General features: G+C 35.1%; 3 protein-coding genes across 8 annotated transcripts; 2 read left to right on the top strand and 1 right to left on the bottom strand.

Moving 5' to 3' along the window:
• Positions 1 to 1423: 1423 nt before the first annotated feature.
• On the bottom strand, positions 1424 to 53562 carry Zfc3h1 (zinc finger C3H1-type containing). Of its 2 annotated transcripts, XM_063255144.1 has the most exons (35): positions 52968 to 53562; positions 47886 to 48305; positions 42464 to 42525; positions 36321 to 36519; positions 35848 to 36071; positions 34751 to 34874; positions 33064 to 33161; positions 31235 to 31444; positions 30863 to 31027; positions 29817 to 29954; positions 28913 to 29034; positions 28258 to 28407; positions 26033 to 26207; positions 25662 to 25793; positions 24784 to 25326; positions 24587 to 24696; positions 23492 to 23623; positions 23102 to 23223; positions 22570 to 22671; positions 22168 to 22287; positions 20972 to 21155; positions 19462 to 19648; positions 17704 to 17892; positions 16712 to 16949; positions 11989 to 12094; positions 11689 to 11887; positions 11084 to 11178; positions 7221 to 7331; positions 6837 to 6941; positions 6570 to 6735; positions 5398 to 5498; positions 3424 to 3525; positions 2761 to 2800; positions 2429 to 2491; positions 1424 to 2298 (listed from the first exon to the last, which is right to left on the bottom strand). In XM_063255144.1, the coding sequence occupies exons 1-35, from the start codon at positions 53560 to 53562 to the stop codon at positions 2161 to 2163; spliced, it is 5967 nt and encodes a 1988-aa protein (XP_063111214.1). In that variant the 3' UTR covers positions 1424 to 2160. The 2 variants fall into 2 exon arrangements, with proteins under 2 accessions (XP_063111214.1, XP_063111215.1); XM_063255145.1 differs by lacking the exons at positions 1424 to 2298; positions 2429 to 2491; positions 2761 to 2800; positions 3424 to 3525; positions 5398 to 5498 and adding an exon at positions 5803 to 6417.
• Positions 53563 to 54320: 758 nt separating this feature from the next.
• On the top strand, positions 54321 to 67806 carry Thap2 (THAP domain containing 2). The gene is made up of 3 exons (XM_003476041.5): positions 54321 to 54507; positions 59961 to 60156; positions 62309 to 67806. The coding sequence occupies exons 1-3, from the start codon at positions 54437 to 54439 to the stop codon at positions 62693 to 62695; spliced, it is 654 nt and encodes a 217-aa protein (XP_003476089.1). The 5' UTR covers positions 54321 to 54436; the 3' UTR covers positions 62696 to 67806.
• Positions 54341 to 93206, top strand: Tmem19 (transmembrane protein 19). 5 transcript variants are annotated; one of them, XM_013159172.2, is made up of 7 exons: positions 54341 to 54507; positions 71836 to 71986; positions 74367 to 74480; positions 83325 to 83462; positions 83841 to 84095; positions 86611 to 86820; positions 88503 to 89771. In XM_013159172.2, the coding sequence occupies exons 2-7, from the start codon at positions 71857 to 71859 to the stop codon at positions 88664 to 88666; spliced, it is 1011 nt and encodes a 336-aa protein (XP_013014626.1). In that variant the 5' UTR covers positions 54341 to 54507; positions 71836 to 71856; the 3' UTR covers positions 88667 to 89771. The 5 variants fall into 5 exon arrangements, with proteins under 5 accessions (XP_013014626.1, XP_003476082.1, XP_013014627.1 ...); XM_003476034.5 differs by lacking the exon at positions 54341 to 54507 and adding an exon at positions 71369 to 71503; XM_013159173.2 differs by lacking the exon at positions 54341 to 54507 and adding an exon at positions 71578 to 71743.
• Positions 93207 to 118436: the final 25230 nt, after the last annotated feature.

Consider the following 118436-nt stretch of genomic DNA (forward strand, 5'->3'; position numbering starts at 1 on the left):
CAAAAAAGGGGCTAGAGATTTGGCTCAACAGCATAAGCACTTGCCTGGTAAATGCAAGGTTGAGTTCGATGCCCAGTACAAAAAAACAAAAACCAGAGCTTACTCCTGTATGATGGTGCATGACACGTGAATGGCAAAGTGGGGTTGGTATAGTGACAGCTTGCATGGATAGGTTCTCAAGTTGCATGTACAGCCGAAATAAAGCTCTCCATACAAAAATTCAGAGGACCCTTTAAAAAACCAGTACATTTCTTGATGATGGAATTATTAGTACAACAAAAGCTCAAAACTTAGCACTGTGTCCTAAAAACTACTAAGAAATTTCTATTGCTACAACTGTTAAACTATAAGAAGACAAACTGGAAATAGTTTTGTTAAGCATGTAAGTTTTCAAATAACCAAAAGAGGAAAACTTTTGAAGGTTAAATATTTATATGCATAAGAATAATGCTCCTCTGGGATTACTATCTTCCATCTTAATTTATTTTTTATATTTTTAAATTTATTTTATTTTTTTGGTATGAGACAGGGTCTTAATATGCAGTACAAGCTGGCCTCGAACTCATAGTGGTCTTCCTGCCTCTGCCTCCCAAGTGCTGGAATTATAGGTGTGTACCACCATACCTGGAAATTCCTTTTATTTTAAACATATATGCCTCTGATTTTCCTTCTAATTAAATGAAGATATTACATTCTCAACTCCTCCTCCTCCAACGCCTCCGATTTTCCTTCTAATTAAATGAAGATATACATTCTCAACTCCTCCAAATAGCACTTGCCAACCAAATATATATTGTCTCATATGTACATGGCAGGACCTCAAAATACAGTTTTGTCTTAAATAAGCATTACAGAAATGTAAAGTTGTACAAATCAGCTTGTTAATTTTGTGGGGATGCTCTTTTGCCAATTAGACTGCTGTTAAGACCAGATTTGTAACAGTGTGTGTCATCAACGATTTTTTTTGCTGAGGTGCAAAAAATATAGACTGAATAAAACAAAACAAAAGGTCGTCTTTACATTTGGCCATACAGATATTTAATGTAAGAGAGCATGTCACTATTCAAACTACAGAGAAAAGACACTTTCTAAACACTGGTTTTTCAGGCTGAAGAATGTAATGGTAGCATAAACTTATCTGTTCACTAACCTCAAAAGAGGACTCTTCTCCCCACAAATTAAAAAAGGTCACAGGACTTTTTCTTTCTTTTTTCTTTTTTTTTTTTTTGGTAATAGAAATGTAGTGAGTGTGGATTATGGTAAATATCTGTACCTCCAACTTCAACCCTTTCCCACCAGTGTGAAAAGTGAATAAAGACAGCAACGTTTTTTAAAAAGTTAACTTATATTAAAAATATTTTGTTTATAAACAATTTTAATACTACAAAGTAGTATTTCAATACAAAGCAGTTCAAATATTAACTGTTCTTTAAACTGTTAAACTTTATTATAAATTAAAATATCTTTACAAAAAAATTGCACATAATATTTGACCACTCTTAGGTTCTGATGCACTGGCATTTGCAATAGTTTCTTTAATCTTCAAGTTAAACAGTCTCAGCAAGGAGTCCAGAACGTAGAAAGGGCAATAAACAACCCTGTTAGAACATTCAAGTGCAACTAGCAGACTTGAGGCCATGGCAGTTACACTTTCCTTAAGATGGACTGCTTAGGTTTTAAATCCTGAAATGAAGAATCTCAAAAGATTTTTAAAAAGTAAGAACTAAAGGGACTGCCTGCTTTTTTACTGTAAACACAGCCCTAGAAATTAAATCCCAAACAAGAATCTCTCAGGCATCAGAGAGTGTCAAGTGAATCAGGAATAACAGAACATAAAGGGAGAAAGTAAAAAACAAAAACAAAAAAAAGTAAAATTAAAATAAATGTCAGTCACTTTGAGAAGCTATACTTACGTACATGATGTTATGAGAATCTGGCAGGGCCTAGAAGCAGGCCCAACAGGAAGTTCATTTATCCAATTGGAGAGGATCATGTTCATTGCTTCCGGTTTGAGGATAGAATATTGTAGGGGACTTGATATAATCAATAATGCTTGTCTGTCTTACACAGACCTTAGCCAGGGATCAGCCTAATCTTGAAGAATCATTCAAATAATTTTGGCAATTATTATAAGGACTTAGAACTGACTGCACCCAGTGTTCAGTGATTCTTGCTTTCTGTTTTGTTACTGTTTAAATTTAAGAGCTCATTTAGGCTGACTCCAATCTCTTGGCACTTGGAAACTAGTTTTCTCAGGTTATCAGTTTTACCTCCTTCTGATGCTTCAAACAAGAGTTGCTGTAAAAGACAGGGAAGCACAGAAGTAAGACATGGCTAGAGCCTGAGCATTACCACATCAATGGATATGGCACATGCAGAAAATTTATAGGAAAGCATCAAGATAAAATAAAAGATAAAAAAGCATTACATCTTTCCACAGTGATGCACAAAGAGGTAACTTCTGTAAGGCTCTCTGATATAAACGGTGGACCTATAAGATAACACACACAGTTCCATCAGAAATTATTATGAAAAACATCTTCATAAATTCATAAATCCTATCTATTTAAAAAATGGTATTTCACAATATACTAACATTGCAGACAAAAAGGTTGAGTTGGGTTTTTGAGTTCTGAAACATTTAGAGTTCGTGAATATTAACGTCTATGCTTTAATCCTTTTAAACTGAGAAGTCAACAAAAGGGACAGAGTAGCTAATAGGAAAAAAAATGATCCGTCTGGTATTCAATTTTGGCTTACCTCTCTTTGTCCCTTTAGAACAATCTCAGCAGCAATGGCTCTAAGGGGGGAAAAGGAATATAGAAAAGGAAAAGAAAAATTTATATATCTTTGAATAAAATGAAAAAAAAAAAAAAGACCACTGGCAGAATACTGACTGTGGGAATCTGAGTATAAAACTTCCTGAAAGTAACAGGCTAAACTTCCAAGGAGGGTAACCTATAGTGAAAAGAAAAAATTCAACAATTTTTATCAACTTTACAAGAAAGCAGACGAGTGTTTGTGGGGAAAGGGGGAAGATTCACTCAGAATCACTCATGAAAAATACCTAGCACTATCACTGTTAAAATAAAGTTGATACCAAGACAAAACGGGGGCAAAGCCCACATTATTAAAATGATCGTCTTAAGATGATCTATAATAGGTTTATTTGTTTGATAACAGTATTATTATCTAAATGTTCTTCTTTAAGGAAAATTAAAAATCTATTGTCTTTTGTTTTTCAGGTAATCATTCATGAGCACTCAGTCTGGGTATTAAACTACAGCTAAGTGCCAAAAACAAATCAAAATTAGATCTATCCAGGGAGGGAAAAATAGATGTTATTTCAGATTTACCTGTCTGGAACAAACTTTATAAATAAAACCAATAGCTACAAAAACAGGTATATGATTGTTGCATTACATTTTCCAGGTGGCCAGGCATGTTGGGATATTATATGTAAACATCTTGGCTTGAAGTTTCAGAATCTGAACATTGCTTTCTTCCCATTCATGTTGAAGTAGCCTGTAAAGTACATTCAGGAAAATAAACAAAGCATTTCAAGCGTAGGAAACCCCAAATGTGCTCTCTGAGTTATACAGTTCACTCAGTTAAAGTCTATGAAGACTATTCAGCAAACATCTGTAGAATGCCTTTTATGAGAAGTACACTGTGACAGGAATGTGTAAAGTTTCAGGAAGTCCAGTCTGTGCTTAACTTCAATAAACTAAAATAAGGCCCATCTATTCCTACAGAAAATGAAAAGTATTCTTTGCAAATTAACACTCCACTAAAACTCAAATGTTTCTGAAGTAATGACACATTAATGCAATTTTCTCACATTTTTAGGACACCAAAGTATTTCATGCTCTATCTTGAGTGTTTCTCAAACTAAAATGTAAAAATAGTGATTAATTACTAGATTCTCTGTTCTGTGAAAAAAAGAACAGGGATAACCACAAAGAAGTAAGTACCAAAACACAAGAGTGGGATTTATCGGGGCTGGGGATTTAGTTCAGTGGCATAAGCACCTGCCTTGTAAGCAGGCAGTCGTGAGTTCGATCCCCGGTACCGATAAAAAGGAAAAAGACCAAAAAAAAAAAAAAAAAAGAGTGGGATTTATCAACAACACCAACAAACTATCTATGTTCTAAAATGCTTATCACACTAGAAATTAGTTAAAATAGAGCCAGGTGTGGTGGCGCATGCCTGTAATCCCAGCACTTGGGAGGCTGCAGCAAGGGAATCATTGCAAGTTCAAGACCAGCCTGGACTACAAAGTGAGCCCAAGGCCAGCCTGAACTGCATAGGGAGAGAAACCCTGTCTCAAAAAGAGACACACACACACACACAAATTAAAATAAAATCATCCTTTCTATTTCATATTTCATCAAAGATAATGATGGCACAGAATTCATATTTTGGTAATTAGCTTCTATATGTTAAAATGCTTACTAAAAAATTTAATTATAAAACACTATGATTATCTTACAAACTGTAAAATAAACACAATCTTAAGATGTAACTTATGATTGCAGTGGGAATGAGTATACAAGCAGAAGCCAAAAAAGGATAGGGAGTTAATGTACCTTTTTGAATTAAAAAAGTTCTTGAGAGTGAAAACATGTTTACTCTTTCAGAGCAGAGAACCACAAAGAAATGCTCAGAAATGACTTTATTCTAACTGAATGTAGAAAAATCCCTAGCTCAGTGCTTCTCAAATGTGGATGGAGAGCCCAAATTTAGGAATTGACATTTTAAATGAGCATCCTAGGAGATTCTAATGCATACTAATATTTGACAGCAACTGACTATAAAAACACAAAAGTTCTGCTCAGCATGGTGGTGCACATCTGTAACCCCAGCACTTTGCAAGCTGAGGCAGGAGGATCTCTGCAAGTTTGAGGACAGCCGGGACTACAAAGTGAGTTTCAGGTCAGCCAAAACTACAGAGCAAGACCCTGTCTTAAAAACAAGCAAGCAAACAAAAACAAAACAAAACAAAATCCCTCTTTAAGTAACACAGGTATGGCCAAAGGATTTAGCTTAATGGCCTAAGTGCCTAGCTGGCAAGCACAAGGTCATGAGTTCGATTTTCAGTACAAAAAACAAACAAAACAAAACAGTAATAGAGGTATGTGTGTGTTTGTGAAACACAGATAAACTTTACTTGAATCATTTGCTGCCTTATAACCTACAGTTTTCTAAAGTGACTAGATTTTAACAGAGGATTTTGTATAAATAGTAACTTGGCTTAACACCTCTGAAATTAGTGTATATCCATGAAACAACAGTGGAAGCACACAGTTTTATTAAGTTTTTGAGAATAATTTTATATGAAGACCCTACATTATTGAGCTGAGAGGAGGAAGCCCGATAGGATTCGTTTTTCCTTACCTCAGTGCAAGTCCAGAATTAGTAGGCATAATTGAGCAAAACCGTTCCAAGGTTTTGGAATGCTGGGTCTTTGGAACACAGCTCAAATAAAAGAAAATAACCTGTAAAGGTCGAGGGGGGAAAAATGAATGCAACCAAAATGTGAAATTCAATTACCCATGTGTTTTAATGAGAAAACCAAAATGATCTTTTAAGATATGAATGTAAAAGTTTATAATAATGTATGATGCTTTTATAGTTCTTGCCATTAATTATATTAATGACTTTCCAAATATGAATTAGGAAATATGATCTATTAATGAGAGCCAAGGACAGAACACTGACAAGAAGCCAGGAGTCCCGGTTTCCATTCCTGAGTCTACCTTTACTTGCTGTGTGTCTGGGCAAGTCATAGGGTTAATAATACCTGCCACATCTTGCTCATGGAATGCCCGTGTGTAAATGACTTAATGTCCATAAAGTGGTTTGAGATCCTGGGATAAAGAATGGCATAGAAGTACAAAGCATAATAATTGGTTATCCTGATTAGCAACAAAACCACCCCACCAAAAAAAAAAGGTGCCTACATTGAGCTTTAACAGAAACTTTTTGGCTTATGGTGTCTCTGAAAAAAACAAAACAAACAAACAAAAAAACCCTTTGCTTGATTACCTATATGACACACTTTTATAAATACTTTAATCATATTCTACTCTTAAAAGTTTAAATATCACCAGATTTCAGGTTTTTTAATGCTCTGTGAGAGTGGTATTTTGCTTGACAAAAATGTTAACAAAAATGTAACTACAATGTATTAGCCCATTTTTATTTATTCAAGTTTTGAGATTCTTTTTTTAGTTCAGTAAAATTTCCAACTAATCATGCAAAACATTACAGATTTCATCACCATAGAATCCTTTGTTTCTTTCTCCTTAATATGTATTAAACGTTAACATCCCTTCAGTTTTGCTTCAATGTTAAATTTCCTTCAATATAACATATGACACTTTTATCTTGAGTCTTTAGGGCACTATTCCTAGACTTTGAAGAGACAAGAATCACAGTCAAGAATAGTGAATGCTAGTAAAGCGGTCCTAGGAAAAACTCTATTGATACAAAATAGGTGTGCTGTCTTTTTAAAAACGTTCATTTTGCACAAATATTCTAAAGAAAGAAAAGTTTTAAGTTCTTACCCTATTATGAAATTCATAGTTGGACCAGTAATCAGCACTGCTAAAAGGAATGGGGTATCGGGCAGGAACTGTAACCAAACATCTATTCACTAAATCTGTAAAAAATTTGAATTCTTGAACTTTGTTTCTGGATCCAGCAGCTCGATTATTGGCAAAGACAAGATAACTGCCAAAAGAAAAATATAATTAAGCCAGTAATTCAGCAAAATAGCCAACCATCCTTTCCCCCATCTTCAAAATCCCATTCTTAAGAGGAACTAAACTTACTCCATCCAAATCTTCTGTACTATATCAGATTGCATTGCTACTCCCAAAGCTGCTTCATATGCTTCTACTGTGTCCTTAATACTTGATTGAAGTGGATGACAAAGGCTGTACAAGAAGGAAATGTATGTGTGAATGGCAAGTGCATTTTAAACATTTTAGACATCATTACAATGGAATCTTTTTTTAAATTTTTTTTTTAGCATCTCTCCAAATCTGATTCAATAACCTTAACAGGTTAATTTTAACATGGCATAAGGTTGGGTGAAATACATCTAGATCATAACTTTGTTCCTCATCATGAAGTTTAACCTTATACCAGTTCATAGTAAATAGCACATGCGGGCTTAGTATACAACATTCTCTCCACAGCAGGTAAAATCTTACCAGTATATCAGCCACAAATAAGGAACTTGGTGGTTAAACATGTCATCATCAAAATTCTCTTTACATAAATGGGCTGGAATGTCAAGAGGTCCTGGAATATTTAGGAGATACCTGGTAGGGGGGACACAAATATTGTTAGAAATTATGCCTATATACATGTGGATTACAAGTGCTTTTTAAAAATCCTGTTTCAGCTAAATTAAAATATTTTTATAAAGAAATGAAACTATGCTTTCTCATGTGTGCAGTTTCTCTTTAGTCACATCTCTAGGATCATACACTTACTCAGAATTTTTTTTATAACTGCATAATTCTCCACCTAGAATGATTTTTATTCTATCTCCAAAATTAAGCCATTCTAAGTATCTAATTAAACTTAAGAAATATTAAAGAAATAAGACTACCAAATATAAAAATTTCCTAGAAAAATCTGGTTTCTTCAGAAGAAAAATCCTTTAAGGTTTATAATATATCTGAGAGTAATCTAAAAGTAATCTTTCTGTCACACATACACCAATGTAGATTAATTTCAGACATGATATCAAAATACCATCTAATTACATACTGGCTCCCATGAGAGTTGTCAAATGAGATTTATGATCAATTAAAGTTGGGAGATACTGCAAGTTATGCCCCCTTTGAAAAGTCACAATAAATATTAAAGACCCTCAGAAGTAAATTAGTAAAGAAATTTATTTAACTTCTTCCCAATGTATGACTCTGTATGTACATCAGCATCTTTAAAAATAATGCTTTTTGCCAGGTATGGTGGTGCATGCCTGTAATCCCAGCAGTCAGGAGGCTGAGGCTGAGGCAGGAGGACTGCTGAAGAGTTTGAGACCATTGGAGGCTACAAGTGAATTCAAGGCCAGCCTGAGCTGAACAGTGAAATCCTATTTCAAAAATACAAAAAACAAAACAAAACGAAGTTTTTAAAGAAAATGAACTGACCTAAAAAATGGCAATACAGTGCAATCATTTATATTAGATTCTAAAATGATTTCAAGAGACCAAGTTTTTAATGGATTAGACGTATCTGCAGGGTGGTGATGGTGCTGGACACAAGAAACAAGACACATCTTAAAACGTCAGGTTATAATTCTTACTTCATTGTAACTACTGGAACTACATTACCATGTGTCAGCCACGTCTAAGGATTTTAGTTTCCTCAACTGAAAACCGAGGCAGCTCAAAAGAACTAACTTCAATCCTAGCTTCAGGCAGCACATACACTAAGAAGAACCAACTTCAAACCTAATCAATGCAAACCATTCCTACTATAACTTCACATGTGAAATCTGCACATTAACTTTTCTAGCTATCTTCTTAATCTTCAGATTAATCTGAAACACATAAAAATTACCTGCTCTATTCTTTTCAGCCTGTTATCTTTATATTAAATGTTACATAAAAAGGAGTTGAAAGAATTTATGCCAGGTAAATCTTATAGTGCTAAGCACTTTTCTTTACAATTTCTATTCAGTGAACTTAAAAAGTTATTTTGAACCTATTAAGAGCACTGATTTCTATTAGTCAACTCTGGTAATATTATAAATCTTAAAAATATGTATGTGTAAATAAGGTATGGCAACGTCAAAAATTATTTCCTCTACTACCATTTTCTTAATATCTTATTCAAAAAAGAAAAAGACTGTAAATTTAATGCACCATCTTTGTGCATACAAGGACTTCAGACCGCCTATGTAAACTAAGCACTAGATGTTTTTTGTCTAACTCTTGGTTAATTATGAATTGGGCTATTTCCCAAAACGACTTTGTAATGAGATTTGGAATTAACTTATTTTCAAATTTTTACTGATCTTGTTATTTTGCTTAATTAAACTGATATCAAAAAGATCTGAGGATCTTGGGTAGGGTAGGCTCAGTGGCATAAGCACTTGCCTGGCAAGTGCGAGATGGTGAATTGGATTCTCAGAACCAAAAAAAAAAAAAAAAAGACCTGAAGATCTTTGATTAGTTACCAACACAGAAACTGGCAGATCTTCTTTTAAGCTAAACCAATTAATTACCTTTATGCCCCAAGGGAAAACCACACCACTAAGTCTATAAACTCTATGAAGTTTGGTTTATTTAGCCTTGAATTAGTCTTCTGCCTAAAGTTGAGCAATCTATTTTTTTTTTTTTTTTTGTCTTTTTCCTTTTTATGGGTACCGGAGATCGAACTCATGACTGCTTGCTTACAAGGCAGGCACTTATGCTGCTGAGCAAAATCCTCAGCCCCGAGCAACCTAATTTAAACAGTGGTGAAATAGGATATGGATAAAGTAAATAATCTTTAAATTCCTGATAGAACAGTTTAATTTTTTTCTATTAATTTTAATAGAAAATAATTTTAATTTAACATTATTTTTACAGTTATCTGTAAAATATTCATCTGGATACAGCAGATCAGAATTTCAGGCACGATGCCTAAAATCAGTCAATAAACTGATTAACGTAAGAGTATAGATGTAAAGACTCAAGTGAAGGAAGAGCAGTAACCTCAAATCTTAAAATTGCTAATAAAAGTGCCAGGTTCAGAAAAACTTCTAGATCAGATGAACCACTTAACTTTAAAATCAATGAATTACTTTTTAAGATCTGGTTTTAAATAACATAGCTATTGTGGGGTAAGGTGTGAAGAAAACAGTAGAACCTAAGAAAACAAAAGTATCTGTGAGCATTACTTTCAAATATAAAATTAAGGTGTTTTTTTTTAAATTAAGGTTTTTATTCATTAGTATATTCCAGAAGAACCATATTCATAAGTGAAATAAATCAGACCCATGTGTGTAAACATCGTTTTGTCTCACTAATGTGAGAAATTCAGTGAATAAACAAGATCCAAAATGTACAACAGATATCGTAAACTGGAGAGAAACTTTTCAAAAGAAAAGACAAACTGATGGGGGAGGGGAAATGAGGAAAAAGAAAAAAGAAAGAAATATGTATGTAGTATACATAAGATATTTAAGATAGTTACACAGCTAGCTTCTTTTAGTTTATTGAAAAGTATATTCCATAAGAAATTTTTAGAAGAAATTCAGCTTAGGTTTTCTTTTTCTCAGTTCTTCGTAATATGGAGTAATAAAGGAAATCATGGTAAAATATTTTCTTTCTGATACTATTCAGAATTAGCAAGTTATATCTATTTTTATAAGAAAGTTTTACTGCAACCTAGCCCATTCATTTACATATTACCTGGTGCTGCTTTTTAACTACAACAGTGTATCCGAACACCAGTAATACAACTTATGGCCTGCAAGTTTAAAATATTAACTTTCTGGCTATACAGAAAAATTTGCTGACCCCTACACAGAGAAGAGGAAAGGAAGAGAATTTCAAAAACTTTCTCGCCAAATGTTGGAACAAGAACTCTCAGCAAAGCAAACACAGTAAATACCAAACTCTATGTGCTCTACTGAGAAACTGACAGTTAAGAAAAAATTCTCAAGAACCTCTTAGCTTTTTGTAGGCCAGAGTAGCTCTCTTTAGAATTTAACAGGGAAGAAAAGGCATGTTATTTAAACCTGCTTTAGATTACCAATCAAATTTAATTAATATTTTTTCGAAAATCAATGAGGCTGTCCAGTATACAGTAACCAGTTCCTACAGTGCTAAAACTAACATTAACAAAGTAAAATGAATTACAATAAGCCTTACTTTGAAGAGTGCCTTTAATCCAAAGAATATAGAAGTACTTTACATCTTGTCTCCATTTTTTTATTATTATTCATTCTACAGCCCTCATAAAGACTCTACTCATGGGTAAAATGTAATTGGTAAACTAAATAATTTATCTTTCCAACGAGTTATGTTTTTTTCTCATTCCTCTACACATCAACAGTCCTATAATAACTTACCGAAACAGATCCAAATTACTGTATTTCTCAAACCCAGGTTTAAAGAAGGATGCAATAAATTTCCGCAAAAATGGAAGAAGATTATCACCTCGATTCTATTTAACAAAGAGGGGGATATATATCAAGGTTACAATGTTTATATAATTAAAATGATTCAATGTAGGAAAAGGGCTTTTACAAATCATTGATGAGATTTAAGTTTCCTGGATAGGTAGAAGAGAAAGTAGATATAAGTTTGGGACACTCAAAACTATAAGTTTTTAATCTCTGAATTAATTTCAACTCAACATTAAAGAGTTTAATAGCCAATACTATCACAGGTTCCAGTTCTATTCACCAGTTACCCATTGAGCAGTTATCACATGTTTGGCACTGTGATAAGTCTTTTGCTCTAAAGGAATTTTTACTGTAGTATATAAAGCAGCTATAAATAAAATTACAAAGCACTGTAATAAGCACAACGGTAAAACTATAAAAGAATACCTAACAAAACTTACAAAGGGCAAAAGTACTAGGAAATGATTCCTCCAAAGGCTGTTAATAAAACAAATATAGAAATACCATATTTAAGAATTTTATTTTATATATTTAAGACATTTTTTTACCTGCAAGATGAAGTATTTGCACATATGATAAAAAACTTCTGCATTCTGAGGATTTTTTTCAAATGCAGTAAGCCACACTGCTCCAGCTTTATCATGCTGATTTGTTTGCACATATAAAGCAACAAGAGCTTCCAGTATCTGGCAGTTCATGGGACATGATTTTAATAAACATTTGCAAAGCTCCACTGCAGACTCATATCTTAACAAGAAAAACAAAAACAAAAAACAACAAAAAAAAGGCTAAATACATGAAAAGATCAATTTTAACCAAGTTTTAGCTGCTTGTCAATTAGGTTTTACCTCTCTAGAAGCTGGTGCAGGGCGATCATGTTTGTGTAAAGTGGAAGACAGACCTCTACTTTTTCCTCAGTGGTAAGGTTTTCATCTGTACAAGCTTTCACTGCATCTACCAAAAATCACACAAGTCAAACATAAAAAGAATTATATGTCTGTATTATTTTAACTTTAAGAGACCAATGAGAGAAAAATGTCCCATTCCTTTGCTTGCCCATTTTATTTTTCATCTTTACTAACTCCTGACTTTTATCCATTGAAGTATTTTAGATATATCCAGGCTCCTGAAATTCAACCAATTTTTACTTTTCCTGATAAGAACAGAACCATCCCACACAAGCTCTCACATCTACCAATATTTTCATTTAAACTTCTTAAGACTCATCTCAAAAGCAGAATCATAGAATGAATTATATTTTCATCTTTCCTTGATCACTGCAAGGAGGTCTTTCTTTGTTGTTCTATATCCATTTAAATGTCTCCCCGTAAACTAGATTTTTCTTTAACTGCTTCGAAACACATCTTTTCCTGATCTTACGAAGGCTTCTAATAGAAGGGTACAATATTGTTATTTCCACCACTTCCTCATTCCCCAACAGAAGCATGACTTCCACTTTTGTAGTTATGTAATCATTCTAAAATTGAGCTCTTCAAGTTTACTTACAAGAATTCCTACCTAACAAGCTTATTGTTATCTTCTCTCGTTGTATTTGATTTGCTCGTGACCTATTTTCCTCTTTTTAATTTCTTTTTGCTTCTTTTAAAAGATTTATATTCTTGATTTTATTCACTGACTTCACACTAACCTCTTAAATCTCATTTCCTCTAAAAAATCTCATAGCTTCAGATACAGGTTTAGTATCTCTTAGGATCAAAAGTATTTCAGATTATAAAATATCTGCATACATAAAGTGAAATAGCTTGAGGATGCGACCCAAGTTAAAACACGAAATTTATGTTTCACTTACAATTTATACTTACGTAAAAAATAATTTTGTATAGTATTTGTAGTGTACCTGCATTTTGACTATGGCCTCATCACGTGAAGTCAGGTGTTAAAATTTACATGTGGCACCATGATGTTTAGAAAGTTTCAGAGTTGGAGCATTTCAGATTTTGACCAAGTTAGGGATGTTTGATCTGCACTGAATAATTTACTTTAGAAGCACATTAAAAACTGTAAAGTATTTTGTAATATAGTAAGTTCTATGTTAACTGTGAAATCCATTTACCTAACCATAATTGCCCACTTCAGATCAAATTTATTTCCATGTGTAAACAATCATTTCTACTTGGATAACTATCATTCAAATACTACTACACAATGTTTTGAACTTAAGTGTCCTATCAAAACTCCTTCCCAGGTCACTTTTCTTATGTTTCAGGAACTGCTACTAGTGTCTGGTTGGTCAGAATTTGTGCTAAAATTTCTCTTCAAGCACATTCTCTCTTTCTCTTAAAGAACTTCTACTGCCATTCAAATCTATTACACTTTCAAAGTTCTTGAAAATCTCATTTCACTTACCAAGCCTAATCCTAATATCTAACACAGAACTGTCACCTTTTAAAACTTCTGCTGCATGCTCACAACACATAATAATTAAATATACTGTGAGGAGCTAATACACATACGTAACACATTCTAATTTTTTAAGTTGCATATTCTACTTTTTTTATCTTCAAGAGATTAAAAGAAAACAAAACAATAAAAACAAAACAGCAGAACAAATATAGGATTTCAAAACAAGCTGATAGGAAACTAACTATAGTCATTATATTGCATATTGTTATCTTTAAAATAGTTGCTCAGGTTACAAGACACAGGCATGCAAAACAGATTGAACAATTTAAGCAATCACAGTTTCTTTCCCTGAACTAGTAAGATCAATAGTAAATTATCTTAATTATCTTGAGTGCATATATATACATATTTTTTCTTTTCCTTTTCTTTTTTCTCCAACCCAGTTGTTCTTTCTTTTTGAGCAAGTTCATTGCCTTTCACATCATCTGTGACACCTACTGAACCTCAATCTTTAAGTTTCTTACACAAGGGAGAAAATATGTTTTCACACGAGTCTGATTCATTTCACTTAAGAATATGGTTGGTAGCGTCCATTTACACATTACATAAAAATCTTAAGTTTATTCTTCTTTATAGAATACTACATCTTTTTTTATCTATTCTTCAATATGGGCATTTGAGTTGTTTCCAAGATTTAGCTATTACAAATTGTGTTGCTATAAACATAAGTACACATATATTGCTGTGGTATGTTTTTAATCCTTCTGGGAAAATACCCATAAGGGGAATAGCTGGGTCAAGTGGGACTTCTAATCCTAGTTTTCTGAGGAAAATCTCCACACTGATTTCCACAGTGGTTTCACAAGTCTACATTTCTACTAACAATGGAGACGGGTTCCTTTTTCCTCACAGTCCCATCAGCATTTGTTACTGGTAATTTCTTGGTGACAGCCATTCTTTGTAATTCTTTTTATGTATCCTTCCACTCCTCTTCCTCTATCCTCCCTCCCAAGGGCAGGGTGAGGGGGAATCTATCTTATATTTTCTTCTTTATTTACACTTTGGGTTTCTCATGTAAGAGAAACCATGTGATATTTAAGCTTGTGTGTCAGATTAACATTATACTTAACATATAGTCTCAAGCTGCATTCTTTTGTAACTGGGACTCTATTCAGAAAGTCCTCACCAATGCCTACATTTTCAAGTTTTACCTAGTTATTCTCCAATAGATTAAATATATTTTAATAGTTAGATCTTTGATCCATTTTGATTTTCATTTAGTACATGGTAAGAGATTATAGGTGTAGATTCAACCTTCTGCACATGGATAGTCATTTTTCCCACTATCATTTGTTAGAGTCTATCTTTCCTCCAGAATTCTTCTTTTGATTAAGGACTGTCCCTTCTTCAAATTCACTGCATGTATTTTTCATTGTTACTTTTTGTCCAGCTTTTCTAACAAAAATATCCTTTCTTTTCTTCACTGGGTTATTCAACAGTTTATTTACTAAGCACTTAACACCTTCCAGAATTTATCCAGGACCTCAGAAAATATGGATACATGTAAGACAAGAGTTTCCATTTTTGAAGCGGCCCCCTATTTCACACCATAAGTTCTGTTTCAAAATCTACTCCTACTCAATGTTTTATGAAGTCTTCTTCCCTTCAGGATCATGGCTTATACCAAGTAATTTTCTTGACCACAGATCTTTGCTTCTTCTGTAGCATTAATTTTACTATACATGAATACACAGTTATTTGATCATACAGGTTTAACAGGTCAAACAAAGGTATAGCTCTTATCTTCTTACTACAGTATATTCTGTACTAGTTTATACTAATCAAGTTGAAGAATCAGGAAAAAACAGGCTTTATACCTCATGTGTTCAACAGCAGCTACATTATTATTATTGATGGAGAAAATATTAATTTGTTCAAAACACATGAGCTATCTTTTTAACACATTCATGTCAGCTTGAACTACCAGTGGAATGTGCATGACTGCCCCACTGGGCAGCTTGTACCACTCATGGTACAAACTAATCTAACTTTGTCTTTTTACTAGTGAAATTAATAAAAGTCTATAAATGGACCAAATCTAATTAGTTGCTCAAATCTGAATGAGTTCATACCAAGTAAAATTACAGTAATAAACAAATTCATTTATTTCATTAAATCAGAGCCTCCTAGTAGTGAGATAAATAAATCAGAGCCACCTGTTAATGAGACAAATTATTGCCATATCACTGGCATGTTAAATTTCCATCTTAATGGAGTGCTAATCAAAAGTACCTGGTTTTGATTTCATCAACTCACCAAATCATATAATCTATAATATTAATATTCTTAATCAATACAGGGATGATCAAACTATAGGGTAAATATTTAAATTTAAAAAGTCACATTGTCGGGGGCTGGGGATTTAGCTCAGCGGCATAAGTTCCTGCCTTGCAAGCAGGCGGTCGTGAGTTCGATCCCCAGTACCAATAAAAATGAAAAAGACAAAAAAAAAAAAAAAAAAAAAAAAAAAAAGACACATTGTCATTATTTCCCCTCAAAATGCTCCCTTTTACTTTGAACATACTTAATAGTTCCTGCCATCTTCTGAAGCAGTTCTGGAAGTCTTTCACATGTCTTTAACAGCAATTTTTTTTTTTTTTTTAAAAAGTAACAAATGCTGACACTGAGTGCCATCCAATGGAAAGGCATGTTTGTAAAGCACTATGACATGTCCTTGTCCACCTTTTCCACCAGATCTGATATCATACACTAGCTATTCACCAAAGGGAAAATGACCATGAAAGGTAAACATTTTGAACTGATTCAGGACATTGAAGTAGCCACAGCAGCAGAAAAAGATGATTTCCTATACTGCTTGAGAAAGTCACAAGAATGACAGAATTCAAAGTGAGAGCAAGCATTTTGAGAACAAATGTCAATATGTCTTTTAATGTAACATATTTAAAAAGCCTTCCTCTCATAACCACATAAACTATATAAAGTAACTGGGTTTTCATAGATGACAGTACCCATATTATCTGAATCAATTCTTTTTAAAGCACTTACATAATAAACTATGAAACTCTTACTTGTAATAAATAGCATTTATTGCACTTAATTATAAAGAATCACAATAAGTATAATTCTAAATATTAATATTATTATTTCTGACGGTTGATGTTATAATTGGTAAACATGTATACTCACCTTCAAAAACTGCTAATAATAAGTCTGGATTAGTCTTTACATCTTGAACTGCTTGCCATGGCATTATAAATGGTTCTGTGTTAACAATTCTTGAAGGATTAGCATTACATGGATCATAAAATTTTGGAGGGAGAATGCTGAATTCCGTAAGATGTATGTAGGCCAGCCACGCCAAACACCGATCACTTGTTTTAAGGTATTCAGCTACTATTTCATCATTAGCCAATTTTAATGCATTCTAGGTTTAAAAAAAAGTTTCTTTAATGACCTATATTAATAATAAAATTCAAATGTAAAGAAGAATATGATTTACTTTAAAGCAGTTCTTAAATACCTAAGTGAAAATTGACAGCCACCAATTCTTAATGAAAATTCTCCTTAGATTATTAACATCAGATTAACATAATTTTCAGTACCTTGAAGTTTGACAAGGTTCATAAAAAAACATTAAATTTATTTGTAAGTTTTAAGTGCCCTAATACTTAAAATCTAGTAAGATAAAGACAAAACAAAACCAACAACAAAAAAAGATATAGACAAAAAAGTAAAAGCATATTCAAAAGCCCATAGTTGCACAGATACTTTGATTATGGACTGATTTTTTTTCTGTACCTTGAATTTTGAAGTTTATCTGCCAACTACTTAAGATAAATCTATTAAAATCTTTTAGACCAAAAAAAAAAAAAAAAAATCTAGACATTATCCTCACCAAGCAATGAGGGAATAGACTTACCCAGAGTAACACAAGTTATTAGAAAGTGGCAAAACAAGATTTAACTTAAAAGCTAGCGCTTTTGGAGCTGGGGATTTAGCTCTTTGGCATAAGCGCCTTCCTGACAAGTGCAAGGTCATGAGTTCGATCCCCAGTGCCACAAAAAAAAAAAAAAAAAAAAAGCTAGCACTTGTACCATCATATAATTTTTAACTGTGTTATACAGATTTTTTAAACAATTTTTCTGCAAAATGAAATTAATACTAAAATATCTGTTTACCTGTAAAATTGCAAGTGCACTTTGGCATCTTCCAGTAAATACATGCAGCTGAACTCTAAACAAAAGGGCCTCTAAAAGCTGAAATGACAGAATATCTGATGCTTCCCGCTTGGCTGCTCTCATTAGAAATTCCACCATTCTCTCACATACATAATCTTTTTCTTCAAAGGTGCTCTCTAAATGTAGAAACTGCCCAAAGAGGTTTTATATAATTAGTGCTGCTTTATAGGAATAAATTAAAACTACAGATTTTTAAAATTTAATTAAGAAAATATCCCATCAACTTTCTGTAAAGAGGATAACTATAAAAACATGTGCACTAACCACCTTTCAGTGTTACAACCTTGATTTCCCCTTCTACTACACTTTGCAGGTAAAACTAGATTAATACTAAAACACAGATGTATTCTCAGAATAATCAATGAAGCAATTTCATCTCTCCTTTTACAGAATCAACAGGTAAACGGCAAAAAGGCCATGACACATATTCAAAAATTTACATGGTTATGATCACATATAATCTGCACTGCTTAAGTGACTGTATAAAAATTGTGACAGTGGCATCCATATTAAAAATGTATGAGGGGGTGGGGATTTAGCTCAGCGGCATAAGCGCCTGCCTTGCAAGCAGGCAGTCGTGAGTTTGATCCCCGGTACCAATAAAAAATGAAAAAGACCAAAAAAAACAAAAACAAAAACAAAAATGTATGGCAAAACATATTCAAAGTCAAATGACTTCAAGGCAAAACATTACATTTTTTGAATATTCCATACCCTATCAAATTCTGTAGTGATCAATAACAACAATAATGGCACAAGCCTAGAGGTCAAACAAGAAGCATCCTTCACTATCTACATCTTTCATTACCTAAGTTATCCAAACCTATATGGTTTTAAATTTTAGTTAGAAAAAAGAAAACTCTTTTAGTTACAAAGTACATAACAGATCTGGGGCACAGTTGTACATACCAGCAGTCCTGGCCACTCAAGGGGTTACTACTGAAGCCTAGGAGTTTGAGGCCAGACTGGGCAATATAGCAAGACCTTGTCTCAAACTAAAACAAACTTGGTACTGTATAATCTATTTAATGAGAATGAACATGTATTTCAATGGCAACGCTTGTGTTTAGTATGCCCAGAGCCCTGGCTTTGATCTTGAGCACATTTGAAAAATAAAAATTTCTAAAATGATAGATTTATTGGTTCCTAAGTACAACCAATAAAAGTTCAGATATGAACATATTCTATTTTATAGGTGACTCAAATTATTTTAAGTCTAGATAAGAAAAACCCCATTCTTTAGAAGAAATTAGAAATACCCAACTATGTCCTAAATCTTAGTATTGTGGCAAGATTTAGTATCACTGTGAATTAGAACCTTTGGCTTGTTTCCACAAGCAATAAAGAAAATAGATCAAAAGAAATTTAAAAGTACTTTCAGATAGATTGCAAAACTATACTAGTATCAGCCCAAACCAAAACTGCATAAAAATAGGTAAGTGTAAAATATTCAATTATTACATATTTTTCCTTACCAATAAAGTTAACGAAATCACTCTTTCATTAAATATTTTCTTGTTTAGTCTAAATGAATCCTGACCCAGAAGTGGCTTTGAGGTTATTAGAAAGTGAAAGGAAAGTTATTTTATCTATATACAGATAAAGCACATAATCTATTAAGCTATGTATCAATATTTAAGATGTCTCAAAGAATTATGAGCATATATACTACATGACTATGTTATCTTTTCTACTCACGGTCCAAAAGGTTTGATAATCAGGTGCATATTCAACAGCTGTTTCACACATTTCCTGCACTTCTTCTTTGTTTCCTCTTTTTGAGAACAATCTGAGGTAATGGCACCAAATTTCTGGATTGTCTTTGTTGTTCTCCAGTGCTCGAGCTAGTACATTTAAAGCAGAATCCAAGGATTCTGAACATAGCCTAAATATATTTAAAAGAAGAGGCAGGAGTGTTTGTTTTTATGTTTGAAAATTTAAATAGGGCTAAACAAATCAGTCAATTTTTAAACTCTTTTTGATATCAGAACCTAAAAAGAAACCAAGATCACTGATAAGGAATAATAAATTAAGATTTTAAATTACATGTCAAAAAAAATCCTGATTTCTCACAGACCCGACAATTTCTAAAGTGGATATGCAGTAAGCATTTACCAGATAAAAAGTGTTATAAAACTACTAAGATTATCAACTTCAAATGTGTTCCATGTCCATATTCAGCAATACCTTTTATGGTTTACACTGTTTGGAAATAGGAAAAGTTAAACAACTCTCTTTCAAGGCCAGCTACTGCCACCACAAAATATCAAAGCTTTCAATATAATAGTTCTTTTCAACAGTCAAGGGCTTGCTATCTTTTGGAGAAGATAATTCTCTCTCATGAACCTATTCATAAAATAATGTACAGTTCTTTTGGCCTTCACTCAGTACATGAGTCAGAAAAGAAAACACTGTAACTTACCCTATTAGCATGGAAATGACATACAAGGAAAGTTAAATAAGTACTACACTGAGGCATAGGTGGTTAGTACTTTGTAATGCTGCCTTATATTAAAGTTTTCATACCAAATTTTGAGATCAATATATCAGGGTAGCCTATTAAAAAAAACCCTGAATTATACTTTACAATTATAGGACAGGCTGGGGATAAAGGGCAGAGCACTGTGCTTGCTTAGCATGCACATCAAACTAAGTGTGAACCCTAGTACTGAAAAAAATAAAATTACTACAATTATAAAAAGATTATTCCTAGTTTGCCTCTACTATCAAAAAGTAGAAATTAGAAGATACAATGTGAAACAAGAGCTACTAGCTTTGAGATAAATTACTACTTGAATATATGCAGTCTGATGCCACATATAGAAAAAGACAATTCACCAGAACTTAACCTGTCACAATGTTATTTTATCATGTTATTAAAATACTGTATTTGAATTATAAATTAATACCTCCACCAGAATTTAATAACTCTACTCAGAATTTGATATTTCAACTAAACCTATTTTAAAGATTTTAAAACCTTAAGTACAATTTATTTATAAACTCAGCCATGAATACAAACTCAACATCCAATCTTACACTTTTTTAATAGCTTCTGAACAATAAAATACTTCTGGTTTTATCCAAAACAAAACAAAACAAACTTCATTTGTAACTAGAAGGAAAACCTGATTACTGCAAGTGAAATAAACCTCAAACAAAAATACAGACATGTGACACGTTAAACAAAGATTTGAAGCTAACCTACCCCTCATTTTGATTCAAGTACTTGTATGCAAGCTTGAGCCAAAGTTGTACATGAGAAGGATTTTCAAGCACACTTGCTTCTAAATTAGCAATGTCATCAGTTTCATTTGTAAAATATCTAACATCATCTGGAGTGACAACTGTATCCAAAGCTGGAACATTTATTTGGTTCTCTGACCGGAAGGCTGTAAGTAGAAGTGTTGTTAGGTTTATTCTCTCCTTAACTTACAAAGTCAAGAAAAAACAACTTTAAAGTAACTGAGAAACCTAACTGGACATGATGATCACACCCCAGTACTCAGAAAGCTGAAGCAAAATGATCACCCCAAGTTTGAAGCTACCCTGAACAATTTAGCAAGCCCTTGTCTCAAAAAACCAAAAGGACACAGAAACCTAAAGCAGTGAGAAGCAATAGTTGATAGCTTTAAAGCAGAGAGAGCATCTGGAGTTTAACATCCAAACCTGGGCATTTTTTTAGTGAAAACTGGTGACATTAAAATTCCATCAGGACAAGAAGAACAAGTTAAGACTTCTATTTGCAAACAAGAAGCATAACTTTTTAAGGGCAAATGATATCATCTGATAGTTCATATAGTTAAGAAATTAACTGGAAATTGAAATTTCCACAGATGATTTCTTCTACTACATCTGAACCAGTGATGATGAACCTTTTAGTGCCACAGGCTCACCACCACTGATCTCAACTATAAATGTGTTACATTAGTGAAAATAAACATTAGTATGGATAGTACTAATCTATAAATACTAAAAAAATTACACAAACTTGAAATAAGAACACCAGAGGTGCTTGGCAATAAGGTACTTATTCATATTATTACTTTGGTCATTCATTCATTTATTTATAAGCCAAGTTTTATGCCAGAAATAGAATCTAAGATAAGTAAAATAGAACATCTGTCTTCAAGGACACAGCCAGGAAGTGTTTCTTAAATGAGAGGAATATTATCATCTTCTCCCTCCTTAAGTATTTTTAGAAATACATTAAGCTGTCATATTTATAAACAAGTGTGCCTTACATTTAATCATAAACGCAAAACACCCTGTAATGCCAGGAACAATTTTGTTCAAGGATATCAGTTTTAAGAAAATTTTTTAAAAATTTTAAATGAGGCAAGGAGATACATAGTATTTAGCCTAACACAGAACACCACAATTAAATCCTGGATCTTAAATTACCATATTTAATTGGTCCTGTAGACTGTTCATCATCACTACTGAAGCTGTTCTCTGAAACAGGTTTTCTCCAGAACTTTGGCTTCCATTTTCTTTTATCTTTGTAGGTTGTAAATGGAGGTGCTAAAGTGCACATAAAATTGTTAGTTGAGGTAAATATGTATTGTTTTAAAGGCTCTCCACACACTAGTACAGAACTACATTTATTCTATTATGTTTCTCAGCAATAATCTCCAGTTTACAGAACAGAATGCCAAAAACCTTGCTGTCATTGAGAAACTAAAAGATCCTTTTTAGTAGCATGCCCAAAAGCCCTTAGGTGAGTCCCCTGCATCACATAAACGAAACTTAATTTAGAAAAGTTCCCGTACACAGGAATACAAATATACACAAATATATACTTACTATGACTTTTACTTTCATTGATATTGCTAACAAGGAGAACAGCCATCTGGTCCATTGACATTCGATCTTTGTTCACTCCAAAAAGTTTCTCAACATATTTTTCTGAAATACAGCAATGTTATCTTTAACACCAATACTTACCACAGATGAGTGTTGTTAATTAAAAGAGTACAAAACAAAGAATAGTTTCACATTTAAAGAAATACGCACAGTACTGGTCAATAATATGTATGGCCTTCCAGGCCTATATTATATTGATTACAATAGCAAATTCTACATCCTACTTGCCCCACATAGCTAAGGAGCACTTGAAAATACAGCTACTGATTGTGAGAAAGTAAATTTTGAAATTTAACTAGTTTAAATTTAAAGAGCAACAATAGTAGCTACTGTGTCTCACAGCAGAACTAGGTAAGAGTCTTAGGTGAACGTACTGAACATATGGTTAAAGTTATAGATATATATAAAGATTTCAAATGGTCAGTCTAAATTCAGATTTTCTTGGGGAAGAAAAAGAAATCTTTTAAAAAACCTGCTGCAGAAGCAATTTCTTCATCACTGCTCGTCTCTGAACAACCAATCAAAGACAGATTGTATGACAGAATGTCCTGGAATAGCTGTTTTCGGCTAAGTGTGTAGTCTTGTGAATGCTGCCTACAACAAAATGACAATATGGAAAAGATAATCATGTATATATCAAAGTTAAACAAGACTTCCTTTCATTTATATTTTTGTCTTTTTGAGACAGGGTTTCACTATGCAATTCAAGTTGGCCTTGAACTCACTTGGTAGCCCAGGCTGGCCTTGAACTTGCTCTGATCCACCTGCCTCAGCCTCCCAAGCACTGGGATTACAGGTGTGCGCCACTACACCCGGCTAAGATTTTTTAAATTATGACATGTTCACAAACAAAACTACTCACCACTGACAATCATCATCATTACATGTTCCTGTTAAGTCAAAACGGCAGAAACACTGATCTGGTTCAATCATATTACTGTATGACACTGAGCTTAACGGAAGTTTTTCTTTCGTTCGATAGTACGGACTAAATCTAAGAAGAAAATAGATAGGCACATTATGCTCCAATAAATACTGCTTAGCAAAGTAGGAAAATTTTAATTTTTCTTTCCTAGTTGAATTTCTAGGTGGACCTGATACTGCACACCTATAATCCTAGTACTTGTGAGGCAGAGGCAGGATAATCACTGCAAGTTCAAGACTAATTTAGACTACATATTGAGTTCAAGGCCAGCCTGAGCTACATACATAGCAAGATCTTGTCCAAATAAAAAAAAATTCTATGCTTTGAGCTTACTATTTATCCCATTAATACTAAAAGTAACTCTAGAAACAGCCAGACTATCAATGATAGGAACAAGCTGCTTTGACTGGGAACATAAGAGATCTGAAATAAAAAATAAAGGAACTCTATATTCTAAAAGTAGTGTTGTACCAGTTATTTCTTGTATACATTACCAAAAAAAAAAAAAAAAAAAAAAAAAGCTAAGAAAAAAATGAGTAACACTTTGGAAGGGCTTCATAATTTTATCATTCAACTTACACATTTAATAGTCTCACAACTTTGAGTAGTGTGAAAACATTTCAAGACATCTTCTGACAAATCTAATCATTTGAGAATGCCTAAATTAACTACATGAAGGCTAAGCCCTCTTTAGACTGAAGGATAATAAAGTTAAAAGCTCAAAATTTAAAAAACTCATGAAATTGCAATTACTTTTCCTAAAATTCCTAAGAGACAAAAATATAGAACCCACATTCCTACTAGTTATCAAAATTAGAACCTGATAATAAATGATAAACCCAAGGGTGAGCTACACCTCACCTCCTGAATATCCTCTGAATATGGTAACAATCCACTTAATTTTTATTGCCCCTAAGAAAACCAGCCCATTTTTCAGTGACCAAAATTTATTTTAAGCCATCACTAAATATTTAAGGTAAACTATTTCAAAAATAGTGATTCTGAAACTGAAGTTTATTGAATCATTCATACCTGTACGACTTAAAAACGAGAAGAGGACTGTGGTAGGGTGTAAAAGGACATGGCTTTACTTCTGTGGTTTTACTTTGTGCTGTAACAAAATCCACATCCAAAGAAATCTCCTGTGTAATAATAATAATTTTATAAGGTAAATAAGGCTAAGATGAGTTCCAGATTATATTCATACAGAATATAAAACATTCCCTTACCTGACCATGCAAAATCTTTTCTGTAACGCTTGTGGTAGTTTTTAAAATTAATTGTTTTAAACTGTCGGCTTTCAAATATAATTTCTGCAATTCACCAATTTTTAATCCTAGGAAAAGTTCTGGCTTTTCTACAGTGTTTTTACTAAGTTTGTTTATGCATTCTTTGTTAGGTGTATCAGTGTGCTTAAGGTTAGGTTTAGTAAAAGCATTAGATTCTAAGAAGGATCTTCTTCGTTCTCTGCTTGAACCAGACAAAATGTCATCATCAATATCATTTTCTTCAGTATCTAGGGTTAATTTATCTTGTGTCAGGTCATGAAGGGATGGCTGAGGTAAAGAAAATTCAGGTTCCTCTTCCACCACGGGAGCCATATTTTGTTGTTCCTTTGCTTTAAGGGCTCGAGCTTCTTTTAATTTCTGAATTTTCAGGGCATACTCATATTCAAGCTTTTGTAGTCGCCTTTTCTCCATAGCAATTAGTTCTGCTGAATGCTTTCTTGGACTTGATACTGGAGAATTGTCCAGTCTCATCATTTTGTTTGGCTGTGAGGAGGTGGTATAAATACTTTACAATGCTGTGATTATTTTATATAACAATTTTTGGTATAATAACTGTTACCCCTATAAAACAATGCCAACATTACAAAACTACATAATAAGCACAATTAAGCAGAGTTTAAGGTGTCACAACAGTTGTGCTACTTAATTTATAACCTACGAAACTAAAGTCAAGTATCCAAAAATATGGATGTCATTTGAAAACAAAGCTTTAATCTCATTCTCTTCAAATTTGCAAGAAAATGTTTCAGTTACTTTATATACACCGTCTGGGCCTCAGAAGTATAAAAACCTGCCTTCCAAAAATATCTCCAACTTACTCCAAGGCGATCTTGTTCCAGCTTACGTTTTCCTATTTCTTTACTTGCCACTGCCTTTGCCCGAGCAAGCTCTTCTCCATATTTCAGAGTCAAAGCTTTCTTAATTGTAACACGTTGTTGAACTTTATGAATCTGGAAGTATAAAAACATTTCTGAGAATGTAACTGATAATCTTATGAGAAAAGACACAGTCTTAAACACAGCACTTTTAAGAGTATTTGACTGAAAATAAAAATATTTTAATACTACATCCTAAAGAAAAGCTGTATTATATATATTTTGATGACGTTAGCTTGTCTTTCAGAAAACTTCACCTATACAAGTGTTGCAATCACCAGACTACAATTTTTAATGTTTAAAAGAACTATTACTTGTTCCTGAAGCTTCTTTAAAAATATTCTGTTAACGCTGAGAATTTTTTCAGTTGCTTGAAGCTGTTCAGTAAGTTTTGTAATTTTTGTTTCAGCATTCCGAACAGATTCTTTCTTCTTGGCTTCTTGTTGTACTAGATTCTTTAAAACAGACTCATCTTTCATCAAGAGAATTCTAAGGGGGAAATAACAAAATTATTGTTAATGTTTTCTAAACTATCAGACTGACACCATCAGAATAAACATTTTTTTAAAATAGTGCATTTAATAAAATGTTATCTATGGCCTGGGGGTGTTGCTTAATGGTAGAACACCTGTCTGACACTGATTTCAGCCCTAAGTAGGGGCAAGTAAAAATACTTGACGCATGACACATGTTGTCTGTGACATGCAAGTGAAAACTAAAAGTATTTTTTGTATTCATCCACCATACAAGCATTCAAATTCAGCTCATTTTATACAAGCAACTGTGTGTCGTGTCTCAATCTTTTTATCAAAATCATTTAAGCCTGAGGTACAACAGAAAACATTATAGTACTATGTTCAGTGTTGGGTGAATCTGACAGTAAATGAAGGATCTTGAATAAGAACTGAGAAAGTTGCTATATTTACCCTTGTTTATCTAATAATCCAAACATACACACATATCTAAGAAAAATGATTAAGCACATTTAACTTACTTATAAATACCTGAATTCATTTTCTCCAAAGCAAGACAATGAAGTGAAGAAGGAAATCTAATTTTTAGTAATCAACAGATATACAGAGCTATGGTACAGAGAAGCAGAAACCAGATAAAAAGACAAACTTCTACATATGAATAAACGTAAACAATTTTTACTCTTTTAAAATGCCGAATATTATAGTCTTTAAAAATGAAGCATCTTTCCAGAAAGATACCAAATTACAGGTCACAACTACTGACAGAATAAATCATAAAGACAAAGACAATATGATAGGATTAGCATAAAGATAAAATTTTTCATTTGATTTAAAAGTTATCATAATTTAGCAGCATCTTTTAGTAGTACATAAAATGATGGTATACCTCAGATGAAACAGGGTAGTTAGCATGAGACTAACATTTAAAGAACACATTCATAAATACATATTTTGTTTTCAACATTCTGTATCTAGTATCTTGTTCAAAATGAAAAACAGAACATACATCTGTATATATAACACCTTTTACTATCTCCTTGTGATTTCTGTTGCCTTATAAAAACAACCCTGAATTGTACCTTTAATAGTTTAAGAAAAAAAGAAGACTACAGTAGCTGTAATGTTAGAAATAAAGCTAGAAATTTCTACTCCTTTTCTTAATAGATGAATGAACTTTTGAACTTGTTTAAAAATTATTAAATTGTTTAAATATCACTAACAAACTTTTTCAACATTACGAGTTAATTATTGACTCATTTTTTACTCTATTGGTTTAAAGTTCAAGAATTGCTTAGTCAGTTTCTATAAAGTCCTATCTTTGCACAGAACTTCTTTCTATTTGTAAACCTAAAAGCAGACTACCAGAACAAAGTTTAGAATAAGTGAGGATAACTAAAACAATTTTGCCGTTCATTACCTAACAATCTGTTGGTGGCTGGCACGGAAAAATTATAGATCCAAAATAAGATAAAATTGTTATCAAATATATGGTAATGAATTTCAATAAATTCTATCCTCAACATATTCACCTTTCAGATTTTACGGTCTCAAAAGTTTCAAAATCAGTTAAGCAGCAACAGCGATTTCACAAAACATAATAAGGGGCATATGTTAACTTCATATTATAGTTCAAAACACAATAACTTGACTGTGTTTTATTGTTCAGATTAGCAATCACAGTTTTCAACAATCAAGCCCGTTTTTAATAATAAAGATATACTTTCAATTAAGGTATTTTTAAAAACAAGCAATCAAAATAAAATTTCAAGAAGAGGTTCATAACTGTTTTTTTTAACAAAAGATAAGCCAGATATAAATCTGAAGCAAACATCCTTCTTTTGAAGATTTGGTGTTTTTATTTAACATTAATTCTACTATTCTATGTAAATATACATATAATTCAATCAAACAATATGCCTTTATAGTTTTAACTAGCATGAGAATTTGTATTTTTACCGGATGCTTATCAATTACATACATAGTACTACAAAAAAATATATATATAGTACCTATTAATGAACATTTAGAAACCTGAAGCAGTTTAGTCAGATAATGAAGCTCACCTGTGTTTTTTAAGTCTTGCTTCTGCATCTGTAACCTGCTTAGTAACCATTTGTATCCTGCCAATCCCATCAATTTCTACATCAGAATTTGCCGGAGACGAAGAACTTGTCTTTAGCTGATCTGATTTAATCAAACGCTGTTTCTCACGACTAACGTAACAGAAAAAAATACATTAGATCAAAAAATTAACTGAAATTATTTTCCTTTAAAATCATTCTTATGGCTGGGGATACAGTTCAAGCTCAGTGTCACAGCACCTACCTGGCAACCCTGAGATCCTGAGCTCAATTCCAGGTCCCAATAAATAAGTAGTAAATAAATAAATAAAATGATTTTCTTTGATAGGATAAAAATATCAACCACATTGACTAATTATAATGGTGACCAATACACAGGAGCTAATTTGTCATTCCAATTTGACAATATAGTTATTCCCATTAAGTACGTTCATCTTTTCTTAAGCTAGGTAGATCTCCTCATATTTAAGTCTACAGACATTAACTATAGACATTAACATTATAGACATTAACATTAACTGTACATCTAGGATAAAAATCAGCATCACTCATTTGCCAATGTCAATAAACTTTATACAGACAAAAGGAAGTCTGGTAAACAGCATCTTTTTAAAAAATTATATAAAATGCTACTCACTTGGCAATCTCCTCCTTTAGCAATCTATATTCAATCTTTTTTTCTTCAGGCAAAGCTTCAGGTGTTCGCAAAGGATCATTTTCTTTTTCAGATTTTGGAGGTACTTTCGGTTTTGAAGCTTGCTAAAGAGAATTTAGAAATTAATTAAATCAACAGCTTTCAAGAGTCCACACTAAGCTTTATATTTTGTATTGCAACTCAGCATATCCTAATATATTGTAAATAACAATATTTCCACTTTGTTTTCTTTAAAACATGCTGGTAATTACCCAGTAACTCACCAAGTAATTAAGACCAATAAAATCAATGAAATAAATCAGTATCTACACAGCTGTTAAAAAGAAAAAACTGATTAAAATTTTTAAAACTGGCTAAAATTAAAATAAAAAGATTAATATACTTTAATGAAGTATATTGCTAACACAATACAATTCCAAAACAAGTTTCCTTAGTATAGGAGAAAGTTACTCATTCAATTTTATAATTTTGAACAAGGACTAGTTAACTAGAAATACAAAGAAGAATTTTTTAATCATTAAAAAGACTTTATTTACAGTTTGGAAGTGTCACAGGCTAAAAGTCCAAAAACCAGAGCACAGGCTCTAACAAGTGACCCTACGAGCTGAGTTACTTTGGAGCAGACCGCCTCAGTGCTGGCAGAATCTCAAGGCAGCACATGATATCCATGGCAAAGGAAGGGTGTGCGTGTGTGTGTGAGTGAGTGTGAGTTAGATTTTAAAAGATCTAAATTTATAAATGGCTCATTATACAAAGTGCTAATAGCACAATATTTTAAAATACAAATTGTTGTATTAAATCTTTGAGGTCTAACACTTAGGAAAAAATAAACTTTAATGATTTTCACTGGATGATCTTTTTATTTACTTTTCATTATAGCACCCACCTCAGCAGTTCGTCTTGCTTCTTTAATCATGGATTCCAATCCACCGAAAACACTGTTTGTTGTCTTGGAGGCCTCTCCATCAGATTCACTATCATCTGAATCATTTAGTGTCACAACCACTGACTTATGCTTAGGAAGCTACAAAAAAATATTATAGTTGTTCTTCACAAAAGTATGTCTAATATTTTCCTTGCTCTACAACAAATGAGTATGTGACCTTGGGCACAGCATTTAACTTCTTTAATATATAAAAAAATAGTAATTTTAACATAGAAAAGATTCAACAAGATAATAAAGTTCATACTACATAACTGATTGTATCCTAGTCTACTAGTACTGGTTATACCCCTACAATATAAAATATTCTGTATTCTTAAGGTCTAGACACTACTATAGTCATCTCCCTCACTAAATAATTTATCTTTCTATAAAGAACCATAACGTTGTTCAATGTAACTTTTAAAATCAGTAACAATTAGATTAATAACTGCATAATATTAATCCAGTTGTAGTCTTTATGAATACGTAGAGCGTAAAGAGCTAAAGGTGCAGTACCCAATAGAAACAAGATTTCAATTTGACTTTGCTATATTTACTTTTGCTTTAAAGTCATTAGGAAATAAGGTAAAAGAAACTGTCATTTCATTCTCTTAATAAACATCACCAATTCTTCCATTATTCTACAGTCATTAGTATTATAAAAATGAGAGAACAAAGTTTTATAAAAATGAGAAAAATGAAAATATATAACTTGCTAAACTGACTCTAGGAAAGACACAAAATTTGATAGGACCAATTCTGTAGGAAAAGTTGATGAAACAGCCAAGAAGAGTCACGCTCTGATTAGAAAACTTGCCCAAATATTATCAACAATTTTTATCAGTTTTCAAGTAAAGATACTACTCTCATTTCATTGATAAATTTGTTATTCATTGATATCATTTCATTGATAAGCTAAATATATAAATATATTAGAAGATGCAGAACTGGACAGCAAAACTTCATACTCTAACTAAAAGTAATACTAAATTTTGTCTGACTTTTACCGAGATCACAGTTCGTGGAAGACGAGGTCCTCTATGAAACTTTGGATTCTGTATCCTGGGCTGAGATACTGTATTAATACTGACTATTGATAGATTGCTTCTTGGCACAGGCTGTGAATTGTTCAGAACTGGAGGTGAAGGTGGGTCACTGTTACTGGATGTTTCCTAAATAAGACAGATTTGAAACGCTTTAAATGAAAAGAAATTTCTGTTACCTTTAAAAACCTCCAGCAAATTACTACTACACTCATCCATATTTTGGTCAAATGCCCAGTAAGCCCCTGATATTCAGGAAAAAAAAATCCCAAAAAACAATACTATCCTAAAATTAAGCCTAAGAGCACCACCTACAGGCTTAAGCATCTAAATTACCTCTGGTTTAAAAGCTCTTTTATTTGCTAGAGATTTAAGTAGTTCTTCTCGAAGCAGCATTTCTTCCTCCTCTTCCTCATCTGCAAAAGGTGGTTTTGGAGGCTGCTCTGGATCCTCCGGTGGGAGAGGTGGCAAAGGTGGCAGAGGAGGTAGAGGTTCAAGAGAAACACACAAGCCTTCCACATAAGGCTGACTCAAAGGTGGCAAAGACTATTTTTTAAAAAGAAGACATAAAAATTAAAATGCGTTATCAACTCCAAATGTTTATCTCTGAAGCAATATAAAATCAGAAAAAAAAGAAACTTTAGATTATTATTTTAGCTGAAAATACAGTGAACTCAGTATACTAATATATCTCAAAATAAACCCAGAATTCAAACCTCCATCATAATATATACTACTTTCACAATTCAAAAAAATTTTGAAACATTTATAAACTTTAAGCTAATTATACAAACCTATCTGTTTCCATTCTAATCTCCATTTAACATTTTAAGAATTGTAGGAATCAAATTCCTATATGAACTGTCATACAGGAATGGAATGTTACTCCTACATGAAAATATATAGAAATACTAACACAAAAATCATATATTTAAATAAAAAATGTAAACAAAAAAAATTTAAAGTTGAAAATTAAAACTAGGAACCAAGGTGATTCTGGGAACGAAGTACCTTAATGTCATGAAGAATCACCACTACTAACTCTAAATATACACAGAATGGCATTTTGGACATTATATATATGAAGGAAACTGATTTTACATAAATGCTTTTGAGTCAAAGCTTGTCCAGGATCTCTCCAAGTATTTAGGTCATTTATTTCCCAATTTCCCCTCAAAGAAAATTTCAAGGAAGGAAAAAACAACTTTCCTTTCCTAGCAAATGTAAAATGGAAAGAATCTCTCTTACCTATTAGAAGATATTAATTTAGAAATAACATCAGGAAAAAAGAAACTTCAGAACTTTTACACTGCGATTCCCCATTTTTGATTGTGTAAATGTGTGTGTGTGTTTACATGGGACAGACAGTTCTTTTAAGAGACAAGGAAAAAGAAATTAACTTCCATAGCTAAGTTTTTTTTTTTAAGCTAGGTTTTCTTTGTGTGTGCCTTATAAAGAATTTTTAATTGACCTTTTAAAAATGTTTTTATTTATTTTTTAAAAAATTTTTGTTTCAGTACTGAGAATTGAACTCAGGACTTTGTGCTTACCAGGCAGGCATTGTGCCACTGAGCTATATCCCACACCCTTTGCTGGGTTAAGTGTAATGTAACTGCATTTAACAATTCAAGAGAATGGAGAGACTTTTTAGGAAAATCCCGTGCCTTAAATCCCAATTTTCAAAAAGGAGATAGGTCAAAACTTGGAGCAAATTTTCTAAGGAGCTACTAACTAGAAAGCAAAAAGAAGAAAACGGGAAACACAATTGGTACTCAGAGAAAGTGAACATAAAATTAAAAACTAGATATGAAAAAAATTTCAAGACTGACAGTAAATAATCAATTTTATATATTTCTACCTATTAGTATCAGTAAGCATTTTGATTTTTTTTTTCTTTTTGACACAGGATCTCACTACCCAGTTCAGGTTGCCCTTGAACTCACTATGTAGTCCATGCTAGCCTCAAACTAATGGCAATCCTCCTGCCTCAGCTTTACAAGTGCTAGAATTACAGACATGAGCCTCTACACTTGGCTAGCAATTTTTATTTTTAAAGCACTCTTCACACCGAACTATGTGTTAATCACATGCCAGTTTTTCAAAACAAATTAGAAAAGACACAATGTAATACAATTTCTTATACATCATTATCAAGTCTGACTTACAGAAACCTGAGGAGGTGGAGGCAAAGAAATAGATGGTGCTGGAGAAAAATACCCCAATGAACATTCAGAAAAGAATGGTGGTTGCACTGGTGAAGGTGCTGTCAAAACAAAAAACAAAAACTGGAGGTAAGACTTCAGTAATAGAAATTTTCAACTGGAAACAATAAATGCATGATTTGTTTGAAGAAATCCAAATACGCGCCCATAGAACAAATTAAGAGTTTTACCAATCTCTGATCAAAATTTGAAATCTCCATAAGCCCTCTTCTTATCTAAAATAGTGGTATCATGACTTCATTTTTCCCGTCACAGGAGACAAAGGAAAGTGAAGACATGGACTATACAACCTATACAGAAAGCAAAAGGAACTACATATTTAACCAATAGAACACTCCTTTTTTTTCATATTTTAAACTAATCTAACCTTTCTTCTTTATCCCAGCTGTCTTGTAATGTAATATAGACCTATCTACATGCCTTAGATTGGACTGACCTGAATAAACAATAAACCTTCTGAATATTCTACTTCTTAAAAATGTAAGAAACTGTTATTGGTATGGCAAAAAATTAAAATCCGAAAAAGCTGAGAATATATTTTCTTTATAAATTTTTACAAATTTTTTTTAAAAATATAGATCATGAAGTTTTATCCTAAGAGATACAGTATTAATTTTTTTTTTTTTTTGGTACCAGGGATCAAATTCACGACCACATGCTTGCAAGGCAGGCGCTTATGCCGCTGAGCTAAATCCCCAGCCCCGAGATACAGTATTAATATTGCCATTACTTGAGAATTGCAATAAATCATCTAAGAACTTGAAAAAAAGAAAATGACTGATTGACCACAGACAGTTAAATTATGAAATTAAAATGTAAGATTATCAAGCATCAGCCTAAAACAACCTGAAAGCAAGAAGCTCTGGCAAACATTGCCCAAATCAGGTGTGTCCAGTCTAGATACACAAAAGTAGGATTTTAGGTTTGAGTTAGTTTCAGAATATGACCACAGAGAGAAATGTACTGGTCATATGATTTTTCAAATACACCAGTCATGGAATGCCAACTGTGCTCTGTTATGTACCTCAAACCTATGTTTTAAATTACTAAGAACAGGTCTCCCATAGTCAATCATCTTTGAATATCATCAAAAGCCAAGTCTCTGGCCCCCAAACGTAAAACAGATTCTAGATCATGCAACCTAAAGTACAGCCCTACCAGTCCTAACTAACCTTTCTAACCTAACCTGAGATGTCCCTAGAACCACTTTCCATTTCTGAATTTCTACAAAGTATTACCTCTGGAACAGAAGGGGAAACAGAAAAGGAACAGAACTTAAAAAGCAAAATAGATTTTTATTTATTCTTTGTTTTTGATGAAAACAGAAAGAAACTTGATTATAAAGATCACACAGTTACTTCAAACAGCAACGTTTTCATTACTCCCACAATCTTCACTTTTTAGATCAGTTAACAAAGTTTAAATAACGTTATTTTATTTAAAGGCTATCTGGGAGAAAACAGTGGAAGTAAAGGTTAATATACATTTCAGGCTTGCTCTCTAAGCATTTGTAACAGTAAATGGTTATGGTTATAAAATTCATCAGCAAATCTACTGCAATGTAAATTTCTTTCACAGTTTTAATGACCATTTTCTAGCAATTGTAAATGTTTCAAGTTTTGGCTCATACCTGGAGAATTGGTTTCACTATCTGTATCCATAGCAACTTCTTCATAGTTATCGTATTGATAAATTCCACCTCCACTATCAGTAGGCTGCTTATCTAAGGATCGCCTCAGGTCAGGATCTGAAGACTAAGTATATGAAACATTTTATTTAGTGTTAGACCTTATTTTCTAGGGAACAATATAAAAAATCATGATAATTCAGTTAGACTTATACTAGATTTCGGAAATTTCAATTTTGTGACAGGCACACTGTTGTGGACATTTTATAAATGCAACATCAGATAAAAAATGAATCTAACAAGTACTATGTACACAGATGAAATCCTCCATTGTTACCTGAGCCACTAAACAATTCATTATTTCTCTAAAAATAAGGTAACACCAACCTCCTCAATACTTCGGGTTCTGTAATAAACTAAAGAAATAAGCACTAGTTTTGTCACCAAAATTATATGAAACACATTTTAATTATGAACAAATAATACTTGAAAATTTTAAGCTGTGTTGACGTTTGTAACTGTGTTGCTTTACTGCTTATAATGTTTCACTTATAAGAAATTTATATATAACAAAAAAACTAGCAAAACCTATCTAGATGAAGATAAAAGGATAATACACAAATAATGCAATACTTAGAAAAAGTCCATTAAAGTGCTTTTTTTGGTTTCATTTCATCTGTACGTAGTTTAGGCCTTGAACTCATGGTGATCCTCCTGCTTTAGCATGCACCACCACACCCAGCTCCAAAGTGCTTTTAAAAGGTTCCAAGATTAATATTTGTACTATTCTTTGCTTAAACAAACCTAACTCTTTGCTTCTTCCAAATAAAGAACTGGTATTCTTCGCTATCCCTGTACTTTCATTAGCACATTCACTTAGTATACTAAAAGCTCAAAACTCATGAAAACACTAACAGTAGTCTTTGCTAACCAAAATTTTAACTTCTTGTAGTATCTGTATATATATAAAAAATCATTCTTAATTATACCTTATTTTTCCCCAAAGAGTTACTTATATAAAAAACTCCACCAAACACAAATAGGTGTAATTTTGACTAGCTAAATCTAAGACTATAACACTTAAATTTTGAATAACTTACTTTACTTCTTGATCTCCTCTTTCCACCAACCAATTTCATGAATCTATTGTATTGCTCTTCTTGATTTGAGAGATCTCGAATTTTTCTGATTTCTTCTTCCCTTTTTCTTCTCTCCTCTTCTTCAGCTTGTTTTCGCTGGTCCTCTTCTTTTTGTCTTTCCTGTTCTTTTTGTTGCTGCAATTTCTTCCATGCCTTTGTTTGCTGCTTCCTCAATGCTTGTTTAGCTTTAAATGAAAAATAAACACTCATATCTGTTACACAGTTAAAATTTTGTGAGACCTAAAAGATAAAAGTTTCAAACAATATTTTCATTGTCACTGACTCATGTATACAGACCCACCTCTTAAACTGTTTATATAGGACTGGCCCCCATTTCAGGACACGAATTTGTCAAACTCAAAACACCCTGAATTAAAATCTTTAAACTATAATGACACAGGAATTGAATTAAAATAATGAATAGAAATAATCACCTGTTGTGCTAACTTTTTTGGCTGAATGTGTTTTGGTACTGGTTTTAACTTTTTGCTGTACAGTTTTTGTCTTAGTCAGCTTTTCTTTGCTTTCTTTCATCACCTGCTGTTCCTTTTGTTGCCATTTTTTACTGGCTGACTGAAGAGCCAAAAGTCGAAGCTGTAATTCAGAGAGCTCCTCTTCATCTTCTCCAACTTTCTTTAATTAAAAAAAAGTAAAAATCTTAAATTGTATTATTCAAATTAAAACATTTTACCAAATCAAATCTTTTATTAGAATTTAAAGTTAGTTTTGAGGCAAATATATGTAAAAGAAAAATATGGATGAAATAAAGCAACTAATTTACTTCCTACAACCCAAGACCATATTCCTATACTACAAACACAGTAAGTAGATCAATGAGTGAGGGATATGTGCACCGACATAAATGTACAGGATCGGAAGAGAAGAATACAACTGACAGAACAGTATACAAAAAAAGGAAACTTACACAAGTTAAACAATATTTATCAGGGCTACCCAAGTTTGAAAGAGTAAAGCAACAGTAACAGATGCAAGAAGAAATCAAAGACTCATAAGAGGTAAGTGAAGAACAAAGTGGTTCCATAATAACATGATTTATTAGTCACTAGTAATAGCACTAATAAAAATGAATGTCAGGTTTTTATACATTTTTAATTCTTAAAATAATACCATAAAAATGTTATAATGTTGAGTGAAATAAACCAGATACAACTTTAAATACCATATGGTATCTCTCCAAAGAGTGAGGCAAAGTACAAGCAAAGAAAATAATGAAGGATGCTAGAAGGGGACAATAAGACTGGGAAATGCAATGGGGAAATGGTCCAAGGGCAAAAAGGGCTGAAGAGGAGAGGAAGGGGAATTGAAGAGAATAAAGATATGCCATGTACAGAATCTAAGAACCTCAATTATTGTAAACATTATATGCCTTATCTATAACATGAGCTAAGATCAATCATATCAATAAGAAAGAAAAATGAGATACAGAAATTGGAGGAGGAGGGAAGAGATTAAACAAAAAGGAAACAAGGTATGGTATGCATCGTGGTAGGTACATGTGACCACTCCCCAAGAAAACTATAAACTGCATAAATTACAAACGTACTAATAAAATTTTTTTTTAAAATTTTAAGCATTAAAGGAAAAAATCTGTACAGACTGCTTACATTTGAGTGTTTTATGCTATAAAGCTAGACATTTACCTGAATATTTAAAACAGTTTGTATACCTTAGGCTTCTTCAGGGAAACTAAAAAGGACACAGTAAAAGCACATGTTTTGGAACATTTTCTAACTAAAATAACTCCCTGATTTTTCATTCCAATTTTTAAAAATTAAATTCATACATAAAAAAATAAATGAGGTACCATGCCATCCTTTGACATATGTATATACTGTATGTTTAAATCAATGTCAAACCTCTATAATTTCTTTATAGTGAAACATTAAAAATCTTTTATGCTTTTTGAAGCATTCAATATGTAACTGTTATGTCTAAAGTTGCCCTACTATGCGAAACATATAATATGTAACTTATCTAATGTTGTCCTATGAAAAACATACAATACTACGTAACTGTTATCTACTGTTGCTCTACTATGCAACAGTACATTAGAATATTTTACTCCTAACTACAGCGTGGTGTTCAGTGATTAACCTTTCTCATTCCATTCTCCTTTACATTGTAGCTAAACTAAAACTGAAAATGCCAGACTATCTGATGCAGAGGTTCCTAATTGGAAATTAAGTGTTTGGGAAGTGAAGTGGGGAGTCAGAGAGGGCCAGAGAGGACACTACACAAGGAGTAAAAAGATTTAACTGTCACTGCAAAATGTTAAGGCTCACTTATAACTTTCTTATTGCTCAACTGTAATTATATTTTTCTTCTAAAATCCAATTACATTCTATTACAAAGCATAAAGTACCTAATGGCTTCACCTTAATATTTACTACCATGAATCTTTTAGTATTTCAGCCAACCAAACCAGGATACAGTTAGCCTTACCACCATAGAGAACTACAAGTAAATAACACATTTTAAAATTATCAGGATTTTTATCTTAAACATACCAAATTGTATTGCTTGGTAGTAAAATTCTACATCTGTGCTATCCAACATATAACACTGAGCCACATGTTGCTATTTAAACTTAATTAAAATTGAATTTATAAATTGTACCTAAGCTATTCCAATCACAGTTTTCAGTTTTTAATAGCTACCTGTGGCTCACAACTACCATACTTCCTATTACTGTAGAAAATTCTACCAGAAGGCACTCTAGATCTAGAGTGTAACTTTAAAACAAATTATCAACACAGTTCTACTGAGATTTTGCAACTACATTACTTTTTTGAAATAAGAGAAAGAAATCACTGACTACCATACAACTGTATGCTGAAACAGATACTTAACAAGAGTATTGAACCAGGAATCAAAGAACCTAATTCTACCCTGGGATTTAGCTCAGCAGCTCAAGTGCTTGCCTGCTAAGTATGAAGTTGTGAGTTTGATCCCCCGGTACCAAAAAAAAAAAAAAAAAATTCATTCAATTATTACTCTGAAAACTAATTCCTACTTTTTTTTTTTTTTAGTATATTTATTTTTTATTTAAGAGGAAAAAAAGACACAAAAGAAAAACAAAAAGCAAGAGACTAACAACAAACCCCAAACAGTAACAGTATAGGTTTTTAAAACAAGATGACAGGAATTTAACAGTTGTACCATTGCATATTATTGCCTTCAAAAAGGTTGCTGAGATTACCAGACATAGGACGTGCAAAATTGATCTAATGAGTATTAACTGTTCTTTTCCAAGAATGAAAAGAATTATTTTAGCTATCTTATATACATATATCTTATATATATCATATATATTATATATATGATACACACACATACATACAAATTGTATGTTTTTCTTTTCTCTTCCTTCTTTCTTCCTTTCCCTTATCCCAATTACTAGTCCCCCTTTGAGCAGTTTCTTGCCATTACACAATATTTATTATAGATTTTGGATCCTATTTGCTCTTTCAGTGTCTTACACTAGAAAGACAATACAGCAATATGGTATTTACATGTGAGTTTATTTCACTTATGAGTATAGTCTCAAGTCGCATCCATTAAGTTATAAAAGCCTCAATACCATCCTTCTTTATAGCTGAGTAGTACTCCTTTGAATAAAAATACATCCTTTTAAATCCATTCTTCATTTGAAGGACATTTGGGTTGTTTCCAAGATTTGGTTGGCTACTACAAATTGTGCTGCTATAAACATGAGTGCACATATACCACTGTGGCATGACATTTTGAATTCTCCTGGGAAAATGCCCAGAAGACAGCTGGGTCAAAAGGAACCTCTAATCCTAACTTTTTGAGGAACCTCCACACGATTGCCACAGTGATTATACCAATCTACACTCCCCCAACAGTGGAGAAGAGTTACTTTTTTCCCCACAGTCCCTCCATCATTTGTTATTAGTTGATTTCTTGATCTTGGCCATTCTTTCTCATTCTGGAGTGAGATGAAATCTCAGTGTTGTTTTAATTAGCATTTCTCTAATGACCAACGATGCTGAACATTTTTTCATATAGTTATTGTCATTTGTATTTCTTTATCTGAGAGGTGTGTGTTCATCTCAGATGCCTATCTTTAGATTAAGTCTTTGCATTTTGGAGGCTTGTTTTTTTTTTTTTTTAAATTCTTCGTATGTTCTAGATAGAAGTCCTTTATCTGAGGGACAGTTGGCTAAGATATTTTCCCAATTTGTGGGTTTTCTTCTCACTCTGTTGGAGATTTCTTTTGACATGCAAAAACTTTTTAGTAAGATAAGACCCCAGTTGTTGATTCTGGGAAGTACTTCCCTTAGTTTGATTTTTGTTCATGAACTCTCTGCCTACTCCTATGTCATCAAGATGTTTTTTTTTTAAACTTTGTTAATATTAAGAAGAAAAGGTAAAACAAATTTTCACAACAAAATAATAAAAATAACAATTGTTGATAAATTACACATCATTATCTTTAGTCACTCAAGTACAAAATATGGGCATAAAAATTTCTTCAATCAATATTAACACAACCTTTCCTATTCAGTGAACTAAGTGACACTAATGGTATAACTAACTTGCATTTTTTCTTTTCCCTTCTATCCTTTCTCTTTTCCCCTATCTTAGTTTCTTCTTTTTATTGAACAGTTTCCTCCCATTTCACAGTGACTATTGTATATTTTGGACCTTATGGTTGCACATATGTCACTATGGTGTGATGTTTTTCAATCCTTCTGGGCAAATACACAGAAGGGGAATACCTGGGTTGAATGGGACCTCTAATCCTAATTTTTTGAGTAATCTCCACACTGATTTCCACAGTGTTTGTACTAGTCTACTCTATAACCAACAGTTGAAAGGGGTTCCTTTTTCCCTACAGACCCAGCAGCATTTTTTATTGGTTGATATTTTTAAAAAAATTAAATAATTTTTTAATGAATAGGGGAGATGATGAGATAAAAGGGGGCATAATAACATAACAATACAGGTTAAAGCATGACACTTTCAGCAACCTAGTGCTTCACTAGGCCTGTGATGCAATGAACAGCTACTTTGAAGAAAATAAGACATAATAGCTAGTGCTGATTTAATACCATCTTGTCTTAAAGCCGCACCAAACTATGGCTCTTCTGTCTCCATTGATTTTATCATGTTGTATCTTGCTAGATTTTATCGTATGTGGTAGTATAAAGATTTCTATTTACTTCTTTCCAGCAGATTTAGTGTTTCTGTTTTAATATTTAGATCCTTGATCCATTTTGACTTTAGTTTAATTCATAGTGATAGACATGGGTCTAGTTTTAGTTTTTGGCATATGGAGACCCAGTTTTTCTAGCACTACTTATTTAAAATGCTATCTTCCAGTCACATGCTTGGTCCTTTAGTAAAGATAAGGTGGCTGCCTGTGTTTGTAGTTGTGCCTGTATCTTCTATTCTGCTCCACTGATCCTCAGGTCTCTTTTTCTGCCAGCCCCAAGCTGATTTTATCATGGTAGCTTTAGAGTATAACTTCAAGACAGGGATTTTGTTGCTTCCTGTCTTGCCTTTACTATTCTAAATCTCTTCTGGTTCCAGATGAATTTAGAAACAATTTCTCTAGATCTGTGAGGTATGCTGATGGTATTTGGACTGGAATTGCATTAAATCTGTGTAACAATTTCAGGAGAAAGGCCATTTTCACAATATTTGTTCTTCTTACCCATGAAGAGGGACTGTCTTTCCATTTTCTGAAATCCTCAATTTTTTTTCAGAGTAATATAATTTTCAATGTATAGGTCTTTTACTTCTTTTGTTAGACTGATCCTAAGTATTTCATTTTTTTGGATGCTACAGTGAAGGGATTCCTATGCTATTTTATGCAAATCAATTCAACTATAGGGATACATATAATGTCAACTTCAGAGGGTTATTGTAAGGATATTAAAGACTTGTTTATCAATATGTATCTGTATGTGTATCTATCCAAACACCTTGTGTATCTGTTCTATCAGTCTTACTAAATCCAGGACCATCTTTCCTACGGCTCTTCACCTCTTTAAATCATTTTAACTTACTAATAAAAACAAACTGAGATCTCTAATTTAACAAGGAAAAGGCCTGAGTGTCATTTTCCAGGTTAAAACAGTTTTTATGCTTCTGTGCTTTAGTAGACTGTAGCTTTGTAACAACCCAGGGAATTCTTGACATTAAACTCGTTCTGAAGAAAACAAAATAAAGACAAATAATGGCTTACTAGCTCACTTAGCTAGTAAGAGGATTTACAATTTGGTATCATGCATCATTTCTCAAGCTTTCTCACAAAGAATAATCCACAAAAATGTCAAAAAAGAAAATTTCTGGATTGATTTTAAAAGTTTAAAAAGCCAGACAAAAAGATTATCGATAGATATGTATAACACTTCAATGTAATATAATTTGCAGAACGCAGGGAAGAAAGACTACAAGACAGCTCTCCAGAATTTATATGAAGGTATATAACCAAAATAAAGTTAACGCAGTAACAAAACAACAGGCTGTAGCAGTGCAAAAAATCAGTCTTACAGAGATAACTCAATCTCAAGAAACAGTACCTTACCTTTTCAGACAGAATATCTGAGGTACTAATTCTTCTTGTTAAATTTTGTTCATCTTCTAATCCTTTAAAATAAAACAGCATCTTTTGAAATACTCTAAAAGATATTTACAATCTAAAATAAAATAATGCTTTATAGTATCTAGTGTTATTTTAAAGGGTTATCATTAGAAGGTCTAATTTTATCCAAAAGAAAAGAATGCCAATAAAGAGAATGAAAACCTAACCAAACTTCTCTTAATAGCTTCATTCTCAAACTTATGAGGCAAGCTTATTTAAGTATTAAATAAATTAAAACACTTACAGAGGGCTTTTGAACCAAAAATAATCATTTCAAATAAAAACAAATTCACGGAGCACATAAGAAGCAAAACTTCATTACCAAACAAATAATGTACTTGATGGATTATGATTAAATTAATTTAGTCCTCTAAAGCTAAAATGAATTCAATATTTAAAAACTATATTGGATTATGCATTATGGAATCAATTTTCTATTTACTTAAAAAAACATCAGGGGAGGTTAATATAAGCTAACAATATTAAATTCATCGACATTTTCCCCTAATTTTAGGGTTAGGCTCAGATTTCTAAAGTAGTACATTAAACTCTATATATTACCCACTCTACAACAGCTTTAAAACTCACAATACAGTATATTTACAGTAGTATTTGGCTATTGTTTTTGTTAAAACAGATGAATTTAAAAACTAAGAAATCAGGCTGGGGATTTAGTGCATCGGCATAAAGCACCTGCCTGGCAAACACTGGGTGGTAAGTACTATCCCTGGTACCAAAAAAATAAAAAATTAAAACTAAGAAATCTTTTAAGTTGGATTACCATTAGTTAGAGGCTAGCCTGGGCTACACAGTGGGTTCAAGGCCAACCTGAACTGCACAGTGACACCCTGTATCAAAAAAAAACAGACAATACTCCAGAATGTGAAAAATTAAGAAGTTACACAGGAAAATTCATTAAAAGGGAAAATCAGAAGCTTGTAAAAAAAAGTCAAATATAGTAAAGATGTTTATACCTTTAAGACGTTGCAACCAAAATAAAAACAAATTCATTCTTTAAGATACTATTAAGAGATTCCCATTTAATTTAGAATAAAAAACCAAAATTCTTACAAGGCTCTGTATCAGTGGTGGTAAACCTATGGTAAGCATGCCCCAGTGAGCTGTTTGTTATCACTGAAAGTTCTAAAAGGTTTGCCCTCACTGCTCTATATTATGGTTCTCCACCTGCCATTTCCAATCTCCTCCCTCTCACTATTCATATACCTAAATTTTCTTCGTAGTACAGCCCTCTTGGTTATGTCCCAAATAAGTCAGGCATCCTACATTTGGGTCACTAAGCTATTTCAGTGATTCCCAAAACTGAGCATATACCAGAAATCAACAGAAGCACTGGTTAAATACAGACTGATGAGACCCATTCTCAGAACTCACAATCCAGTAAACCTGGGGAAAGACAAAAACTTGCATTTTTGTCAGGAATTGCTGGTACCTACGGATGATAGTTTGAAAATCACTGTTTTCTCTACCTAGAAACCTCTTCTTCCAGATATCTACTTGGCGATCCTATCCCTGACTTCAAAGTCTGTTTAAATCTCAGATTCAAACTGAGGGCTATCCTAATCAACTTATCAGTGATGCAACTAGTTACCTCTATTCCCATCATACTCACCCTGTTGTACTTCTCTAAGAAATAACTTAAGTATCTATCAGGTTTACTGTCTTCCTTCTAAAATACAAGTCTATGAAGGCATAAGTGACTATTTGGGGAACAGGGGTACATACATGTAGTCCCAGATAAATGGAAAGTTGAAAAAGAAGAATCACTTAAGCCCAAAAGTTTAAGCCCTCCCTGTGCAACAGAGTGAGATCCTAGAGGAAGGGAGGAAGGGAGAGGGAGAGGGAAAGGAAGAGGGAGAGAGAGAGAGAAAGAGAGAAAGCAAGGCAAGGCAAGTAGCGCATGAATCTGCTTTGTTCACTAATGAACTTCTAAAAATCTAGAACAAAATGCTTAACTATTTGTGAATGAATGGTAGAAAGAACTGAAAAGCATCCACTGAATTTTACAATTAGGTCATATAAAATCTTGCTGTGTAAAATTTTGGTTTTGCTATGAGGATAGAAAAGTAGACTATATTGGATTAATAAGGGAATGGGAAATGAATGGGTACAGACCAGTCTTTCCAGAAATCTTACTGAAAAAGAGGAGAAATACTTGACACAAGTTAAAGAAGAATAATGGTGAAGAGGCATTTAAGTTTTTAGGAGAAAAAGTCAAGTATGTTTAAAATTAAGACACCTGAAGAAAAAGTGGTTAAAGATAAAGCAAAATAAACAGGAAACAGAGCAAGGTCCAAAAGAAAATGGGAGAAGTTAAAGCCAATAATAAAACAAAGTGGTCACGGACAAGAAGAGAGCCATCTTTCTTCAGAGTGCAAGAACTGACACAAACTTTTTCGCACTGATGTCAGTTACTTTATCTAAAACACACATCTGATCACATTTTCACATATGAAAATGTATGACAAATCACTCAATTAAACAAATAAATTTAAAAAATAAAACTCAAAAGTCCTTAAGAATTTCAAGGGTGTTCCCAATTCAGCTCTACCCTGATATACTTATATCCACTGTCCTAAAAGCATACTATAGAGACCACATGCACATTTCATCAATCTCAATACCATTAACGTCTTCTTTATCTGTCTGTTCATTTGGTTCTAACAACTTCCTAAATAGAAAAGACTCATTTTTTTTTTTTTTTTTGTCTTTTTCCTTTTTATCGGTACCAGGGATCTAACTCACGACTGCCTGCTTGCAAGGCAGGCGCTTATGCCACTGAGCTAAATCCCCAGCCCCAAAAGACTCATTTTCAAGATGCACACCAAACATTATAATCTCTATGAAAACTTCCTGAATCCAAGTGAGGATATTCAATCCTTTCTTTTACCACTGCAGGTTTTCACATGTAACTCTCATTCTGCTCTACAATGGTTATTCGCCTTCTCGGTCTTCCTTGATTATGCTTTTCAAACTGCCTGTCCATAAATTCAAAGTTCTAACTTCTTTGCAGAGGGAAAAACCATTTCCCTGAGAACATATAATCAAAACTGGTCATTTACATCATATGGGTGGCCTGAAAACTTTACATATGTAAAGTGATCCCAGAGCAAGTATCTACCATCATAAAATGTGTGTCTATAATCCTAATACTCTGAGAGACTGAGGCAGGAGAACCCCAAAGTTTGAGACCAGTCTGTCTTAAAAATATTGAAAAAGGGTTGGAAAGGTAACACAATGTGAAGACCCTGGCTCAATCCCCAGTATTAGGGGAGGGGGAGGTATGAACAACATAAAAAAGATTAATTAAATAATAAATAATATAACCTTTTCGAACCCACTCAGAAGATTTAGAAAAACCAATCACATACTAGACAATAAAACATACCTTTACAAGTATTTCAAAAGATTAGTTATCACATAAAAGTCATTCTCTGCTGGTGTTACTGACTTATATATCAGTAACAAAAAATGCTGATAGAAAACCTGTATTTTGGGGAAGAAACACTTCCAAAATAACATACTAGTCAAAGAAAAAAAAAAAAAAAAACAGAAAATATTTAGAATGAATAAGGAAGCCAGGCGTGGTGGTGAATGCCTATAAACCTAGCCTTGAAAGGATAATGTAGAAGGATGGCCCAAGAGTTCAAGACCAGCCTCGGCTTCATAGTTCAAAGCATGCTCACTTGGGCAGCATATATATATATATATATATATATATATATATATATATACTGAGTTGTAAAACCTATGGTCTTGCTTCTAAGGAAATTAAAGAAGGGAAAAAAACAAGGCGATTAAATTTATAAATGCTACAAATAATAAACAGGTTAAGAAATTCTTAAGAATAACGATAACTTTTATAATTTACAAGAAATAGATACACTGTTAGAAAAATAGTTTGCACAAACTCCCTTAACAGAAACAGAAAACAGAACTATCCTCAGATTAAAACATTCCTTGAGGGCTGGGGCTATCACTTAGTGGTACTACACTTGACTGTGATGAGTAAGGCCACAGTTAGATTCTCAGCACAGAAAAAAACAACAATCTTAAAAATCTTCCATCAAGACTGGATACTTTTTACCAGCAACATCTATGTATTCCAGAAATACGTTTCATAACATTATACTATATACTATAAACTGTCGGAGAAAAAACGGGGTGAAGGAGTTTAGAACATGGGTAAAAAATTCTAAACAAAACATTAGCAAACCTTTATTTTTAATGGGCAAAAACAAGTAAAATCAAGAGTTCCTTAACTGGGAAGTGAATAAACTACAGTGATTTGTTTTAATGAACATAGCAATAAAAAAGAATAAACTATCAATATACACAACTACATAGATGAATTTCAAATATACTCTAAGAGAAAACAAGTTAGAATTAAAAGGCATTTACTGTGTGACACTATTCATGTGATATTCACGGAGAAGCAAAACTACAGGGACAGATCAGTAGTTATTGGGCTGGCTATGATTTAAGTGTGGGGGAGTTGAGCCACAAAGTAAAATGAGCAAAGTGTGTAAGGGGCTGTAAATGGAACTATTCCGTATCTTAATTGTAGTACCTAATGCTATCAATTACCCAGCTGCCTGCATTTGCCAAAATTTGAACTATTCCTAAAAAGAGTAAATTTTACTGTATATACATTCTGTCTTAATAAGAGGAAAAAACAAATCCACGACTTAAATATGAAATACGACCTACTTAACCAAGCACAAAAGGGTGATTTAACACTGCAAAGCTAATGTAATTCATTATACTGATAAAGGAAATAGGTGCTTATATCAAAAATGAAAAAAAAAAACCAAAAAACCTCAACATCCACTTACGATGAAAATCTCAAACTAAAAATACAAAAAAGCCTTTTTTATCCAAAAAAATTTCTTACAAACCCTACAAAAAATTTACATATTGTGTTAAATGGCAAATGTGAAACATATTCTAGTCACAAAACAATGATGCCCACTATTATCACTTATGTTCAACACTGTAAGTCCAGGTCAGCATTTCAGACCAAAAAATTAAAGACTGGTAGGAAACAAAAGTTGTCATCATTAAGAAAGTACAAAAAAATTAGAAATATTTAGAATCATTTCAGTAAAGTGCACTTGTAAAACAACTAGTTATTAAGTGCTCTTTTGTTTTGTTTTTTGTCTTTTTGAGACAGGGTCTTACTATGCAGTTCAGACTGCCGTGAACTCATTTTACAGTCCAGGTTGGCCTTGAACTCACAGCAGTTCTCCTACCTCAGCCTTCCAAATGCTGGGATTACAGGCAAGCACCAACATGCCCAGCATTCCTCTGAAGTCTGAACTACTAATTAAAATATTTCATTGATTACCTTGACTAGATTCAGTAGCCTCAGATTTCAGGGAAAGCTGTTTCGCTCCATCTTTACCTTTCTTCAACCTGTTCTTATCTCCTGGTAAAGTCAATTTTTGCCTGAGTGGTTTTAATTCAAATGCCTGAAAAGTTTTAATCTGCGTTTTCTCTTCAGGAGCTACTTCTTTACTTGAGTCTTTTGTAATACTGACGTTATCAGTGCTAGTTTGGTCCTCCAAGTTCAATGTTTTATTAGAGTCTTCCTGCACATTTTCTTCTTTGCTACTCAGAGCTAGTTTTTCATCCTTATTGATACATTCTAGTTCCAACTGTATTTGCTTATACTTTAAAAGTAAATCTTCAAAAGTTTCTTCCCCGCAGTTTTCACTTTTTGATGAATAATTCTGTTTTCTTGATGGAGATCTTCCAAAGCTTTTGGCTGAACAGCATGTTAAGGAAATCAGTTTTGAAAATTGTTGAGTTAAAATAAGATAAAAATACAGATGAATTTTCTTTTAAATTTTTCAAGAAATATGATCTGATATTTTCAGTTACTATATTCCACTTAACATATGTGCTTTTAATGCCCACTTTCATTATATGCCCACATTTCAATTCAACAAGTATTTATAAAATAATGCACGTATAAAATCATTGGTTTCAATAATTACCAGTAGTATCCAGATAATTCACCTAGTTAGGTTACAGATATCATAGCTGTTTCTGTAAGTATCAGGAAATCTCGTAACAACCTGGATGTTTCAAGATTCTTCTCTGAAGGAAAAGGAGAAAAATTGAATTTGGATTATCTACACTTCAGATAATCAGAAAAGGATGTTTCTTCTCTTTAGATTCTTTTCATATTACAAATTTAAAAAAATAAGAAAATAAACTGACAATTAGACTAATTTACAAATTACAGACATCTTAAAAGTATAATATATAAGTAGTTCAACTACATTAACATTCAATGTAAGCATAACTAAAATGAGTTACATTATAAAAAATAAAATCCTTAAATTGTACTTAAAATGTATCTTCTAAAATCAAATAATTCATATATATAAACATTGTTGCACTTTATTTTTCTAGCCAGTACTTTGTATAGTTTTTAATCATTTTTCCGGGGGCTGGGGATTTAGCTCAGTGGCATAAGCGCCTGCCTTGCAAGCAGGCAGTCGTGAGTTCAATCCCTAGTACCGATAAAAACGAAAAAGACAAAAAAAAAAAAAAAAAAAAAGAATCATTTTTCCAGTGATTATTATGTTACATTATGGTTTCATAAACAAATTTTTTCCTGTTTAACAATCTAGTGGACAAGCAGTCAGCAAAGATCTTTAAACTCCCTCATATACAATAAAAAATAAGAATCACCACCCAATATTAAAGAAAATAAGCTGTAATGTACAACTGAAAATTTTACAGTTCAGCAAAACCTGTTCTACAAAATGTTGATTCTGAGCGTATCAGAATACCTTCAGATTCTGATACGCTCAGAATCAAGTTTCTTGAAAGAACACTAGTTCCTCAGTATTGTTCTAACCTACCCTATAACCATTTGAAAGTCGACTTCTGTCTTGCTAATTCAACAGAAACTACTTAAACTGAATGTCTATTAATAATTTCTGATTTAATTTTGTCTGACCTCTCAGTAGCATTCGATGCTGTATACCACTGCTCTCTATAACTCTCACTGTCCCCTTGTTTCTCTACCTTAAAATTCATGACTTTTCTCTACAATTTCTGAAATAACTGTGCTCTAGTAAGCTCTCCTTTAAAACTTTTGATTTAGAGCAAACTCCCATAGTTTTACATACCACAAGAGAGAAACTTCCTGATAAGATATACAGTAGTCTGAATTGCCTATCTTCTCCAAGTCATGCCCATTACTACTGACAGAGTAATCCTAGAATACGGCACAAATCTAAACAGTTAAAACTCCGTGTTTAAATCTCAGTAGGACAGAGTCCAAATCCTTCGAATGGGTGTCTCATGATCTGCCCTGTGTTGACCTTTCCAATCTTACCGTTGTACTGCTAATCACAATTTGTGTGCAGCTTTGTATCTAGCTTTCTCCATTCTTCAACTTCACTTTAATTCAAATAACTTCCTCAGTGAATTGAGAATTACTTACTCTCCCCTCTCCTTTCTTATGTAGTCTTATACACAAATACTGTAATTATCTACAAATGGCTTTGCCCTGAAGCCATCTAAAAGCACAATTGCAACAATTAAAAAGTAAATAAAGACTAAAGACTCGAGAAAGTATGCACATGAAAAGACTCCAGAGTAGCAAAAAGTGAAATAACTGAGGAATAGGAAAATTAGGAAAAGCAACTGAGTTATGACTAATCTCCTTCAGGACTACACAAAAAAATCTCTTAATCTTAATGATATTGACAACTAGACCAAAACCAGCAAACTCCAGGTGTAACTTTAAGCCATAAGATGCAATCTCTGATTTAAATTTCGAAAAATAATTGCTTTTAAAAACCAAATTTTAAAATCTAAATAAAAAGGCTGTTTAACTTTTTCAGCTATAACTGAAAATGGAATGATTTTTTTAATTGATGACAATGGCCCAATTATGTTAGGGCATCTGATTTGGAAGTTTAAACATTAGTCATTCAAGGGAGACTTGTGCTAAAGAAAGACTGAGAATGGCTCTATCATTCTGAAAAATTTAAAGTGAGTAAGAATAAAGAGCTACACTAGAATCTGATTGTTTCTTTAAAGCTGAAACTACTAAAACTAAAAAGTTAGAACCCAAATAAACCCCTGTATTTGAAATACCTAATATTTAAATTATTGAAAGCCACACAATTACTCTTTTTTTCCCCAGTATTTGTAAGTACATTTTTTATCACAGTGGAAATATGAATTCAACATATAATACTGATATTAAAAGAATTTCAATAAATTCTACAATACAAATTTTGTTTGGTCGTATTATACAAAAGTTGTTGACAATTATGTTTTTCTTTTCAAATTCTTACAAGAACACCATCTGCTAGGATGGACTACTGATATTTCATGAGGAAAATTGCACAGGGTATCTAAATAAGCATCCTTTTCTTAAAGGGCAGCATTTATAAAAAAAAAAAGAAAGAAAGAAAAACGAAGACAGACAGCAGAAGAGTGTTTCCAACAAGTTATACTAGTATTGCAATTGTATTTTGGTTTTTTGAGATAAAGTCTCAATATGTAATCTCAGGCTGGCCTCAAACTCACAATTATCCTCCTGTCTCAGCCTACATGGTGTAGGTTGTACACTCTCAAAAATAGCGTGCACCACCACGCACAGCTTGCTTCTGACAGAAATCAAAGTCACTTAGACTCCATATTTTCTTATATATTTGCAATCTCATATGTCTGCTTACTAATAGAAATATGTATAAATATAAAAATAAAGGTGTATGTCCGAGGTCCAAACTTGTACTGAATGAACAGACCAGAGACAAAGGGCAAGATGATGGCAAGTCCATTCATTTCCTTCTTTTCCAATACAGAATAAAACAAGAATAAAGCCATAAACTGTCACAGTACTTTATGTATACCTCAATTTGAACTTTTTTACGAAACTATATTAATTTGTTTGTCTCCCCAAAATGAAGTGCAAGTTTTATCTCTAAATTCTCTTTTAAAAATCCATGTATATGCCTAACTAGCCTTTTTGATTTGGATTCAGATCAATCAACAAATCCATGGATAAAAAAATATTCTAGACAGAAGTTCTCTAACCTTCTTGAAAGAACATTCATTGTCTTTAAAAGACTTAAATAATTTTTTTCTGAAACAATCCCCAAATGCTAATCCAATGTCTCGTTTCAGAAACAAGTTTCTTCAGGGCAGCAACATCAGAAGCTGCTTTTACCTAATTAAACATTGCTAATCCCTTTACATCATGATATCCAGGACACCCCATTTGGGCGCTAAGCATTCTGTAAAAATAACTTGGAGTATCTTCCAAATAAATATATGTAAATTTTATACATAATGAATACATTTAAAAATTACATGAGAATTAGTAATGAAAGCCCTTCATAAACTTCAATGCAGTTATTACAGAGTAATCAAGACACAGTTCTCTAAAACAGGAAACCTGACAATTTCATGATATAAATCTACAGTAAACTCAGTAATGTTAAAGATAACTGAGAGTAAGATTAAAGGGAGCAAAAATGATCACGTATTTTACTGTTTTCCTTCTTTTCTTGTCCATAATATACACTCTAAAACTTTAAAATAAAAGTGCTGGTAAACTTACCTTTGCGTTTGGCCCTCATGCAAACCCCACTACAAGTTATAAAACATTCAAGTCAACACAGTAAGTAAAAGTTAATGCGCATACTTATCTATGAGTTTAAAAAACATACTTATCTATGAGTTTAAAAAGCTCTAAATCGATATAGTTGCTAAAGGCACAGTAGCTCTTCCTCTCCCTGCCCCCACCCCTCAAGACAGTAATGCGGTTGAGTAAGAAAGGTAAACGGAATCACAAGAACAGTGGGTTAGGCCAGGCATGGTAGAGCATGCCTGTAATCCCAGCACTTGGGAGCCCGAGGCAGGAGGATCGCGGCGAGTTGGAGGCCTTGCCTGGTTACAACATGAGTTCAAAGCCGACCTGAACTTCATAGTGAAACCCTGTTTCCAAAATAGTAATAATAACGGTGAGGTTGTGCAGATGAAAACTTACTATTTACAATGTTTCCAATGTCAAGGGGCAATACAAATAACAGTACAGTATTCCCAAAAGTGTTTGCTATTTTTTCTAACAATCTAAGTCAACTGCACATAAGACTCAGTTTTTGTACTAGCAAAAAAAAAAATGCATGCTTATATAATTCTGAACTTCCGAAAACTATTTCAAGTCTTATCATCTGTGATTCCACTAGGTACCCCAATCCGTAACGCATTAATATCAAAACAATAATACAACGTCGGCAGCATCACCAGTGTAGCACATAGAAATTGTCGAGCAACTTTACACCGACAAGAACTAGCGGCTCGGCAAAGTTACACTCATCTTGTGGACCTAGTTAATGACGCAAAGGGGAACTTTAGTGACACACCCAGGGCCGACCGCCTCGGTTAAGGATACAGCTCTTCCGAGGTGGAGAGGGCTCTCGCCAGCTCTGGCTGCTGCTGAATCCGGATCCCGCTCCTCCTCCCAGAGGTCTGCACCCCGGCTTGCCTCCTCGCTCACCCACTCCTCGACCCCTACTCCAGCGACTCCCACCCCTGTAAGGCCTGCCTCGAAAGCGGAAACGGTCCAAGGCAATGTGGCTCCGCTCCCAGAAAGACGGCCGGGGGCTGCTTTCGGACAGTGAGCTCGAAGGCATCCGCACCGAGGGCGGATGAGACCGGAAAGGCTCTTTGGGTCGGTAGCTGCTGTGTCCCCTGAGGTGGCCCCGCTCCGACGCGTGCCGCGAGCGTGAGAAATTCCTCAGCGGCTGCTGAGAGGACGAGGACGACGACGAGGAGCCACCGCCTCCGCCGGATCCACCGCCCCGGGCCGGGTGTAGAGGCCTTCGCCGCGGATACGGTAACAGCCCGCCGCCGCTGCTGCTGCTACTGCTCCGGCTCCGTATCTGGCTGTTATTATCGTCGTCACTGATCTCCCCATCCTCAAGCTCCCCTTCTTCCTTCGGCGACAGGCCACTGGAGGCCGTGGCCGAAGTGTCCACGGTCGCCATCCGCGGAGCAGCGCCTTCCACACCACCTTAGCCCTCCGTCCGGGGATCCGCCCGACAACTGCCTTCGTCCTCGGCTCCTTTCTTTCCTAACGGACCTGGTAGGTGCGGCCGTACTGTATTCGGACACCTAGCGGGTTCCGCTCCCCAACTTCCCCGCACCCCAGTTCTTTCACGCCGGACCGTCGCAAGCCAGTTCCCTCTCCTAGCGCCCCCTTGGTCCTCAGCGATCAGGAATCTTCCTGCCTCGCGAGACGGGGGATCTGCTAGCGGCCGAGCCCGCGCCGTCACTTCCTGCGGCACGCCGGAAGCAAGGTTCCCAAGTCACGCGATAATGCGAAGCAGGCGCACTTGAGATTTGTGGTATATTGTCTGTCATCTGGATCATCCTTCCGGTCTCCAACACTCGCCCGCCCCGGGGTCCGCACTGGGACCTTAGTGCGGGCTGCGGTGGGCCAGCTTGCGCTTACCTACCGATTTCAGACACTTTCGTAGTAAACGGAGGGGATAACACCTCTGTCTTTTAATTGCTCTGAATACTATTGCCCAGGGGACGCAGTAGACCTATTTCTTTCGGGGGACGGGGAGGGGCAGGGAAGGGCAGTTTCCGCCATCTTGGTGAAGGCAAAGGAGGGCGCCCGAAGCTCTAAGGTGTTCGGCTCTGCTGGCTCACATGCGTCATACTAATAAACAGAAAGGGAAGACTGACCCTCTCGCGCCCCACCCTCCATGTACGCCCGTTCCCTTCACCCCGCTGTCACCACTGAGCTCGGTGGGCCCTCGTCCTTCCCGATTGTCCACCCTGTACCTGAAGGAAGCTTAGCAGCTGGTCCCTCAGAACAGGTTTAAGATAGCGCCGAATGAGGGGGCAAGGGAAATGCCGACCAATTGCGCTGCAGCAGGCTGTGCTACTACCTACAACAAGCACATTAACATCAGCTTCCACAGGTAATCTGGGAAAGGGAGTGGGGGTGCGGGAGCTGTCAGTCTGGGTTTCGCTTGTGGAAGGAACAGGAAGATTCTACAAATCTTACTGAGTTTCCCAGGTGGCGTCAGGGGAAGAATTATTTTTGTCCTTTATGTGTGGTCCTCAAGTCTGTCGATGTTTTTCTTTCCTTTTGGGAAAAGTGTACTCATTAAAAAAAAAAAAAAATGTAAACGCTGCGCGATGACAACTCTAGGGAAAAAGTGATAGGAGGATACTTAAAATTTTCTACTCTTTTCATAAGTATTAGACCATGTTTCGTTATGAATGACGCCACAGGGAAAGATCTTTTCCCCTTCAAGTCAACAGTCACCTTTAAAAGCTTTCCACACACCCATTAGTATTTGGAAATACCACTAGGTGAATTAACAAAAAACATTCAGGTTTTTAATTGTAACTGCTGAGGAACTGAGTCATCATCCCTGATAGTCATGAAATTCAGCTATGTTAAGGAAAGTGCGAAGGATAAGTTTTATTTTCTCGAATAATCAAAAGAATGTAGATTTTATTTTTCCTTCCTTTGCTGGAAGTTCTATCAAATCAAAACTCTTGAAAGCACTTCCAACACTGCCTGGTGCCCGAAACCTGCCTGAAAAAAAGAAATAAAAAGTTAAGGATAACAGTTATGATTTTTTTGTTCTTTTTCTCTATGTATCCCTGGCTGGCCTGGAATTTAAAGTGATCTCCCTGCCTCAGTCTCTGCAGTGTTAAGACTACAGGTGTGCACCACCACACCCAGCCAGTTCTGACTGTATATACTTTACAATTTATGTGGTATTAGAATAGAGGAACTTAGATCATTGACGTTTCCCTAACTTCACTATTACTAAATGCTCCACCTTATTAAAGCTTCCCCTTAAAAATAATCCTGTGATAGTTTTTTAACTGCTTCTTATAAATAGAGCTTTATTTATTCATGTATTCAATTGGTCTATGCTAGTAATCCAAGCTACTTAGTCCAACATTGTGCTAAGAATCCATAAAGTTCTTACTCTCCTGAAGTTCAGAGCTTAATGGAGGAGATTTACCAATAATTACAGTTAAGTGTCCCAGAAAAGAGCTTCAGACAAACCTCATTTAGCCTTGGAAAGTCAGAAAACACTTCTCAAAGGATGTGACATTTCATAGGGGAGGAGAGGATGATATAGACTTTGTTCTCTATGCTACTTAAGTATTTTCTGTTTTATTCTAAGAGTACTTGAGAAGCTATGGAAGGTTTAAAAAGAATAATGGCATGATTAGATTTGCATATTTAAAAGACCTTTGGCTACAATATGAAGAATTAGAGCATTACTTAAAGTGCTAGCCAAGCATCAGCAGAGTGAATTTGATGAGAAAGGAGCTTATTGTAGAATGTTAATTTACTTGCTGTTTCTTTCACAGGGAAATCTACTGCAATGTCAGCTGAGCTAAATACTACCATTTAGTTCTAGCACAATAAGTGCTTAGGGTGGGTGCAAATTAATATTAAAAAAGTAGGTAGCTGTACTATGTGCAATTCATTTGTCTACTATGAGCCTAACAGTTTGATTAACTTGTATCCCTCCCAGATATTCACAGACACTTTTATCCCCATGTACAAGTTATGTTACCTAAATTTACTGCCTCCATTTTTCTTATCTCTTAATCCCCTCCAGTCTAATTCTCTAATAATGTTCTGATACTGCCCTTGTTCACATGACCTCTGTGTTTCTCTACATTCATTTTTTATGGTGTATGTTCCTTTCCTCCTTGAAATAATCTCTTCTTTTAGCCCAGTGTATTGGTGCATGCTAGTAATCCAAGCTACTTAGCAGGCTAAGGCATGAGGATTGCAAGTTCTTGGTCAGCCTGGGTAACATAGAGAAGATCTTGTGTCAAAGAGAGAGAGAGGTTGGGAATATAGTTCAGTGGTAAAGGGCTTACCTAGGATGTGTGAAAATCTTGTTGGAGGAGGAAAAAGAAGAAAGAAATACTTTCAACTTTTGAATTCCTTGATACTAATTTTGTGATTTTTTTTCCACACTCTTTCACTTGCTCATCTTCCCACTTTCACACCTCAGTCTTCACACTCTTGTCAAACTGATTTCAACCCTTATAATCCCAGTTAACATGTACTTGTTGATGTTTTCCAAATAGGTATCTCCAGTCCTTATCTCTAATGAGTACCAGACCTTCAGGCCAGTGTCTCCCATTTCCCTGGTCTCCTGCTGATCCTAAAGATTTAACATCTGCAGTAAACTGCCCCTCCCACAAAATACCCCACTTTCTGTATTCTTTTTTTTCAATAAACAGAAACACTGTCCTCCCAGAAATTTGAAAGTCATCCTACCTTGACTTTTACCACCCTTTTAACTGGTTTACTGCTTTCATTCATGCAGGGCTAATCATTACTGTGATCTGTGATGTATAGCTAAATGTTTAACAGCTGGTTCACTAGAGGAAAAGAAAGGCTGGCTGTGCAGTATTTGCCTAATTTCCATAATATACTCCCATCAAAGTTGGTTTCAAGTCATCAATATGACATTACTGAGTTGGGAAGAGATACATGATACCATAACACTGTTTTACGGTATTTCTACCATACATGTACAACAGACATAAGTTACAGTATAAAATCAGGTAATAGTAAAATAATTAGAAAATTAGGATTTGCAGTACTTAATACTTTTGATTTAATTGCAAGTTTATATAATTTTAATATGATTAACAATCAGTTCAAATATTTTCTGTTAACAGTTTTTACACTTCAGCCTTTTGATGGCTTACTAATGCTATTGTGTATAATCCTCCATCATGACATCATGTTGAAACACTCTTCCCTGTCCCCAAGATATCCAATATTCTTTGCTACTCCCAGTTAGCTTCTGCAGCTAATTTTTACTCTCTTTAAAACTCTCAAATAGATCAGACCTTTTTGTTTCATGATTCTGCTAGGCCCTGTACTTAGCCTTTAATAAGACTCATGACACATTAGTCACTTTTATAATAGCAACAAAGCCCTTATTGTATTCACCGTGTATACTTGGCTAAGCACATACTCATTTAATCCTTAGACCCATTCTTACCTCACTTCACAGATGATAAAGAGAGAAGCAAAAATGTTAAGTAACTCACCTACAGTCTTCCAGCTCATATGCAAAGAAGATAGGGTTGGAGTCTTTATTTGTCCAGAAGCAATGTCCTCAGATACCCTATCATCCACTATACTTTCCCCATTGCAGTATATGCTCAGAGTACATGTCTTCAGTGCCTAGTATAGACCTGGAATACGAGACATTCAGTTACTTTAAAAGATGTAAAGAAAATAACATTGATCAAAGTACTGAATGATATCCTGGTTTTGTTATAAAACAAGAATATATCCTCTCTGTTATACCAAATTTTAAATATTTATGTTTATTATTACATAAATGCAGCTGATAGGCTGCATCTCCTGCACTTTAAATGTACTGTAAACATCCAAGCAACAAATAGAAAACACAACTGAGAATAAGGCTATATTAAAACACCAATATCAAATATAAAATTGTTTCATTACAAAGATTATTTAAGAATGCCAAATTAATCCTGTTAGTTCATGTATTAATTCACTCAGAAAAGTTCCAAGTGCTTCACCTACTGTGGTACATAGCTATGATAACCTAGGAAAAAGGATGAAAAATATAGCCCATAACCTGAGGAAACTTACAGTCTAATGGGGGTGGGAGTTAAAAAATACATCGTAACAATGTAGTGGTATTAGTGTTATATGACATAACAAACATCTAACTATCTCATGATCATGAAAACCTTAGTAAGGAGGGATTCCTAAATAGTCTTAGAGAAAGGAAATAGAATTTAGTCAAGTTAAAGTTGCGTTTGAGGCATTGATTTCATTATAAAGGAAGAAGTTTAAAATAGAACTTTAATAAAAGAGTTAGGGAATATAAATTATTGATAGAGTACTTGTCTCACATGCATAAGGGCCCCCCTGAGTTTGATTCCTGCCACTCAAATAAGCAACCAGTGAAAAACTATTTGAAAGAGTTGTTCTATGCCTGAAGACACGGTACTACAATGATAATATTTTACTTGTTCTAAGTCTTCAATGAGACTTCAACAAGAAGAAATGTATTTAACATTTGATTTCTAGTTTAGGCTTTAGGAAATATTCTCCAACCATTAATAATAGAACAAAGGTCTTTGAAATGAGAATAGATTATCATTAAGAGATGAAAGCTAAGCAAAGTAGTAAGTTCTTCAGAAAATGTCTGTTTTCTAGTAAAGTAGATATAAAAACAAACTACATAGAGTAACATAAATTCTAGTATCTTCAAGATGTGTTGGAATTGGGGGAGATAGAGTCAGAAGATGGATGTATTTACTTTATACTGTGTTTAGGCATTTATCTCTGCTTTTCATCACTGGCAGTGTGAGCAAACCTAGTATGAGGTGTGATCAAGAAATATTTGTGTTTAAATTTTAGCCAGGCATGGTGACACATGCCTATAATCCTAGCACTCAGGAGGCCATGAATTCAAGCCCAGCCTAAACCACATAGTGAGACCCTGTCTCAAAAATAAATAAAATTTAAAAATTATTACAATAAAGACAGATTTCTATAAATCCTCCTTAAAACTTTCCCCTCACATATGTATGTGTGTCAAACACACTCATCTCATCATTCCGTCCTCTTTTTGGAGTAGTTCTGGGAGTCTTCTTTTGTGAAGTATCTTTTAATTTGTGTTGTCATGGCTGCCTTGATGTCCTGAATCAATTCAAAATATTGATTGGTCATGTTGATTGTGGAGAAGAGCCAAAAGTCACACAGTGTCAGCTCCAAAGAACAAGGTGCATGTGGGGAGATACAGTTCTTACAAGCCTACCTTTCTTACTGGTGGCATTTGGCAGCAGCATTCACAATATTTTTCATCACACCTCATAAAGACACTCCAAAGAGGACTTCCAGAATTGCTTCAGAAAGTGGCAAGAAGAATATGATAAATATATTTTATGTGAGGGAGGTGTATTTTGAGAGGGATTCACAGCAACATGTTTTTACTGTAGTATATTTTTAAAATTAAGTATTCACTGTATTATTCAGGAAACTTACCTATTGAGGTCTCAGGTAGGGGTTCCCAGAGTGCTGGGATTACAAGGCTTGTACCACCACACTCAGGATGGTCAGGGTCATTTGATTGCTTGTGTTAAGGACTAGTTGAGAAGAAGTGTCTCTTAAAAGCTCTGAAAAATGAAGGTACTCAGATCAGTTTTTTACAAATTTTTTCACAAATTACAAAAATTAGCATGAATTGGTTCCTAGTCCAGTATTTGGATATCGTGAGTTTCCATTTTTAATGTAAATGAGAGATACTTTAAAATTTCTTTAACCGTTTAGATTTAGTCAGAGATCTGATAGTTGGAATTTGAGTTGCCATTTTTTTATTTGTTCAAGGTTTCCCTTGGATCCTAAAAGAAGAAAAGAATGGGTTCGCCTGGTTAGGCGCAAAAATTTTGTGCCAGGAAAACACACTTTTCTTTGTTCAAAGCACTTTGAAGCCTCCTGTTTTGACCTAACAGGACAGACTCGACGACTTAAAATGGATGCTGTTCCAACTATTTTTGATTTTTGTACCCATATAAAGTCTATGGTAGGTAATGTTATTTTTGTTTAAAGCCATTTTTAGCAGCTTTCTTTTTTGTTCATACAAAGTAGCAGTCAGGGTAGTTGCTATTCTTGTATAATGGTATGTTCAATAGTTACATACCTTCCTCTAGTGTTTTTTTTTTTTTTTTTTTTTTAGGTTTTTGTTGTTAGTATGTGTTTGCGATACTTGAGTAATGATTACGTTCATTCTGAGGAATTGGTACTTACATATAGAGCATCTTAATCATTTTTTTCTTCCCTTTTCCTTCCCCATCATCCTGTCTTCGCCATCACCAGACCTTCTTCTTCATATTTTTTGGTAAAAAAATATATACTTAGGTGTCCTGACTCCAGTATTCTTTCCTCAGTCTAAATTGTTTTACTGGGTAGATTGACCATCTCTGATAAGAATTTTTATATTAAAGATGCTTAACTAATAGTTTATATAAATATTCCAAAATCCAAAAACCTTGAAAATGTGAACCACGCTGATCCCAAGTATAAGGAACAATCAACCTGTATTGGAATTTTACACTAGTATCAATTTTTATCAATAAATACACCATTTTTAAAACAGAAATATTAGTAATGAAATCTCCAGCATCACTCTGATTTTAGGATGACATATAAATAACATGCCAAGTGTTTTAGGAGCAACACACCAAATTAGAATATAAAGATATGAGTGTAGAGTTAAGTAGAGTTGAGAAATTTAATAAAGCTCAAGTATTCATTCAGTCTGGATTTGAGAACTTGAAAGTCTAGAAAAGGTTTTTGACCTTGCAGGAAACAGTTGTAACTGAAGGAGAACAAAAGCCTGTGGGCTAAAGAGTGAGAAATTATCAAATGTTAACAAGTGATTTTTAAAAAAACAAGATACACAGTGAGTGAATTAAAATTTATGTTTGATCTAGTTAGGGAAGATTTGACTAGAGAGGAAAAGTTGAAATAGAGCCATTAAAAGAAAAGTGAATAGGGCGCCTTTAGTTTGTAAAAGGATGGATATTGCTGGGCATGGTGGCGCATGCCTGTAATGCCAGCACTTGGGAGGCTGAGTCAGGAGGATCACTGCAAGTTTGAGGCCAGCCTGATCTACACAGTGAGACTCTGTCTCAAAAAACAAAACAACAAAAAAAGGACAAATAACTTCCTTTCGGGAAGAAAAAAATTCTGCTTTTTCTGAATTATTTGTGACATTTAAATTTGTAAATAGACACAAAAACAAGAACCTTTTCATTAAACTTTACAATATACCAGAATCCAGTGCTGGAGATACAAAGAGCAAAAGAGTTCTAAGCAATTCCCTGTGCTGAGGGTCCAGCTGTAGGTTTCATCAGGACAGGAACCATATTTCCCCAGAAATTTCATTCATTGTATGTGTTTCAATAAGTATTTAATAAACGAAAACTGTATGAAGATATGATATAATCTGGAAATCATGTCTGGAGATTATGTTTAATGTTCTTAGAGTAAAACAAAGAATTCTTCAAGTTTCTGATTCGGGCAAAAAGTTCCTGATCGGTTTTTAAATCCTTGAAAATATAACTGTAAACAATAGATTATTCTGTTTAAAAGCTTGATGCTTCAAAATATGTTTCAATGGCTCATTCAGTTTTCACTTCAGTAGTCTCTAGGTCTGAAATATCAAATTGAGAGAATAATATTTAACATTAAAGTCATAGATAAGTAATGTGTAAATGTATTCTAAATTGCAAGAAGTAAGAAAATTGCAGGGGACTTGGTCTCATAGAGTTATACTCAATTACATCCAGTTACTTGGATGATACTTTGGAAGTCAGTTGTTTATTTCCAAATCAGTGTTTAAATATCCCTGAATCCAGAATATAACTCAGTGGCACAGTGCCTGCCTGGCAAGTGTGAGGTCATGAGTTCGATCTGTGGTAAATAAATAAATAAATAAATCAGACCATTTAAATAAATACCTGGAGAGAAAAGCCAAGAGGAAAGAGATGACTGGAGTTCATTCAACCTACTGAAAACTTTAATCCAGGAGCTAGTCTACTGTTATTTCCCATCATACTTTCAAATCAGTTCTTGAAAAGACAGTTAAGTACTCTGTTACCCAGAACTGGACAGGATTTACTTACTTGTGACGTTCTATAATTTATGTTCCACTCTAATTTTATTTGGCTCAGGAACTAAAGTCAAGGAATCTTTTGAAGAAAAACAAGAATTGCTCTCCAGCTGGACCATCTAATTTGAAATCAAACAGTAGTAGTCACCAAGTACTGCTTGAACACAGTTATGCCTTTAGGAATCCTATGGAAGCAAAAAAAAGGATAATTAAACTGGAAAAAGAAATAGCAACCTTAAGAAGAAAAATGAAAATTTGCCTACAGAAAGAACGAAGAGCAACTCGAAGATGGATCAAAGCTACATATTTGATAAAAAATTTAGAAGCAAATAATGTATTACCTAAGGGCACTTCAGAACACATTTTACCAGCTGCATTAAGCAGTCTTCCTTTGGAAGATTTCAAGACTCTTGAGCAACATCAGGATAAAACATTACCAATTCTCTAAATCTAAAATGTCTGAGAGTACCTTCACTTAAGTTTTCCTGCATAGAACTTTATGCCCATCCATCATTCTTTTCAGAGATAAATATATTTATGGCAATTATGCCAAAATTGAGTATTTAATGAAGTTTTGCGTGAAATAAAATTATTACTATATATATAATTTATGAAGACTTGAGTACAAAAAAAATTTATGAAACTTTTAGTTGAGAATGAATGGAAGTGCCTTACTGAGAGTTATATATAGCACTTAGAAATTTTGCTAGAAAGTTGTATGTTTGCAAGGTTTTTGTTTTTGTCTGTTTAAGTTACCGTTAAAGCATGTGTGTGAGCTGGGAGTGGTGGCGGGGAAAAAAAAAAAAAGGGTGTCTGTAATTCCAGCACTCAAGAGGCCGAGGCAGGAGAATCTCTGGAGTTCAAGGCCAGCCTGGGCTACAAAGTGAGTTCAAGGACAGCCTGAACTGCATAGTGAAACCCTGTCTCAAAAAGACGAAAATAATAATAAACTACTGTTAAAGAACACCCTGTCACACATAATACGTTTATAATTTTTTTTCTTTTTAAAGTTTTTTCTGTACCAAAGTCAGGGTTTGATAAGATTCCAAATGCTAATTATTCATGTTAAATGTGACCTTAAAATTCTTCGATTTTTTTTTTTTTTTTTTTTTTTTTTTTTTTTTTTTTGAAACATGGTCTTGCTATGCAGTTCAGGCTAGACTTGGGCTCACTTTGTAGCCCACGCTGGTCTCAAATTTGCAGTGATCCTCCTGCCTCAACCTCTCAAATGCTGGAATTACAAGAGTGTACCACACCCAGCTTTACTTTTTTTTTCCTGGATTTTGTTTTATTGACATTACTGTTTGAAAATTTATAGAACAAAGCTGAGGGAAAGTTTTTTAAACTGTATGTCTTTTACCATTAGAAGTAAGTTTATCATGGCCTGCCTTATAAGGATGCTAGATTTAAAAATAGTTTGTAAGATGTTTTTAAAATAATGAAGTACCAAAAAAAGAAAAAAAGCAAAGAAAAGAATGAAATACCTTTGAATCATTCAAATAAGTAAGGCCTCCTGTACCTCAAGACTACTAAAAGCTAGTAGCTAATGATACTCCGCTTCTAAGAAAACAAGTTGTAAAATAATTCAGAGTTCACAATCTAGCTTTTATCTTGATAAAACAGATACATTTGTACTGCTCTTTTTCTCATGATAATTCTGAGTTTCCAACTTCAAAGTGGATAAATTAAGAGGCAAACAGGTTACCAAGTTTCTTGTTAGGCATACCCCTAAGCATCTGTGTGTTTTATTGTTTTTAACTACTTTCTTTATCTCAAAAATAACATATGAATATAGTAAACTATTTTCCCCCTAGAAAACCCAATCAAAAAGTACTGAGCCAGGGATATAGCTCATCAGCACAGTGCCTGCCTGGCAATCATGAGATAGTGAATTTGATTCCTGGTACCAAAACAAAAAAATCAGAAAAATCTCATTCCTCTAATTTATTCTTCTTAGGCTGGAGGTATAGCTCAGCAGAATAGTGCCTGCTTAATACATGCAAGGTCCTGCGTTCATTCCTGGTTCCAAAAAGAAGTATTACATTGTATCTTTATAATTAACTACTTAAACTGTAGTTGATTATCTTACATGTAGCTTTTCCTCTCTCTCTCTCTCTCTCTCTCTCTCTCTCTCTCCCCCTCTCTCTCTGTCTGGTGAGTCAGACAGAGCACACCTAATACATATGGGAAATGAAATGTATTCTTTATGAAAACTACTTGTGTTGGGCCAAGGGTTTAGCTCAGTGGCACAGGTGCCTGCCAGGCAAGTGTGAGTCATGAATTTGACCCCCAGTACTTTAAAAAAAAAAAAAGCTGCATGTTTTGATAAAGCTATGCAAATACTATTTATTTTATAAAATAGAAGCATCATAATCATTTGTATGGTTGCCACTTGAATTAAAGTGTTTGCTTTATTTCATCAAATATTTAATAAGGACCCTTTCCTCCAAAAAGCTTTGATAAGTATAAAAATTTATTAGAAGTATAATCAAGTTATTTAATCCTTCTTTGTGATATTACCATATGAAAATAGCATATATACCTTGTTATGAATTACCACAAATCTTTGCTAAAAAGTTAAGACCTTTCTTGCCAACTGTTTGGATAGTCTCTTTTACTTTTTTAAAATAAGACTTGCTTAAATCCTAGCAGTAGTCTTTTCATAGTATTAACACAAAAAGACTTTACTGGGGATTGAACCCATAGGGTCACACATAAGCTTTATCACTGAGCTACATTTCTAATGCTTGCTTTATTTTGAGACAAGATCTCACTAAATTGTTTGGACTAGCTTTGAACTTGCAATCATGCTGCCTCTGCCTCCTGAGTAGCATGGGCCACTGTGACTGGCAGCATTCTTTCTAGTAAGGAATGTTTTCTAAGCAAATGTAAAGGTAGGAAATGTTTCTTAGTTCACATGAGCTGTTTATAACAAATATTTATGAAAATCTTTTGTAGATGGTATAAATCTTAAGTCATTTTATATTTATCTTAAATATTGGATGTATTTCCTTACAATTATCACTACATTTTTTTCTAGTATTATTTCAAATACCTTTATATACTCTTATATTCTAGTATATAATCATGAGCAAACACTGTTCATATCTACAATGTAATTCAAAATAAATTGGACAAATTATGATTTAAAGTTTTCCAAGTTTTGATTTTCATGTAGTTCACCATCTACCTCAAATACTATACACTAATTATTGCAACTTAGGTCCTGTGTACAGTATCTTAGTATTGACATAAACAAAAAACAGTCAGTGAAGAAACTACCCCTTTAGTAATTTTAGAGTGAATTTTTTGTGTTTTCTCCTGGCCATTTTCTTGTTACTCTCATAATGTGCTCTGAACTCGCCCTACATCAAATTGTTTTATTAACTACATCTGTCTCTAGCTTTATTCATGGAGAAATAAAATCCTTTCTAAAATCTTTTTTCATTTTGCAGATAAGATTTCTTAGTATTCTGACAATGTGCGATTAAACTAATCAAAATGATAACTTTTTCCTCAACTGGACACAGTGAATAACTTATTTTCATTCATTGTATATTCTGACTACTAACCTCTATAAAAAAGTAGCCAAAGGTCAGGAGCTTGATACAAAGATGAATACTGGGCTGCAAAATGTAGCTCAGTAGCAGAGCACATGGTTAGCATACATGAGACCCTAGCCTAGCACCAAAAAAGAAAAGAAAAGAAACAAGGCTGATTTTCTGCTCTTATGTTCAAAGTCTTTTTAGAGGAACAGATAATATGTATACTATATGTATGATACTATATGTATACTATAGTATGATAAATGCTAAAAAAAAGAAATACATGCAAAGTACTTTGGTAAACACTGTTGAACTCAGTGGAAACAGGAACTTAGAGACATTTTGTAATCAAATGCTTTTCTCTGAAGCAAACAGATTTCTTATAATGACTTACCAAAGGCAGTAAGGACAGTGATATTTGACTTGAATATGGTATTGAGTTGTAAGACATTTTTACTTTAAAATGCTTAACTAATTCATAATAAAACCTTTTCTAAAAAAAAGACACTGCTATAAAAATATTACATCAAAGCCAAATCTTATTTTATTTAGTTTGATATTTTATACAAAATGACAGTTACACAGATTTCTAAAACAACTCAATCTTATGTAATAATTGGTACCCATTCCTTTTCTTTTCCTTTACAGAAATACGTGTGTGTTAAGTAGTAGTATCTCTGATTTAGACAGGAAGAAATCTTTATATTTTTTCACTCAGACATATATTCTCTACCAACTTTCACTAGAGATAAAAATTACTGTGGACTAGAAAGTTCTAGAATGTTATAGGTCTGGTTCTAAATCCTCTGCCTTCCACATTCTAATTCTTTAATAAATGTGTTGTATAGAACAAATCATGTCTCTTAAAAACAAAAATATAAAATTTTATATATGTGTAAAAATAGTCTGTGTGGTCATTGGTGATCTTTTCTAAGTAGACGATAATGTTTTATCTCATTACTAAATTTTAGAATATGGGTAAATTTTAATTTTGGTGTAATACACAAAATGATCCATCTTTGTACCAGAAATGGAGTTCTTTTGATAATTAGAAGTTGGAGACTTTCTAAAATTAAACATTTTGTAATGCATATTAAGCAATTGTATGTTCACAAAAATGTATCTAAAGTACATTGATATTAAAATTTTTTTCCAGTGAAATTACTGTTCTGCCTGTGATTCCCCCAAAATACAAACATTTCTGTGGAAGTTCCTGCCTTAATTTGACCCCTTAAAAAGAGTTCTATAGAATTCCTTCTTCAATTGAAGCAAATTGTAAAATTGGTAAAGATATGTAATGTTCTGAGAAGGAATTAGTTTCACTTGTGTTACAGTTAAATATACATTGTAGTTTATTTACACTGATAAATGCTGTTTATATAATCTGGGTCAGATACATGAAAGACTAAAAAAAATGCTTCTAAGAGTCTGATCTGACAATAATTTGATACTTATATAAAGATTGATTTGTAGATATAATAAGCATAGTTTTAAATGATTGTGATTTTCTTACAAAATTTTTCTGATTAAAATACTGTTCTTGGCTAGGCATGGTAGTCCACACCTATAATCCCAGCACTCAGGAGGCTGAAGTGGAAGATTGCTTGTGAGTTCAAAGCCAGCTGGGCAACACAGCAAGAACAAACCAAAGAATTTATCTCAACCAAAAATTCAAAAATGAATATTGTTCTTTATTCCAAAATATTAACATTTACTAAGATATATGGAGCCAACTAGCATGAGCCTAATAGAGATAGTGCCTGTCCTCAAGACTATAGGTATAATATAGTTCATTTACTTATTTTGTGCCCTTATGTTCTGACCTCCTCGTCTCTTTTTGAATGAATTAAATTTAATACTACAGATTTGTCTTTAACTGGTTGCCTAGTCTTTTCAAATTTGTGCTCCAGAAGTTTAACAAAATTGGTGGATTTAATGTCAAGAAATTGCATATGTGCCTATCTCAGGTAGTTTCTCAGTTTAATAAAATTTTTGTGAATATTGCAAACCATAACTTCTCTATTCTCTTGAACTTCCTGTTTTCATGCTCTTCGTAGCCCTCAAATCTTTTCGAATCTCTTGTGTTAGTCATGTTCCCATTTTTGAGACAAGATACCTGACAATCACAATTTAAAAGAAGGGACTTTTTTTAATTTGGCAGTTTCGGATCAATCCACCCATTTGACTGGCTTCAAGGTAGAAGTACATGATGAATGGGCACAGCCGAGGAAAGCTGATTTCACCATGACAGCTAGGAAGTGAAGAGGAGGGAAGAGACATGACCCACCTCTGACCAGGCTCTTCCTGCTGGCTGCACGGCCAGCTATGAATTCATCAGCAGATTAATCCACTAATAAGTATAATGCCCCAGGAGCTAATCACCTTCCAAAAAGCCCCACTTCTGAACACACAGGTCTTTGGAGGACATTTTAGACTACTCTCCCCTTAGCTTAGTCTCTTAGCAAACTGTCATCTTGCAAGTTAAGAGCTTGGACACTCGTGACACCTCTAAATACACCAAAGTGATGTGAATGCTTTCTTCCTTCAGTTTTATTTTATACTTAACTTGGACGAAGTTGACATCTCATTATGTAGTTGTCTACATGTCTGTTTTCATCTTCTGTTTCCTAAATGCAGACTGACATGCACATGCATGTGTGTGGGTCACCCCCCCACACACACATACACACGCATTGGTTGGTTTTCCTCACAGTTTCCCCCTCCCCATTTTGGACCTCAAGGATTTGATATATATGTATATAGTTCTAAAGTACTGGCAGATTTTAGACAATCTAGACCACTGCCTTACTTAGATTCAAAAGATTGTACACAAAACTCACTGAAATTTTCCTAGTAAGCAGTCCTTTATCCCTTTAGGATAGCCTTTACAATAATTAAGTACTAAAATTCTATGGTTTAGAAATCCACATCTCTTTATATCAAAAACTCACAGGGAATGATGGTACACATCTATAATCTCAGCACTCAGGAGGTTGAGGCAGAAGGATTGCTATGACTTCGAGGCCACCACGGGTTACATAAGCAAGTTCAAGGTCCACCTGTATTAGATAGCAAGACCTTGTCTCAAAAAAGGCAGAGAAATAGGCATTTGTATTGTTGAATTTAAAGATTATTCAATAATTTTCAATCTATTATTCTAGCATTATGATAGTCAATCTCAAGCTCATGTTTTCTATGCACAGAAAATGAATCTGTGGTAAAGACAATTAACTTAGAAAGATGCTGAAAACTTAATAATTCACTATCCTATGAAGATACAAAATTGTTCAATCTTAAATTTAATCAGAGGTATTTTCAGGGGCTAAGTGGGTAGTAAGTATATATCTATTAATATCTCAAAGAATAAAGTTTAGTAGAAGCTTACCTAGAAAATCTCTATTGCTGGATTTTTTTTTTTTTTTTTTTTTTTTTTTTTTTTTTGTACTGGGGATCGAACTCATGACCTCAACTTGCCAGGCAGGCACTTACGCTGCTGATCTAAATCCTCACATTGCTGGATTTTAAAGTAAATAGAAAATGGACTTCAAATAGAAAAAAAAAAGTTAATAGGAAAACAAAACACATTTTTTGGATAAAATTTATAAAAATATGATTCTAAAACCATCATCCTCTGAAAGAATATTTTAACTATTGTTCCCCCCAATTTTTTTAATCTTAAGCTACAATAGCTTGTTTTATGGAGCCTACTCTCAATAACTGGGCACCTGGCAGGGAGAAACTATTCATTTGAAGGGTCAGTTCACTGACCCTATTGTCAGCTGTTGTCTTCAGGTGGGGTAGGGACCAGCAGTGTTTTGCAGGTTGTTATTTATCCTGATCAATTAATTGATCAGGACAATTGATGGATGTGAAAGATTAGCATTTATTTTAGGGTAGAAATGAAGAAGCACAAAAGTGCCTAGGGAAAAAAGAGTGCTTTAAAGAAAACAGAAAAGCCATATCCTGCAAACAGACTGCACCACCAAAACTAAAGCAGTGGTCCCAAATTCAATCACTGCCATCTCTGTATGTCTGATAAGATGATCCAGGTGGTCCTACTTGATCTCGTGGTAGAAGACATATCAGGTGCCAAGTTTGGCATGCTCTCGCAGAAGACTGGTACCAGGTATAAGGCTCAGCTTAATCCCATGTCAGGCTCCAAGTTGTTCTGCACCAGTGGTTAAAAAGGTCTCCTCAAGTGGTAGGTCGTGCCTGAGTGTGCCAGCCATGCTGTCATACACTAGCCTCCTAATACACTATAATAAACAATTTCAACTGGATCAAATAGCCACGAGAAAACATCATCCCAGCCATCCAGAAACTGAATGGACACAGTACTCAGTGTTGTTAACAGATGGCAGGACAATCATAGATAGGTCATAGTTTCCTACACCAACTATAATTAGACAAAGTCACCTTGTTACCATGATAAAAGGAAAACAAACAGCCAAGTTTAATTTCATCTAAAAGCGAGAGAAAAAAAAAGTAAAGCCATTCTCCAAACCATAAAAGCATTCGCTTTTATTATTAATACCAACAACTCAGTAAGTCTTGTAACATTGATCCTGGCCAGGTGGCATAGTGAGGTAACCCAATTGTTTACCGAACAGAGGAAAAAACAGTTAAATAATGAAGTTTTGCAGACATTTATATGGCCTCATAAGAAAAGGCTATTGTAAGGGTATTTAATTCTACTTCACAGATTTGGTTCTTAGTAAACTAATGTTCTACTAAAGGAAAAACAAGTTGTTTGAACATGTAATCTGAAGTTAGAATAACAGTTTTCAAAAAGTGCATACTATTAGTGGAAAGTATATATATATATATATATATATATATATATATATATATATATTTAAAAAGTAATCACTATTAGTGAGTTATATCACTAACATAACTAATATATATATGAAATGGCCTTGTAGCCTCGAGTCAGTAAATTAGATGAATTCAGGAATATAATGTAATTTTCAGTTACCATTAACACAGGTAAACAAAAGTTAATTTCAAGTAAACTGTGAAATGAGCCCCAAGACTGGGATTGTTAATGCTGACCAGACGTCCCAGTTGCTAAAGGAATTGACTGACCGCACCCTCCAAATGTGAGGCGTGTGGGAACAGACTGCTGCATTTCCACAAGGTAAGCGGGCCCTGACAATTACGTGAGAGCTCAAGAGCAGGAACACCATTAAGCATTATGACTTCCTGTCATTCAGCAAACCTCGGCCCAGTACAGAGACCACGCAGCGTTGTTTTAAGCGGTATCCTAGGTCCCCAAACTCCATTTCTATCACACAATATATGCTCTGCCCCATGCCCAAAGAAATAACGTTATTTGCTGTGAACTTAATAGATTCAGAAGCATTTAAATAGTACGCTTGAAATAGCCTTACTAGGTCTAAGTTCACTTGTAGTTAGTGATTTTTTTACTACGTCACTACAGTCGGTTTCGCTTTCCCGGTTGCAAGAGCCTCGCCGCCCAGCCTAGCCCCCTGCCGTTCGCCTTTAATCGCTCGCTTAAGCAGGGCTGCGCGCGCTTGGGCTGCGGCGCATGCGCACACTCGGCGAGCCGCAGGCGCGGGGAGGCGGGAGCTCTGACCCCACGTCTTCGTCGGCCCTGGCCGGCTGGCCGCGGACCCTGGGGCGGTGCAGGCGGCTGGCGGAACGCGACGCCTTCCCCCGCGTGGGGCTCGCTCCCCAGACTGGCCCAGGTTCGGGTGCGGCTGCGGACCCGCCAGGCCGGCGTGTCTGGTTGGGTGGGCCGGCAGGAGTGGGGCGGCGCTTCCTTTCGTGTTTCTGCTCTCGGAGAGAAAAGTGTGGGGACCCCAGTACGCTGTGCTTGCCAAGGAAGCGGTGACCCCACGTCCTGCGATCTGGCCGCCCCACCAGCCGGAGGCTCCGGAAGGACTTGGGTTTATGTTGATTTTTCTTGTGCTCGGTCGCTGGAACGTGTTGGCATTTACCTTTGTCTCTATCTAAATCAGTGTTTTGCTGGCCACCTAAGTGACTTTATTTGAGAAATCCTATCTGTTCTCTCCCTCAGGTGCTCGTATCCTTGTTTTCCATGACAGATTTTGACGACAGAATACACAAAATATATATAAAGATGATTACTAATATAGTAACACTGAGCTTGATCATTTGCATTTCCTTAGCTTTCTGGATTCTGTCAATGACTGCTAGCACTTATTACGGTAAGTAGACCTGTTCTAAATTGTTTTCCTATAATCGGAACCTAAAATAGTTCCAAGACTCACGTCTTTTGAAGAATTGTGAATGGATGTCTTTACTTCCACGGCCTCATTTTTTCACATGATAATATAAGCATTGCCCGCTTAATAAATGTTTGTTGTGTTCATGTTACTTATACCTTTCTCAAAGTATCTTTATGTTCCAGATAATTATTTTGTCCACCTTGGTGAAAAATATGCAATATAAAATATGGTTTTTCGAAGTGATTTCAGTGACACTTTTAATTTTGAATAAGAATTTTAATACTATAGTGTATCAGTTGCATGTATCCTATCAAGTTCATAAATTAAAGATGATACAAGGTTTACAGTTGAACAGTTTTAAGGATTTGTCTGCTCTTTGGTGACTCTATAGACTAAACCAGGCTTGGTGGTGCACATCTATACTCAGAACTCTGGGAGACTGAGGTAGGAGAACTGCAAATTTGAGTACAACATGGACAATTTAGTTAAGCCCTGTCTCAAAGTGCAAAAACTTTACAAGGGGCTTGGAAAATATAGTTCTGAATCAGCACCTGCCTTGAAAGCAGGCAGTCGTGAGTTCGATCCCTGGTACCGATAAAAACAAAAAAGACAAAAAAAAAAAAAAAAAAAAATAGTTCTGTGCTAAAACCCTGAATACAATCTCCAGTACCAAGAAAAACAACAACGAAAGTACAAGGTTGAGTGTATAGCTCAGTTTTAGATTGTTTGCCTACCCCACTCCAGGTTCTAGGTTTGATCCCCAGCACACATACAAATAAAGATATTTTATTATTATTATTTTAAAATATTTATTTACCTTTGTCTGTTTGAGACAGAGTCTCACTGCTGCAGTTCAGGCTGACCTTGAGCTCACTTTGTAGGCCATGCCAGTCTCAAACTTGCAGTGATCTGCCTGCCTCAGCCACCCTAGTGCTGAGATTACAGGCGTGTGTCACCATGCCTGGCTAAAGACATTTTAAAGCCTCAAGCATAAATATAGAATATTTTGAAGTCCTATCTTTAAGGTTCTGAACCTGCCTCAGCATGGGTATACCCATATGGTAAATTTCCTTGATACTCCTACAAAAAAAGGATAGTAGACAGAAAACATTGGGGAAAAAAAAAAAGTGAGCAGGTGAGCTTTTAAAAAATGATAATATAACTGCCACTGCAGAACAAAGACCTTTTGCAAAGGGACATGAATAATCAGAAATGTATTTTTAAGGATACAGAAGTTCTTCAGGGCTATTCATTCCTAATGATGTACAGTAGGAGAGGAGGTTTGAAGAGAAGAAAAGGAGATGATTTTTATCCAATCAAATAAAATAAATTGGGAATTCTTAAATTGATGTATCTCCCTGGGGCCAGGTATCTACTACAGATAAAGTTATGTTTGCATGTTAGACATGGGACAATAGTTTTCATGTGCAAAAATAGAATATTTCCTACTTTTGTTGATTGTTTTGCTTTCTTTGTCTTTCATTTTCCTGTTTTGGGTAGAAACTTGGACACAAGCAAGTTCGTATTTCATTTTATCATAAAGAAATTCAGTTTTGGGGCTGGGGATTTAGCTCAGCGGCATAAGCGCCTACCTTGCAAGCAGGCAGTCGTGAGTTCAATCCCTGGTACCAATGAAAACGAAAAAGACCAAAAAAAGAAGAAATCATTCAGTTTTAATGTAAGGACTCTATCGGAAGTGGTAGGAATTGTAAATGATAAAGCCATAAACCACAGTAAGGAGGTGGCCACTTTTCAATTTCAGGTAATTCTGCCTCATAGCAGGCAGGGCTTCCAGCTTCTAAATTGAAGAATTGGTATTTTTATATAACATCTCGTAATCTTTAAATATTTGCCCAAATATTTTGAAAGCAGTATGCTGGCAAAACAAGACATAGGTAAGTTGAATACAACTTTTGGAAAAACAAATTTCTAACTTTGAATTAAATTTATAGCTTGTCAGAATGTTACTTGTTTAGAATAATCTCACTGAAAGGCAGAGGGCTAATTAGGTCCTATTAAGAAAAAGTTGATTCTGTGTTGTCCCTGAAATTTAATGCTTTCTTTTAAAAACTAAGGAATTGGATTCATTTCATATATCCAGATAATCATGTTTAAGGTATGCATTAGCATAGGTAGCTATAAATAGTTCTCAAAACTTGGATTTAATTGACCATTCTCCAGTAAGAAATTGTCCCTCTAGAAAAGTACAAGTCTCAATATGTATATTTTACTTCTGTGATTTCATCTCAGTTTCTGTACTGACAACAGCATTTTAATCCAGAATGCAGTTGCCAAAGCTTACTGCCAAGACAAATTTAGGTAGATGTAACAGTTTGTCTTCAACTTTTATAATTTTCAGGTAACTTACGGCCTGTTTCTCCTTGGCGTTGGCTGTTTTCTGTTGTTGTTCCTGTTTTGATCTCCTGTAATGGCTTTAAAAAGAAAAGTCTAGATTACAGTGGAGCATTAGGAGGTACGTTTTTATTTTGAATCTTAAAGTTAATTATGTAAATATGTACTTACATAATTTAAACAAATATTTTCCTTTTTCTTTTTCTAATCGGTACCAGGGATCAAACTCACGATCACATGTTTGCAATGCAGGCACTTATGCCACTGAGCTAAATCCCCAGTGCCGAAACAAATGTTTTCTGTATTCCAAATACGTAAGGCTAAATCTTAATGATATATATTTTAGACATTGATTAAGTTATGTATTGCTTAGAATTACTATGTTGTCAGACTTTTAGGAGTATACTTTTAGTAAATCATAATAAATTAACTTTGTAACTGATAAAAAGTAGGTTACTTTTGAGGACTTTATTTCTCTCTTTGGGGTGCATGATTAATCTCCTACTAGCAAAAATATTGAAGCATTCCTCCTACATGTAAAATACAGAAACAGTTGGAAAGGATACTTTTTGGAAATTGTTATTAGAAATCTCAAATAGAGCAGTTCAAACCTAGTACTGCAGATTAATTTTTCAGAACTGAGTTGGGCAAATACTTATTGAGCACTTACTTGTTTGTCCCACTAGGAACAAGGGCGATTGCTGTGAACAAAGACAGGATTTCAGTTCTCATGGAAATTGGTTCTCTAGGGCCAATAGATAAGTAAATAAAATCTATGAAAGTTTTCTGATGATGGTAGGATTTATGAGAAAAATTAAAATACCAAGTGTGGATGATATGGAGCATTTATTTATTTTTATTTAGTTATTTCTTTGGTGCTAGGAATCAAACTCAGGACCTCATGCTTGCCAGGCAGGTTCTGTGTCTCTGAGCTATATCACCAGCCTGAGAATTTATAGATAAACATCAGGTGCTTTCCTCTAAGGATGTACTTTGGAGCTGAGTTTGAATAAGCCAGGAAGTCAGAGAGAAGCATGTTCTAGGCTGACAAAAAAACAAGCACATGAGCCTTGGCATAGATTAGCCTGGTTTGTTTGAGGGTGAGAAGGCAGCTCATGTGGTTTGGGGCTTCTTAGTACTGAATTATTCATATTGAATAGGAATCAAACCTGATAAAGCCATTCCTCTTTGCTGACAGTCCTAATCAGAAGAAATTATCAAATGTAATACAGGGAAACAGTGAAAATCAGGTAGCAAAAATGTAATGTGAATGTTTCTGAAAATGTATTCTTGCCAGCCCTGGTGGTGGCACGCACTTGTAATACCAGCACTTAAGAGACTGAAGCAGAAAGATTGCTGTGAGTTTGAGCCCAGCCTAGTCTACATAGTGAGTTCAAGGCCAGCAAGACCCTGTCTGAAAAAAAAAAAGTATTATGATACTATAATACACTCTTTGATCCACTTGAAAATAAAGGATAACTACTAAATTATAAACTCCTGAAGACTGAGGGTATCTTATGTTTGTATGTCTTCTGTTTCTTTAAATAGTTATGGACGAAATTAGGTGCATAGGAAACAGATATACAATTCATTTTAATACCTTGGCTACTTTCCTAATTGTTTCATTCTATGAAATGTTGTTTGGAACTTTTCTTTCCTTAAAAATAAGAAAATGGAGTCAGGTAGGGTGGTGTACACCCATAATCCCAGCACTTGGGAAGCTGGGGCAGGAGGATTGCTGCAAATTTGAGACCAGCCTGGACTACATGTGAGACTCTTGTCTCAGAAAAACAAAGCCAACAATAGCTCAGTGGTACAACACCCGCCTGGCAAGCACACGGCCCTGAGTTTGATTCCCAGTACCAAAAAAAAAGTTTGGGGATTTAGCTCAGCGGCATAAACACCTGCCTTGTAAGCAGGCAGTCGTGAGTTCAATCCCCGGTACCGATTAAAAAAAAAAAAAGTTTGGGCCAAGGATATAGCTCAGCCTGCTGGTAAGCACAAGGTCATGAGTTCAGTCCCTGGTACCTAAAAAAATAAAAAAGTAACAAAAAACTGTAATGCTGACTCAAAGTATATTAAAGAAGTTGGGAGTATGACTGTTGTATGACAGTTAGGCTCTCAGTGTTGTAATTTTTGTCTCCATAAGATGAGAAGGATAGCACTGAGCTATTGTGAGTCATCATCCATATGAAATGCTTACCACAGTGTCTGACAATTATCAGTGGTCAATATCAGTTACTATTATTGTTTCCCTTCCACCCCTACTATATAAGAATTGTACTAAGGTTTGCCATATCTTACTTGGGATTAATGCCTAAAAGTAATAGACCTTTCTTGGCGATCTGGGTGTTCAGAGTCCTTCGGGACACAGGAATACGTAGATTAGTGTGGATAGAACAGGGAGGAGAGATGGAGCAGTGCTTAAACAGAGGGCCCTGGTCTTTTGGAGAGAGAGTGTATTTCGGAGTAAGAAGAGGGTCGTATTATGGGGTGTCTGAGAAAGTGCCTGCAAACTATAAAGCACTGTTCAGGTGATTTACTCCAAAATGTTCTTCCGGTTGTTCACAGTTCTGCCTAGTTACTGAAAGTTTTTCCTTAAACTTGTAAACATGGACAATTTTTTATTAAGCTTTTGACTTGGCAAGTTTGCATTTAATTGCAAATGCCAAAGCTAAATTCTTTATCATTTTTTCGTTTTCAACAAATATTTAGTGAAAGTCCTATGTGTATAAATCAGTGTTCTAGGCACTTGGGCTTTTAAGAATGACTAAATGAATTAAACTCCTATGCTATAGAGCTTACATTTTGTGACAGAAAGATGATAAGTTTGGTTCCGTCTGATTCTGCCTCAGAGATTCTGTAATTGCAGGGAAAGTTCACAGCAAGGTGAGCTATCTGGAAAGGCCAATGGTGATCTTTGCAAAGGGTAGCCTTATCTTTTTTTGGTCAACTCTAGTTAAGATCTGGTTGAGCAGAGCCAAGAAAGCAATTAGATGGATATTGCTTGTTGTCACAAGAAATTGGTGTATGAGCCAGAACGCCACTTGATTAATCTGGTGAAATGTAGAATGACCAGGCAGACTGGAATATAAGCATTACTGTTCAGACGTGCCCTCTTCCTGGATTCAGGCCAAGTGGGAAGGCAGGATTATAATTAGAAGTTGGAGTCAGTGAATACAAAGTCTGAGAAGCAGCTCTGCAAGTCCACAGGTCAAAGGTTCCCCTCCCTTGGGTGGTGTCCTGTTAACCTCTGTTTTGCTTCTGGCCTTCATTTTCTCCATTTGGAACTAACCAGTCTGCTTTTGATTCCCAGTTTTTCTTTAGGTTGATAACATTAAATAATAGGTTAGATGTGAGTTTATTAGATGGCAATTTTAGTCCTGGCCTCTCTTTTCTGCGACTCATGTCGCCTTAGGAGGAATTTTGGGTCTAACTTCCACTACCAGATGTTTATAAATGATGCTGTTTTCCCCTGAGTTTACTTTCTGTTGAGTGTGGAATTTACCTACCTTAGGCCCAAAAAGAAGGCAGTGTCATTCTTAAGTCTTCAAGCTCTTTGCCACACTTTGTTTTTATCTTATCAATGGTAGAGATTCATGAGATGTGGTAAGAAAGTGAACTAGACACGGGCAGGAGATAGCAGTTACTAATCTAAAAATTCAGGCATAGCTGGGATTTGCCAAGACTTACACTGCATAAAGAACCTATTTCTTTAAAGCATGTTATCTTAAATTATTCCTCAGTCTAAAGCTGTCAACGGCATTAACCCCGATCACTTTGTGTAGTATTTTAAAGTGATTGGAGTAAAAAGATATAGATGCATTTTGTGAAATGTCCATGTAGATTGTTTTAGGACCATCCTGCTTGGAGTTTAAAGATGGGGGAATAAGCTGTTAATAGTTTGGGAGACTCTTTGACTTTCACTTTGTATTCATCCATACATTTTGAGTTCTCCCTCAAATATCTTTGCACTGCTTTTGTAAGGTTTTAAAGATTGATTGATCCAGGCACGGTGGCACATACGTGTAATCCCAGCCCTGGGGAGGCCAAGGCAGAATAATTGCTATGAATTTGAGATGAACCTGAACTACATAGATAGTAAAATGCTGTGTAAAAAAACAGAAACAAAATATCAATTGAACAATTTAAAGGTAGATAGTAATATAACATTTATCATTATTATTGCTTTTGAGCTCTCACCATTGGAACTGCTACTGCTGTTAAAACCATTGACATTCACATTTGTTAAGGAGCTCTAGTACTCTTGGGTAGTATAATAAGCATATTACAAGAATTACTTTATAACTTCTCACAATAACCCAGTGACACAACATTAATGCAAAATTAAGTCTTCAGTAAAACAAGAATTAAGATATGTGTATCTTACCAACTCCTCATGACGAATATAATTATCTTACATTGCAAATACATAGTAATAAAATAATCGAATCTTAAGGAATCAAGCCATACAGAGGCAGGTAGAGGAGCCAAAGTGTGAACTCCATACTGACTCCTGAGATGAAACATTTTTTATTGATTTATACCGTATACCTTGTAGTCACTATTAAAAGGCACTGCAGTAAAATGCCAATAATTGAGTATTTTTGGAAGAATCTGCATAGTTGTCTTAGTTATGCTACTTATGCCTGAACTAAGCAATGGAAAGGGATGCTATGGAAATAGAAACCTACCTCCCAATTCTCATTTAATAAAGTGTTATATAGCTTTATTAGATAAGTTAAAGTTTTTCATATCATTGTTTTTAATATACTTTGATATATAATAGATTTCTATTTTATACATTATTTAACAAAATTCTCCATTAAGCAAAACTGAATGTATTTATTACAGAGTTTACATAGAACAGAAATTGTCAGTCATAGAGTAAGGATGGAGCAGTTTTGGTACTGTATAAATTAAGTAGAGAAAACTGTAGAGCTGGGGATGTAACTCAGTGGTAAACACATGCATAGCATGGTCAAGGCCCTAAGTTCAGTACCCAGCGTCAAGAAAAAGAGAGAAAGAGGAGGAGAAAAGTAGGAGTCACATCAGACTGCCTGACAGGACCACATAAGATAATAGTACTTGGTAAATGGTTCTCAAACCTACTGAAGACATGAAGTTAGATTTGTTTTCAGACCCTCCGACTGGAAGCTCTCTCATGTTTATATTCAAATCAGGCAAATACGACAGAGATCAACTTACAAAGAAAAATGTCAATTTTTTGGTGTTTATTGACAGATTAATACATTCTGTCCTTAAACAAGGACCATAAAATTACCAAAAACATTTGCTAAGGAATTCTAAAGAGCATAGTGAATCTACTTTTTGGGTGAAAAAGAAGGAAAAATTTTAAAGTACATATAAATCTATCTATGTTTAGTAAAGTAAATTAGTATGATGTAAGCAGACAGGAAAACAATGCCATTACAAAAGCTGAGGAAGGGCAAAAAATAGGGATGGGACAAAGTAACATTTCTTTAAGTACACCGTATTGTATGTTTGACTTTTAGAAGTATATTAGTATTCTAAATAATAAAATAATGAATTAAAAATAAAATTATATCCACAGTAAGAAATGGGAGAAATGCAAAACTGAAAATAGACTGAAATGAAACAAGTTGCATTTCAAATGAGTACTGTAAATACAGAAAAGGGGGATAAACACTGCAGTTTTTTAAAGTATGCATTCCCCATCTTAGGGGAAAGGGAGGGAAAATTGCAAATAAATGTTAAACTGTTTTAAAAAGTTTATTTTTGTTGTAGTTTGGGTGAAGCAATTCTAAAACAATTGTAGATATAATACAGACTGAGCATTTGAGTGAATTTGTCAGTGTTCTTGGGAGCTAAGGTCCTTCATATAAAAACATACTAAGATAGAACACGGAAAGACAAAAATCTGTGAGGATATGTTAGAATTGGAGTTATTCATGTGATCTTCTACTTCCTAACATACACATGCATGTGTGCATTTTTATGCAAGTGTTTATATTTATATGTGTATTTCTTGCCTTGTTCACAAATAAAAGATAACCCAGTACCCTGAAAGTCTGGATCTTGGTTTTTAATATTCACTGCCTATTAAAATGAACCAGAGCTACTAAGAGAACTGACTGCTTTCAGAGAAGGTTTAGAATGAGCCTGGAATATCTATTTTTGCCAGAAAAGAAGGAGATGATAAAAAGAGTGTGTGTCTCATCACAGGAGACAGGGACTAGCATACAAAGACTGCTACTGATCAATTCAAAGATAATCTGAGAACCAAAAATTAAGTAAAATAATATAAGCTACTAGCCAAAAACAGAAAGTCATGAGTCCATATTGATAATAGTTTTCTTTAAAACTGGAGAAGGTGAATCCTATGTTAAAATGCCAAGAGCTTAATAGGCAGTACAGAAAGAGTGATAGAGTTGAAAAATCAGCATTGCAACCATCATAAAGATTGAGTCAGGAAATTGGATCCAGTTATAGTTTGATTATTACTAAATCTAGGGAAATTTTTGATGAGGGGCAGAATATTTGCACATTCGTAAAATATTTCTCACAGATAGCATTTTATTCTAAAAGAAAAGAGATTAATTTAGTGTTGGAAAAATTACACAATACCCTGAGTTTAAGTGATCAAAATTAACCTTGCCAGTGACTTGAAGATGGCCATTAAGGGCTTCTAGATGTGATGCTCTGAGAAGGATGCACCATCATCCATTATTAGCTGGGCCAGGAATGAATACCTTCGGAGTAATGATGAAATATTAAGCACCCTAATTGAAAAAAAACTGGGGTAATTCTTAAAAATCACTGTCACAGAAGAAAACAAGACTTGTAGAAATGATTCATGCTAAAAGAGACTACCTCCATCTGTTAACACGTTCTTCAGTTAAAGATGTTCTTCGGGCAGTTATGTCCTGATCTAATTTCTTGAAGCCACTGTGATTGAATTTTGTGTACTCTCAGTGTTCAAAGAATTGTCTATTTTGTGTATTGTCATTTTTATCAATGGCTTACTTGCTTTTGTTTTGTCTTTTTCTTTTTTATCGGTACCGGGGATCGAACTCACGACTGCCTGCTTGCAAGGCAGGCGCTTATGCCACTGAGCTAAATCCCCAGCCCCTGCTTACTTACTTTTTATATTGTGACTCTAATTCAGTTTTTGTAAGATTCACTAACCATTGTTATAAAGGGATAATCAAAATATAATAAATGTTTATTTAAAAAAAATATTATTATAGTAAAAGACACATTGTTCATCCAGGAATCATGGTGCGCACACCTGTAATCCTAGCATTCAGGAGTCTTGAGGCAGGAGAATTGCCGTGAATTTGAACCCAAAATTCAAGGCCAGTCTAAACTACAGAATGAGCCCATATGTTCAAAAAACAAATCATTATCATTAACCTGCCTCAAAAACCCCTCACTCACACTCTTTCACCACGCTCATCATTCATTATTTGTGCCACATTCCAAAGCAGTTCTGGACGTCCTGAACGTCTTTAGGAAGTATATTAAAGAAGATATAGTGAATGCTGCTGCCGAATGCCATCCCATGGAAAGAGACTTGTAAAACATTACGGTGTGTCCTCATCTACCTTATTCACCGTTTCTGACACTACTGACATTTGGCTATTTTCCGGATGACGCAAAGTGAACATTTTGAACAGATTCCAGACAAGACATGGCAGCCATAACAGTGTGACTAAAGACATTCACTTTAACACTGTTTCGTTCACAAAAATGTATTAAAATTCTGTGACAGAAGGCCTTTAGGATTATCTGGATGATTTTAAAAATATATCATTCCAGAAACTGTTTACATTTTCGTATGGAATTACCTAGAGAGCGGATTTACCAACTTTTCTTATATTACCCACGAGTTCTTAAGTTTCAAGCATGTTCACCTATTTTAGCAGTTGACTTCAGTGGCCACTTTCCACACTGCTGTGATAGCAAGAGTGCATCTTTGCTTTTTGTCTTTTGTTTTGTTTTTTTCCTTTTTAGGTCATGTAATATAAGGGTTTTTGTTTGCTTGTTTTTTCCTAGTCGGTTTGTTTATCTGTTCTTTGAGAGGCTCTCCCTATACAGTTAAGGCTGGCTTTGAACTCACTGTAGCCCGGGTTGGCCTTGAACTTGCCACTGCTGCCTTAGCCTCCCAATGCTGGGTTTACAGTATGCACCACTACATCCGGCTGTATTACCTGATTGAACAGCAAGTCTAACAAGCCTTCATTCAAATTGTTCATTATTGCTCCATTATTTGTTTGCCTGAAGAAAATCTAACCAGACAGGAGAGTTGAAAAATCTAAAATCACATTCACAGGACATTTCCCTTTTTAACACTTGAAATTTAGATTATTTTCCTGGATTTATACAAGAACATTTAGCTAAGAAAAACTCTACTACTTTACAGTAGATCATGAGGCTCAGCAAGAGAGCATATGAAAGTTCCTTGTAATGCATAAAAAGCTTACTATTTTTTAATTTCCTTTTTAAAGTAGAAAGAAAGACCCAGACTATAGGGGGAAAATGTGAAAGGTAGAAATTTGAAAACCTATGATTTTGTTCTCCATAGAAGGCCATAGTTTGAAAATTCTTTAGTCTTCTAGTTGGTGTGTGTTGTATATATTGTTCAGTATATATATATTTGGTATTGGGGCTTGAATTCACTGTTGCTGGGCAGGTGCTGTGCCACTGAGCTATATCCCTGGCCCTATTGTTTAATAATTAATCACTGCTATTCATTTATCTAACTTGCTTATAAAAAAGTATCTAAAATAGTATCTTACATTCACATAGCATTTAAAAGATCTGAATATCATAAATTATTTTATCAGTTCATACAAATGTATTGAAAATGTGCATTAGACATACAATGTTCAAATACCTGAAAAATACAATTTTTTATATATGTGTATATATAACACATGTATGTGTTAATTATAATTCCATGTTTATATGTTTCTTTCAGGCCTAGTGGTTGGATTCATCCTAACCATTGCAAATTTCAGCTTTTTTACCTCTTTATTGATGTTTTTTCTTTCATCTTCCAAACTCACTAAATGGAAGGGACAAGCAAAGAAGCGTATAGATTCAGAATATAAAGAAGGTAAGATTAATTATGTTTGACACTACTCAGAGTGGGAAACCATTGCATGCTACAGTAAGCTTTTAATCAAAACAGTAAGAGTGCTAAAGCAGGTAAGTTTTATTTGAGAATCACTTCAGTAGCCTAATTTAGTCTACTGTTTGTTTCACCACAATAGAAAGCAGCACCAGAATTTTAGTATCACTAGAATCTATCACTCATTATTTTCAATTTATTAATAGCAGTAGGAAATGTGGCCAAGGTACCATAGCAGTTCTAGTCTTAAAAAAAAAAAAATTGAGTGACTTTTCTTAAACTTTAAAACACAAGTTTCTATCACTACATGATTTTCTTTCTGAGGAGAAAACATGTCTTTTTTTGTCTGCTTTTTGTGTTCAGGAGGGCAAAGAAATTGGGTTCAGGTGTTCTGCAATGGAGCTGTGCCCACAGAGCTCGCCCTGCTCTACATGATAGAAAATGGCCCTGGGGAGATGCCGATCGACTTTTCCAAGCAGCACACTGCTTCCTGGATGTGTTTGTCTCTCTTGGCTGCACTGGCCTGCTCTGCTGGAGACACCTGGGCGTCAGAAGTTGGCCCAGTTCTAAGTAAAAGCCAGCCAAGGCTTATTACAACCTGGGAGAGAGTTCCAGTTGGTGAGTCTTGTTTTCAGTTTCTTAAAAAAGTAAAAACAAAAAAAGCTTTCCTAATTTAATTTATTTCTTACTGGAAAACTGCTATAGACTATTAAGTTGGTGATAATAGGAAATGTTAGCAAGGCGTAGATAAATTAGAGGTAGACCTAGATCTAGATAAACATGGAGATTGACCCACAAACCTACAAGAGGAGAGAAAAAGAAAAGAAAGTGTTTCTCAAGGACCTAGTGCAGTGGACAGTTGACTTGCAAACTCAGTTCATTCATGCAGACTGATTATAACTCAAGTTGGTTGTAAATCAAGACTTTTTCCCATAAGAAATAATGCAAATATCCATGTGTTCTAAACCTCCCAAAACACTCCTTAATTAACCTTTCCATAATTAAAAAAAGATTATATAATGTGCATAATGTACCAGAAAAACCAGTGTGACATCTGTGGCTTGCAGAAAGGGAGGATGAAATAGAAGGTGGTTACTGTTTGGAAGGAGAGTCCCCTTCATAAGCACATTAAGAATCTGGCTCTCCGGTGTCGTTTCTGTATTGGAAGAGTCTGCAGCCCACTAGGACCTGCTTCTGGCTAAGTCTCAACCTTTTGAGAACTAACAGGTAGTCTAAGGTTGCCTGTTTCTGCCTTTTCTTTAACACTGTTCTTTTCTATTGTGATTGCTTTCTTTACCGTCCCTTCCTTCCTTAGCTTCCTTAGCTTTTTGGGAGCCATTTTGATAGCAGTAATTGTAGCAGTTATGTGAGGCACTGACCAAAATCATGTCCCTAAACATGTGCCTCTTGGCTCAGACTGATGCTTACTTGAGCTTATGTATGCCTTTCTGGCATTGAGAGTCTTTCTTTACAACCACACAAGCAGCAGGCATTTGCATCGTAACTTAAGACTTTGGTCATATAAGCTAAACCAAAAATTCTGGTCATAACGCACGTTATTCATATATGAGACTGGTTGTAACTCAGAAGTCTACTGTGTGTAATTAATGTTTATAATACACACTCAGCAGTAAATCTGTCGGTTAAAGCAACAGCAGGTTGCAAATGTCCAGAGAAAATAAAAATGTCATTGTTACTGAACATATACAAGGTTTGTCTTAGTTACTTTTCTCTTTCCTGAGACAAAATAGCCAACACCCAAAGTCAAAGAAGAAAAGTTTATTATTTTGGCTCAGAGTTTGTAGAGGTTTCAGACCGTAGTCAGCTGATTCCAAAGCAGGGCGGCATGGCAGAGGAACACTGCAGAGGAGAAACAGTCCATGGCAAAACAGTGCAGACAGAAGACAACGAAGCAGCAAGCCTTCTTTCTGTCCCTTATGTTCATCCAGCACTACCCAGGGTGGGGCATCTTAGTCCCGGCAACATCCTTAATCACAATATCACACACCACCCTAGATCTAGCCACCTCCAAGAAGCCCCACCTGTGACCATATGAAAGTTGGGGGGACATCTAGATACAAGCTATTATGTTCCCTAAGTAATACTATGTAATAACTTTACATTATATTAGAATTATAAATCATCTAGACATGATTTAAAGTATGTGAATGGTAGGATGTGTGTAGTTGACGTGTAAATACTACAGCGTTTTATATCATAAACTTGAACATCCAAAGATTTTATTATCTGTAGGAGATCTGGAACCAGTCCCCTGTGGACACCAGGCACTGCGGTGTGTCTGATTTCCCCATTACCATTATCAGCTACTGTTACATTTTTTTGTCTTCGTCTTACTTTTACCGTTCTTCTTCCCAGCTCTCTTCTCCTGTTTCACAACCTTTATTTCCTCTCTTCATCATCACTCTTACAACAGCTAATGTATTTTTAATACTTCCTGTGCAAAGTATTGTTCTGCTTTACATGGATCACTGCTTAGTACTCATAATAATTGTATGAATTTGTTCCTTTATTCCCATCTTGTGAACAAGAAAACGAGGTGCACAGAAGTAACAGTCTGCTATTGCTGAACCGTTCTGCTTTGCTGCTTAGAATTCAAGATTTAAGAGAAAAACCCAACTTTTCTAAGTAGGCTACAGTCTTGTCATTGCATTGAAAGGAATGCTTTCTAAAAGGATACTGTTTTATCTCTCTCAGATGGAACCTTAAAAAAAAACCTCATAGAAATTAAGGGAACCAGAGACTGGGAGGAGCAGAAGGAAGGTTGACTGGAAAGTAATAAATTATAGTTAAATTACTCATACAATACCACAGAATAGGGTAATTTAGAGGTAATAATGTACTGTATATTTTTAAAAGGCTGAGAGGATTTTTGTGTTTCTCTATAATGAAATTGTATGTGAGGAGATAGATGTATTTACCCTTATTTGAGCATTATATTATGTATTGAAATATATTGTACCCCATAAATATGCAGATGCTTACATATCAGTTAAAATTTTATAAATTTAAAAAAATTAATCTTAATTATGTAAGTACCCCAAAGTTTTTGCTTTCCTCGACTATGCGTTTCTTGATTATTAACTGGATGACCTCATGCATGTTTTTTTTTCAGGAACCAATGGAGGGGTTACTGTGGTGGGACTTGCTTCCAGTCTCCTTGGCGGAACCTTTGTGGGCATTGCGTACTTCCTCACACAATTGGTTTTTGTGAATGATTTAGACATTTCTGCTCCTCAGTGGCCAATTATTGTATTTGGGGGTCTGGCTGGATTACTAGGATCAATTCTGGACTCATATTTAGGGGCAACAATGCAATTTTCTGGTAAGAACATTATCTTTTTATTACAGTTTACTGTTTTTTTTTTTTTTAAAGAAATGGGGAAGAAAAATAGAAAATTAAAAACTGAGGCATTGAAAACAAATCCCACAAAGACACAGATGCTAAGGGACCAGAAATGACAGACCAGCGTGCCTTATATAGTTACTGGTTTTTACTCTTTCTTGTTAAATTAATTGAAATAGAGTTCTGCAGATCAGTGATTAGGGTGGAAGATACAGATACTTTTGATTATAGACCACTACCTAATGTACCTCGTCGTATTTGTTTTTTATAAATCCCCCATTTGATAGATAAATTATTGAACTATTTGGCTACATGAACATGATCTACTTTTCTACAGTGTTAATCCATGTTTGCTCCCCTCAGCAGTAAGTTTTTAGCATCTCAAAGTAGGTGGGAGTTAGTTTTCCTAAAAGTTTCTGCGCTTCGTCTCTGAGGAGCTCACATCCTATCAGTATAGTGACAGATCCCATTACGTGTATGTTGGCTCCACACTCCTTTGCTTGACCTTACTGTGTGGCTGGGAGGCTGGAGAAGAATCCCAAAGCAGAGTAGTTCTAGCAACCTAAAAACTCCAAGATAATCCCTTTTCCCTTTCACTCCTCTCCCAACAATCAAAATGTTTGTTCTCTAACATTTTATTAGTTTCATTAGGAAGTAATCTGGTTTTAATTAACATTAAAGGTTCAAGGACTCAGCACACACTCAAAGAGTACACTTTTCTTTCTTATTTTTGATAGCAAGGTTTTACATTTATTAAAGGTAGGAAAAGGAACAAGTTCTGCAGAGCAAGTTTAGGCCAAGTAAATGTAAGAAAATAAGTACACTCTACAGAATGAGAGCAGGCTCTTGTGAGTGAACACAGTAGCCCACTTTTCTTTTAAGCAACCTAAGTTTTATTCTACATTGGGCTCTGAGAGGGGAATCATCACATATTAAATGAGTTGAATTGGGCTCTGAGAGGGGAATCATCACATATTAAATGAGTTGAAGGAACAGTGTGAGCAGTAGGGCCAAGTTCATTCATTCTGTGCGTCACTGGTGTTCACAGTGTAACTTTGTTTATGCTGCTATTAAAAAGTGCCTTAGGCTGGGTAGTTTATGTAAAGCGGAGATTTATTTCTCCTAGCTCTAGATACAAGGAAGGTCAAGATTAAGGCACCAGCAATTCAGGGCGTGGCAAAGGCTTACTATCAGTTTCCCTGCACTTTGTCACATAGCGAAGGCAGAAGGATGAAAGGAAGACGCAGCTCTTTGGAGATCTCATTTATAAGAGCAGTGAACCTATTTCTGAGATCAGGCCCCTCATGATGGGACTGCTGCCCAAAGCCCTCACCTCTTCATGCACACGGTGGGCCTTGGATCCCAGCATGAATTCCCAACACGAACTTTCAACCCTCCTTTTGTGCCAACACCATTCTGGGCCTTGGGCGGACAGTGTGGAGGTCACACAGATGCGAGTCCTACTCACAGAGGTTTCATAGCTTAGTGCTGGAGAAGAGCACCAAGAAGGAAGCTCAGGCTCACCATGTAAATTATCTATCAAGGCCACTTTGCAGGTTCCTGATAATCTTTTAAAGATTGTCTCCTTTGGAGAAAGAAAGTTAATTTGTTCTTGTTAAATCAGCCACTTGGATCTTCTGTTTGTTTCTTTTCCACTCTAGGTTTGGATGAAAGCACCGGCATGGTGGTCAACAGCCCAACAAACACAGCAAAGCACATAGCAGGAAAACCTATTCTTGATAACAATGCAGTGAATCTATTTTCTTCTATTCTTATTGCCCTTCTTCTCCCAACAGTTGCTTGTGGCTTTTGGCCTAGAGAGTGAACTTTACTTCATTGCCACAGGTGGGAACTGGCTGAGTTCAGCTACATTTGCTTTTGTAAGTTTTACCCTAAGAATCACAGTTGTAATGCCAAAATGTAAATGTCAGCTTCTTTCACATTCCATTGTAATGGAATTAGACATTTTTCCTTTCATCAACTCCCTTTAACAGCTGATATCTTTTTAATAAGAGATAAGTGCATATCTTTATGCATATGTTTCATTTAAGAAGCTACTGAATGTAGCTTTTTAAACAGTGCAGCTATATTTTTCCTATATTACACTGTACGTTGAACTGAAAGATCTATTGGTCAATGTAAATTTTTTTCTTTTGTAAACAAGTGTAAGAACTAAAAGTAATGACATGTTAAAGTGTCATTTGTAGCAGAAAAAGACCACTATGTCAGTTATCCAGAGTTATATCTGTGGTTAGTGGTTTAAGACAAGTTGCTATGTATGGAAGCTTTCCATGACCTTGCCACTCTTTTTTTTTTTTTTTTTTTTTTTTGTCTTTTTCCTTTTTATCGGTACCGCGGATCGAAGTCACGACTGCCTGCTTGCAAGGAAGGCGCTTATGCCACTGAGCTAAATCCCCAGCCCCTGCCACTCATTTTAAAAAGTATGAGATTGGTCCCTAGTGAATTGTATGGCCTGTGCCGCATTTTTCTTCCTTCTTCAAGATTAGTGATGAAAATAAGTATATGCCTTTTTTATAGACCATTACAAAGTTTGAAAAAAATTATGTGCAGCTGAAAAAAAAATTTTATCTGAACAATGTGCATCTTAATGCCCTATTTTGAATTAATGTTCAGTACACTTTCTAGCTTTCTTTGAAATATACATAGAAATCTGCTTTAGCATTGGTATTCTGAACAGTTACCAAAGAGTCACTGGGAAGTCATTAGTTTTTTTGAAGTTTTTATAAGTCACTGGAAAGTGCTATAATTTCCTTTAATGTCCCTTCGAACTTGTGTTCCCCTTGACGTTAATTATGGCCTCAACTGAAGTGAATTCTGGTTTGCAACTTTGTTCTTCACTATGACTTAACTATATTCAATGTAAGTTTGTCATGGACCAGACTGTTTGACTAAAGATATTTTTCAGTGTTTCTCATGTGATTTCTGAACATTTCTTCCCTTGCCCCTTTTTCAGTCTTAAAAATATTGGGAAAAAATTCCATAAATAAGCTACTACCAGAGTGATATGTTTAGAACTCTTTATTGGTGGCCCTTTTGTAGTAATGATCTAGTACTGACTTGATTTAAGCAGGAAAACAAAGCAGTTTACACTCTTTAATTCTTTAAACAGTCATCTTAATGACTTACAACTAGTGATTTTGAACGTTGGGTACACAAAATGGACATATTTTTTAAAAACCACTTTGTGTCTGAGCTCTGATACATATTTTGGTAAATTTTACTTGGTTACTTTCCTCGTTTCTGAGACAAAATATCCACCACCGACAAGTTAAAGGAGGAAAATTTCATTTCAGCCCCCACTTTGTAGAGGCTTCATTGTACAGCTGGCTGGCTTCAAGACAAAGAGGTGGCACAGAGGAGAAATAGTCCATGGCATACTGGGCAGAGGCAACATGCTGCAGCAAGCTTCCCTTCTCTGTGTTTCTTTCATCCAAAGTATAAACCTGTTGATTGGTGCCATCCATATCCAGGGTGGGTCTTCCATTATCTACACCTTTAATCCCAGTATCACGTCCTTTTTTTTTTTTTTTTTAATTTTATTTAAGGAGAAAAAAAAGCAGAGAAAGGGTACAAGTTATACAGATTTACAGAAAAAAAAATAAACAGTAGGAAATCACTAGTTAATGGATTACATATTGTCATCTTAGAAATAATTGTTCAAGTCACAAAATTAAAGCTTGTAAAGTGGACATTCCAACAATGATACTGCAAACAGTTCTGTTCAATGATCCAATAAAACTCAGTGATATCATTTTCTATCTTATACACTTAAATATACATGCAGTTATATAGTTTAGAGCACTTTCTTTTCCTCTCTTTTGTACTATTACACGTTTTGGGTTTTATTGCTCCCACGGTCAGTATCACGTCCTTAATGCACATTGGCACACACTAATCTAGCCATCATCAAAACTCCCCATCTGAAAAAGAACCCTTCTCCACTGTTGGTGGGAGTGTAGACTGGTACAACCATTTTGGAAATCAGTGTGGAGATTACTCAAAAAAACTAGGATTGGAGGTCCCATTCCGGCTATTCCCCTTCTGAGTATTTTCCCAGAAGAATTGAAAAACATCATACCACAACATGTTTATAGCAGCACAATTTGTGATAGTTAAATCTTGGAAACAACCCAAATGCCCATCAACTATGGAATGAGTAAAAAAAGATGTGGTATTTGTATATAATAGAGTACTACTCAGCCATAAAGGAGGATAAACTTGAGACTTTTATAGATAAATGGATGCAACTTGAGATGATACTCAGTGAAATACATCAGACTTGTATGTGTAAATATCGTATTGTCTCTCTATTTAAAAAGCTGAAAGAGTAAATAAGATCCAAAGTATAGAATGGATGTTGTGAAAGGAAAAGAAATTGCTCATAAGGAAAGAACAGCTGGGATAGGGGAAAGGAGAAAAGAAGGGAAAAGAGGATATGTCTGTATATATATTCATATATATGGATAGTGTAGATAACTGGACTAATCTCAGCTCATCAAAAAAGAACAGTTTGTGCTTTCATTGTTCATTTATTTGATTTCTTTTCTTTTTTGGTATCAGGGATTGAACTCATAACTTTGCGCTTGCCAGGCAGGCGCTGTGCCGCTAAGCTATGTCCCCATCCTGTTTGATCATTTTTGATGCTTATATCTTGGAATATGAAAACTACTTTGAAGATAACAATATACAATATATCAGCCAGTGTTAATCTCCTATTATTTTATTTTGAAATTCTGTATCATTGTTTATCTAGATAGCAGCCATAGCAAAGCTCCTTGTCCAGAATTCTGATTCAGCTACTTTGAGGCATACCCTGAGTATTGAGACTTTTTAAAGCTCTCATTGCACATCAGAATCATGAGAAGTTTTTAAAAATCACTGTTGCCAAGACTTCTTTGTAGTCTAAGTAAATCTAAATATCTTAAAGTGAGGCCCATGCTTTCAACCTATTCTTTGTCTTTGCTGAGGGAGCAGTTCATGTTAAAAACTCTTCATAGGAAGAATTCCATGTAGCAGTATAATACAATACTATGTGTGCTGCCCAGACAAGCATAAAGGACTCTTATCTCCTATTACACTGCTAACAATAGAGGACAGCAAGGTGCATGTGGCCCAGGGCAGCTCAAAGACTCTAATGGTGAAAACCTGTCAGGTTGAGTCCACCAAGAATTGACGCAGCAGGTCATTTCTTCCTCAGATGTTCTCACTTCTTGCTTCATATGCTATTATTTCTAACTGCTACATGAATAAAATGCTAGTGTGAAAATGCTAATGCCACCAGTTAGATAAAGGCCTAATAAATAAAGAGAAAAATCATGGAATGTTTTAAAACTTATCAGATGCCTAAAGTATGAACAATGGCTGCCTGTTATGCACAGTGGATCTAGTAGGACCAATCATCTGATCTTCCTGGCATTTTATCTGATGTTCCCAGTGCCATCACATTGAGAGGAAATTGTCATACCACCAAATTCCCAGTGCATTGTGCAACCTTTAACAATGCAAATACTGTGGTGACACAGCACTTAGAAGGCTGGGATAGAAGGATCACTATGAATTCAAGGCCAGCCTGCGTTACATAGTAAATTTAAGGCCACCCTGCATTATAGAATGAGACTCTGTAATCAGTGTTTCTTTTAAGACTCTGAAAGTTGATCATGAGGAACATTTTCCTAGAGAGATATCAAAAGTATTTTAAAAATCGTTTGACTACTTGGCTTTCTGAGGACTGTGATGATTCCAGCATTTTTCAGTCATATAAAACAACATGAATGATTTTGAAGCTAATTTGAGTTAGGAAATTATTGTGAAAGAGTGGCAAAGCAGGACTCTTAAAATTACTCTCTGTGCCAACCCTGTCATTTCTCCTCCATTTATTATACCTGCTCTTTGAAAATTTATAAATGTAGCAACTTTCATGTTCATGGTTTTTTCTTTTTGTTAATATTTACTTAAGTAACACTGATTTTGTTCTTTTAAAAATTAGGATATTTGAGATAAGGCTAAAATTATAGTTTGGCCTCTCAATAAGCTTGGCCCCTTCCTTATCTTCTCCCCAAGGTAATTATTGTTTTAAAAAGTAGGATACTTTTCATAATACTTGTTCCAGGTGTATTTTAACCTACTTTTTAAAAATTAACAAAATTGTTGTACTTAGTACTTCTTTTGCTGCCTTAAGTCAGGTGTTTATATTCAAGAAAAACGTAGCGATAAAGATTGGAAGAATGTATACCATAATGTCAGTGTTTTATCTGGTTAGGAGATAGGTGTTTTTTAACTTTTGTTAAGATAATTTTAAATATTTCAGTATATAAAGTATATTTCATTAAAATTATTAAAATATATATATAGCTTAGTGGTGGAATATTTGTTTAGCATGCTCAAGGTTCTGAGTTTGATCAGTACCACACACACACACACACACACAAATAATAAAATAGAAATGTATTGGGGCTGGAGATTTAGCTCAGCGGCATAAACACCTGCCTTGCAAGCAGGCGGTCGTGAGTTCGATCCCCAGTACCTATAAAAAGTTAAAAAAAAATAAATGAATTAATGTATATGTGTATATATATATATATATATATATATACAAACAGACACAATTAATCCTAAATACTTAAAAAGTATATTCAAATTCATTTCATCTATAAATCAATAAAAAGCCGCAAAGTAAACTATCTAGGAGTTATCCCTTTTTCCCATCTACTCCCCATTATTATTTTATTTTATTGTACGTTCCAATCAGATTTCATTGGTACATTTTTTGTTGTCATTGATACCTTTTAGATACACATAATGATCACATTCATCATAGAGAATTTGCACCACTGCATGATACAACTTTTTTTTCTCATTCTTGTATCCTCCCTTCAACCTCCATCATTATTTTATATGGTATTCCTTTTCTTTATAAAAGTACCTTATTAACAATGAAATAAAATGGCCTGTCACAATACTGTCTCAAAAAGAGTAAAATACACCTTTTGTAGTGCACACGGAACATTCTCCAGGACAAACCACATATTAGGCCATAAAATAGAACCAATTCACAAGAAACATGCAAAGTATTTTTACCAATTACAGTGGAATAGAAGAGGCATAAAGAAAAATGGAAAGTCCGAAAATATGTGAAAAGTAACAGTCAAAGTCAATGGGTCAAAGAAATCTTAAGGGAAACTAGAAAACCCTTGAGACAAATGGAAATAGAAACACAATGTACCAAAACTTAGTAGATGAAACAGAAGTAGTGCCAAGAGAAGTTCATAGCTACACATTAACGAAGTATTTCTCCAGGTATGTTTGTGTACACCTACAATCTGAGCTACTCTGGAGGTTAAAGCAGGAAGATTGCTATTTCGAAGCCAGCCTGGGCAACTTAGACCTTGTCTCAAAATGATAAGTAAAAAGGGCTGGGGAATAGCTCTCAGAATAGTAGAATACTTCTCTAGCATACACGAGACCCTGGTTCAATCCCTAGTACTAAAGAAAAAAAAAAAAAAACCCAAAACATAAAATCTCAAATCACAGACTTCTATACCTGAAGAAACTAGAAAAAGGACAAAGTACCCCCAAAGCTAGAAATAGAAAGAAAATGATAAAGAGCAAATATAACTGAAGTAGAGAATAAGAAATTTGAAAAATAACATAATGAAGAATTGATTTTTTGGAAAGACAAAACCCACAAATCTATAACTAGAATAGCAAAGAAAAAATTAGAGACAACTTAAATCATAAATGAAAGATTAGCAATGCCAAAAAATTATAATACTATAAACAGTTGTGTTCCTTAAAATTTGTTATATGGAAAAAAAGAACAGCAAAATAGAACCTATTTAATCATGTAGAAATAGAAAATATGAATAAGTCAATATGGAATAAGAAGATTGAATTAATAATCAAAAAAAAAAAAGACAAGGACCATATAGCTTCAAAAGAAGCATTATCCTGATATCAAATAATACAGACACTACAAAAAATAACCACAGCATTTTGATGCAAACATCTTCAACAACAGCAACAAAAAAGAGGAAACAATCCAACAGAACATTTAAAGGATTGTATGCATGATTAAATGGTATTCCTGAAATAAGAATCCTTTCAATATAAGGCAGTCAATGTAATACACCACTGCAACACAATAAAGGACAAGAACCACATAATGATCTTTTTTGGGTTTTGTTTTTTTGTTTGGGTTTTTGTTGTTTTGTTGGGTTTGGTTTGCTTTGGTTTTTGAGACAGGGTTTCACTGTGCAATCCAGAGTAGTCTTGAACTCACTACCACATAATGATCTTAACACACACCTATGATCCCAGTACTTGTGAGGCTGAAGTAAGAGAATCACCCCAAGTGCAAACAAGCTTGAACTACATAGCAAGACAGTCTCAAAAAAACAAAACAAAAAGAAAAATGAAAGGTAGCCAAGTTGGAAAAGAATTACAATTGTATCCATTTGCTGTTGAAAAGATCTTATATGTAGAAAAACATACAGCTCATCAAAGAATTTTAGAGCTAATAAATTCAGCAAAGTTACAGAATACAAAATCATTACTCAAAAATTATTACATATGTGTGCGACCAATCTTCAAAGATTAAAGCAGTTTACATTGACATCAAAAATGATGAACTAGGAATAAACCTAATCAAGGATCTAAAACTCTTGTACACTTAAAATAGCAAAGTATTCCTGAAAGAAATTTAAACTGAGTATGGTGGTGTACACCTATAATCCCAGATTTTGGGAGGCTAAGTTTAGCAGCAAGGTCTCAGATTGGAGGACAGTTTGGTAAACACACCAAGACCATTTCTCAAACTAAATTTTCTTTTCTTTTTTTTTTAAACAAAGCACTGGGAATATACCCTAGTGATAGAATGCTTGTCTAGTGTGCTTGAGTCCTGGAGGGGAGAGAGGGAGAAATTAAAGCTACAAATAAATTAAAAGACTACCCATGTTCAACGCTGCTGGCTGAGACCCAGTAGGCTAGCACAGCCCAGGTCCCAGCAGCTGAAGGTGACCTGGAGGGGCAGGCCCCGCATAGGCTGCTTGGTCCACAACTCCCTGGTGCGCTGCAGTGGGCAGGAACACCTAGCCAGCGCAATTCAATCAGACTGGCCAACAGGGAAGGAAGCTGGGCCTCCTATATACGCTTACATATATAAGGAACAAAGAATATGGGAAGAGGGAGCAACAAGAAAGGCCCCCAATCCTGAGAAACAGGCAATAGCAGGCATTGCACCAATAGACATAAAGCGCTATCTCCAGAGCCTCATAGACGAGTTCAGGAATGAAGTTATTAATGACCTGAAGCTAGAAATAAGCAGAATAATTAGAGAAATGCTAAGCACCACCCAAGAAAAAACAGATGGTGGAATGGAAGAACAGAAAAAGAGGGGAGAATTGTTTGATGGAGAAAATAGAGAAAGCGAAGAATATGTGAAGCAGGTTCAAAGAGATTACCAGGAAACTAAAAACTCTATCGAAAACTGGCATAACAGCTTGAAAGAAACTAAGGATAGATTATCTGAACTGGAGACCAGATTTATAATATGGGAGCATGAAATGAAAAACTTCTTAAAAATAACAAAGAAAAAAAAAAGACTACCCATGTTCATAGGTGGAAAGGCACATTTAATATATCCATGCTGGGCAATCTACAGATTTGATGGGCCCCCTCTGTTAAAATCCCAATGAAATTTTTTAGAGGAAAATTCATCCTAACATTTATGTGAAATCTCATGGGATGATAAATATCCAAATTTGAAGGATTCATACTATTTTGAAATGTACAGAGTCTACTAAAAAATGTATATACACTTCAGGAAAAGAAAAATAACATGGTGTTTTTCAACAGACATTATCCTCATTAAGGGAAACTTGGTCTTGTAACACCAAAACCTACACTTCCAGCTCCTAGAGAAGTAATTGAAAATGTATATGCAGCAAACTTAGTGACCAAGGTTACCCGAACAGCAGTTCACCACACTAATAAATATCTGGAAGCTAATGCTCACTACTTTGAGCAACTTTCATAATTGTAGAGGCCAAAGGTAACTTGAATTAATCTCATGATGTCTCAATAAATTTAGTATTGAAATATTTGTACAATTTTTTTCCTGATGTATTTACATTTTTGTTAAGTTTATTGGCACAATAATCATATTCCTCATAGGGAGTTTGTACTGTATGTGATATATTACATTTTTTGGCATACTGTATTATAAAATTAAATCAAGGTGGTTTCAGTCTAAAGTTAGATAGATAGGTCAATGGGATAAAATAGTCCAGAAACAAACTACTTGTATATGGTTTAATGATCTTCAATAGGACTATCAGGAACAAACAATGCATAAAAAAAAATAGTCCTTTCAACAACGGTTTTGAGAAAACTGGCTGTTTGTGTGCAAAGAATGGAACTGGACCTTATACCTATGCAAAATTAACTCAAAATAGGTGAAAGACAAACAGTCTTAAAATCACAAAACTCCTAGAGGAAAACATAAGGAAATAGCATTGTTATATCAAATTTGTAATGGTTTCTTGAATGATGACAAAATCAAAAACAACAAAGTCAAAAATAGACAAATGACAGATTAAATTATTATATGTCAAAGGACACAAGAGTCAAACATAATCTATAGAATGAAGAAGAAATTTGCAAATGAAATATCTGTGAAGAAGCTAATCTTCAGAATATATTAAAAAACCTATGACTTGTCATTAAAAAATCCGATTGAAATACAAAGATCTTGAACAGACTTTTAAAGAGTTGTAAATTGTCAAAAAGCCTAAGAGAAGATGGTCAACATTACTAATTATCAGAAATGCAAATATAAACTGCGAGCTATCATCTCACAACCATTGGAATGGCTACTGTCAAAAACCTGAAAATATTGACAGATATGGAGAAAATGAAACTCTTGTAGACTGTGGTAGAATGTAAAATGGTGCAACCATGACAGAAGATTACTCACAGGATTTTTGTTATAGTATCTGAATGTCCCCTAAGAAGCCTCCCACACTCCTAGGTGGGCCTTTTGGAAGGTGATGGAGTCATGTCATAGGAGCACTACGGAATCATTTCCGTGCTGAGTGTGCTGTTGGGAGTTTGGGGCCTGGTTGGAAGAGGCTGGTTCCTGGAGGCATGACCCAGAAGGGTGCATCTTCCTCCCCGAGCCCTTGCACCTCTCTACTTCCTGGTCACCATGACATGAGCAGCTTTCCTCCACAGCAGACCCTTGCACCATGTCATTTTGTGTTGAGCCTGCTGAATAGAGATTGAAACTTTTGAAATATGAGTCAAGAATAACCTCTGGTGTAAACTGTGAGACAGGTTATTTTGCCTCAGAAACGAGGGTCTAAGACAGAAGTTCGTTAAAAATTTAAAAAAAGAATTGTCCAATGATCCAGCAATTCCACTTTTTTTTTTTTTTTTTGGTGATTTTCGTTTTTATCGGTACCAGGGATCGAACTCACGACTGCCTGCTTGCAAGGCAGGTGCTTATGCCGCTGAGCTAAATCCCCAGTCCTCAACAATTCCACTTCTGATTATGTATTCAAGATAATTGAGTACATGATCTCAAGGAGATAAGTGCAGTGTTGCTCAAAACCCACAGATGAGTGGGTAAGCAGAATGCACTTATATAATGGATAATTACTGAGCATTCAAAAGCAAAGAAAAAGTGGTACCTGGTGACAGGGACCTGTAATCCTAGCACTCTGGGAGACTTGAGACAAGAGGATGGAAAAATCGAACTCAGCTTGGACTACTTCATGCCTAAGAAATATCCTGTGTCAAAATCAAAGTGAAAATGGCTGGAAGAAGTGGCTGAGTGTGGAAACCATGTGTTGGGTCCTCAATAGATTAAAAGAGAAAAGGAAATCCTGATACAACAAGAATGAACCTCGAGAACGTGCATCTGACATGAGAATAGATGCCCACAAGGAGAGCAAAGAGAGAAACTTCAATGAAGAAGGAGGTAGCAGGCAGCACCTTCTCCCTGAGTCAGGACTCACTGCATGGGAAGAGGTCTTCATGGAGAAACAGCAGTGCAACAGAGAAGTGGACACCATGGACTGTACTGGCTGGTGAGTGGCCTGAATTTGGCTGCCTACAAGAGAGGGCAATTGGCCGGAAGCCATATGGGAAAGGGCCAACAGAGCTTGGAAATCAGAATGACTGCTGGCTCCATCTAGCAACTCCCAGCTGAGTTCAAGCCCACAGAAGGTACACTGATTGCTATAGGCAAAGCACGTCTAGTTCCAGCCTCTCAGCCAGATATTAACCTAAATTTCAGGAGAAATCACAGTGCAGGGTCACTGGGATTATTACACCCCTACTGTAATAAAGCTACTGCTGGCTTGCAGGGATAAATCAACATGGATCCAGGCTCTGTCTCCACATGTCGTCTGCCAGTGACAACAGAGACAAATCTTGAAGTGGACATTTTTTATTTTTTTTTTTCTTTTCATTCTCTCTCACTTTAGGGGTGTTAGGGTTTTTTCCTTCATTGTTCAGTCTAGTTTTTATATGAATGTGTACATGGTTTCTGGTTTTTGTGGTTGTTGTTCTGTTCTGTTCTGTTCTGCTCTTTATTTCTTCCTTCTCTCTTTCCCTCCTGTCTTCTGCACTAGCTTCCCAAAGTTTGCATGATCCTCCCTTGTCCACCAGCCTTGCTTCTAATCTCTTTTTCTTCTTTTTCTCTGTTTTCCCCCTAACCCCTTTTAAATTTTTTTCACTGAGAGTAAAATTGGTATACTAAGGGCTTATATACTGCATACAATTTTCTCGTTTGTTTTAGATTTTGCTATATTACAACAAATTTAGATCATAGGGTTAAAAGTGGCAAATCAATGGTTACCTCAATTTGTCATTTTCAAGACTGTGTTCAATACTATTGTTATTTCTGATTGTAACACTTTAGCCAAAGTGACACAATCTTCCTGGCATACCAAGACTGAGATTGACTGAGGGTCATAAAAAGTATTGTGAGCCTGTGGTAAAGAACCAGGAACTAGGCAAAGCAGGCAGCAACTTTTCATTTCCAGTAAATTGAAGAGATAGGATCTTGCTTCAGACATAAAACCCAAAAGCCAGCTGCACTTGGAAGACCCGTATGAGAAATCGTCATTTCATAAGGATTCTAAATACTAGTAATAAAGTTACTTACCATAGGCAACTTACAAGCAGCAATCCAGGAATTAAACAGAAAAGAATGTATGAAAGAAAATGAGAAGACACTTACACAAGATGCAGCCATAGACATCTAGTTCACCAAAGGCAAACACAGGGAGCAATGAGATGAGACAGTCTCAGAGCCACACACCTAGCCTCTCTGGAGTGGTAACAACAAAGCAAAGGGATGATGTTCTAGAAAAAATCAAATCAGAATCAGAAATGATTTCTTAGATAACTTCAGAGATGGTGATCACAATGAAAAACATGTTTAGTGACTCTAGAACAGACAGACAAAAACCAAACAAACAAACCAGAGGCGCTTAGGAAAATGATAGCAGCTATGAATGCCCACTTGTGAAAGAAATGGAATCTCAAGAAAATATTCAAGCAGATATTCAAGAGATTAAAAATTCCAATGAAAGTATAGCAGGATAGACCAATGTGAGGGAAGAATTTCAGATATAGAAGACAGGCTTGTGATTAGTGAGCACAAAGAGAAAGATTTCTTAAAAATAGCAAGGGATCATGAGAAATCAATCCAGCAGCTGATAGATGATGCATAACAAAAGATTGGTCAAAGACAATGAAAAATTAGGAGATATCATAAATGACCTAAAAAAAACTTGTTCATAGCAGAAAACTTCCCTGGCAGGGAAAAAGAATTTAGCACATAAATAAATAAGGTATACAGAACTCCAATTAGCCATGACCAAAAATAAATTACAGCAAGGCATATAACAGTCAGCATCCCAGAAATGCAGCTCAAGAAGGGGATATTAAAAGCTGATAAAGAAAAGAAGCAAATCATCTGTTTAAAAAAATAAAGAATAGCCCATCAAAATCTCAAGTGACTTATAAACACAAGTCCTCAGGTCAAGGAGAACTTGGTGTGAAGTATTTCAACCCCAAAAAGAAAACAACCTCCAACCCAGACTGATGTACCCCACAAAACTCTTTCAAAAATTGATGGAGAAATAAGATACTTTCAGGGCAAAAACATCTGAGGAAATTCATGAACATCAAACCAACACTGCAAAATGTTCTGAAGGACATTCTAGAAAGAGACAACAAGAAGTAAAATTCCACGAACCACCAAAAGAATGAATCCACCAGGCAAAGCAAGCAATTAAACAGAGGGTAGAAAAAATGGAGCCAACAACAGGAAAATAACATGAAGAGGATAAGTGAGTACATATCAGTTGTAACCATCGGTGTTAATGATCTCAATTCACCCGTGAAAAGAAACAAATTGGCAGACATTGGTCAAAGAACAAGACCCAGGCTGGGAATTTAGTTCAGTGGTACAACTGCCTGCCTGGCAAGCACAAGGTCATGAGTTTGATCCCCAGTACAAAAAATAAAAATAAAGAAATAAGACCCAACAAATGTTGCATACAAGAAGCACATTTAATTCAAAAAGAAATTCATAGACTGAAAGTCAAAGGATGGAAAACAGTACTCCATGTGACAGGAACCCAGAGAAAAGCTATTCTTTTTGTAAACAAAGTGGATTTTAAGCCAAGACTGTTTTAAGAGATGCAAAGAAGGTCACTACATCCTTGTAAAGGGAACAATTCAAGAGAAATAACAATCATAAATATTTATGCAACAAATACCAATGCACTCAACTATGTAAAACAAATATTAGCAGACATGAAAAACCAAACAAGCATCAATACAATTATATTGGGGGATCTCAATATCCCATGGTTGCAAATAGACAAGTCAACTAGACAATCAACAATGAAATATTAGAACTCAAACTTCTGAACGAATGAACTTAGTAGATATATACATAATTTTCCACCCCACAACATCAGAATACACATTCACCTCAGCTACACGCAGGATGTTGCCCATAATAGAGCACATACTAGCTCATAGGATATGCTTAAGTAAATGCAAAGGAACTGAAATTCTCTCATGCATATTATCAGACCATAGTGCAGTGAAATTGGAAATCTACGACAAAAGAAACCAAGAGAACTTCATAAACACATGGAAATTAAATAAGACCCTCCTGAACAACAGCATGTTACAAAATGAAGTAAAAGAAATTAGTTTCTACAATTAAATGAAAATTACAGTGCAATATACCATAATTTATAGGTTACAATGAAATCACTCTTATGGAGGAAATTTGTTATCAGTGAATACCCGTATCAGAAAAATAGAGCAAGCTCAGCTAAGTAACTTAATTTTGAACCTCTAGCTTCTAGAAAAAGGAAAGCAGGTCAAGCTCATACAAGGAGGAAAGATATAATGAACTGAGCAGAAATTAATGCAAGAGACTAAGAAAATGATACAAAGAATCAGTTCCTTTGAAAGACTAAGTAAAATTAACAAACCCTCAGCCAACCTTATAAAAAACAGGAAAGAACAGACTCAAATCCATGCAATTAAGAATGAAAAGCATGAAATCACAATGGATTCAGCAGAAATCCAGATCATCTATATCTACTTTCAGAACCTGTATACTAGTAAGATGGAAAATGCAAAAGAAATAAATTGCTAGATACACATGAATTATCAAAGCTGAATCAAGAAGATATGAAAATCCTAAAAAAAAGATAATATCAGTGGCTGGGGATTTAGCTCAGTGGCATAAGCGCCTCCCTTGCAAGCAGGCAGTCGTGAATTCGATCCCGAAAAAGCCAAAAAAAAAAAAAAAAAAAAAAAAAAAAAAATCAACTGAGTTTGATTCCTAGTACCAAGCCTAAATAAATAAACCAATAGTAGTCAATGAAATTGCAGGTATTAAAAGCCTACCAACAAAGAAAATCCCAGGCCTTGATAGATTCACTGTTGAATTCTACAAGAAATTTAGAGAAGTCCTAATACCACTACTTCTCAAACTCTTTTGTGAAATTGAAAGGGAAACAATACTCCCAAACTCATTCCTAGAAGCAACCATTACCTGATATTACAGCCAGAGAAGGACTCAACTAAGAAGAACTACAGGCCAATCTCCCTAATCCTCAATAAAAATCCTCAATAAAACACTGGCAAATAGAATAGAGCAAATAATCAAGAAGTTTATATACCTTGACCAAGTAAGATTTATCTCAGGGATGCAAGGATGGTTCAACATATGCAAATCAATAAATATAATACACCTAATTAACAGAGCCAAGGACAAAAACAATATGGTCATCTTAATAGATGCAGGAAAGCTTTTGATAAAGTCCAACACTAATTCGTGATAGAAACCGTACAGAAAACTGGAATAGGTGGTCTTCATTTCAATTTGATAAAATTCATCTCTGACAGACCAACAACCGACATCACATTGAATGGACAAAAATAGAAAATTTTCACTCTAAATTCAGGAACAAGACAAAAATATCCGCTGTCATCACCCTATTCAATATAGTTCTGAACACTTTAGCTAGAGCAAGACAAGACAAAGAAATAAAATGAATAAAGGTAGGAGAGGAAGAAGTTAAATTATCATTATTCACAGATGACACGATACTCTACATAGAAGACCCCAAAAGACTGCTAGATTTAATAAGCAAATTTAGTAGCACACCTGGATGTGAAGTCAACACTCAAAAATCATTAGCATTCCCTACACAATTAACAAACTCACTGAGAGAAAAATAATGGAAGCAACACTTTCACAATAGCACCCAAATAAACAAAATATCTAGTAATCAATCTAATGAAGGAAGTAAAAGGCTTCTACATTGAAAACTACAGTACTCTGAGAAAAGAGATTGAAGAGAGTATCAGAAAATGGAAAGATGTCCTTTGGTCTTGGGTAAGAAGAACCAATATAATGAAAATGGCCTTACTTCCAACATTGTTATGCAGATTTAATGTAATATTGATCAAAATTCCAACAGCATATCTCATAGAATTAGAGAAAACAATCCTAACCAGAAGAGGCCAGAAGCAATTCTGGGCAACAAAGACAAGTCAGGGGACATCACAATCCCAGACTTTAAATTATAGTACAAAACTGCAATAGAAACAGCACAATACTGGTCAAAAAGAGACTGGAGAATCAGTGGAGCAGTTTAAAAGATGCAGAAAAACAACTTCAGGCATATTTAGCCACCTTATCTTTGACAAAATTACGAAACACCCTCACTGGAAGAGAGATAGCCTCTTTAATAAATGGTGCTGGAAAAACTGGTTTCCACTTGCCAAAGATTAAAATTAGACTCATATATTTCACCATGCACTAAACTAAAATCAAAATGAACTAAAGATCTAAACATTAAAACAGAAACATTGAGCTGGAGATATAACTCAGTGGCACAACGTACCTTCCAGGCAAGCAGATGGTCCTGAGTTCGATTCCCACTACTAAAAAATAAAACAGAAACATTAAATGTGCTTGAAGATAGAATAGTTAGAACTCTTGAAGACACTGGTGGAGGCAAATACTTTATGAACAAAAGCCCAGTCACACAAGGACTATCACAAAGTGATAGTATCAACAACTGAGATCTCATTAGTCAGCTTTTGTACAATAATGTAGATACACTTACCACCACTGAAATATACACAAAAAAGGTTAAAATGATACATTTTATGTTTTTTTTTTTTTTACTACAACTCAAGGAAATGAAACAGAACTTTCCCTTGCTGTGATCACAGGAAGAGATGTAACAACAGAAGGGGAATCAGATGCTAGTTTTCAACACAAGGAATATGGCTAGGAACCAAGTGATACCGCGGGCTTCTAGTAGCTGAAAAAGTCTGAGAAGCTCATTCTTCTTTATTGTCTCCAGAAAGGAAGGGATGCAACTTTGATGATACCTTGACTTTGTAACTTTTAAGCTACAGAACTGTAAGATAGTAACTTTATGTTGCTTTAAGCCACTAAATTTGTGATAATTTGTTAAAAGAGCCTCAGAAAACTAATACACCATATCAGGTTTGAGAGGCAGTGTAGAGCTACACTACAAAGATTCAAATCCTAACTCTGCCACTCGCTAGCTTTAGACTCTATGTCTCAGGTTGTTCTTCCCTAAATGACGAATCAAGTGCATTCAGTCATACCTACCATGGTCGCTACTACATAGAAACAGTAAGTGTTGGCATTACTTCTCGACATGAATAAAGGGTTGTACAACTGCAAGGGCTTCTCCTTTTATATTATTTTTCTCATTCTATCAGAAAGAAATGACTCATAAAATGATACAGAATGAATTGTGTTGATATAATTTCTTTCGCAAGAGGTAAGATAATTTCCTTTTATACCAACCTCTATTAACCAAAGCCTCATTCTTAAACTTTTGAGATAATTTTCCTTCTAACAAAATCATGAGTGCCTACTCATCAGCACAGAGCTTCCTTCACCTCAAGAGTTACTCTCTACATGACTCTCATGTATCCAGGCCACCTGGAATATTACCAGTCTCAGAATATAGACTGTGTTTTCCAATAGTGCCACATTCTGTACAGTACTACTAAATGGTTCTTGCATCTGTTCTGACAAAAACCTCCCTGACATCTGTGAGATAGAATATGCATTTTCATATTTAAAATTAGATCCTGGCATGATAACATTATGATAGAAAAGCACTATGCCCATTTTCCAAATTCCTTTCCTTTCACTTGATCATCACCCCTCGTATAATTCCAAATACCTTTAGAGCCCTTGAGGGAGGAAATGAAATATGTTACAAGAAGTCATATTAAAAACTGTCATTTTATAAATTGGTAAACCAATGTGGTGGCTCGATTTTACAATGACAGCACTCTAAATGGCCAGATCATTTTGGTCCTTGTTCAGCTTCCTTCTGGTGGAAGAGTAAGGAAAACAACAGCCTTGTGATCTTCAAGCCATGTTTGCACGGTGATTTCTGACCCATCTACCTTAAGAGCTGCATAGATTTTACCAGTTGTTTTTTTCAGTACTGGAAATTCAACCCAGGTTCTTGACACCAGACTAAATCCCTACTCCTCTTTATTTTTTATTTTGACATAGGTTCTCACTAATTCGCTGAGTTGTCCAGAATGGGGTTCAAGCTTATGGTCCTCCCGTTTCAACTTTCTAAAGTGCTGGGATTACAAGCATGCACTGCCACACTAGATTTACTAGTTTTTAACAAGACAATTTAAAATGGCTCTTGAATTCCCTTACTACCCACCGCACTACCAACAGATTTTGTTTTTTTCCCAACTGTAATCATTCTCATTAAGGTGACTTGATTCTTACCTGCATTTCACACTGTAGGCTTCTTAAGATATAGTCTTAATCTGCCTTGTAAAACCAAAGGGGAGACACGTTTTCATACAAAGGAATGGGAAGATTATTGCAGAAAACAATGTATTTTTTACTTTTAGTTGTTTTCTGAAGGTGGTAGTAATGTTTTTACTTTATATTTTGGAATTTTCAAACATGAACATACTAAGCAGGTTAATATAGTGAGCCCTATTATACCTATATGGCCCAGTTTCATCTATTACGGGCCTTCTGTCATCCGTAACTATAGTGCCACTCATTCTCAGTAACATTTAATTTTTATTAGAGCTCTATTTTGTGTTTTTTGAAATACACAGTATTTTTTTAACTGTACCATTTTAACAAATGATAGATGTAGGTGAAGTAGATCCTGTTCAAGATACAGAACATTTCTCTCATCACTGATATTCTCCTTTGACATCTCCTTGTCTTGACTAAGAACAACATATAAATGACATTTTACACTCTACAGTCTTTGTGTCTGGCTTGCTTTTCTCACTATAGTATCTGAGCTTTATGTGGATGGTTGCATGTGTAAGTAATTTATTTCTTCAATACTGAAAAACATTTAGTTGTATGATGTCATAAACAACCTCTGAAGTGGCTCTTAGTTTTGTTTACTCCCACGGAATAAAGCTGGTTTGTATTATCACTATGGTATTGAGGAAATGACAGTGATTTCTAAGCACAGGCCACAAAACACTTGCTTTCTCATGGATCACTCATTTAAAAAATAAAATAAGGTAACATAGAAAGGTAACAGCATGTCATAAGGACACATAAGCATTCAGCAGAAAGAAGTGAAACTGAGTCCTTGCACCAATAGCCAGCATCATGTGAAGTTAGTTTGCCAACCTCTATAATGCCTGCCTAGCCAGAGTCTTGACTGTAAACTCATGAGGGATTCCAAACCCAGAAACATGTAGCTCAGGCTGCTTCTGATTTTCTGACCAACAGAAATTGCATAAGAAGTCTGTGGTTTTCCTTTCTTACAATGTCGATTTGACATTAGATTAATGCTGGCTCATAGAGTAAGTTAGGAAATGTTCCTTCTGCTTCTAGTTCGGTAACATTTGTAGAGAACTTGTATCTTTTATTTTTTAAAGGCTTGGTAAAATGCACTCATGAAACTATGTGATCTTGGTGATTTCTATTTTGGAAAGTTACTATTGATTCAATATTTTACTAGATAAACTTATTCAGGTTATCTATTTTCCCTTGCATGACTTTTGGTAGATTGTATACTTCAAGGAATTGGCTTATTTCATCTAAATTATCAACTCTGTGGAGATGAAGTTTTTCATAATATTTCTTTGTCAGTGTTTTAAAATCCATTTAACCAATACTACTGATGGTTTTTTCTCCTTTCTGATATTTTTCCATTGATTTGATTTTCTTTTTGTTTGTTTGTTTTTGCTTGTTTGCTTTATTTTTATTTTAGAGGGAATAAAACCAAGCAAAATAAAACATAATAAATCAAATCAAAACAAACCACAAGTGACAGAGGACTTCAAAACAATATGAAATCAACAATGGTTACCAAAATGCTTCTTGTTATTTTCAAAATAGCTGCAGATAACTTCAGACATAGTAAAAATCAAACAGAACAGAACAGGATAGAAGCAATAAAAACAGAACAAGGAACACAATAAAGAACTTCAAAACAAGATAATAGTATACCCAAAATGGCTACCAAAATGTATCTTGTTATCTTTGAAATAGCTGCCTGTGTCATCAGATATAATAATAAAATCAAACAAAACAAAACAAAACAAAACCCAGCTCAGCGGGGGCTGGAGGTTTAGCTCAGCGGCATAAGCGCCTGCCTTGCAAGCAGTTTGATCCCCGGTACCCCCTAAAAAGGAAAAAGACAAAAAAAAAAAACAAAAAAACAAAAAAACCAACTCAGCAAAACAATGAAAACAATACAGGACTTCAAAACAAGGTAACAGGGAATTAACAATGGCTACCACCTTCAGAAGGAGATCCCACATAGATGCTACATTGAGAATTGTTACCCTCAGAATAGGGTACTACCAGCCTAGACTACCAGCTTTAGACCTGCAGAGTCAGTGAAACACTAAACACTACAAGCATTAAATTGTATTTTACCTTAATAGCTCTCATTTCAGTCTGTGTTCCTCTGGATCAGCCAGTTGCTTACGGTGGGTAGCTAGGAGTTGGTTCTTCTTATGTCCCAGACCATGTGCCAGAAGGGGCTGGCATTTGGCTTTCTCAGCAGCAGCCTGTGCATGATGCTGACACAGGGAAGGTTTACTTTTTGCTGTCATGTTGTTCTTTTCCCCGGCAGCCTGCAGAAGGTGCTGACTCATGAGAAAAGGCTGGCATCTGGGTGTTCTGCCAGTGGCCAATGCATGGTACTGATTTGTAGGGAAGGCTTGCTTCTTGGTGACTTCTTGTTCTCTTCCTCCTTTCTGATATTAATAATTTGTCTCTTCACTCTTTCTTCTCCTCTCTCAACCTCCCTTCCTGCCTTCTTTCCTTTTTTGGGTGGGGGGAGGGGAGTCAGCAACACCTGGCTAAGAGCTTAGAACTAATTTTTAGTTTTGTTAATTTTCTCTATTATTTTCCTCTTCTTGATTTCATCTGTCATTTTTATTCTTTTCTGTTGATTTCTCACTTTGAGTTGAACTGATTTTTTTCCTCCTAGTTTTCTAGAGTGGAATTTGGGGTTTTTGATATCTTTGTACAGTACATTTCCCTCTGAACCCTGCTTTCACTGAAAGGCATAGTTTTTTTTTGTTTTGTTTTGTTTTGTTTTGTTTTTGTCTTTTTCGTTTTTATCGGTACCAGGAATCGAATTCACGACTGCCTGCTTGCAAGGCAGGTGCTTATGCTGCTAAGCTAAATCCCCAGCCCCGAAATGCATAGTTTTGACAGGTTATGTTTTCATTTTTATTAAGCTTAAAATACTTTGAAGTTCCTTTGAGACTTCTTTTTTTTGACCTATTGTACTATTTAGAAGCATCTGTAATTTCCAAGTATTAGGAAATTTTCTAGGTGTTTTTCTGTTATTGATTTCTAGTTTAATTCTCTTACTAATTTCTACTTTCTGTAGTCTGAAAGCATATTTTGTATTGTTATCTATTCTTTTAAACATTTAAATTGTTTTTTATTTCCCGGAATGTAGTCTATTTCAGATAATGTGCCTTGTAAACTGGAAAAGAATTTGTATTCTGACCAGATGTGATGGTACATGCCTGCAATCCCGGCACTCTGGGAGGCCTACGCAGGAGGATCACAAGTTCAAACAGAGTCTGGCCAATTTAGTGACTCAGTAAGGCTCTGTCTTAGAAAAAACAAAGTGAACAGGAATGTAGTTCAAGGTGCATGCTTTGTATTCAATTCTGAGTACTAAAAAAAAGCATTTGTATTGTTGGATGATAATGTCAATTAAATAGAATCATTAGTGGTATTCTTCAGCTCAACTATCTCCTCGATTTTCTGCCTTGCTGAACTATCAGCTGCTGGTAGAGAAGTGTTGAAATCTTCCAACTGTACTATTGGGTTTGTCTGTTTTTTCTTGCAGTTTTGACCTCAAGTTCATCGATTTTTCCCTCAGCCGTGTCCAGTCTGTTTATAAGCCTATTAAAGCATTCTTCATTTGTGTTACGTTGTTTTTTTTATCCTTTTCAATCCTTTCTTAGGGTTCCTATCTCTCTGCCTACCCCTCTGTTCATCCATGGTTTCCACTTTTTCTATTAGAACCCTTAGCATATTCTTCTTTATTATTTTAAATTGCTGGTCAAATAATTCCACCATATCTACCATATTTAAGTCTAAATAATCCCCTTCCCCTTCTTCCTCCCTTCCTCCTCTTCTTCCTTCTCTTACTCCTTCCTCCTCTTTTCTCACTTCCCTCCCCCCCACTTCTCTCTGCTCTTTCTCCTCCTTCATCTTCTCTTTTTATACAGAATCTTGCTACAGTGCCCCAGCTGGTTCCAAATTCCTGAGCTCCCGTGATTTTCCTACTTAGCCCCTCTAGTAGCTGGCATCCCATCTGTGTGTCAATGTGCACAGCCATATCAAAGTCTGGTTTTGATGCTTGTTGTCCCTCTTTGGAGTGTGCCTTTTGCTTTGTAACATGCTTTGCAATTTTTTGTTGAACAAGTGAGATAGTGTTAAACCATATATTTACTTGGCTAAGGCATGAACTGTGTTTATATTTGCCATGATGTTGCTTAGTTACTTTCTCATTGCTGAGACACAATGCCTAATACCCACAAATTAAAGGAGGAAAAGTTTATTTTTAGCTCACAGTCTGTAGAGGTTTCAGTCCACAGCCAGTTGGCTTCAAAACAGAACAGCATGGCAAAGGAGAAACAGTCCATTGCATGACAAGCAGGAGGCAGCAAGCTATAGTGCTGAGCTGCTCTTTCCCTTTTATCCCATTCAAACTACAAGCCTATTGGTTGATGCCATCAATAGCTAGTGGGGACCTTCCCCTTAACCACACTCAGAACTATGCTAACCCAAACAGAGGGCTATTTTAGTTACCACAGACTCTTAACTGTTATTCATACACTTTAGATTCAGCCCCCTCCAAAAAGCCCCAGCTATGACTGCATGGGGCTTTGTCTAAACATGTAAATACACGCCTTAACATATGTGGAAGGATACAATTCCCTCTAGTGTCCTTATTTTTACCTTTTCTTTGGCTTTGGTTTGTCTTTTTTTTTGGGGGGGGGGGGATTTATTTCTTACAGTTTTTGGAGGTTTCAGTCCACACTCAGTTGGCTCCAAGGCAGGTGGGCATGGCTGGGCCGCAGGTCATGGCAGCTGCAAACAGCAAGCAGGAACCAGCAAAGAGCTTTGGTTTGTCTTATAGTAGGAATTTAAGAATAAAGTCTCAGATGTATAGTTCTTTCAGCTATAATTCTCCATCAGTAGGGAGGAATCCTAATAATGTGGTAGTGAAATATTGGGAGGGAAATATTCTATAATCCTATAATTAGATGAAAGTCTTTTAGTGAATGAGTTAGATATTTTTCTTTCCACATAAAGGTTGAACGTTGGTGGAATCAGGTATTTCCCTTTCCCCTCGTCAGGCAGGCGAGGGAAAAACCCCATTTAGCTAGCTACTGTTTCCCTTCTGGGAAGGTTGTTAAGGAGAACAGAAGGTTCTGGTCCTGTTTCAGAATGCGTACATTTCCTCCCTGCAAGAAGGGACTTTTCTCTGACCTTTATAGTGAAAGCTTGGTATGATTCCTCAATGTGAATCTAGAGGAGGTGGATATTCCCCCAATCTTGAGTCCCATAGGAATTTTTAATTTTCAGGCTATTCTACACCACACCTCCAATAATGTGTCAATTATAGTTTAAAGTATTTCCACTGATATTCCATTTATTGGGCTTCCTGCTTCAGGGCCTTTTTTTCTTGAAAACTATTTGTTTGTATCACCGTCTATCTCTCCATTTTTTCCTGGGTAGTAGTTTTTCTTGTGATTTCAGTTCTCTGGTGGATTTAAAAAGAATAATTAATTGTCAGCTTGCCCAACTTTTATTTTATCTTGTGAAGATAGAAACAATGACTTCTAGGCTTTTCATATGTCAGCAAGGAAAAATGTCTTCTGTATTAGTATTTTGTTATGGTTCCTAGTAACAGAATATAACAAACTGGGAAAATTATTTAAAAAGAGGTTTATTTTGGCTTACGGTTCAGAAGGTTCTGAATTTGAGGAGCCACATCCAGTCTTCGTGCTAGGGGAGTCCCCAGACAGTGCAGGGCATCAACCAGAGAGAAGCAGAAAGCATGGGTGTGACATGTGTTTATTAAGGCCTCTCTCCTTATAAATCCACCAGGGTCATTCATTGGGGCTGTACCCTATAATATTATCTAATTGTAATCATCTCCAAGAGATTCCCCCTCAAACACTATTAAGTGGAACTCAGCTTTTACTCTCTTAATAATAATCTTACAATGGCAATTAAATTTCAATACTAGAAGCCTTGTGAGACACACTCGAGCTATATGAACAGTAACTTTACAGGACTTTACAATACAAATTATTTATCTGAATGATGACTATATTAAATCTCCATTCATTCCATATATCTATGTTAATTTCTTGGTTCTCTTGTTTTATGTCTGTGGTTTTATATCATTGTACTAGAAAATTCACTGATCTGAGAAATGAAGGAAGTGAGCCTGAGATCTAGTTCTGTCATTTATTAATGAAATGATTTTTGAACACCTAAATGCTCAGATTTTAGTTACTTCATGAGTTCCATAATCTGAATCAGATAATTGAAAATTCTTTTCAAGATGAGATTTCAAACTTTTAATCACTGATCAAAATTAAAAACTAACAACTTTCATTTAGTCATTTATCAAATATTTTTTCATGAACTATAGGGCATAATGACAGTATTAGGATGAGACACTGAGGGAGGAAGTAGAACAAAATGAAAATTTTGTCTAGGTAAGAATCAGGCAATAAGCTGGTAACCTCACAAGTGACTAAATAAATAAATATTGTGATAGCTTTCATGAAGGAAACTAAGGTATTTGTGAATGATCACGATGGAGAGAACCTGACTAGGAATGGTGATGCTGGGCATTGAACATAGGCCTCACTCATGGTCAGCAGGTACTCAGCCACTGAATTACATTGCCACTTCTTGGAACCTGATTTTATTGCAAGATTAAAGATGTATCCTATGGGCCAGGGTACAGAGTATGAAGAAGTGTTTGGACTCCTATTTTTAGTGGTTAATATAGTGGTGATCCCAGGGGGAGGCCTCCTTTGGAGTTGGTTATTAAAGAACGTGTTTCACAGAACCGGTGTAGAAAGCAGGGTCTAATCTGGGGGGACCATGACTTACTGGTGAAGTGGGAGGGTGATACCTCCCAGGGCCTATTCGATGGTGGAGACATCCATCTGGGGATACAGAGACTGGACATGCAGCCAGGTGATTCATGAGGAAGGAATCATGAAAGTGAGTCATAGGCAGGCATACCGCCTCTCCAAACACTCCACAGATGACTTTTCTGGCCACAAGATCTGAGTCAGAGAAAAAGAAACATGAAACATGGACAATGAACATGAAACAGGGACATAGCACATGATTCCTTGGTTGTTGGGTACTTATGTGATCATCCCTTTCTGGGACAGAGAGCTCAGGTAGGGACTCTAAGGGATAGGGAACAAAAACAAGGCCCTCAAATGGTCCCTGAGCATCTGACAGGGAACCAACACATGCAGTGTTTATCCTCACTGAAAGAAAAATTTATGATCGAAGGACTAGATATGGGGGTGAACACACACACACACACACACACACACACACACAACCAGGAATGGTGCTATCTTGCTATCAGATATTTTATGAAAGCAGACAGAACATTTTACTGTTCTACAACGAATTGTCTAATTATGGATGGGACCAAAGTCTCCAGGGCCCCACACAAGGCTGATTACCCCCTACTTGTGTCAAGTTAAAAGAGGAATCATCAAACCTATGGTACTAAGAAGTTTGGGGAAAATATGGTAACTTACGGTGTTTATCTGCTTGTGATGCTCATCTTCCTGTGAGTGAGGTCCTTTAGACTGTTTCAGATGCTGGTGACTATGGTTTCTTCCACTAAGTAAATTACAGGCATTGATGTCTTGGCTATTTGAGGCACAGAGAATTACCACTGGCTAAGGAGTCCTGCTTCTCACAGCTAAAAAGTCAAACCTCAAAAGTATTTTTTCCAAAACTCCTAAGCTCCTTGAACTCCAACTGGTTATTTAACAAAAGCAGTACTGCATTCCAAATGGTGATTGGGTCATCATTACTGAGTTCATTCAAAACATTACTGACAAAAATGTTATAACTTATCCTGTAGTAGAGTAATAGCCCAGGGTAGCTGGCCAAAAACAACTTTGAGGAGACATAGGGTGACAAAAGTGAGTGCTTAGCTTGTGAGGTCCTGGGTTCAATCGATAGCATCCCCCACTCCCAAAACATCTTTCCGTCCTTTAAAGTGTGAAAACTAACAATGGACTGTAACAGGCTGAATGCCAAGGCTATTTGGGCAAGAAGGCAAGATGAAGAATATTCCAGATATAGTCAAGCAGAAAGTTTTAACAGCACCCACAAATAAAAAAGACACTCAATGGTTGGTAGGTCTCTGTATTACTAGAGACATCATGTGCCCCATCTCAGTGTTCTTTGGCCCCATAGTCAAAGAGATCAGCAAAGCTGCTAACTTTGAATAGAGCATTTTGTAAGAGCTGACTATAGAAGCTGCAACAAACCGTGATTCAGGAACTGCTTTTAAAACCTTTAGAGTCTGCTATTTAGAATGTCTTATAACATCATTTATGCTTATTGAAGTTTGTGGTAACAGAACACTGCCAGGGGATGCATTAGCTACCCAGATTTTACACACATAAGTAATTTGCCTGAAGTAGGCATCAGATTCAATGTATCTTTTGAAGAGTAGTTACTCTCTTGCTATTGAGACTGAGCATCTTATGCTACAGCACCACATGTAACATTGTAACATGAATTACTTATTCTCACTGTTATCAAATGGAATTGATACACTAAAGATTGAGCTCCCAGGAGCAAGTGGGCTCCACAAACAACTGCATTGCTTACCAAAAGGAGTTGACAAATCCACAAGGAGTACTTTGGCTCCTTCCCATGACCACCTAAAGCCCAAGATTCAGAGCATCTACTGACAGAATGCCATGGTTGTGGATGACTGTAAAACAACAAACAGATTTTTATTTTTTGTCCTGGGGGTTGAATTCACAATCTCTCATTTGCCAGGTAGGCACTCATATGCTGCTGAGCTAAATCCCAGGCAACAGCTGTTAGAGTCATCTGTAAACCAGTGGGTCCACTGGGCTGCTGCTGCCATCTGGCCAATGTCTGTCCATCTTTTATTGAGACTAAATATGGACATTCTATCCAATAGCCCAAACTACACGCAGTAGTGATGGCTGTGCAGTTCACCCTTACCACCATATCTTGATACATTTTACTGGCTAAACAGCCTACTCATCCAGCCAGGTGAATGGCAAATAGACTATTAAAGGACCCTTGTGTGAAGACAACTTGCTGCTAACAAAAGACAAAATACATGTCATTCTTGTGGATCTTGGGACTACATGAAAGGCTTTGTTTTTGGATACCCTCTGATGTTTACTGTGACCAAAATGCATCTTTCACTGCTCCAGCAAAACAATGAGCACACTGTCATGGGGTGTGGGGGGTCTGCTCCATGCACCCATGGGAAACAGCTGACTCAGAAATATCTCAGAAAGGACATGAAGACAGCTTTGTAGTACAGGGTGCCCCTCCTCCATTTGATTAGAGCAGTGTGGAGTAAGCACTCCAGTCCAAACAAGGGTAATGCTATTGCACATGTTGGGAAACACTGAGATTTGTGGGGGTGGAAGTGAATGCGGCAACTGCCTGGTTAGGCTGCACCTATGAAACCACGAACTCTGCATTCCCAATGGTTTTTTTTCCTCCTCTTAGAGTGCACATATTAGGGATAATTTGTAGTAGGGACTACTATATTACTCCACACAGAGTAACCTACAAATCTGCATGCAAGGCTTGTCTGGGTGCCTCCCTCCTATAGAATGTCACAGGGCACATATGCTAATTTGCCTCATACTTCTGGTTTCTCTTTTTCATTGAAAAGAAAGGTTTTTTCCCCCTGCCTCTTTTATATGTTCTTTGTGAGCGAAAATCTTTTTTGTCTATGACTTGTACTCTGGATAACATTCTGGCTATCATGGCAGCCTGTGTTTTTCTGGATCAGCCAGTTACTTACGAAGGTTGGCTTGGCTCTTGTTCCCTAGCCCATGCTATGGAAGGGGCTGGGGTCTGGCTGCTCCCCCAGCCTCTCACACATGGCACTGCTTTGCTAGGAGGGCTTCCTTCTTGGTGAGTTCTTGTTCTCTTCCCCCATAGTCCATGAATGTTGCTGACTCATGGGAAAAGATTGGGGTCTGGCTGTCTGCCCTGGTGGTGGCAGCCCACATATGGTACCTCTAAGTAAAATCTTGAAGGAATAGGTTGGTTTTCTTCTGAGTACTTACAGTAAATAGTGAGAAGAGAAATAATTGGTGAAGTGTTTTTTAAACAAAAGGAAGAAACACAGAATATTTTCAAAACTCTTCACCTGTCTATACTGTAAAAAATGAGCATTATGTACTAATGAGAATACCAAAAAATATGGCAACATTATCACTCAATAAAGAGAAAATGAAATGATATAAGAAAAAAATGTAGTCAATTTTATATATATATATATATATATATATATATATATATATGTTTTTTTTTTAATTTAAGGAGAAAACGAAAAAAAAAAAAAACAAATAGGGTACAAGTTATACAGAATTTCAGAAAAAATAAACAATAGGAAATCACTAGTTAATAGATTACATATTGTTATCTTAGAAATAGTTGTTCAAGTTACAAAATTAAAGCATATAAAGTGGACTTTCAAACAGTGAGACTGGAAACAGTTTTGTTCAATGATCCAACAAAACTCAGTAATATGGTTATCTATCTTATACACTTAAATATATATGCAGTTATATTCTTTAGAGCACTTTCTTTTCCTTTCTTTTGTACAATGACAATTACACATTTTGGGTTTTATTACTCCCACAGTTCTTATTACTTTTTTTTTGAAGAGAGTAAACCAAATGTGACATAACAGAACAGAGTCAGTCAAATCAAAAGGATGGACATAATAGATAATGTAAAAACAAAATACTAGGTGATCAACAATAGTTACCATACTGCCTCTTGCTATCTTAAAAAGAATTGCCTATATCATCAGTTATAATAAAATTGAACAAAACAGTAAAGAATTAAACCAAAACATTGAAGACATTACAGGGCTTTAAAAGAAGATAATAGTCAACCGGAATGGGCGTCATAATGAATCTTATTGTCTTTACAGCTGTTGCCTATACTTTCGAACTTGGTACTATCAAGGAAAGCAGAATAGAGGAAAATCAGTCAAAGCAAGATGGTGAGGGCTATACAGGGTTTCAAATCAAGTTAATAGGGGTTACTATAATGGGTTACTATAAGGGGGTTACTGTAGTGGGTTACTATAATGTATCCTGCTATATTTTATTTTTCCCTTAATTAAAAAGATAAAAATAAAAAAGCAAATAATTTTTAAAAAGGAGACTGAGATAAAAGAGGGCATTACAACAAAACAGCGCAGGTCAAAGCATAACCATTTAAGCAAAATAGTGTTTCACCACAAGATATCCTGACATAAAAGTAGTTACCATAGTGTCTCTTTCCTTGAAATCTTTGAGTATAACTTCTTATACTGTAGCACCAAACATATCAAGACAATGTAAAACCATTCAAGAGAATAACAGTATTACAGGGTATTTAGAACCAACTATCAGAAAATGGTTTCTGTATAATCTCCTTGTCTATAAAAGTTTTTGCTTATATTATCACATATAATAAAATACAATAAGATACAACCTGTTAAGACCGATGGAGACAGAAGAATAAAAGCTTGATAGGACTTCAAGGCAAGATGATATTAAATCAGCACTAGCTATTATGATGTCTTGTTTTCTCCAAAATAGCTGTTCCTATCATCCAATCTTCTCTGCCTCATTTCTGTTGAGTTCTTTTTCTGTCATTTGTTGTCACTTTGTCTTCTTCATTTCGCTTTCTGCTCCATTCATTGTGGCCTCTCTGCCACTGTTTCTGAAGTCTTGGTATTTTCCATTTTTAGGATATCCTGCAGTATTCTCTGTAGAGTTGAATTGGTGGTTGCAAATTCCCCTAGTTCCTCTTTATTCTGGAAGCACCTTGTTTTTCCATCAATTTCTAGGGGCAGTTGTGCAGGATATATCAATCTTGGCTGGAGATTATTATCTTTCAAAGCTTGAATTATTTCCCCCCATGCTCTTCATGATTTGATGGTTTGTGCCGAGAAGTCTGCTGTAATTCTGATGGGTGTTCCCTTGTAAGTGATCTGTTTCTTGTCTCTGACGGCTTTTAGTATTCTGTTCTTATATTGGATTTCTGGAATTTTGATTATTATATGCCTGGGTGTAGCTCTGTTTAGGTTGTAGGTGGCTGGGGTCCTGTATGCCTCATACTTCTGAGTATCTTTAACCTTTGCTAAATTAGGGAAATTCTCTTGCATTATTTCTGTGAATAGCTTTTGTAGTTCATT

This window comes from Cavia porcellus, unplaced genomic scaffold (genome assembly GCF_034190915.1).
Source record: "Cavia porcellus strain 051 isolate PalLab524CR breed Dunkin Hartley unplaced genomic scaffold, mCavPor4.1 scaffold_8, whole genome shotgun sequence".
NCBI classification, from domain to species: Eukaryota; Metazoa; Chordata; class Mammalia; order Rodentia; family Caviidae; genus Cavia; species Cavia porcellus.

What these genes read in the sequence shown, in the direction of transcription:
- Zfc3h1 (XM_063255144.1), bottom strand. Translation starts at nt 53,562, where the DNA reads ATGGCGACCGTGGACACTTCGGCCACGGCCTCCAGTGGCCTGTCGCCG. An exon ending in CTCCACCTCCTCAGGTTTCT is followed by an intron (nt 31,445 to 33,063) that starts GTAAGTCAGACT and finishes TTTAAAAAATAG; the next exon opens with TCTTTGCCACCTTTGAGTCA. An exon ending in GTACAGAAGATTTGGATGGA is followed by an intron (nt 6,736 to 6,836) that starts GTAAGTTTAGTT and finishes TTCTTTTGGCAG; the next exon opens with TTATCTTGTCTTTGCCAATA.
- Thap2 (XM_003476041.5), top strand. Translation starts at nt 54,437, where the DNA reads ATGCCGACCAATTGCGCTGCAGCAGGCTGTGCTACTACCTACAACAAG. An exon ending in ATTAACATCAGCTTCCACAG is followed by an intron (nt 54,508 to 59,960) that starts GTAATCTGGGAA and finishes TATTTGTTCAAG; the next exon opens with GTTTCCCTTGGATCCTAAAA. An exon ending in GTACCCATATAAAGTCTATG is followed by an intron (nt 60,157 to 62,308) that starts GTAGGTAATGTT and finishes TATTTGGCTCAG; the next exon opens with GAACTAAAGTCAAGGAATCT.
- Tmem19 (XM_013159172.2), top strand. Translation starts at nt 71,857, where the DNA reads ATGACAGATTTTGACGACAGAATACACAAAATATATATAAAGATGATT. An exon ending in GACTGCTAGCACTTATTACG is followed by an intron (nt 71,987 to 74,366) that starts GTAAGTAGACCT and finishes TATAATTTTCAG; the next exon opens with GTAACTTACGGCCTGTTTCT. An exon ending in CTGGGAGAGAGTTCCAGTTG is followed by an intron (nt 84,096 to 86,610) that starts GTGAGTCTTGTT and finishes TTTTTTTTTCAG; the next exon opens with GAACCAATGGAGGGGTTACT.